The sequence below is a fragment of the Helicoverpa zea genome, chromosome 7 (genome assembly GCF_022581195.2).
Source record: "Helicoverpa zea isolate HzStark_Cry1AcR chromosome 7, ilHelZeax1.1, whole genome shotgun sequence".
Classification (NCBI taxonomy): domain Eukaryota; kingdom Metazoa; phylum Arthropoda; class Insecta; order Lepidoptera; family Noctuidae; genus Helicoverpa; species Helicoverpa zea.
The window spans coordinates 10,941,749-11,083,062 of NC_061458.1; the positions used below are offsets into that span (position 1 = coordinate 10,941,749).

The window sequence follows — 141,314 nt, forward strand, 5'->3', positions numbered from 1 at the left end:
TTGCGATAGAGCATTCAGTTATGTTGCTATTTTAATATCTTCTTCATTTACACAATATAAATTTAAATTGTTACAATATTTTATCTCACAGCCATCATTAATATATTGATACTACGTTAATAAGAGAGGACTAGTGTGACAACACGTTAGATGGCGTCAGCTTACAAAAAGGGGCTAGCGAACATTCGTTATAGAGCGTAAGAGTTATATATACGTATATATAATACATGAAAAATTCACCTTGTCCGTTCTAAAAACGATAACAACCTCAAGCTATTAGCAATAGTCAACAATGTTGTTAATTCTAGAATTTAATGCACACAGAACATGGATTTACTAAGTACGCTTAGTAGGCATTTTTTTAGTTAGTGTTTTTTGTATAATTATCGATCTAGTAAGTGATTTCGTATATTGTAAGATATCGTTGAATCGTAGAGAGAAACTTCAGGGGCGGAAATACCTAGAATACCTTCGTCTCGCTTCCTATTCACAAAGCATTTGCACACTTCATGTTACTAAGGAATTACGGGCTTTATAGACAAATTATTTTTAATGCAAATTAATATCTGACTTCAAAAGTGATGAAATTTATTTAATCATGGTTTACGTTAACATTTGAAATGAAATAGAGGTGGTCAATAACCATGTAAATGTCCCTACTGACTGCCTTCGATCTTCATTGCAGCGGGCAAATGCTTTGCAAAGCATTAATTTAATTACAATTAAGAAATTTAGTTTTCGTGCCATTTGTCGAGATCCCATACATTTTATTCTAATCCGAAGAGCTAAGACGAATAGATCACCACCACTAAATACTTGCGCACGTCAAATTGTCGTAGAAATCTGATTTTTAAATAGAAGTTGCGTTATTACCTAATTAAAAAGTTGCATAAAACAAAGTAACAGTGTCAATTTGTGTGATATATAGGTTAATACAGAGGTGAATTAAAATATTGTCGCCGACATCGAACGTTCCCATATTAATAAATTTTCATAAGTGGCCTTTGCTCAGTTAAATCTTGCTTAATCAAACAGTGTAATATTTTAATTAACTCCTGTGTAAGAGTAAGTAATATTCGCGTTGGAGTAGCGCAGTTGGTGTCGTACCCTATAGTGGCCACAAGTATCACCTAGCGATAACATCGTCGTGACATGCACACAGTACACAGTACACAGGTACTCACGGTACATACACATTGCACATAAACAATTGTGGTAACATTAGACGTCAAGCAAACACACGCAGAAGGACTCAGCTATATTCTCTCTCGTTAAGGCGATTATACAATTTTAAACACTATTTTTATTTTTTAAATTGCACACTGACCCACCTCTATATAATTGCGATAAATATATTGTAATGCTGTATAAAAATATTAAAGGAAAAATCGTCATTTAATATTAATACTTATTTAACATTCATATTTTAATCCCAAATCAATAGCGTGTTTTTTACATTTTTACAATGAGACGTCCGAACTCTATAGCTAACTAGCATACAGTGACATCGAAGCCTAATTCACAACAAACTACACACGATAGTATTGAATATAAACTTTTTAATGTAACCGTAGCCTTCTATTTTAATGCAAAGGAGACGTATATTGAAAAATTCTTATGTAACATACAAAATTACATTTGACTATTTACAACATTCTAGCTAAAAACTTTAAAAATTGAGTGTCGAATGCAGCTCGCGGCGGTACTCTAAATATTAGGTACCTAGTTTGGCTAGGGCTCCATGCATAGGTCTCTACTTACCGATATATCAAGCTCAAATTACGACTAACCCACTAGACTCGGTGTGAGCGCCGACCCGGCCGCGCCTCGGACACACGACGGCGACGACTCAGCCGAATAAGCCAATTATGATCATTTAATTTTATATTTTGGACAGACCGATTAGTTTAATTACATAAATAATATTCTATCGTGCACAACCATCTCATAACTTTACAATTTTCTTTACGCCCGGTGGTTTTGTGTAGGTTAGGTTAGGTTTGATTGATTTTGGTAAGCCTCTTGCATGAAGGTCGTTTTCATATTTTGCGTAGCACAGACACGAAGTGCTCGTAAAGTACAATTTACACTTTGGAGTTATATAAATATACTTTGTATCTTTAAGTATTAATGTCGCAGGAATTTTCGTTTCAGGGCCTCGTTTTTTGTACTCTTTCGTTCGGGTACTTTTGCTCTATGGATAATGTAGTGTCTTTACAAAAATATGGCAGTATGTTGCATTCAATTCCTTTACGAACTAGGGTAGCTGTGCTATTTCCGACATTGGACCGAAATGAGCACAGGTTGAATACTCAGGTTGACTACACACATTGGAATATTCGTAGAGCGCGTACTTTGGAACATTGACGAAGACACAATATCGAATATTCAGGACAAGAGCACACATTCGAGTATTCGTGAAAACTTTACACATTAACCTATGTATCTGTAATTAAGGCCGGTTTTGCCTATTCTATTCGAATGAAATGATATCTATATGATTGTGATAAAGATATCTATGTACAGGATGTTTGATAAAATTTCAAATACTTTCAAATATACTTACTATCAGTAAAATTGAGGTATTCATTAATTATTAGGTATTTATATAAATTAATTGAGTGCGGTTGCGTGCGTGTGACGCGTAGCGGACTTCGCGGGATACTCATGCTTTATATTCATCAAACATCTTGTATTTAAGTAATAATTATTGCGTTACGTTGTATTAGGTACTAGTCGACGTACTGTAATGATTCTAATTGGTGAGGCAATGTTAACTAATGCCTAATAAATTCTAAAAAAGGAGCTCTGACCGGCTGGCCCGCCGTGCGCCGGAGCGGGAGAGGCCGGCCGCCCAGAGCGTCTTATCTAATACAATCAACATAGTAAACTATGAGAGTCCACAATCGTCAAAGCACCCGGAGTTAACACTAAATACATCGCAGGCTTCAGAAGCCTATCTATTTTAACAACGATTCGAAAATAATATCACACATTTACAGCAAAATTACACTTCGCACTCGGTGTCCCTCGCAAACAAAAAACCATCTTCGAATTTGAACTAATCTCGCAATGGCATCGTTTCGTAGTTATTTATATAAATTGTTTCAGTTCATTGTTTCATGTGCAGCGCCATGTTCACGTCCACTTTGACAACCCCCCGCCAAATATCAGGAAAAAATCAAACAAACAAAAAATAAAAATTTAGCGTAATATAATTTTATTAAAATAAAAATAAAAACAAAACGTGGTAAATACTATAAGGTGAAGCTGTAAGTTACTATGTTCCTGTAACAGTTGACTGTACTTTTATGCAGATCTGAAGGTGAAATAACGCGTCACAAGTTATGGCATTCTCTCTCATTTTCATAGAAAGAACATTAATTCGTTTCTGCACAAAAATATTCAACTTGTAGTCTAAATCTTATAAATATAAAAGAATAATAAAAAAAGAAGATAAACAGTGAGCAATGGAACTGTATGCAGACTACTACCATACGTGCACTTTTGAATATGGCAGAGTGTCTTAAAACTAAACATGAATTCAATGTGAATCCATAGAAAAACAAACATCTAAAAACTTAAAAAATAATGACTAAAATAACTTCGTACGATCACAAAGTAACGATGATGAAGATGTGCTTAACAATCAGTCGATGAATAACATTAAATGCTTATAATATGTCTATATTTCAACTTTATAAATAGCACTTAATTACGTGAAAAGTGACAGAAAAAAACTACTGAATAAGGAATGGATATTCTAAGAAAAGCGATAGCCTACACCTAAGTCCATTTACACGTGAAATCAACATGCAATCAAAAAATTTAAAGGTTTCCATAGTTGAGCATGACTTACGAATAAGTATAGAAACCTTAGGAAAGATATAGATATAAAGAAAAAGAATCTTTGAATAAAAAGAACTGCAGACATGCAGTTTTGAGAAATAGAAAACAGTTTGTTGAAGAAACTGTTAGAAGTTATAACCATACGCGAACATTTGAAGATACAACAGTGGTTCTTTTTATATTTTTGTGGGAACCAGTATCATATGTTTTTGAAATCCATTCCGATCCAATCGTAGCTCTTAAGAATAGTCTAGACTCACTGTATGGGATTTTTCCTGGACGTCTGAAGAACTACTGTTGTAGGAAGAAAGAGGTGTGTCAGGACTTTGCCGTTAATGTGTATGCATGTGTATATTTTCCCACCACCTTTATAAACAAATCCTATAACTAAATAACCACCACCGATATCATATTTCCATTTGAATTATATTAATATTGCAAGTCGTTGTACTAATGTGTCAGTTTGATTGGAATTCAATCGTGCAGTGTGTACCGCTGTATTCAGTACTTTCGTGGTAGTTACATCCTCAATATCTGACGTCTCTCTATGTGGTCCGTTGTAAATCTACCGCATGAACGGTAGGTTTGCAATAGACTGGGAGCTCCTGTTGTTAAAGCAACTACCTCAGTAAAAGTCTTGATATCAGCGGTACACTACAAACGAATACAGCCGGTGTGGTGTGCCATAACATTTCAAAATTCCAACTTTCTACTTGCCTTAACTTACGATCGATCCTTTAAAATTTATTAACTTGGTAACAACAGTTTTATACTGAACTCTGCCTAACTTTTATCCTAAACACCGAAAGCTTTTCTATATTCTTATGCGCTTTCTAAAATTCTGTATTTGTAACAGCTGGTAACAACAATCTATCCTCTGTTTTTGCTTCTAGACTGCTTTTCTCGTGCCAGATAAAATTCATTTAATATTCTGAACTGATTCAAATACTATTGACTGCGAGACAAGTCGCTATGAGTCTATATCGAATTTATATTTTTAAGATTTCGTTATTATATTGCTTTCAGTAGACAGACACAGCTAAACAAACGAATGCTATTCTATACAAGAGTGCGTTTGGAGTAGTGTAGATTGCTGTGCAGGAAGTGTTCAACTTAAACTAACATATACAGTTGCCAAATTAAAATAAAAGGGGGTAATGGAGGTAGCAGCACTCCCATTTACGACTTATGACCGGTTCCTACAACTCAGACGATTCCTTTTGCAAACAGATGGTAGATTTTTGACATAAGCTTCCTAGAACAAACGTCAAAAAGCTATCCTCCGCAAGCAGAATGAATCGATTCTGGTTTATAGGGATCGGGCATAAATAAGTCAGGATAAAATGTAGTAATATTTGGACGTTTACCCAGGAGTGTTGTCTAGGAGTGGGGAGCGGAGGGGGTTGTCGGGCCACTACTGCCTAGATGTAGGAGTAGGGCCCGTCCGTGAGGGCGCTGCACAGCAATAGTCAGGAGGCGTCGTCCTTGCCGCCCGCCGCCGCCGCGCGCCGCGACGACCGGTACTCCACGCCCGGGTCGAACTGCATCAGCACGAACACCTGCGCCACAAAGCGATATCACCTATTGTAAAACTTTATATCATCCAGCTTTCTCATTCAATTCTATTGAGGCCCAAGTACTAAAAACACTTTCAATTGTCCTGGCTGTATTTTTTTGCAGTCGTTACTGGTACCCAAAAACCAAAACTCTGACAACCAGTCTTACAAACACTGTTGCTCAGGTAATTGGCTTGAGAGGTCACCTTGTAAAACGCTTAAGTCACTTCAAAAGACCTATTAGAACAAAAACTGACCTGGTCGGTAGGCAACAGTGAGAAGTCATCAGGCGGGTTGGTGATGACGTATCGCTTGCTGCTCGCGTCACACGAGGACGACGTATCCCGGAACCGATAGAGGCCGATGCACAGCATGCCGTACGTGCTGAGCGCGGCCACGAACAGATCCCCGTACTTGCCCGCCTCGCCGAACTGTGCTAAAGGCCCGTCGTATAACGAGATCTGGCCCACTCTACACCGGTCCCTAGAAATAAGACGTCAGAGAACTTTATTGCAGGAGAAACAATAAGTATTCATGCATAATAGCGATAATTTAAGAACACTGCAAATGTAGTCTAATAGTAATGTACAACCCACGTTGCTAGTAAACAAAAAAAAAGTTTGAGTAGTATGTAGTTACCTATTAGCTAAACTCTCCGGCGTAGAGTAGCCGCCCCTCAGGCCGGCGCCTTCAGCCAGAATGAGCTCCAGCTCAGGCGTAGCACCGCCCGTGATCAGCGAGCGGATCAACGTTAAGGCATTTTGGTTGAAGTAAGTCTGAAATATAAGTGGTCGCTCTCAGAATACATAAAGACGTCTGATTTTGCAGTGAAAAATTGCTTCAGCAAAGTAGCTTCAAAAACTGCCACGTATCGAGCTATACCTTTGATAATTTCGTAATAATGTAATAAAAAACTGACTTAATAATTATTTTATATACTGGACTTAAAAAGTCTGAAATAGAGAATCTGCCTTGAGCAAACGTGGCGAATAACACACATTCCTCTGTATGCAAGATGCCTTATGGGTTAGTAAAAAGATAAGTGTCCTTGTATGAACATACGGTGGACATAAGCGAGTCGAGCACGCTGACGGCGAAGGCGGTGCCGCACGCGAACGGCTGCGTCAGGTACAGCTCCGTGTCCGGGTCGTCGTCGTCGTCTTGGTCCAGGAACTGCACGTTACTGTCGTTCACTAACTCTGTGGACAGCAAGCAACAAACCGGTTGTTAACTCATCTAGCCATTATTGTTTGTTATATATTAGTCGTTGAAACTACGTGTCTTCTATGTACACACATTGGAATTGAAGACAGGAATAACTTCAAGGAATGTCAAAGATAGCTCACCAGTAATCATAGGCACATTGGCACCATACACGGAGCCCCGTCTCTGCAACAGCACGGGCGCGGGCGGCTGCCCCGGAGGCGGTGGCGCCGTACTGTTCCCATTCGTCCCCACTCCAGCGCTCAGCACTCCTATCGTGTCGTCGAACGTCATCGCCTTGATGTTCAACGAAGCCAAGATAGCTTCCTTGTCTGCCAGCGTGGGATCATCGTTGGATGGCACCTTCGCTGATAGGATGCAGCACATGTCACACAAGTTCACATTAACTGCACGCAAGTCGGCCCGGCTTAGCGGTGAACCCTGGCAACGAAGAAAAATAATGAGTATGATATATGATACAGTGTTATACTTCACAACAGAGCAAATGGAAACTTCCTTACATTCAAAACAGAAATCTTGGGTAGATTCTGCAACATCTTCCATTCTCTCCTAATATAGTCGACGCTTCCTACGATGACTACGTGCTTGAGCTCGTGGTAGTGGAAGTTGGACGCTCTCAGCGGCATCACCAGGTTTCGTAACCCGATGAGCGGCGAGTCCGGGTCCGCGAACAAACATACTACCACGTGCCCGTTTAGAACTGTCATGGCCGCTTGATTCCTGTCCTATAAAACAGAGAAGATAATGCTTAGAAGGTTGTTCTTGTGTTTGATAGCTTGTTTTCAAATGGAATCATTTTATTACACAACTTACTAATATACAATCTTCCAAGTTTCTTGCGGGGCTCCAATGGAACATCCCAGTGGAGTCGTACTTCATTTCAGTCTTTTCGAAGTCGAAATCTTTCGACTGGTCGTCAGCCAAGCCCGCGGGTAAGCTGACGCCATTGCTATTTTGATTACCACCACTGCTTCTACTCGTTGGCCTGTGCAAGAAATAGAAATTAGGAAAGGTCTACACCAAGTAGAAATCCTCGTGCGTTTGACCAAATCGTGTTTAGGTAGATGATTTTATTGTTTTGTTTTATATTTCCAATTTAATCTAGAAGAAGAGGAGATGTAGGGCTAGAAGCTAGGTTATTGTCACTAGGGTCTCAAATAAAATTATTAGATTGCCACTACAGAAGACAGCTAGTTCACTACAGCAGTGGATTCTGGGGTAGTTACAATTTTTATCAATTGACTTGGATTTTTATTAGAATAAGGTTATTTTTGTTTTGCATATTCTTGAAGGGTAATTATTTCACATGTGATAAAATCTGAAGGGGCCTGTATGTGTTGTTGGTATTGGGAATAATAAATCTAACTACAGAACAAAGACAGGAATGCGCATTGCATGTAGAATGTGTATAAATATAGCGACATAAACATGCGGTAGTTGTGTGTCGTGCGGTATTCAAGTGCTGTACACAGTACAAATATAAAAATAAACTCCTAGACGTATCGAACTAAACATTTGACTAGTGAGGCAAGCACTACGGTCTACAAGTTATCGAGAAAAGTCTGCGCAGTAGTCTGCACCCGACGACTGTGCAACACAGACACATGTAGGCAACACTGACACATGGCTGACTTAACTCGTGTAAAAGAATTCAAGTACTTTGCAAATATCAAAACTACTGATAATAAAATGATCTAGCTGAATAATTTTCAATTACATGAGTTTTTTCACTTCGTAGGCAAGGTGATAGGCCTGGTAATTGGTATCTTGATCCTGGGGATTCCTGTAACACAGGGCCAAAGAGTTGTCTCTATTTCTTTTTTAAAGAAAATAAATGTGCAAACAGGTAATATATCAATTTAGTGCGTTGTGCACGTCGTGCTAAAATAAAATACTCGAATAACAAGCCGCGACAGATAAAGAAATTATTAAGGATAGAAGAAGAGACTTTAATGCATATATTTATTTTAATTATTTAGTAAAAATATTTATAATTTGGACCATTTTTGGATCGGCTTTCAATTAATTTCTGAAGCCGTCAATAGAACCAAAAATTAGACTTAAAAAAAAATTAATACACGGATTGTGTTGCTTGGCTCCAGAGAAAGCTCCAATTATAGCGTTAATTAATAGAGTGATGATACATGAAAAGGAAAGCTATCAAGAGAGAGACAGAAATCTTTAGTCCAACAATTTGTACATGAAGGAGTTACGAAAGTATTCCAAAGACAGAAATGTGTGAATCTATCATGATCGGTAAGACTATCTAAGCTACTTCATGTACCACCACTCATAAACATTGAAGGTATGCCGTAGAGGGTTACTCACGTGTCGGGAGGTGCCCGGTTGACATTGGGCTTCACCTTGTTGACCTGCCTGGTAGTGGTGGTGTTCATGAGCTGGTTCGCCATCGGAGACAGCAGCGCTGTTGGCGCCGCGTTCCGGTGATTGCGATTTATTACTGACGACAAAAATTATGCTGTCATCTCCTTTTATATTTCGTTAATTGAATAAGTGGCTGACTTCCATTAGTTTTATCCTGGACATCATTTTTCTAAATACTGGTTGACCTCGAGTGGATTTTATTATTTCTAATTATAACGGTTTCTGGATCCACCACGAGGCTGTCTTCTGACAAATACTTGTTTTGTTTTAAAACTTCTTATGTGATTAATGAATTAATGTCACGATCTAGTCAAAACTACGAACATCTTGCAATACAAAACGCTACTATAAAAATTCTAATCGATGCAAAAATATAACTTCAATGTTCATCATTCCAGTAATTTACTTGATCAACCGTGGGGCAATGGACATCAGTAACTAGCGTGGTTGTTTTTTCTCATTTATTTAAGTACCTATTTGTTATCGTATTTTTGTTAATATTCAAAAAGTTGTCGATATCAGTATTAGCTGTATCGTATACTTACAACTAGTATCCTCCCCTCTTTCCCTCGCAATCTCACCTGAAAGTCAATAGGAATCATTTACGCGAAAATAGTACTCAACGTTGGCGTATAAGCAGGCAAAGCTTGTGAGATTTGTTAGTATATTTTTATTTTGAAATTGCATTTATCTTTTCATTTTACTATGAAAACAATTGAATTGGTGGGTGCGGAATTTAAAGGATTTTTTAAACTTCATTTTTTAAGTTAAAATATTACTTGGGATCAATTAAATTACGGTTAACTGTAGGTATTCTTATCCAAAATTCTACAACAAAAGCATAATGTACCCACATAGCATTCACTTTAGCGTTGCCAATTTTGGACAAAGTGTGTACAAATACTTAAATTTTGGGTAACAGTTTATCAGGATGAAATTCACAAGGTGCATATATAGGCATTGCAGGTATCGCTTTTTTGCCTTATAATGTAATTATCCATGAATTGGCAACTCTTATTTAATATGGAAGGTATTGAATCATTCAGACAAATAAATGCAATGCCATGAGTATTTGCAATGCGCGGCAGAGGGGTACAAACCACAAATGATAATACATCCGCTTTAGAGTTTACCAAGAAGCACAGATCGATGGAAACAATTCAATCGTCGTTGACTCATTACTCATTAAAATAGTGAATGCAAACGTAAAATAAAAACAGAATGATTTTGATTCGTGTTCATAACAATTTAGTTAGTTGGGAAATTTCTGTGAAATTTAGTGTGAGGCTGTTAGTTAAGAAGAGTCGCCGGTAGCGACGCGCTCGTGTAACTACTGTTCAGCCGGGACCATGCGAGGTAAGCGCAGAACCCAGAGGCATCCCGCCAGTTGTCAGTGCTCGCTATGAAGTAATGCGTGACAAAGCAACTAGGTGCACGGTACCTTCCGGTAACTCAGGACGAAGCATATTGCCGGTCAAATGGTTCAGTGGGCCGATGATTAAAAGAATAAACGAAAAAAAAAAACACTCGGCTCGGAGCCTGAGATGTACCTCGAACATGGACCTTCTTGGGCAACTCTGGCGGCGTGAAGGTGGGGGGAGGATGGTGATCATCTGCAAAACATCAGCACAAGTTCGCATTCCACTCCACTCAGTAAATACAGGTCCTACAGCACATCGCGATATAGTACAGCGTGTGGCCGGTCTGTCCATATTGACTCAGATCATTTCAATATTACAATCATCGGTTTCATCTTTATTTGAAAGCAATTGGCATTTAATAGCATCGGAACACAAAAGTTAGTATCAAAAGGGTGTTTTGGTCTCTATAGTGTTAAGTCAAAATAGTTAGCAAAACATTATGCTCAGAGGGAAGCTCCAGAGAAAGCATAAGATGAAACCGATACACAATCAAATTACTTATTGAAAATCAACGTTAAAATCACAACTACGGGTTAATGCTACAGTAAACATACCATCACCACACATGCAACAAACATAAAAGCTACGAATACAAACGACACACAAAACGAAAGTATCTATCTATTAGACAAGCTCTACGTGCTATATTATGTTCCACATCTTGAATTAAATGGATTTTAACCCTAGTATTACCATGACTAATGCAAAGGGTATGAGAGTATGAAAACATGGAGTGATTAGAATGGCGTTGAGCGTACTAAGAACTGAAGGCTCAAATAAAATGACAGAATCGTAAATATTACAGGGATGTGATTACTGTAAGGCGAGTATACCAAATCGTTCGGCAGTTAGGCACGCAGCAGCTAGCCACTGCTAAGTCCTCGCGGTTCTATCGAGGCGGGAGCATCTAAACGTTCCCTATGCAGGGGATCATTTTATCATATTTTCAACTTGAAAGCGTAATAACATTACAAATTAACTTCTTGTAAAATCTATTACTTCACAACATCAATATCAGAGGGACTATGTCGATGCAGAAAATCAGGGATCAAAATACTCCTAGAAAAATATTTTGAGATATAATAATATAATAACAACAACACCAAAATAAATAAATGACATCACATAATGTCTCTCGATGTTTTAAATATCGTCTAATAGAGAGGCAAACATCTAACTGCTGTATAATGCACATATAGAAACGTATAAGACAAGACAATGATAAACAGGACACGTTTGCTATTAGCGCTGGTGGCCGGGAGTCACCCGCCCCACTCGTCGCGTATAAACATCACATTGACATGTACACTGAATCTGAACACATTGAGGTTACGTACTTGCCCTGCCAACCATCTGGACGGCTCGTACGCCCTTCCTGAATGTAGCCACTGAACCGAGAAACAATACGTTTAAGCTCACTTGTTACACAATCCATTTCAACCTGTTTTAATTGTGGGTGTTACAGAAGATACGCAAATAATAGTTCTTATGCAGACAGAGATGCAAAGCTGATAGTTCTCTCTGAATAGGAAGTAGTTGATGACGACGCATTGTTTGGCTTGCCATTACTATCTACAGCCTCAACTGGAGCCTTTAGCAAGGACTTTAATGATACAAAACTGTACTATACAAGTAGAGTCTCCTCTACTTCTTCTCCGTTGGGGCCAGATAGTAATAGAAGTCAGATCTCCTATAGGGGTTGCAGACGTGAACAGTGTTTTACTCTGACAATCTCTACCTAAATCTTTCATATATTAAGCGAGCTGTAGTTAATATATTGTGTCTTAGCCTAGCTGCACTATATTTACTAGTTGCGTGTGTCGTTTTATCGTGTATTAGCATATATTGTAGCTCAGTTTGAATTCGTCCATAGCAATGGTTAGTTGATGCAAACAAACTATACGTGTGTAGGTAAGGTACGGTAATACGTTATATTTGTCTTTCGTTTCCGTACCGTCGAGACAAGCCCGGTACGTATTAAGACTTTGTTTCACCATCCCAGTCTGCATCATCATCATTCCAACATCTGTAAAAATCCAAACACTGACAATACGAATGTACGCTCCTAGCATTTATGATTTAATTTGTTATATGAGTTTGGTAGAATCAAATTCTGTGCAGTGAAGATGTCGAGGCGGTAGAATTTGATTCTGTCAAAGCGTGGATGAATGTGATGGATCGTGACTGCATTTAGTTCCTCCCTGGGTTAGTGACTGTCGTTAGCACAGACAAGCCGGAACTGTCGTCTCAAGTCTTTGTCCTCCAAACGTCACGCTCGGTGCCAACCTTATCAGCAGTTTGACATCTTCACTCCTTTCGTTCTGAGACATGCTTTCGTGGATTCATATTTATTTTATATTATTATATCTAGGTGTTCGGGACATGACAGTGCACTTGCAGTTTGCGATATATACTTCTACATATTATCGAATGTTCACATGCATTTACTGTCTGTGCTGGGCTCAGAGTGCATCATAGCAATCGTGATCGACTCGAGTCGAGTCTCACCGCACTGCGTGTCCGACAATATAATTTAGACAAGTGACTGCTGTGTGGCAAACTATGTACAGGTCCTGATTGGGTATGTGAATGTCAAGCGGTATTGTATGATGCACTAAATCCTCTCAATTGATAAGAAAGAGCGAGTCTCAAAAGGCGGAAAAATGGTAAAGTGTCGGAGTGCTTCTTTTTGTGGCGGATCCATTCACGAGCGAGCGGACATACACAATGATCGCTAAATTATAGGGTGTGAACGAGCACGGGTCAAGATAATGCCTTGCAGCCGATCCAGTCAGTGAGGTACGGACGCAACACCACTAAAGCAACTCAACAAAATTATAGACACGAAAAATAAATATCGGAAAACGTCAAGTTGTGAGGTTAGGTGTGGTGCAAGTTACCTATGTCGGCTCCAACCTTCCGCTGGTGCGCGGTCACTAAAAGTTTAGCCGAACAATATATTCATTAATGTCTCACAAATAGAAAGAAAACAGTGTGAGGTCGAGCGAGTCTGTGTCGACGTACTGCCTACGTGTGGTGTGGACGTGTCGTACTCACACTTGTGTAAGTGACACACATATTACGGGACACAATTCGTTACAACATTAAATATTTCCAGAAAGAATGTCACAGAATAGTATACAGTTAAGAAGTTAGCTTAAAGTATTGTTTGTAGAGAATTCTGTACAGATTGTCTCGCTAAGTTAGGTCTTGTATTAGTAATGATAGAAATACAGTGATCTTACAGTTTTTGCATTTGCACTTCTTGATGAGCGTTTCGTCTTTGATGTCTTCGTGGCAAGCCTTGCAATAATACCAAGCCCTGGAACGATAACATTTGGACTCAGTATAAGGAGACAAAATATGGCACTGGCCGGAACACTCTTGTAATAGTAAGAACATTAAGAGGTTAAAAATAAAAGAAAGATGCATTTGGAAATCCTTTCATCAACGAATGCCAAGGATAAATAATGAAACGCACCTTTTAACCTCATCGGCGGATTGTGCGATAAAGAAGCCCTGTGTGTTGGCGTGTATCTTGGCGCTGCGCGGGTTGATGGAGATCTTGCTGTCGGCGCCCTCCTCGCCCTTGATCTCGATGGCCAGGAGGAGCAGCTTCAGCTTCGTGAAGCATAACCTGAGGGATAGGCATATGATATACCGACCGGAACCTGTGATGTGCTCCATGAACAAAGACATGTTTTGAATTGATAGTGGCTTAATTCAATTTTTTTTATTCAGATTTCTGAAATGTATGCTTACGGACTTTTTAAAAGGTGTATAAAACTTACCTGACGATATTTGTATTTACAAAGCAATTTTAGATACACAAGCATTATTTTTGAGTCAAATTTTGGACAAACTACTCGAACATATTTATTTTTCTATGTGTTAAATAAGACGCTGTCTAAACTATTTACTTAATATTATGCGGCTTTTAGGGATTTTTTATTTTTTTATGTAGCCAGTTTTGTTAGTCATGTAAAGAGTGGAATTTTCAAAAGCTTTTCAACTACAATGGACAACAGTAGACATAGGATACTATAAACAATGTTAAGTTTAACATTACAGACATATCATACATATAGCTACATACGACATACATACTAATAAATACATATTTACGAGTAACCATGCCAGTTGTTATGATTACCGAATACATGCACAACATAGAAAGCCGTAGAAGGAGGAAGCCACGCAACCATGAAGTACTCAGACCCACTCGGAGTTGATGATAGTTTTAATAGAGTTAGTAGAAACGTGTGCAATGAAGCCCAAGGAGTGCATCAAGACAATGATGAATTTATGAAACTTTGTACAATATCCGTTATTACTGCACTGAAGTAATTTATGGAATAGTGAGGTTCACCAACATGGAAAATGATTCAAGTAAAAAGTTGTATTTAATTTGTTACGTGCATGTAATAGAAAATTAAGAACACTAGATAAAATTAAGTTACTTGAAAGAGTGTCGCCACTAGATGACAGACACGATTCACTACCGGCTCGAAGAGAAGACTAAAATACATACCACTAATTGTCTAATTTATTACCCATTCAACATGCACAATCTATTCTGAAAACCAGAAGGTCGATTAGTAGTAAAGGTATCGCGGCTACAGTGACTAGGTTATCGGTAGTGAGTGCACACTCAGTAGCTAGGTTAGCAAGTCGGCACACAGTGTCTACGGTGCGGTGCAGGCGCCCAAGGATCGAGGGGAGTCTTACTCGCTCGCTTGCGGGAAGCTCATTCCCGTGAAGGAGGTCGACAGTGTTTCGGTGTACATCTCGCAGCCAGTACCCTGCAGGTAATCGTTCTGCCAAGCTTGTGTGTCGGGGGACTGCAATCAACCAATAGGAGACGCTAAAGCTCGTGCCATGTTAGTCTTAGCCAACTCAACAGGGCCACCGCGCCCGCCCACACTCCTCGCTGCTCGCCGGCTATATTACACAACTATTCACAATTAGTATAAATAGTCAAATCCCTATATTATTGTATTTAGATGTTACCGGCTAAAACGTTATTCAGTGCAGTACCTATGGTAATGAAATCGAAAAATAAAACATTGATATTTATTCAAAATCACAGACGGTAAGCTGGCAAAAAAAAGAACAAAAACACTAAAATGAGAAGCTATGCGTTTCGTAGTTGGTTAGTATTGATTGTCCTGTAATCACAATATGGAATGCTCAAACACTGTATAGTATAAAAAAGTTTGTGTGTGACATAGTCTCGCGTCACGTTATTGAAAGCGTCTCGTTCCTTGCCCACTTACTCTGCGGCCTGTTTGAACGGCATCCCGATAAACGTTGAACTTAGTGTCTCGGTGTACATCTCCATGCCGGTACCTCGCATGTAGTCATTAGTCCATATAGCCATTTCTTGTGACTGTGGAAATGCCGCATAGTATTGTTAGAACTTGAAGTACGTTCAGAGAGCGACATTAAGCGTTATGCAGCCGAGGGTCGAAGAGTCAGTCTCTGAAAGTACTTAAGAACCATGTCTTTAAAAGTGTGGGGGTGTGATAAAAAAGGAAGCTGACCGTTTTGAAGCTGCGCATGGCGAAGAGGTTGGCCATCATAGTCGAGAAGCCCGGCGCGAGGCAGCTCTGCGCGATGAAGCCGAGTTTCAGCTCCGCCAGGCAGATGACGTCATCGCCTTGCTTCCAGTCCCATGATGGAATATTCAGCAGGTAGGCCTGAACACATACATTTACAATGAGAACATTGTCGGCTGAACAAAGCTTTTGTCTAACATCGATACAGCTACTGACTTAATCCGTGCAACTCAATGTTGTAATGTCCCTGGTGTAATGGCCCTGTTGATGAAACTTAACCCACCTTATTATGATATTGCATCAGCTGGATGATCACCCGTATGTCGTCGGAGTAGTTCTTGATGGAGATAACCCTCATGATGTTGGCGGCGTCTTCTGCATCAGGGTCCTGGCAGTACTTGTTGGCTAGCACCAGGCACGCATCTGCTTCGTGAACCTAAGGTGTGCAATGTATTATAACTTCTTATCGAAGAGCGCGAGTGATGTAGATGGCGGAATTGGGGCGAAAAAGCGATTGTGACTTTTTTTATTTAATTGCTGTCTATTGAATATATCGTGATGGTACCTAAACTGGAGAAAGAGCGGAAAGATATCGTCTCACTATCGCTTTTAGGCTCACTGTGCTATCTACATGATTCTCTTACAGATTGAATCAAGCTATTGCTGAGGGTATATTATCAAAATGATTGGCACCAAAAGGGGGCTTCTTGTTCAGGTTTTGGGATTGAATTAAATTTATCCAAGCACCATTTTTATCTTACTGCAAATTTTAGGGGAATATCGATTTGCGAGAAGCTATAATTAAAACACTTATCAGGGTCACAACACTTACCAACCAAACGTGAACACACTAAGTTACCGAAAAGTTAGTTACACATCTATTGTTAGGAGGAAAGACAGAGAACACTTTAGTAAAGACTTTAATCTAACATTAACTTAAGTTAGTATTACGATCTAATTCAAGCGGAGGTTTACAAAAGCGTGAAAATTGCGCATGCAGAACTTTGGCTGAAAATATAAAAATGAACACCACGTGGATATTTGGAAAATGTGATTTAGAAATACAATTTTCAGTTAAGTTTAGTAAGCCAATTGCTCAGTTTGAGCTGAATGAGTTTATAGAGTGGTATTCACTTCATAACAAGCAGGTGGGGTTGAAAGAAGAAGTTACCATGCAGACAAGCGCCGTCATTCCATAAGCCATGCCAACTTACCCAAAATATCGACAATCGATAACTGTACTCGACTACTTATAAAATGTTAATTTTGAAATGGAAACCCTTTCTTCGGCAGCCATTAATGCCAATATTGCCATCGGAACGTACAGAAAATCGATATCGAAGTGAGAAACGGGCCAGCATTGCAACAACACCCAATCAGACACATGGTGGGCGGGCTGGGCGCGGCGGCGCAGTGGGACGCGGGCCGCCGCGCGCGCCGACACAGAGCTAGCGAGGCCCACAGCAAGCAGAGCTCAGTAACGACGGAAGGGTACCGAACACCGCGCCGACATCCCGCGATAGGTTAGTCAACGAGCATCGCTCTACTCTAGACAATATGTTACATCGTCAAACCGACACCACGCCCATTTGATTTTTGTGTGTGCAGTGCTACTTACTTTCACCCTCTGTAGGTCGATTGGATTCATAATGGTGCCTTGAAAGAATTCCACAGTGGTAAAGTGTCTCTTGAACAGGCCTTCGAGCTCCAGGTCGGGCGGTTTCCTGTCATAATCGCTCAGTTAACACTGCGGGCCATGGTTACCGGACAGTCCGCCGCCTGGCGTGGCCTTACCATGCAACTCTAGTACCAAAATACGCAGTCGTGTGGTGGTGCGGGGTCGCCTCGCACTAGCCGGCGACCTCGCAGCACCGTGAGAAGCAATGATTGCATCAAAATAATCACGAGATAAACGTTACCAAAGTGATCAATACCTACTGTGACTATGAAACAGCGTCTTTACAGAAGAAAAAGATCTGTTTTATGCACATATAAATAAATAAAAAAAAGTACTGATTCACGTAGACGCGTCAATGATAATTACGGCCGTGCGTTAATCTAATGCCTGCTCTATGGTTGTATTCTAACCTTGACTCGTTCAAGGTCGACGGCATTCATCATTGTACCCTGAAAAAACTCGACGGTGGTGTAGTGACGCTTGAGGAGACCTTCCAGCTCAAGGTCGGGCTCTTTTCTGAAAGCGGCGTCGGACACACATGACACACCACCCCGCCACACACACGCGCGTCACGCGCACACACGCGGTGTGGCGCGCTGCCATACTACACTTACGGTTGCCAGCGAGTCAATATTTGTTCACTCATTTTAATCATTTACTACATATACCTAGTGTATTCGTTAGTTAATTTTATATTTTTCATTGGATTCTGATGTAAATAGTTCCCACAGGCTTAAAATACTTATCAATATTGACATAAAAAAGAATCCTGCTTAAACTTATTCGGCACAACAAAAAAATATGAGAATATTTAATAACTTATTTATCTATATTGTGTTAAATAAAGTAAGGTATTCCTTTTTTGTCTTCATTGAAACATTGACTACGTTCTTGTTTCCAGATTAAGGAAATTCAACTTTGTCTATAAAAGTCAAGGTATTAAAATATTCTAGACCTATAAATTGTTTTAAAGTTCATGAACAGAACTTTATGGTCTTCATATAAATTGGTGTGCATTATTTATAACCAGTATCTTTTCGAATATTTACTATTTGATTATATAGATTTCCCTAAATTTTACTAAATCTATAATTAATGTAAAACTTATGCTAATTTACATACCTGTGTAAAAAAACAACTTCGACGTCCACATCCTCTCTGTCCTCATGGAGGAAGTCTTTTAAAAAATGGCTCACTGACTCGTATGTAATGTGTCCACAGACTACTATGTGCCTGAAAACGTACAACGTTATTATACCACCGGCCCAGCAAGCCACGCGTCAGGTGCAGCTACCAAATTAATTTGCATTTTGAAAAAGAAAGAAGCTTCAGAAGCGAGTTCTCAGAAAGTCTCAAAGCTTGTTAAGTTTCAAAAAAACTTGTTGAAAATGCAAAATTGAATTTATCAGTAAGCTTCGTGTCGTTAAAACTTTGAAAAAATTTACATTGGCTTGTTTTTTTTTAAAGCAAGTTTTCAAAAAGCGGCATCTTATAAGTATTAGGAAAAGACAGAAGTAACAGCAATTTGAAGTTTTATTTAACACCTGGGACCACATGGAAGTAACGGTAATAAAAATAATTTGAAACAAACAGGTCACGGCAGGGTTAAACAAAACAGTAAGTGATAGAAGCGTGAAGATAATGCTACATTTATATTGACCACGTCATTGTTTTTTTCAGCAATCAAAAATAATCAAATTAATTGTTAAATTACATGAGATGAAGTAGTGAAGATTCTAAGATCATTATCAAAACAATGACGTGGTTTGCAAAAAATAAACGTCCATATTTACTATAAGCTCATTAGTTTGTGGCTAAGATTTTTTGGAAAGCTTTAAATATGAATACAGTTAATCCAAAATGCAATGATGATAAGTTAATTCAAAATTACGAAAATAGCCACAAATAAATGATCGTTTCTAGAAAGCTCAGTTTCGTTCAGGATTTGTGTAACTATCTACCACACTATAAATAAATAAACTTAAAAATGAGACGACGACTATGGGTGGGGGGCAGTTTAGGTCGCTTGCAGGACATGTGTGTCTGTAGGGGGACATACAACGATAGCATACATTGCATGGAGTTCAAAATACTGTTGTGGTGTTATGACTTGGATATCTACATGTTAACACACTGACTATTAGTAGAATTACAAACGGTATGTTAAATGTACACAGGATTACAGTTTACTGAAAAACAATAGAAAACGGAGTGATCAAATGGAATAAGGATGAGTTGAGCAAATTGTAGAGTTTTGTAAATAATCGCAATTATCATACGTTTTGTTCTATTAATAAAGCTTAAAAATACGAATGTATTAAAATGTATGATGGGGACTTGACAGTCTTGGTTTGTGAGTAGATACCGTTTGCGAAGCTACGTAAAAGTCAGTATGTGTAATTCTTATCTAGACACAGCAAAATACATGTGTTCAAATATGTTCTGTTACATTTGAATGGTGAGCTAGTTACTTGTAGTGGCTTTTGTAAATATCGTGGTAACGTGTATGTACTGCGTGTTTCGCTTTCAACTTGATATATTCTACAGTCTAACATCTGTGACTACGCTTCTTGTACTGTGTTTAGATAAAAATTGTATAAACAGTAAAAGCTTGCGTCTCAGTACAGTTTATGTATTCGGGATATAATGTCTTACTCGGACTATATAATATATTACTTATATACGTATAATTATAATACATTGTATGTTCTTTGGGAGCCAGAGTCGCAATTCTTAATAAGTTCACATCGACACTGTGAGGTGGACACTTCGTTTGTTGAAATGTGACAGTCGACAGTCCGTATAATGGTGAAAGTTAATGTTTTAAAATAAAATAGATAAAGAGAAAGATTGAGAGTCAGAAAGTCATCACAGAGCAGAAAATAAGAAAGTTAAATAAACCAAACGTTGCAAACAGCTCATGTCTACGTACGAACATGCATCTAGTATTCATCTAAGGTGTGGCAAAGGATCTGATTTCATTTTTATTCATATAAACATTAAACATGTCTACCTTGTATCTTTAACGATCCATAAACATTGCAAACAATTTCCAAAATCAATCCAAAGTTGTTTATAAAATGATTGGTGTATCGTTGCTAGGATGATGTCAATCATGTCAAATGATATGTTCAATAAAACTAAACTAATTTTGCGTTAAAAATGTCCTCAATGCACACAGCCTTGCCACGCTCTATGAATATATTTACGAAAATACATTACACTAAAATAACCGAGGGGGTCGACTCAAAATTACATTACAGATCAAAACATGAAAGAGGGTCAACATTAAGAGTACAATAAGAGTAAGTCGTGCAGGCAGGATACAGTCGGAGCGGACCGTGGATAGCGGACGGCGCGGGGAGGGACGGGCCGTGGCGGGCGGCAACAGGCCGCCCGGGCCCGCGGGCGCCAGGCAGGCTGTCCACCGCTCGCGCCACGACGCCAACAACGCACTACGGTACGGTACCACTCAACATTTAACTCTCCGTAACTAAGCTTTACGTTAACATTCCTTTACTTTACGTACGTATACTAACAGAACATAATCATGATACCTATAATGACGAGCGATAACACTAGCCACTATCTGCTGTTCACTATTCAACTGAACTCAAATTCAAAGGTAATTTACAATCAATATCGACTCATAAAAACAAAGACAACTCGCGGGACTTGCGTCCCGCCAAGATAAGTGAGAACACAGAAGCGTGCTAAGAGAGGAAAAGGAAGAATAGATGTCACAACACGGAACACATTCAACGGAACGGAGTGAAGACAGCGGCTCACCTGCGTCCCCGCTCATTCTTGAGGGTGCCGCCATACTTGGGTCTAGTGCCGATTAAGTCAATTATCTCTGGGATACAACTGGCAAATATCGCCTAAACGCCGACAGACAAAACAAGACGTTCACATTCATTCAACCGAGAGCGGGGGCGAGTCGCCGGCGCGCGGCCTCGGGCGGGGCGGCGCGGCGGCGACTCGCCTCGCTGCGACCGCGCGGACGACACGCGGCGGAGCGCGGGCGAGCGCGCGGCGCGAGTGGCGGAGCGGCGCGGGCCGGCGGGCGCGTCGGCGCGGCACTGGCTGTGTGTCGCGGGACTGTGGCGAGTGCCGGAGCTAGCGCTACAGCGTGGCGACAGGCATCGTGTGCAAGCGAACAAACCAAACACTACTTCATCGACAGCATTACAAAACTTTACATCGGCTCTCTCCAGATCTAGTCTCGTTAGAAAGGATTAAAAAGCTCAACGGTATCTCGAGTAAAATTTACGAAAAAAGGCATGTAGTAGTGCGTCGGTCGACCGCGCGCCTGTCTCTCTAGTTCGGGGAGAGGGGCGCGGCCGCCGGGAGCTAACTCTTCGAGCATGCGCCACGGCACCGAGAGACCGATTCTAGTGAAGGATTAATAAATTTCATTAGCAAACTCCGCATTCAATCAACCAAGATCGAAACCGTGAGAGGTAGGAAGGCAGGAAGCCGCGTGGAGCGGGGGCGTGAGAGCAGGGTACCTGCGGCGGACGTCCTTGTTGTACCGGCCGCCGTATTTGTTCCGCTGCGCCGCCAGCTCCGTGATCTCGGGGATCCAGCTGGCGAACACAGCCTACGATACACAGCAACACCGTGAGGTGAGTGGCCGCGCCCCCGGCCCGCCCCCGCGCGCCCGCCCCGCCCCGCCCCGCCCGCCCGGCCCGCGAACCCTCGCGCACGAGGCTGTGTGCGATGAGTGTCGTCTGTCTGCGTGGTGGCTGTGGCTGTGTGTGGGTGTGCGGGACTTGGGTGCCGTGCCGAGCTACGCTAGCGGCGGGAGCCGTGACGGGACTCGTGACCGGGTGCATGCAAAGCCTAAGGATACATACGCTAACTAATCGATGAACAGAACTTAAAAAGAAATCGGTTCGACCGGTACCTAAACTAAAAACGGTGGGCATTCGGTATAGACGCTTGGTAGACGCGAGCACGGGCGGGCCGAGTCGGAGGGCTGCGCAGAGACGCCGGCCCCGGCGGTACGGGGTAGCACCGGGGCCGCGCGCCGCCCGCCGCCCGCCGACGGACCCGCGCGTGAACACGAGTAGATAACACAATACATCTGACGGCACTGAGCAAGCTTTCTTATAAGGTGATGATACCACATGGTCGCCGAGAGCTCGGGCGATTCATTCCGGACGTGGTGCGAGATGAATCGCCTTAACTTTCGCCGACCATTTTATATTATCAAACGGATACCTCTTTCCATGTTCACGCTTCAGCTCGCCACTGTACTTGGACCTACTTCCTACCAGCTCTATAATTTCGGGAATGCTACTAGCGAACATTGCCTGCAACAGACCACGGTGTCGATCGAACATGGTGTCCGGATCGCACGCGGACACCATCGAGTGGTGCACGACAATGTCCACACAGATCGGTATACTCTCTATGGTGACGCTGAGTCGTAAAGTGTAGCCGGTAGCGGAGCGAAATAAAAATAAAAGGAAGTAGTGTGTGTCTACCGGTGATGTGAGCAACTGAACACAGCCAGGCGTGGTGCGGCATGCATCGCGAGGTGGGAGGGGTGGGACGGCACCGGGTCGCCGAGGCGGCGGGCGCCACTGCGCGACTTGCGACACTCGCGTATCTCGTTCGGACCAGTCCCCAGTACACTCCGTACTCTAAGCGCGGCGAGCCAGATCCTCCGGCGGCACGTTCGCGGTCACTTTCACGTAACAAAGCAAAAGAAAAAACAAAATACACCCATGCAGCCGCTCGAAGAAAAGCGTATTAAAATTGAGTGGTCGGCGATAGTCGAAAGATAGTCGTTGGAAGCCGGGAAGTTAGAAGATGGCACTCGAGGGCGGTGAGGATCCGCCCGGGCGGGGCGCCGCTCGGCGTCTCGCGAGCTCATCGTTAACGTCATGCGGTCTATGTGTGCACTAGTCAGGCTTACAATCATTCAACGAGCTGTGCGATCAACCACTTGTCTAGCAAGTCCCATGTGAACTATATTGTAACCTTATCACTGGAATGTTTGTTATGTTTCCTTTTGCTTTGTTATAGTTTAGCCTTGTACAAGGAACCGCAAGCTTGTCGTCACGACTCAGTAGCCGTACAAAAAGTATGGAAACTACATTTAAATACTTGAGAAATTAAAAATGTCGTGTTCCAAATGCAACTACAGAAAGAAATTAGAGACTTGCGTCTCCTTGCAAAGAGAACTTTGATATTATTTGATTTTATAATTCATTTAAATTCATTAAATATTAAATTCATAGAGATTTAGATAGAACAGTTGAAAGTGAAACTTACCAAGCCGACGAGGAGAAAAAAAACTAAAAATGTTCTTCCAAGTACTGTGTGACAGAAGACGTCACCGTAACCTACGGTGGACATGGTCACTATAAGGAAGTACACACACGTCCAGTAGGACAGCTTCTGCGCGTTCTCGAACTCTAACGGATCGCCCGAGTTCTCCAGCTGAAACACCATACACACGAGAGTCAGACAAGGGCCTAAAGTACTATGATTTGTACGGGTACAGAATACATTTGGTTTGGAGATCATTAACTGTTTGACCATTCCTTTTACTTTTCTTATTAAGGACATAATGTGTACTCGTACATAGGGGTTTTATTTCAATGACTGTTATTAAATTAATTGGTTATTGAGTCATTCACATAAAAATACACGTTTTTTTATCAAAAGAATGACCTGCACGGTCATTCTTTTTTCGGTACCTATGCAACTTTTTAATGATGATACTCACTGCTAAGAAAATAATAATATGCACAATTTATACCATCTCAAATTGAGTCATCAGTTTCAAAAATCCTCTAATCCGTGATTCACATACATACAGAGTAAAATATTTGACGTGAAACACTTACCAAATGAATAATGCCGGCTGCGGTCAACCACACTGATATAAATATAGAAACTAATTGCGCCAACCGAATTGAGCTCGATGTTTTTAATATATTGAGGTATTGCAAAATATCAGGCACGGTCATTAAGCGTAGAGCCCTGAGAAATCTCAGCCCTGGAACAGAGAGGAACATCCAGTTTTACTTTTGATTTGTATTTAGTATTAACAACTTCGTTTATTTTATTGAGTGTAGTGTGTTTGAAAGCTAATCAATCGCAATAAAGTTGTATTTCTATTGATTCATGCGTTTAATGCAGTAGGGAATTTGTATTTTTCATGGAATAATCCGTGAATAATCCCAATTCTCTTTTTGATATAAGTATCTATACTTGTAATAAAAAGTTGACTCACCTATCCACGTTCTATCCAGGTATATTGATACAAAGGATGGGGGTATCGTGAAATAATCTACAAATGAATACATCTCGAGCATGAACCATAGTTTGTCACTAGCTGCTATAAACTGAAACAGAAGTATCACACGGTATACAATTCGTATTAAGAGTAACAATTTTGTACACAAAACACTGAGAAAAACATCAATAAGATCAGAAAAATATGTACCCGAATACTCAAATGTAAGAATAAATAATTGTAATATTTAATTTTCTTTTGTTTTCTTCTAAACCTGGAATTCCGATTTTAAAATCTTTTGTTTGTTTAAAAAAAAAGATTGTTTTTTATGGGCCTAGATAGACCACTTGCAAAAAAGAGTTTGTAACGTAACTTTCGATCTTTGAATGAATAGCTCGATTCTCAGTTGTTTTTTTTTTCAAATCTTTATGGCGTTAAGTGTAGGATGAATGTTAGAGCTATTTTATTATGGATACAAATATATTTGTTTCTTTTTGCTTGATCAAGTTTATTTGACGTCAACATCGTTATAATTTAGTAACATGGACAGTTGAGTATTCGGGCATTACTATGTGAACAATGAACATGCACAACCAATAAAAAGTCTGTCTAAGTATTTGGTGTTTCTTGTCAATCATATCAGACACCATATAAAAAGCCATTGACAGAAATTAAAAGGAAGAAGGAAGTATTAATTTTGTGAAGCTTCTTCAGGTGTTGATGTAGGCTCGGAGTATTGTTTAAATGTTAGTATAATAATTTCGCAAAGCTTCGTGAAGACTGTTTTATCTCAACCACACAACTTCATATTTTGTATGAATTTATGGCCGGTACGAGGCGTTAATTTGGGGTACGGAAAATGTTTAGTGTCAAGTCAGTAAGTTGTTTGTTTCAAAAATAAAATAAGGTCAATTAACTGTTTTTGTTTAAAAGTTTTGTACACTAAAAAAAGCTAGTGAATAAATATTTTTTATGAAATGAATAATTAATTTTGATTCGAACAAAAGCATCTTGAATTGCCAATGATGAACGGAAAATAAACGAACTCAACTTACTCGTATAAAAAAGTAGACCATAAAAAATATGTTAAAGGCAAGGTCGATTTGCTGAGTAATATTGTCGCTCCATTTCTGGCATCGCTCAACCTCTTCACTGAAATCAAACACTCGGTATATAGGTCATGCACATCTCTCTAACGACAACAACAGTTAGGAACAGGTTCACTTGAAGCTATTTCACTAATATATCACAGCTGACAAATAAACAGAAGCTACATATAGGACTATATTCAGCAAACAGTTTCGACCACATTTATTATGAGTATTGACTCACGTATTCCTTGAATTCAGCATTATCAAGATTAGTAAGTTATTAATAATGTTAGCGATGCAATGTTATAGAAGGTATAAGGACTGTTTGTTACCTGGACGCGTCAATGAAGTAGATGATGAGCGATGCTATACTCAGGATGAACACCAACACTACCTGGAATGGAAAAACATTATGTTTTAGTTCAATTGTCTTGTATTAAGCCGAAATACGGCACTTGCTACACAACTCATCTATTAGGATTCGGAACAGGCGTAGCGCTACGAAGGCTACGATCTCGTAGCAAGAAGATGATCTATAATGTAGACTGCTACGAAAAGTACATAAAGCACTATGTTTAACGTAAACCAGGTATATATTGTAATGCCTAGAGGTTGGTGTAAGTATATTTTTCAATAAGTAATACTAACGCTACGCTGCTACGGAAGAAACAAAACGCAAAATTAAGTATAACTTAATTGCTTGTTAATTTTTATAATAAATCTTTTTCATTTTTCTCCAATACCTACAGAAATTCAATTTACCTGTCAAAAGTCTACTTTCACAACGATTGGAAATCAATTTACGTTATGATAGACATTGACGGATGAGCCATTAGCGAAATATGTATTACATAAAACTTATAGCTGTACCCCCCTATCAGTTACATAACGTGGATCATCAATTTTGATGTAGGTATCAACTTCTTTGTGGAATAAATGAGGCTCTATGAAGTCTTACAATAAATGCCTTACGTTTTCCAAGATTTGGATAAAGTATTTTCAGATTTTTGTGATTCTAGTAAATGTTATTTCATTCTGTATCCGTTTAGGTACTTTTTTATTGTTGACTAAATGTGGTTTGACAATTAGACTATGTTTTTTTAAGTTTGGTTCATTTGTTACAATATTGCATCGTATGACTTTGTGTGATATATCTCCGACGATATGTATGCGCAAAATATTGCATGCATCATATTCTAAGTTGGTAAGTACATGATGTTTATGTTATGACAATGTTATGAATATCAATCAAGTTTAATAAGTACATGAGGCACTCTGTGCATACCTATTAAGTAGTAAGATGATACTTTAAGTGAGCACACCCTGATTTAGGGCCAGTGATGTCACTATTTATTATCTTCGTCATGGCGGTTAAAGCGTGAAATGGATAATATTAATGCGACATGGAAAGATGACTAAAAGTACACAAGTTAATTAATATCCATATAGAGTTCTCTTCTTCAGAAAATACATCTAGTATCTATACTAGCATATCCCACTTCATTTTAGCAAAAAAGTATTCCAGCATTCAAAGAAGTGTATAAATTGTGTTCATACTCGTATTTCCATCTCAAGGCGGAAAATGCTCCGGAGTTTAATAAAAGGCAACGTTGTTATAATAACAAGTGAGCATCGGATGGAAATGGATGCAAATTGGATGCTTCCTCGCGATGCTTCGATGCATACAAAAGGATGGCGCGAGCATCTTTATTTAATGTACACAAGGCTAGATGCTCGAGTTGCTTTACGCTGTGAATTTACCTTTTTATGACTGTTTGTGTTTATAATGAGGCCTTAATTTGACGCTGTAAATGTTTTAACTAAATGTTGGTTAAAGCACAAAAAGCATATTTCAAAAAGAGTTGACTGCTTTGATAACCCGCTAATCTAGTCCTTTTTTGTTTCAGTGTAATCATCTCTGTAATAACTGATGCCAACACATAACAATATAGAACCCACATTATATCGAGCGACAGAATAACAATACATCAGATATTAGCCGCATTACATAAATTTGCATAAGCTTATCCTACTGAATACGCTTAATTTATAAAGGAATAACCCAACACAATGTTTTGACATCGTAAAGTTAGTAAAATATGTGCATACGAGTTTGTTTTCTTCCTCTTATTCCCACATAAATATAACGACAGATATTTTCATCAAACTTTTCTATAAAATATAAAACAGTTCTAGGATAGGTTCTATCTTTTATATTGCCGTAATAAAATGAGGTTTAAGACCTAGGAGAGCTATAGTTTATTCTGGTATTAAAACAAGGATATGGGCGTGTGGAACTGATACATGTTTTATGGGAACGAAAGAGGTACCGGAGCAAAGAGTGACATGAGGTGACGTGACTCGGCTACGGACGAGATCATCCCTCTATATAAATCATGATGCATTACCATATGAAGCTTCCGACATATGGTTTTCACGTAGGATGTAATATTTTTGTTTTTCCTCATATGCTCTCGCACGTATTTTTGGAAGGACATAATTATGATTGAACAAATGCCTGCGTCAACCGAAAACTGTGTTGGAACTCTCCAAGGTCGTTTGTTCGCTAAAGGGTGTGGTCGCTGGGTCGTGTTGTTCTTATTTCAAATTTATTTGAGGACGAATAACAATAGAAAAGACTAGAGGTAGACACTCGTACTTCAAATTCAAGAGTTCCTTTTCCATGTAACACGATAAATAGAATTCCATTTTTCAAAACAAACAACTGGTGCGAGAAGCACCGAGCGACTTTAAAGAACTTCCGCAAACTTCACATTTCTATCTCGTAGAGCAAGTTGAAAAGTGTTCGGTAAATGTTCTCCTTAAATAATTTCCGCCATTGCATCAAAGCTTTGAAGTATAAGAGGCCAAGTTTCAAATTGCATCAACTTGTCACTTAAGTGGTCAGACTTGGCAACTTGCCGATAACTTGGCACTTGGAGAAACTGCCGCTCGTGGGGTATACAACCTCATAATACGTTTCAAAATTGATTTTTGTCGGTAAACATTAGGTTCGAGAGCAAAGAACTTTCATGAAATTTTCACATGATTTGTTGCAAAACATTTAATTGTGTAGGTGCCAAGTGCTTTATACCTACCATGACGTGTAATAAATTAGTTAATGAGTACAGTATGCTATTAATTAATTAGAAATAATAGCTATTATAATTTATATGCAATTATAGACCAGTACAAGGCCATCTATAGTCTAATTATGAATAAATATGGTTTAATTATTTAGGTTAACCTACCTGTTAAAAAAAGTCAATTAAAGTTAAAAGGTTATTGAGAACTAAATACTAATGAGATCTGTAGGTAATAAATGGTCTGACGAACCGAGGCGATCATAAACAAATGAACTGCAGTTACTGAATCTGGTTGGATGTCAATATTTTCTTCATGAAGAAGTTTGTCTAAACATTGTGACACGATTGATTGATAAAGAATAAACTTGTATGCGTTACACAATAAGGGTGGATATAAGGAAATGTGTCGAGTTATGGGTGTTATTAGATTACAATGGGCGCGGTTGCACGCAGCAAGGCTAATCCAGTTAGTGGTCGTCATCCAATTACTGCGGCGTGCCAGCAAGGTTGCTGCCTTGACTTCGCAAACTTATTCAGATTTAAACCGACCTGAAGAAGTGGGTGCCTAGGTATCTTGGAAGGTGAGGGATTATTGTAGGACAGTGGAATGTCAGAAGACAAAGTCACAGTCAAAGTCGTTTGCGATTAACTGCTGAACTAAGGGTTTATCTACCTTCAAGAAATTCTTTTGTAGCTTAGGGAAGTGTATGTATTATTAAAAAAACAGTAGTAGTCTTTATAAAAAATATAGACTAGAAAGACATGGCCTTTGTTGGCTTATTGAGGAACTATTATTTTCTTGGAAAAATGTACCTACGTAAAAATGAACTAAGTAATCGTCCTACATTTGTGGTAAGTTTTTCATAGGTAACTATAATTTCAAAGAAAAAAAGTTATAATGTTGTAATTACAGGTTTTCGTGCCTTAAAGTAGTGTAATAAAAGCCCGTTTTCAGGTAAGTGTATTGAAAATACGTAACTTGCATAGGTACTCGTAGGTTATATACTTATATATGTGTGTTACATATACTTTCCTGTATGTGTATTTTGCGTGAAGGCACGAGTGTGTAAGATTGTAATTACGTAAGGCTTGTAACAGATGGCATTTTGTGGTTTCTCCGTAAACTCGTGGATTAATCTATGTATGTAAATAAAATAGCTATTTTATAGACTAGCTTCTACCAGTTCAAGTTCAATAAACAGAGCTGAAGCTAAGGTATTAGTAATACTCAGGTTAAGAGGCGAATCGTTACCCCCATGGCCATGACACGGTTCACGGCAACCATGGAAAAGCTAGATTATGGCGTTCATAAATTACACCTATTTAACTTGTAAGCTTTACATTTTTACGAAAGAAAAGGGGAAATTTATTACTGCATATTAAAGTGTACATAAAGGGCAATTATACATATAGCCATATTAATAGGTCGTTGACCTCTCGTTTATGTGCTACATTTTCATGCTTCGTAACGAGAACAATAAATGCTTTAATGGAGGGTATTGCGGTGTTCTAATGTCCGTTCAGTCAGTGCTTCGCGTAATTATTAGTTGTTAGTTTGATGGCAAAGTCATTTCGCATGTTATATTGTCATCTATTAACTGTTGAATACCAATTCCAAGTGAGTATATTGGTACAAAGTATTGGTAAATAAGCCATACAATTTTATTTATTCTTTTCCTGAACACAATAATTACTGTCTTCCTCCTTTGAAACCAAACGAGACGCAAGTAAATCCGATATATTAAATTCAGTGAAGTATACGGTTTTTTCAGACCACTGAAAATACTTATTTTATCTTAAGACTCTAATGGAAACCTCCCGTGTACGTCTAAACGAGCTTAGAAATACGAGGGCGAGTCAGCGGCGTGGAAACTGACTGCCTAGCGTTACGTTATTCGGACTTTTCCATTTTCTTCAGAAGCAAGGAAGTATTTAGGAGTATTGTGTACTTAGAGCCGCGCCAGAACCGCCATTTTTATACTCTTATTTTTAGACGTTATTAGACTCTGCGGGTTTGTAGCGAAAGGTCATATTTTTTTTACTTTCATTAAAGGATAAACAAATGAGTTGACAAATTGGTCGTTATCTTTTTAATTTTGTGAATTTCGTAATCTGTGCGGCGTACTAACGTTTTTAATTTTCTTACCGTGAAGTTATTTAAAAGGTCACGGGTTCAAACTGCAGACCGCACTTTATTAGATGTAATTTAATCATCATTTAAGATTGGTGATCCAAAAAACTTAATGATCTCTAAATGAAACCCACGTTAACTCCCAGTTGATATGTTCAGTGTTACGAGAATCTAAATTAATTATTTATCCGTTTGTGCAGGTAAACTAAGTGTAAAAACATACACAAATAAATAGTCCTAAAGTTTTTTGGAGCTCAAAGTTCTATGTAAGTATAAAAAGAAGACAAGGAGGAAAATGTGGCAACCCGGATGCACAAATTGCCAATTGGGCGCTGACAAAATGTGGAGTGAAGGCCCAACGTGAGGATTAATGAACACGATAAGAAAAATTATATGAAAGGACAGCTTGCCTACCATGGCAATATTTTTCCTTAAGGAAGATGCCAGGGTTTTTATATTTTTTTGCGAAAATCCCGGAAGCATAAGAATCGAAGTGAATAAAATTGAAATGTGCCGGTTGGTTTATGGAAAAATTATTATAATCAGTTTCTACAGTTTCCTTGCCCATTACATGTACCTAACTTTGTTATTTTTCGCTATCTCCTTCCCAGGCAGCTGCAGCGACACCTAAGTACCATTTATCTTCAGAAAAATAAAATTAAAAAAGTTCAACAAGCAAGCACATATCTGGCACATTAATTTGTTCCTAACAGCGCATGGCGCGAACATATCTTGGACGTACGACCGAAGCGGACGGAAAAAGTCGTAAAACAACCACGAAGTTTGATAGTATACAGTATTTATGTGCCAAGTTGCGATGCGGTCCCTATTAACTGGCAGATACCTCTTCTAATGTGCTCATGTCACGCCACTAACTTCGACAAATAAAAAGCTGTAATGACCAAATTGTTACGATGGCGCAGAGCTTTGGTTTATTCTACAGTTTGGGACATTTAATTTAGGTCAAATGCAAAATGCTTTCTTTTAAGGTGAGTATAGACTTCAACATAGAGCGTAGTAGCGTAGTAGTAGAGCGGTTTGCTGTTCTGTTACATTACTTGTAACATAACAGCGAGCCGCTCTACGATATGTTCTATCATTCTTTTACAAACTAAACATGCTTTAGAAACTGAGCTTTTGCCTGTATTGTACCATTCGTAAGTACGTTTCATTACACAGAAATGCTCGAGAAAATGTTGGAGTCTATACTCACCTTTATGTACGAGATTTACCTAATACTTAGATACCACCAACTACACTTAATCGATTGAGTAATGAATTTACTGCTACAATTACCCTGCACAAAAATATAAAAATTCAACCTTTTCACTACCTACACACTTATTCCAATGTAAGACTTCCTAGTTCCTCAAGACCCTAGTATTTCAAGGACCAAGTAAAGTATAAAGTTCCGATAAAAGTGTGGACCTAGATATTTTGTGCGGAGAAACTTTGCGGACCATTGTCAGGTCTGACGCGACGATTTGACGTCTTTCTTCGACAAGTGACCTTTTTGCAGAGAGATTCTTGGGAGAACGTTCTGGAGTTATTGCTAGATGAGTGTATGTGTGTAACGGCTCGGGTTAGAATTGAGTCAGAGTTTTAGATTGCCATAGTGTACGAAATAATATAAAAATATGCTGGTTTGGGCTAGAATAACTTTTTTAAATTATTGTTGTATCAGTTTACGCGAATTAACTTTAATTCCCAAAAGTGTTTTGTTACCTATTATTTTGACCTATCAAGAAGTCCATAAAAGCTTGTCGGAAAGATCGAATTAGTTAGTGATTCTATTACCTCATGTACACTTCATAAGATTATATGTAGAGGCAGGCAATTTAAACATAACAGTCCAAAAATACGTTGATGATAACAAATAAACGTTATTATCAACTTCCAGTGATACTTACACAAAGCGTGCTACTGTTTAATTTCAAATCTAAACATCCTTTCACGCCGTCTGCCAAATGGAAAAACTATAAACTGTTCAAATCAATGAAATGCTGTTTTTCTTCAATCATTACTTATTATCTTTGCTACAATGAAGAACTATTATACAAATCCCAAACAGTCGATAGAAAATTGCAAAAAAAAGTATCCACTAATTCTACGCTCACGTAATTAATTAACTATTAACATTATATTAGTCTATGACATAGCTTTTGAAGTTAATATTTAATCTAATAAATTAACCGTAAAATCTATCAAAAAGACAGTTAAGATTTTTTCTAACTGACCACAATGTTTTGCTGCTAAGTGTAAATGTGTCTAGGAAGTGAATTTGTGTCCATTTCGTGTTTGATTTCACTGATGGAGTTTTCCAATAACAATCGTCAGATCAAAGATTAACTGGTAATGTGCTCATCAATGATTGTGTGACAGACAGACGGACAGATGGATGAATCTCCGATGATGTAGATTGCTTCATATCTAAATGGTGGCTTTAATTATCGGTTGACTCGATATTTCAATTATAGGTATGTCATAACCATTATCAGTTTTTGTTGCTATTCTTATACTAAAACTGTATTTAATTTATCGGCACATAAAAATAAAACCAATAATTTTGTGAAAAAAAAATATCCTATTAAAAAGGAAAGGAAAAATCTTTCTTTTTAAGGCTAATATATAAGTTAGGTTGATGAAGTGACGCGTAAAGTCTAACACAAGGCGAAAGTTACGAGTGTTGTAACTGGCCTTAACTGGGGGATAAAGTTGTAGTCAACAATATCTGACGAATAAACAAAACTAATCATTATCTTGTTGTATAGAAGACGATAATGCCACACTCGAAACTGTAAGTATATATGATACGCTACTTGTTGCTTATTAATTTCTGGATGAAATAATATACTATTGTATATAAACATTCATGTATTATCACCATATTAACCGCGATCGAGCTACTTACAGTATGTAACAGGGTCACTCTCTCCATTAAGTTTGTTCTTTATTTAGCTACATGGATACATTTAGGATACAGTACCTACTTCACTGAAATAAAAAGGTTTAAAAACTGAAATTGGTACTGTAGCAAAGAATTCCCTCACGTGCTTCGGTCCATAAACAATTCGACTGAAATCATTAAAAAAGCAAACTGCTGAAACGTGATCATAATGCCGTGAAACCACTCAAAAATCACGCATTAAACCTTGGACCAACAACATTGATGTATTACCAATAAAAGTCAGAAAAGCGAGCATACCCCAGCTATAAAAGTGTCAAAGTATTCTTACGAATTAAAAGCCGAACGCAGCCGGCCTAGAAATACGAACGGTAATGAAACGTGGAGGACTGAAGGCAATAAATCAGGCCACGGATTGGCCCCACTATAATTACGTATTGCAGGCTCTTAGATTTGTGACCAGAAGTGCTAATAACAGCGTAAACTCAGATATTATTTTGAGTGAAAAGCTTATTGAAAACAACGAGAGAAATTGCTGAATTTCAAAAGTGAGTATCGTGAAATGAAGCGTTTTTTTTTCGCGGGAAAATCACTTCCCAGATGATTCACGTTATAAAATGGAATGAAGTTTATATGACTCAATTTTTCAGGATTAATGAAATATACCTACACACTTGTCATCACCTAATTTACATATGCCACTGCGCAGCAATCTTTGCTACTTATATGTGCAAAGATCAAACACTAGGATGACATGGCATGCATTACATTGATTAGCACTCATTTATCTTCTGTAATAGATGACTATGACCACCATATTCGTGCTCAGATTACATGGCAGAACTAATTTGTCTAAATATAGGTATTAAGTAACCCTATTAAGTATGTAGAGGGTGTCAGATTGTTTGTTATTCATTAGGTGAGGACCATTCATGCGTGCTCATCTTAATTAACTATACTATGTTTACATTGTTATAGCAAACAATTGCGTTTCACATTCATAAAGAATATGTGGTATTCCTTCTCAGTAACTAAGCATAGGTAATGTATTTCTAATTGCTGTTAGAATTAAATAGGTTTTCCTAGCGTTCCATTTTCCCGGCCTGCAGGTGTATCCCCGATGTTTGGGATACGTTCCCTAGCTTCCCTATCAATGATTAGTGGGTGTTTAATCTCCGCAGAGCTAGGTACGGCTGACGGTAATGGCTGTTGGGATTAGCAAAGGTATCGCTTGACTTCCGAGAGGGAGGGACGGGTGGTTAAAACTATGTTCACAGTGATGGATGAGACTTTCCCTTACCCACGTCCGTGTGTCGGGCAGATTGCCAAAAGATAGTATAGAATTTGAACTTGCTCGCTGGTGAGTTGTTAGAGGTCACGCAATCATGCAATTTACTGAAATTGAAAGTCTGAGGTTGTTGTACGGAAAGCTATCTAGTAATTTTACTTATGGTTGCGAAAATGTATGAAGTTGTGTAAACGATGTATTCTGTTATCAGAAAATTATTATTGCAATATTTTTCGGGTTATTTATGTAAAAAATGCTACTAGGAATATGCATAGCTGAAAATCAAGCAAATGAACAAATCTCTCAAGATTTACTCAATAAATTCGGCTCAGGCCTCACCGCAGATAGACGTTAGCATCTAACGAAAAATAGATTTACGACTGCCGGTCAACTATTAAGTCATACTGAAGAGTATTACTCGCCGTGTTTTTATAACGTTCTCTACAGCAATTAAACAAAACGCACACTTTTGTTTTATGATGCTAAACTCGGGAATCCCGGTTTTCGAATTAGAAAAATACAGGTCACCGGTGACCCGCGCACATGGGTAATGGGTTCCGTTAAAATATTTATGGGTGTATTTTTGCAAACTCTTTTTTCCACCCTGTGTGGATGGTAGATTTAATCGTTTAATACCTTTCATTGTGGAATTAAACCAACGGGTCGCGCTGATATTGACAATCTTTTTGGTCAGCCTTCCATTAGTAGAAAAAACACCGCATATGATTAGCAGAGTTGCGGTTCAAAATAGGTCAAACCAAATAATGTATATAGGAACAATGATACCTATAAATCGCTTCAGGGTGTTTTAAAGTTATATGGCGTCTTCGAATGTGGAAAATCTTTCACGATACGGAAAATATACATAAAATAGGGATTCATAAAAAGCGACATAAACACGAACATGTGTTTTGATTGATAAGCAATAAAATTCCCATCACTGATAATATTATTTGTCAAAACATGCATTTGAAAACACGAGTGATTTATAGATATTTTAGCCTTGATTTCGGAAAACGATCAACATTTAAAAAATATAAAAATATAACACTCAAGAAATCTCTTGCTGTTACGTTGGCAAAAAATCATACTAAATCCTCATTATCTCTCTCCATTTATTAATTAGTCCCTTCATTTGTGAGAAATGAACTCTCATCAGTGTGATAGAAATATACATATACTTACCGTTCTTGGTTCAATAGCCGTAGAAAAAAAGGTAGACAATTTATAAATAACCTTAACATTTGTCATTCTAGTGGGGAGAAGTGGTTTTTGTGTCACTATCAAAATAGACGCGTTTCTACTCGTGCTCATGAAAATCTTCTATATGCACGGTATTTTTAGTTTGTCGGTAATTTGAACGTAAATAAACTTGATAATTCTGAATTGTGGCTATAAATAAAATTATACTGCATACATATACACTTAATGTACATATAGTATACTTGGTCTTTTGGTTATTGATGAGCTAATGAAAGACCTACGGAGTAATGACAGCGCTGAAATAGGTCAAGAGCTAAAGATTATTTTAATGAACGTACTAAAAGATAAATTGCCATTTAGAACTGAAGAAAAATAGTGAAACAAACTCTAGCCTATCGTTCACATTGTAAGGCCATACTTCGTATGTTAAAGCTTTTACAATTTTAAAGCTTTTCCATCGCAAAAGTCACAAACTTACGAGTTTTACCTCTGAATACCTTTAACCACTTAAATGCAGAAATTTAATAAAAATGGCTACGACTGTAAAAACGTATTACTGTAGCTTTTGCTAACTCTGCTACGCTACGGTCAGAATATTGAATAAAGGTTCAACATATTAACTTTTACTCGCTTCCCGTATCGATAAACGGATTTTTACTTTCATGATTTATGACTGCTGCAGGTGCCCATAAGCTAGGGGCCGCTTGTTTGCCTTTTTGCTTCGTGTAAAAAACATGAAATTCAGGAAAAGCTTGCCAGTTTACTCGCTGTAACGTAAATATTGGTGGGAAATACGGAAAATTGCCTCTCACGAGATATTGGGATAATTTGTTTGGTATTTTTTTGCTAAACAATCTTTATACAGCGTTATGTAATGCATATTACTTTCATTGGCGCTGATAGCTGAAATACAGACTGTCTGGAGCCGCTGTAATACTGAAATCATTACTTTGCGGAAATCTAGATATCTATGTATCTAATATTCTTAGTAAGTATCGCAGTTTTCCTTTGATTTGGAACAAAATAAATTGTAAGAGTAATTCTCATGTACCTATAACAAAGATTTACACTGTAATTACAGTATCAGACCAGAACAAAATTCCTACAACAAACACTATTAGAAAACTATTTTTTCTTAAAAAGGGTAATTACAAAATTCGGGAGGACTGGAATACTGCAAGTTTAATTAACAAAAAATTGTGAATGAAGCCGGAATTGCAATTTGGGTAGCACGCAGGATGTAGCATGGTTTGTATTGTACCCACATAATGCTACTGTTCTTTTGTTAGCTCATACGAATGTTTGCATCTCGTATTATGCTAAATACCCAATTTTCGTGAAGCGGTATTGTTGTTCTCCGTTGCTTTTACGAGTGTTATGTTTTAAGTTTTGCTAGAATAATTTTATGTTAGGTACTTACTTCATATTCATGTATGTGTCTTTCGATTATGTTATTACGAGTCAAAAACAGGTAATAAAAACCTAAAAAAATAATCCAAAGAGCATGAAGAACAGTAGATCAGTAGTTCCTTTAAATCACAACTTTAACTTTTAAAATGTTCAGTGTATTCCAGTGGCTGATAGGTATGTTTCAAATACTATATCTTCCAGCATTGGTATCTGATTCAATTGCTGGATTCAAAAGTGGATACTTTTACTGAAATTGAAGTGTGCAATCGTTGAATCTATGCCTGCAGCACAATGTAGAACGACGAAATAAGTATGTTTGTCAAAGTATTTTAGTGTAGGTATTACAAGATAAGTTAAACTTTATACTTATATTGTAAAGAAGTTTAAATAAAATAAATGTGCATTCCCTCTCACTTTTTCCTTTTTATTTTAAGAAAACCTCACTAAAAATATAAAAATGTTGCTTAAGCTCGTGCTTCGACTACACCGAGCAAGGCAAGAGGTTAAAAACCTTTTGATGTACAAAAGTATTTTCCCCTGGGTAACGTAATTTTTGTCATGCAACTTCAGACTTGTGCTGCATAACGTTGTCAATATTCCTTTATCCATTTATCATTGTATAATTTGTAACCGTAAGCAATCTACCTGTACCTTAGTGTACTTGTTCAATCACTCAAATTTAAAAATACTCGCAGCACACCTTAAGGTTTTCTTTACATAAATATTTTAAGGATCACTGAAAATGTGCAGAAAGAAAGAAAATTAAATGAAAATGTTAAACATTTGTTAAATATGTTAAACACGTGCAGCTAAAGAGTTACTTCATTTCATGACTTTGCGTTGAAATTCTTTAAATATTTTGATAATCTAAAGAAATCTTTACACAAAAATATGTAAACACGTAAACTGCAACAAAACTTCCTAGAATATTCCAAAAAATACATAACTTTTCTTTGACCTGCCACAGACACACGTCATATAAAATAGTTTTTACCAATGTAGGAGACAAAACAACATCAAATAGAGTATTTTTCGTGTTGTCAATAAGGTCTAAAGTCGCGCATCCAATTATAGTGAAGCAATAAAGAGACGATGTCGCTCTGTCACACGAACGTTTTAAATATAGATCGGTAAATATAGAATGTTCGCGGGACGGGTTACCAGGGTTTTGGTTTTGATGATACGCCGACTATCTCCTATTGATTTATTAGCCATAATGGTGACCATGCTGGATACTTTTTATGGGGGAACAGAAAAGCGTTATTGCTATGATGTAATTAAAAGAAATGCTAATTTACGCATATTACCGTTCAGGGCAGTGACGAAAAAGGAAAAATCGGTCGAATTTTTTTCAGAGTATTTTTACAGAGCTTACAACTTATCCGAAAGTCAATAAGACTTTGCTGAAAAATTCAGTTAAATACATTGAGGTATGTGGGGTAGGGACTCAATAATTAAACAAGCTTCTTATATTATCATCAACAAGTCATTGATAAAACACAGATGGCTGACCATTTTCTTAACATACATTTGCCTCAGAGAGCACGTAAAGCTGTCAGCGACAATTTAACTCTGATATTTCACCTGCCTCTCTATAGTCTACGACAGTGAGGGAATAGAGAGTGCACCTGAGTCTGCGCAAACACTCGAGCCCAAAGGGTTATAACCCTTGAGACCTCGCTCTGGAATGTATTATTGGCCGGCTTCAGTGCTTGCATACCGTTCATTTGCATTTAATTCCAACAATGTGATAAATAGTCTATATGCCACTGATTGCGGCATAATATTTAATGAGTTGACGCTACTAATTGAAAGCTCATTTCAATTGTTGCCCGTTTTATTATTATGAGTGGTTATGTGAATCATTTGCTGCACATTATACATATGAAATTTACATCAACAGATACACATATTTAAATACGAATAAATTCTCTAGTCTACTTTCGTCCAACACGTGCTTGTCCAGATAAACGTAGGGAGTGTAAGTTCGTAAATATGTGACATACTTTTGATTATTAAATTCTATTTAAATATTCACGGCGCACATTATTGGCCTTGAAAAATACTCTGGATAAGACTATTATCGCTTATTTAGCAAATTCTTGGCATGTTTTCGTAATGAGGTTGGAGAAAAAAACTGATGGATGAACAATGAAAATATTAACTAACTAAAGCGTGCATTGGGGCTGAAAAATGTTTTGAAAGACGTTAGTATTTGCTTAGGAAGATTTGACTTATGAAATTCAACTTTAAGTAACCATTTTGAAGTTTTAACTCAAGTTCAGTTTTAGTTATTTACAAATACGTTACATATTCTTATGTAAGTAGATTTTATAAAGACTCTTAAAAGCCTATGTAATGAAGAAGAAAAATCGCGTCACATTTTTTTTCTGACGCGGAAGATATATTTGAAACAGCACTAAAGTTACATGTAAGTCCGTAGTCATTCTATATGTTTACCTAGAATATTGAAAGTTCAGTGACACTAGATCAATATTCGAGTTAGTCAGTGGGTGTGAGTCTAACGCTGCCAATGTATGTTTGTTTTTTATGATGGCGTCATCTAAGATCATATTATGTACGAGTTCATGCTGCGGTTTAGTCACGAAAATACTTGGTGGTATACGTCATTCTTTTTTGCTCCATCTCTCTCTAATATTTGAACAATAGTTAGGTATATAGTATAGGTAAGTATATATGTATATTATAAAGCTGAATAGTTTATATATTCGTTTGTTTGCTTGAGCCTGACAATATCATAAACTACTGGACCGATTTAAAAAAAAATAGTGCTAGGATCTATTATAGGTATTATTATATTTGTTTTGTATATGGGACACGGATGAAACCGCTGGCGCAAGCTAGTGCAAATATATTCGAACTAACTTTTTGCGCTTTAGTGACGAATTCCTCAAGGCACCTATTCCACCAAATGACTATACTAATTAATTTATGTACCTGTCCGTCAAACTATTTCGAGGAAAGCTGGAAATACCTAACATACGTAGCAACTAGGCCACGGGAAGTGACATTCCGGGAACGACAATGGTTTCCCTAATTTCGCGAGACACCGATGTATAACTGAATAAAAATAGACAAATGTGTCTGTGGACGGGGACATACATTCTAGTCTAGACAATAAAATGACTCAGCCGGGAGCGAACGTAATTTGGATATATTTCCATGCTTGGACAGTTTTGCTACTGTAGCTTTTATGAATATATGAGATTTATAAATAAAATATAAGATGGAATGCCTACGTAACTATTTCAATATACCTAAGTTTGTTTTGCACCCATTTGTCTTTATGAATTGGATAACACTGATGAAAATATGCCTACCTGATTACGTATGGATAAAGTATGGCGTGGAAATAGAAATGTTTTAAATAAAATTTGCTAAACTTGTAATATTATAATTAAGAAAATATTTACACAATAAGATTTGTATTTTTACCTGATACGAAATAATGAAATACCTAACGCAATATGAAAATAATTGTTCCATATAAATGGCACATTCATAATATTACGTGTACATTTGATGTGCCTATTGAAAAGCAATCCATTTCCTACGAAGATGACCGCGGAAAGTAATGACAAGTAAAGTTTACGAGGCTATATCTTCAATTATAGGCAATAAAGTACCGTGCTGAGCAATAATAACATTTTAGGGGTCAAGTTTATGACTCTGCACATGGAGAACAAAATGATCAGCGGAGATGACATAATGTAAAATATCCTAAGAAAGTAGCGTCGCCAAAATGCGGGTGTTCGGGGGACAAGAAACGTTACTAGCTACACCCTTCGCGGTTCTCGGAACACGCCCATTCTAATTAAAACTCAATTACCAATCAATCAAAACCAATCAAACTTTGACATATGTCTCTAGGAACCCGAAAGCCTCATTACTTCACTACAGTAACTGATCGCTTTGATTACGCCTCCCGTACGTAGTTGACCTAGAAGAAAGCGCCTGACCTACCTGCCTTATAACATCTCTGGCCATTTTTCCTTCCTCTGTGACTACGTGACACTCATAACCCCTTATAAAGGGTCCGTGACAACACATCGGAATATTTGGCAACTTCCGATGTAAGGCGCGTTTTGTATGCAAGAATAAAAACTAGCCATGAATAATACATAAGTAATATTGCTATCACTATTGTTCTCCATAAAGGATTAATGTGCTAAGGACTTTTTAAGACGGAATATTTTTGACTAAGCGTAGTGGTTTTTATATGAATGAATTTCGACGGTTAAAAATGATGACGATGTATTCAATCACCCCGATGTGGAATTAGTTTAAAATAGAGATAAAAATGCTGAACTGGTTTGGATATCAATTCTTATTTTTAATGTCTATACCTAATAAATCTTTTTACATACCCTCAACCTTTCTCTAATCTAATAAAATATTTACGACTGGCACTTCAGCATTTTCTATACATAAATCAGGACATAAAATCGCCAATAAAGGCCATTTATTCCAAGGTCTGTGATCTCATAGCGCCCTATCCTTTCTCCACTACAATAATGGTCTCCAGTGACGTCACTAGGCGCCATGTTTGTGACGTCATCACGAGGTTCTAATATCGAATGGGGTATAAAGACGTCACATGCAATGACTTAAGTGGTTCCTGAGCTGTGAACTGCCTGGCTCAGTGATTTATACCGATGGCTCAATTGATACCTACAGCGCTGTGTTTAGATCTTGTTTTCATTTTAGAAGGACTAGCTCGCTAATTAATGGTTATTTTGGTCTTTATTATATCCATTTTTAATCGACTTTTTAAAAGGGAGGAGGATCTCAATTGGGATGTTTGTATTTTTTTTTACTTGAATCTCCGTAGTATTTTTGTGCATCTCTCTGTAAAATAAGTATAGCTATATGTAGGTAATGCTAATATCTAAAGATACCTGACCTACCTATCGCATTTACTGAAAATGTGAATTTCCTGTGCATACCTAAATATGTAATCACTTGATTGTCGACTGCTTTTGGAGTCAAGTTTAGGCTATTATCAAATAAAATACCCGACTGACGCGTTGCTTCAAGTAATTCTAAAAATAAACGTGTAACTACAATTCCACAATCGTTTTAGCAACCAATGAGAATATATTAAAACTGATATCTAAATAATACAAAATGGTCTAATTACGCTATTAATTTACCATCACAACATACATCCGTCGCCAAAATGTAGGCACGTCCTGTGCAGTGAAAGCCTAGAACACATGTCCATAGAGGGAGGAAATTAGTAACTTTGTATTCTATTTGTATTGTTAAATTTTGAAATCTAGCTCATCACTTTTTAATGACAGCTATGATAGAATTATAAAATGCTATTATCTAATAAATTTATTGAACAGGTATATTTATGTTAAATGCTTGCAGAGAATAATTGTTTAGACACTAAAGGATTCATTCATTTGAATTGAAATAAGGAGTGGAAACGGATGCACAACTTGTACTTATGGGTTAGTTTTAGACTAGACTTAATCTTTTATTGTTGCTACTTAATTCCTAACATAGAAATATAATCAAACACTTTATTCTACGACATAATTGATTCATAAAATATATCTTGTTATAAATTTCCAATTAACCATGATAAAACTCTAGCCTTTAGTAAGGAAAATCAAATAAACCGCCAAACAAAGTAAAAATGTTTTACCGATATGCTCAAAACGGCACTTTACTGAAGCCGTACTTAGCAGTCGTTCTGTCGCCACAATACGCGATAAAGTGAGAGAGATAGCACGAGAATTAAGCGCTCTTTGAGTGACACTTGAGAATTCGGTACTTAATAGGTGCGACAAAATTTGAGGATTTTCCCCTTATTGCTGGGTCTAAACGGCTTGCCTTTACGTTAAATTATTAGTACTTGGTTATAGTTTTTCGTTTTGCGGGGTAGTTTGTTGCGGCTTTTTTTCCAATCAAAACGCGTTTTTGGGGACTGTTTCATGTAATTTTGACATTCGAAAAGTTGAGTTTTGATTTTGATTTTCTCTGAATAACTTGGTTATCAAAGCTTCGATCAAAAACATGCACTTTTAACAAGTTAACTATTCTGTATTCAAAATATTTATTAGGAAACCATGATCTAAGTATTTACATTTAACTACATACTTAATTGTATGAACTGTAAGTACCATATTATGTAATTATACAACAACAACTCATAGTTTGTGGGTGTTAAAAGCAATTACCACATTATTCACCCATTACGCATACACACATATTAGTTAGAAATTCCCTAATCCTCCGCAACACATCCGCAAGTTAATAATAGAAACTAATGGAATAAAGAATTAAGATCTCGCAAACAGACAAACACGTTATTAGCGATATTTGTCGAGCGAAATAAAAGTGCTTAGGATCTGACGTTGAGTGATCGCGAGTAATGTGCCGTGTTCGATGATCGACTGTAAACATGTTTTCGACATTAAGGCTTCGCATTTTTAAGCATGAAAATGTTTTTGTGTAGCACAAAATGCTTATAGATTTTTTTACAGAATTTTGAAAGCTTTCCCACCAATCTATACCTACGGTATAAAGCTGAAAAGTTTGTTTGCTTATTTGCTTGAACGCGCTAATTTCTAGAACCACTTTTCTGATTTAAAAAATACTTTCAGTGATAAACAGCCTATTTGTTGCGGTATTTTTGATTCGAATAATATCTTAATAATTTGCATTGTTATTACAAAACAGACTGATGTAACTCCAAATAGATGGAAATTACAATACAAAAGGATGTAGGCAGTGCTTAATGATACTAAGTGAACGCCTACACAAGTGATACATCAACTTCTAGCAAAGGAATGGATTACTTGGCATGCCAGCACTTAGGATGAGATTGCATTACTTGATTTAATTCATATTATAAACAAACAGTCTTCCTTTGAAGAGCTTTGGCTACAAAAGGATTTAAGTAAACTGTTTGGAAAACTGAGGAAAAATCGTAAAATAAGGTGTGTAAAAATAGTTATTTTTGCACGTAATTTTTCAGTATCGATGTTACCATTATGAAGATAGCCTATATGAATAACAAAAAAGGCATCAACCTGTGTTTCGTGCTAAGAGGTGGCTAACGATCTATGTGCTAATTGTTAGGTACACAAACTGATGTCACGGATATCTCAGTAATCATGAACGCTGAATGAATACATAACTTATAATGATATATCGGATAATATGTATGTTAAACTATGGTTCGAACGAGTTCTACAATTTTAGAATAAATTAGACTTGATTTATCCTGAAAAACCTTGTAGGATATACTGAATACCGCATTAAAGACGTAAGAATACAATTTGTTATGAATATAATAATGAATTATTATGTGTTTGTTCATCAGGTTTGTTTACAAAATAATTCAATGTGTAACATTTTCTGTTAATTACTTCGGTGCGTTTAAATTGTTGTCAGTGTATGTGGCATGTTGTCAGTCACTGAACTGTTGGTTGAATGCATAAAGGTAATGTAGATTGATAATTAATTTATGATGAACTATTATGAATTAATACTTAGTTCAAATAAAGTGCTTTTACGGCAATTAGTTTCATCATGAAATACACAAATATAACTAACTAATATAATTCAATAACGTATTTGTATAGATGACATAAAATAAAACTCGTATTTGTGACATCAATTTTGATTACGCGTTATTTAGCAGCATAGATTATTACACTAATATTAATCCACACGGATAAAATAGATGTAAAATCAATACTATATAGTTATTATAACTTGAGCTGGAACAATATCTTTTTGTATATCATTGTATATAAGGTTATATTAAACTCTTACAGAATTAATAAGTTTTCCAAATTAAGTTAGAATGTAGCCTTCAGGATTCAAAAAAAGTGCGCTCATTTTCAGATAGTCGGACCATTTCGCAGACCACTTTTTTCAGAGATCTATTCTTATTAATTCACATGAATAAGAAATGCCAATGCGAAGAATGCCATATTACGTTTCCCAGTCCTGAAAGCTTCGGCAGATAAAATCATGGTAGAAGCCTTACGTGGTTTTAGGTCAGAGCTTAGAGCTCAAGGCTGTGAATGCAAGATGGATTGCGTTGCACTTACGTACCTAAGTCATATACATATGTAGGTATCCAGCATGATTATACAAATTGATAGCCGCAGGGGTTGCACCACAAGATAAGTACGTGTAGTATGTGTACTCTCTCTCATAACTCCAATCTATTTGACACGGGTTTCAAAGAGATTGGAGTTTGGACTAAGTTATAATGTAACCACTGTTCAATTTTATAAATCGTTTTCGGGTTGCAGGACCTATTGCCTTAGTTTATGTTCAGCAGTGGAATAAGTAAGTGTAAGATAAATTATGTCATTTATATTTTAAGAATCTTAATGTTTATTTGGACCAAAAAGAAATAAATGATATAAGTTTGTTCAGTTCAATTCTGAGAAATTTTCTGTGGCTACTGTATGTGTACTTTATTATGAGGATTTAATTGTGAAATGTTTCGGGGTGTGTGAAATTGTAATAGTAATAGAAAAAGCTTACACAATAACCTAGATTCCATACTTGGCTCATAAACCAGTGGAATGAGCAGCTGCTACTATTTTGCGATACCGATACCGTCATCCACATTACGAGTTGATGAAGTGGATCTAGTCACGTGAAACCAGATTATGATTCAAAACAAATACAATTTTATAAATAATATTCTCTGTTAATAACCAGTGGGACATTCGGAGACAGCTGTAGTGGCATCATGCCAGGGAGTGTACTATGCCATTTGCCAACGTACGCCAATGACGTCATCGTAGAGTGCAACACTTTTATCTCTTTCTTTTAAACTAACACGTCATTTGTTTGTCATTAAAGTGGGAGTGGCGATTGTCAATTTTTTTATTACTTTATTTAGGTGTTGATTAAGTCGTAGTGGCCATTTCATGTGTCATAAGTCGGAATTATGGGGAGACAGAGAAAGCTTCATGGATCCGTTACATGGAGAAGGTACAAAAACAGGTAGGTACATATTATGAAATATTGAATAACACAGCTAGTGCCTCACAAAAATCTTTATTTTGCGTACTAACTACCCCAATAAAAACATCTTTCATTTAAAAATTTTGTTTGATAATTAAAATACAGACGCTGAACTGAGCGGGTTGCGGTCGCACGTGGTGCCTTGATCTGCTGCCAAGATCGCGAGGCATCCGGCATGCACGCGTGGACCAGAACTAGGTATATCTCAAGTTGTGGAGTCAAACGAGTGCAATGGCTTACTTCATGGTGCCCAGGCAATGCGCCAAAACGCACAGAAATTAACGCGAACTTTACTGTCTTTTAAAGAACCGTAGAATACTCCTTAACGCCTCGTTTTAGTTACGGATATAAACACATTTGACTGATAATTATTTGGAACGAAATTACAACATTAATATGTTCCTTTCAGTAACTTTCAGTTCAAATTCTGTCGCGTGTCGCGTGACCACAGTGTGTAGGAACTAAAGCAACCATCGTGATTATGAAAAATTAAGCTATGGAACGGAAGAGCGTAAAACTGTTTGTGGCTAGGTACTTGATCCATTTAATTGACTGACTGGTTACCTAAGACCTATTTCTAAAAATATCTTTAAGAAACCTACCTACAAACATAACTATTAGAAGAACCTCAAAATTACAGACGAGACATTAGACCTAGTACCCAAAGTACGTATTTTATTTATATAATCGAGATCATTCTTGAATAGATATGGATATCTATATTGCCAAAGTCTAAAAATATTTCACAGAAAATCGCAATTGAAGTAAACAATGACACAAACTCTGCTGTGAGCACCCCGATGACGCGACGAGGGCTGGTCCGCCATATTGATTACAAACTGTAAACACTGTAAGTGTAAGGTCACATTGTAAAAAGCTTCGCCCTTCGTTTACAATGTGTTTTATGACATCGATACCTGATTGCGAAGGTATGCTTTTAAGCAGAATTCGTCTAGACTGTATTTTGTAATGTGAGCTTGTGTTGAAAGGCTGTTAATGAGTTTGATAGACTGGTGCTAATTTAGTTGGTGTTTAATGAGTTTTATCTCGCATGTATGAACTGATTGTTCTTTAATTAGCAAACTTTCTTTAAGAATGAAGTGTCTGAGTAGGTTCCAATGATGACTAAGTTAGGTAAACATAAATCTAGTTTTTATGGTAACGTCGATGTGAAAAACAACGCCGATGGTCATAAAAAATGATGTCTCCTAAAGTCCTAAAGCACTTAATGTCTGTGGCGACAGCTAACCTCGTGAGTGGTACCGCCGAGACTAATGTCTAGCCACTCCATTGATCCGACTCCTGGCCACGGCTCAGGGGTAGAAGTGACGTCACACACGACATTGCCGCCCAAGCAGACATGCGCCGGCTATTTTTAAAATGAAGTGGAACAAATGGAAGTAACTTGTCTATTATTATGGCCATGGTCTTTTATATTTGTCAAGGCGATTTTGTAAATGCATTGGTATTTGTGTTGTATTCTGTCTGAGCAGTCATTATGAGTCGGTTTCATGAATTGACAAATTGTCCTCATACCTGCTTATTGAGCAGGTAGGCATTGCTCTTAATTTACAGGGAGAGGACTGAATACATAAAATTCTTACTTATACATGCTACAATATGAGTACATAGATAAACAACGATAGAGACCACTGTTTTCTTAAAGTCCTTGGAAGCTAAACTACTCACTCCTAAGTAAGTAGCTACTGCATACGTTACTACAGCAGCATACAAAGTGCTCCACAATACAGAACTAGCAATAAATAATATATAAATAATTCAAGAGCTCCTGCTAAGGCCGGCTACAAACTTAACGACAAAACGAACGTTCCTGCGAACGCACAAGTGCTGGCAATCGATAGGGACCGCCCACTGACCTATATAACAGAGATTAAGAAGAGGCCAGCCCACCCGAGATGTCTTGTTTTTGTCTCGTGTCAAGAAGGCTTTATTTCGCAGATAAGGAATAGACGTTCAGAATTGTATGGGTTTAGTACGATGAATTATTTTGGTCGGTTATCCGTCAGTGGGGAATAAAAACAGACCGCCTTATCGTGAAAGGATTACTCGATATGGATTCGGATAAGTTCTCGGAGGGTATTTCGTCTTGGAAGAAAACTTATGTAGTTAGATAGTTTAGTGCGATAAACCCTCTGCGGAAGTATATCGACATAAGAACGGGTGTCCCCAATCAGGAAACCGCAGAAGCCTTGCAAACGCCGGGGCCGGGGAGCCGCATTGTGCGTGGAAGTGATGAGAGCTCCCTCCCTCACCTAGATCTGTCTCTGCCCTGCATTAAGCCGCTGTATGTAATTATGAGCAACCCTGCGCGCCTTTGAAACGTAGCCTGTTATATACTGTTTCATTTTCCTTTGCTATTTGAGAATAATGTAAGAAAATGTCCTCGATTTATTTCTTGGTTTAGGGCTATTTATAAGTGTCTCGTATGGTAATATCTCAATTCATACAATTTACTGGATTTCCTGTTTACCTCAACACGGTCTGAATTTTAAATTAGGTACCTATAAGGTTATATTCAGATATAAAAGAGAAGTGTTATCGATAAAATATATTCACAGTAGCGTATAATCGATGATCAGCGACCAATCTGGCAAAGTATACAGTATTTAGACAGACCAACTGGAGTGGAAATGGTCAAACAGGTGACCCACAAAACTGCTGTTGAGTGTACAATTTTCACGATGAGCAACGCTGTCCCCTCAGGAGCAATGTACTTAGGTACCTAGACTACCTACATATTGTTTGAAGGATTTTAGGAGCAGGAAGATGCGTACCTAAGCTGTGATCACACAGTCAGTGAGCAAATAATGGGCTTGAGTGTCTGTGAATTGAGTGGATTCTGAAGCACAGTAAACAAAACGAACGAAAAATAACATGGAAATTCCATTGCGAATAACATTACGTACAATATTCCGCTTCTCTGTAAATGTGACAAAACATAATACTCATATCTTTTGCAATAAAATTGCCAACCGAGCATTCTCAACAAAACGCTGACACATTTCTTCCAAGATTAAAAATAGCAAAGAAATCGCAGCGATTCGGTTCTTGCCTCCAAAGGGCACGGATCCACAAAATGAAGACATTTATATAAACCGACTATCTTTCATTTTAAAATACATTTGACCTTTATTCAGGAAATCTTGATAACAGTCACCTCATTTGAATTTGTATAATAATTTATTTTAGATGGTTTTATTGTTATTTGTTTGGAGAAAAGGCGAACGTGTTTCGCGCTTTGTTCCTGTGACAAACTATGGCATTAAAATTACATTATTGTATTTAATTATGTTGTTTTTTCAACACGTTGTTTTTTTGCATAATAGTTACCCACAATTACAGTTTTATTTATTCAGGCTTTCAGAATAAACTCAAAACAAAAACAATCGAACAATACAGCACACGCAGAATACAGTGAAATATTAGCTCACTAACCGATATTGCAGAATCAGGCTGTGGACAAACTTGGAACAATCCAGCGACCGAAATAAAGGCTTTTATCGGCAGGAATGCGTAATAGCCCGTTGGGGAACATTCTCATACGTGGCCAGGCTTTGTTTAGGTCCAGTGATTTCCACCTACTGCCAGCGTTGTCGGGTGATAGATGGCGGAATTTAGGCTGTTGATTGATCGGCTAGCCCTCAATACTGTGAGTGCTTTTCAATATCCTGAACAAACTTTGCGAAAGCAAAAATTAGTGACGAGAAAAAATAGTATTCAAAATTTTGTCTGATTTATTTGAGTCTGTTTGGTAGGTATTCCAGTTGTTTTAAATAGGTACCTAGATACATCAATTTTAAATAAAAAATAAATAGAAACTTTCTGTATTGGGGCAAGTTAGGATAAAAGGTTAACAAGTTTTTAGTTTGCCACCAACAATTTAAAAAAAATACTATAAATATTGAACTAAAAACAAAAAGTTTGCATCTAACATTAACAAATAATAATCCTTAAGGATTATAGTTCGGCCATTCAGAGAATGCGTTCCTGACACGTCGCGATTGAACTGACGACGTAATAACATTCATTGATTATTGATATAATAATGTTGTTTTAATGCTCCTCAATTGTTAAAACGGTAAACAACCAGCAAAAATATTTTTATCGTAACTGCAACGCCATTGCAAAGTTACGTCGTCAGTTCAATCGCGACGTGTCAGGAACGCATTCTCTGAATGGCCGAACTTTAGTATATTAGAGAAGATGCAACAAATAGAAATAGTTTTGAGTGAACGTGTCACTACAGAGTGCTTAGTGCGAGTTTTCGTGAATTTTTTTACGGACTCACATGAGAGCGCGTATACTAAGATTTGTATGGAACAAAAACAGCTCCACCTAGTGTCAAAAATTGGAACCTGTTTTTGTTCCATACAAACAGTGTTGCCAACAGTTGTAGAAGCTTACCACCAGAGTCAACTTTTAAAACCACCAGAAAACCACTAACAAAAATTTATCCCACACTTAAAATCACCAAATTCACCACTAAAAAAATATTGTTTATATTTTATTGTAACCTAAAACAATTTAATCATCCAAAGATGTAACTCGGCAACGATAGAAAATTAAAACAGACAAAGCATTACATCTGTTTAGCAATTCATCCGACCCGATCCGAATCCTTCACAAATTATAATCGGCGTAGTAGTTTCACAAATTGTTTAGTTACGCATTTGACCAATGAATGAGTACTTAATATAATTATATAGTAGTCGTTCACCTTTTTGTTTTGTAGATGCTTTTTTGACATTCCGTGAGACTTCAAATCTCCATAGTAACTCCTTAAAGTTGTACCACAAAACTTACATTTCGCTACTTGACCCGCAGTACTTTCAACATTTCGCCACTAAATAGGGGACTTAAACCACCAGTATTAGTGGAAAATCCACTAAGTTGGCAACACTGCATACAAATCTTAGTATACGCGCTCTCATGTGAGTCCGTAAAAAAATTCACGAAAACTCGCACTAAGCACTCTGTTGATATCGAGTAAAATATTCACGAGTCCGAGACATCTCGATTCTCGCAACCTTCCACTCGAGACAAAATCGATTGCTGACACAACTCCAGGAATATACAATAAGCCTCTCTCAAAGGTCAGGCCCGACAGTTGACCAAAAATGGCGCCACAAACGGGTATATTTTAAAATATCAGACAGATGGTAGGCCGGGGTGTGGGGGCCTATATCAGGAATAGGAGACCCAGTTTCCATGATAATAGAGGCCGATTTGTGTTCGACTTATGTAACGTTTTTGATGCAACTTCCAGCGACGGGAAACGTTTATAAATGGATGAGATTGGCTTCGGAAATGTTAAGGTCGCATCTAAATCGGGAGGTTTTGCGCCCTGGCCCTGGTTTAGAAAACCTTCAAAGAATAAAAATGTTTATATGTTACATTATAACAAATGTAAACTATAATAATATAGCCAAACCATCCTAGCGCTCTTCAAAACATGAAAGTAGTGTCGTTGACATAAATTCATATAAGCATGTTGTTTTCCTGCTTTTTGTAGCTAAAGCATTTTTTCTACCCTTTTTACCCGGCTATAGAACAGGCTTTATGTTACGTATAGCGTATATAAAATAACGCTTCTTTTCCCTCAGGGCTTAAATACATAGAAATGCTCCTTTTTCAGGGTTAGAGAAGTATTATGTCTTTTTGTTAAGTTCTAGCCACAAATTCAGATTTCCACAATTGGGAAAGACCTGATTGACATACTCCATAACAGCAAGTAAATCAAGAATAAGTATATGAATAAGTATGAGTTACATACCACATAAATTTACTGTTGCTGCTTTTAAAACGTAAAAGTAAACACAACAAGAACTTATTTTACATTCAAATTAGTACCAAAAAAGATACCTCTATATTAAAATAATCCTTTCTGCGTGAAGGTAGTTGGGTGTTCGCCAAAATTTCCACGAGATGTAACCCGTAAGTTGCATTATTCCAGTGGAAGCACAGAGCTCGGTATTTTACCAAAGATGTCGTTCCAGAATATTCCACCGGTTTTACTTGTACACTCGACGGTGAGTTTAAAGTTTAATGGGTCACCGTTGACGGTATTGTGCGCTATTCTATTTTAGATGCATTTTTGCATGTGGATTTCTAGTGGCGAAACGTTTAGCCTGGTGTAGAATACATTTGTGTGGATACTTTCCAGTGAATATTTATTTCATGAATGCTTGCATGTTGATGGGTTTTGCTATGGTATATAGACCATATAATACAATGTATACCTATAATCATTACTGGATTAAAATGTTTTAGTAAATAGATATTGTTGGTACCTATTAGACTGAGAATCCAAAAATAAGATTCTCAGCGACAAGATACCAAGAGGTTTTTCAAAAGTCTAAATCTTGTTCTACGGTCCCTGTATCACACCTCTAGTTGTCGTGTTACATTAACTATATACTCTAAAAAGGACGCCATTTCACGACAGAATTCACGAGCAGTTACCTTCCATACATAATTTACACGTTTCCGCTGCCAATAGAAATCAATACAATGGGACGACGTGGCGAGTTGTGGTGTGTAACCTTATTAAATATATAAAAAGACTGCAGTGGCGTATGTTTATCATAAATAAATACGACGGCCGGCCACTACTGAAGGACAAGTGTGGCGGGTCACGCGACGCTTCCTCACTCGAGGGTAGTTTTGTTAAGAAAACAAATGGAAATCGGTTTGTAAACGAATTGATTCCAGTTTATTGTAGATCTTGAATTTATTTTGAATTATTTATTGTTTTTAGTTTGAGTTAAATCTGCTATCATTGAGGTATTAAAAATACAATTTGTTAGGTAAGGTTGGGATTTCCAATCGACATATTTTTATCAAGAACTTCTTCCAAACAAATATTTCACCTTAAGGATTTAATTTCCTCATCTATATATTTTTTAATTATCCACGATCATAATTTATAATAAACACATCGATTAAGACTTAAAGTGTCAATAAAATGATGGTTAATCATAATAAAATTATCAAAAGAAAAAAACAAAATTAACTACCTACATATTAAATCGATTAGTACCACTCATATTCAAAACCATTCAAAACAAACTAATACAAAGTTATTTGTATCCAAAAAAAGCTATTGTGATTCAATGAGCAGACCAATGAAAAAAATAAGCAAAAACAAGTGCCCAGTGCGCATGCGTTGATATCTTTTCAAGGATGGATGCTTAATAACACGGTTACTTTGAAGTTAGCAAAAACCTAGTTTTTTTAGTAGGTAGGTAATTATTTGGTCTGCACAGTAAAAAAAAACTAGCTAAGTTAAATAGCACCATTTGCGATGTGCCTTATGGAGGACCCGGAAGGTAGGTACTTAGGTATTTTTTATCTTTTATGTAAGTGCCTAAATAAAATAATAAAAAATACATAGTTTCTGAGAATTGATTTCATTGTAATTCAATAGATAGCTTCTATGCTTATCTGGCAAGGAATGACCACTGTATCCCAAATTAAGATATTAATTGTATGACAGCAATTATAAATCTTACTTAGTTTTGACAAGCAATTACGAACATCGACGACCTAAAACTAAAACGAATCAATTATTTTTAACTAATTTTCAAACAAGTGTAGGTATATTAGGTTTTGGTAAGAAGCGCCAATGTTTAAGTTGAATGACTTTGCAAAACATTAAAATGTCGTAATGGTTACGTAATTATTTTTTAGTGTACTTTTTTAAGAATCTAGCGGCACTAACGTGCTTAGGTATTATTTATTTCACAATGCACTATTCGAAAGTTTAATAGACAGACTGTTTATTAGAACACGTAATCAATCAAGATAAGCGATTAATGGGTAAGGTCTATTGTTTTGTTATCGCCTCTTATTAAAAATCTAGTAATTTAGTAATAATCTTTCCGGATTGATTCCGATACCTAAATAAGTAAGGTGAAGAAATAAACAAAACGCCCATAAATGTATGGTGGGTATGGGAAAGAAACAGGTGAATAAATACCATTTTAATCACGAACTAAGACAACTTAGCATGTGGTTTGGGAATAATATACCTAAGCTAGGATTGTTTCGAAATTATATTAAGAATTCACAAAGCCCCTGGTATCATAAAATACCATAAATTCCACCCTCTTTAATATTTTTCATTCATCTCGACATAAAAGATCTTCACCGAGCTCCAGCTTCATCCGGAACATTTCTTGCCAACATACAAGGGACATCAACATCTATATACAAGGGAGAATGTTGAAACGACGCTAAGCCCACGCACGCACACCATTGCTGTTAAATTCTTTGTGTAGTAATGAGCAGTGAGACAGAACGCATCAATGGTTAGCGAAAGGGAAAATGTACTTGAACTACGGGGCGTAGCGCATCGATAGCGGAAAGTGGGTCACGGTCTGACATCGCGTGGTCGGGCGGAGCTTGCCGACGGTGCCAGAATCGGGTCCCGGGGAGGCCCTTACGCCATGTTACACCGTACTTAGCGCACCATAGCCAGTACGATAGATATATAAATATACCTTATTTGTGGTACCCCAATTTTTACGGTTTTGATCTTAGAATTACCTACTTAAAGCAGGCGACATAATGGGCTTACATACCTATGGTTAGAATTGAGGCTTTTACTCTTTAAGATTAATTTGTTTTTAATGAATTTAATTTCTGAAGTAATTTTACTCAGTTTGAGTACCTACTTATAAAAGGGAAAGGTACGTTGACCGATCAAGTAGTCAATCGTCGAAGCTTAAAGTATCGAGTGCTTTCGGGTAAGAAAACGATGATAAAGTGTTGTTATTTACTGGCTTGTCGCATATTGGTACAAGCTACAATTCACGATTCTACGAGCATTTCAGTCGGTTTGAGAGCGACAATATTTCAGTTTACACCCTGCGGGACATATCTATGTGTCGCTGTAACAGTGCGAGTTTTTGTGAAAAACGTCCAGAATATTGATTCATTGTGCTGCGTGTACCTATAAATTGTATGTAGATATACTGCGCTTGTGTGTTTCGTGTATATTTACTATCCTGCGCATAGATTGTACAAAAAGTTTTGCTATAATGGTCCAGTTATACGAGTACTTTACCTTTATGATGAGGACTCAAGGAAAGCCTATTTGTTGCTTTAATTTGCCCTATTACCAGTCACAATTTTTACACACGAATTTACCATATTTTTTAAGCTACAAAAGCATAATATAATTTCATTTTACAAATTCAGTACCTATTCAGGAAATGTGTAGAACTCTGTGAAAATCCGCGGGGCGTGCAACATTGGCGCAGCGTGCTCGCGTCGCATGCCAACGCTTGGGGCTGTGAATGACAGCAGCACAGTTTGTTGGCTGCTTATCTGTCCTATTTATTAGTCTGTTTATTTACTGGAGAATATGTTGCATTTGTTTGTTTAAGTTGTTCATTAATCGTTATGGATTGTCGCCAATATATCAACGCTTAGGGTATTTTACGCAAATACTTAAGTACTTTTTGTCTCGATCAATTTTAAACTGATTTGTGACTGACCGTGTCTCGCCTAAAATTAGTTATTGAGCTAGATATGATGACAAATTCTTAACAGAAAGCGTCAATAAAACATTCGGAAACGTGTGATGGACCTCTTCTGAGGTGTCATAGGAAATAGCGTACCCATTTTATATTACAGCAATTAGTTCCTGTTTTCCTATTGCTCATCACCTCGGGTGCCCGTAGTTTAAAAAATACCTTATGCTAATGAATTTTAGATAATTCGTAAATGAACGCGTGATCGCTTCCATGGCAACAATAGGCACTTAAAACATTCTGATAAACGTACGGTCCAGTAATCTCATTAGTTCTTACTGGTGTATTAGGTCATTCAAGTGATTCATGGTGCGTGAGTTTGATCATAGACGTGTTGAGTTTGGTGGTACCTACATACCTACGATGTGAATGCAACTCGTGACATATCGAGGTGATGTTTCAATCGATTAGACACGAAATTAACATTAGTTACAAAAGTAATGATAGCTGTTTATTTCAATTCAGCATTGTTTTTTTTTGTACAAAGCTTTTTTGACTATTTAATATCAAGTTTTTTTTTATTGATTTTGCCTAGTGTAGGTTGTTGAATCTTTTTTACATAGTTCAAGTGTTATCTGGGAATTCCCTAATGAGACAACTAATATTTGTTATTTATCAACAACTTGAGCTAGACAGCCTTTATTTAGTGACGATAGAGGAATAATAAGTAGGTACAAGTTTTGTCTCAGACAATAATTTTAAAAGGTGCGAATAGTTCTCCTCCGACTGTTACCTCTTATAAGTTAAGAAAGCATTAACAGGTTAACAGGTTGTTACTTCAGAAACCTTCACAACTTGTGACTGATCTCACAACATATTTTATGAAAAAAATCTCAGATGAGGATAAAGAAGAAATATGAGTCAGAAAAATCATCAAAATCATGGCGTTTCCTTTATCTAAAGAAGGTATTCGCATATTCCTTAAAAGGATGATAAGAAAGTGTCTCTGAAATACTAAGTTTTTAGTACAACTTGTAAAGTATATCCTACTTAGTTGATTGTGTAGTTGGAAAATTCTATCCACATGTGTTTGTTCCCATATTATTTAATAGCATGTAATCTAGTTGAACTTGCAGCGTCATTGAAAACAATTGACTATGTGGGTAGTTACATAAACGTTTTAGAAGATTATGTTATTAGATTACTTTGCTAAACAATTTTCCATTAAAATTAAGTAGAAGCCATAGATTAAAAACAACCGGTACCTACTAAGATGCACGGGATTTAAATAGTATTTTTCATTTTAGTTTATTCGTAAAATTAAGAATATAATGTACAACATTTAAACGTCGTTTATTTCGAGTTTTCTTTGTACAAGACCTCTTAGATATAGACCTCCTTACATCCGACTCCATTCCTTACTAGTCCTGATGAATAAGTAATGAATGAAACTGCTGTGTACCAAGTAAACGGGCATTAGATTAAACATTAATCGAGCGGTAAATATTAAACGTCTAATATTGGTCCAAACGAGTAGATAATCATGCTTGTGACGTCACAGCCCTGGTGATCTATCCACGGAGTAGGGGTGTGGGCAGCCGAACATTTGGGTTAATGTTCAGCTTTATTTTATATTGCCACTTAATGGGGGTGGAGAGAAAAATGTGCTCGATAATCAATCAACATAAACTTTTACGATTCAACTAATTTTGGAAATTGATTTGGTTAAATTGAGTTATATATTTTCACATAAAGCTATGAAACATATTCTACGTAGATACCTACGCATAAAATTTTAGTATGAAAAACTATTTTATCTACCCTTTTACCAAAGTACTTATAAAAAGCCAACTCATCGTCTATCTACTTTACTACAATTTAGGTTTCATAACATCAATAGTTTGTAACTGTAGTAAAAACGATTCCAGTCAAAATACTCGCTTACGTTTAATTGATACGACAGGGGCTTCTAATCTCAGCGGCCAAAGCAATCGATGGGCCTTTCTTTAATGACATGACGATCTAATTTGTTCTCAAATATTTCGTTTTACTTATTGTGTAGGTAGCATCCGAATTTCTTAGCACTGAGATTTTAATGTAACAGTGTCACGCGAATAAGTAATAAGAGTTACCACCCTAGCAAGCATGTGTATGAAATATTGAGAGGGAGCCTGCGGCCTGCCTGCAGGCTGTGGTGCTGCGGCATAGGGAAGGTTGTACTTACCAGTATTCGTCCGGTGGTGGTCTGACCGGATATGAGTTCGCCGGCCCAGTCTTTCGCTTCGGTCATGAACGTGCCCTCGAACTCTTGTTTGCCCTGCCGCGCCGCCTTCTGCTCCTTCTGCTTGGGGTCGTTGGGGGCCAGCTCCGGCTCCTTGTGGCAGCAGACGAACGCGCACGCGCGCCATACCAGCACCACCAGCAACCCACAAAGGAACGTGAATATCGACGACAGCAGAAAGCACCACCATTTTCGGACACTGAGGCAGTCATCATCTTCAGGATAAGAGTCGGTCGACGCTGTAGTCGCCTCTTCCTCGGACGAAGCCATTCCCCGAGGGCGCGAGGCATCCAGTCAGGCGCGCCATGCACGTGCAGTATGCGCGCGCCCGCACGCCGTGCCCGCGCGCGACTGAGGCGGCGCCCCGCCCCGCGCGGTCGATGTCGCGCGATCGATCCGCGCCGGCGCGAGCCGCACTGCACTACCGACCCCGAGGCACCATGACCATCCTTCCACCCCGAGCACCACCTTCTCGTCTCCGATCCTCGGCGCCGACTGACTCAGCCTCACTGCTCCTCGCGATCCATAGGCACGGCCGAAACCGATACGACAGCTTTTATGACTGCAGATGTTTCCGTAAAGATTTTTATTGATGCCATAACAAAACTGGTCCTACATTACGTCCGACGCCACGCGTTGCCGACACACGAGTACTTTTATTTCTCTTCAAACTGTATAACGTAAGTACCTAATTGAAACTGTATTTGGACGATTTTAACAAAGGTCAATGTATTCAGCCTGTGTCCCGATAAGCGTAGTGCTACGCCGCCCTACTGCGTCAGCGGGCGCTACGAAACTCGTAGACGTCTACGGCCGCTACGATTGGTCGAGCGAAATGCGACCGAAGATGTGTTCGGTTTCGTTCCAAAAGTACCCATTTGTCTTTTCTTTGTTACACACGGTCTATGTTTTATATACGTTTCCAGTTAATATAAATGAGGCAATTAGTAGATAATGGTAGTTTTTATGTAACAAGTACTGCAAGTTACATAAGACTGCTAAGTAAGAAAGTTCAATCCACCAAGTAATTTAAATTAAATGTTTTGACACTGAACAGAACACTTTACTCGATGGCGGAGATATTTTCGTCCAATAATTTATTATGTTGTTTGATTCCAGATATAGTTGCGGCGACGACTGCCTGACTACATGTAAATATCTGAATATATTATAGGTATCAGTCACTGATTTCTGAAAATACTTCTTCCAAGTGCTCTAAAGAAACCGTCTCAAAGAATGATCTGAATAACTTCAAATAACGATTAGGCAGTTACTTTAATGTCTTTCTCTAAAATTGGTTCATTTCTAAAGATTGGACAAATTAAAATACTCATATCATAATTAAAAGTGTAAATTAGTTTTAAATTAGGTAAAGCAACCAGCCTACCATTTTTTGAAAACAATGACAACGTATTTAATTGAAAAAGTGATGCAAGCCCACAGTAAAATTACGATATCCTCGGTGTCTCCTACAAACTATGACAAAATAGTCTACAGACTTACCTTTCTAAAAATACTTTCACCAAAGAAGTAGACAATTTAATAGTAATTACGTTCAATATCATGGGGGTAAAGCACCTACACCTGGCACTTAGCCAAGCAGAAAAACTTGATAACTAGTTAGGTACATGGTAGGATGCTCTGAATATCGTAGAATGGCGAGTGGCGCCGTATATTAATGTTCGTTGCCAAATGGCTGGCATAAATATTGTATATGGATTGTAGTGCTGGGGGCGGAATATTTGCCAAACGCATGAACCCGGGGTCAGAGACTCAGCCACGTTGAATATGCAGTGCATTCTACTACGACTGTAAAACTGAGTTTACTACGAGCGTGAGTATGATTATTCTCTTTCTGGCATCTACAACTGTTTGTGAAGGTTTTTATATTTTTTTGTAGCTTAACTGTGTGGGGGCGAAATACCTAGTAGGTCAGTAAGCTTTGGCTTTGTCTTCTGTTCTTATCTAAAAATGTATAAATAGTTATTATGATTAAAATCGGTATTGATTAAAATTAGAATAATCTGAATAGCTACAGGTAGGTTTACCTGAATAGCATTGTTTCATATTTGTACAGTAGGAATAAAATTGCAGGTAAAAGCTAGTTTTTCGAAGGTACAAAATTACCATTCACATCTGTCACCCTATTGATTCAACAGGCAAGTTATTTCAAAAGTTAGTTTAAAAATCTGCAAAATATTGAATATGTGGGATTGGATAATAGACATGTAAATGTTTGATACTTTCATGCAAACTCAACTGAACAGATTTTGTTGAAACTTTTCATTACCTATTATTCTTTTAAATCAGAATAACTGATTCAGTATCCTTGTCTTCAAACACTATGGATTCCCTCCAGTTCAACCAATTGCTACTTACTTGTTTCAGTTCAATGGATAAGGAGTGCACTCGTTTTTGTCGCTTATACTTGCACACAGAACTTAAATCACCTCCTCCCTCGTGTCTAAACAAGATGGCATCTTCTAAAATTGTTAATTTAGCCCGGTCAAAATAGACATAAAAGTAGTGGTCAAATAACAAAAACTCCCACAGAGCTGATTTTTGGTGGAGAGCTAGATTTGATCATTACAAATAAAATACTAAAAGTCCCCATCGATCCCATGTGTGCGTCAAAAGTTATTCGAGGTCAAATGTCAAAATTTTAGGTTTTTTGATTTTTTTTCGAAAACGGTAAGTTTTATCAAAAAAAGACATCAGACCAAAATCGTAGATCTTTAAATTTTCTACAAAAATGGCATTAACAGTTTTCTCCTAAATCTTACCATTCCTGAGATATAGCGATTCAAAGAGTCACACTATACATGATATGCACATATAAGCCACGTACATACGAGGGCTACCTTTAAGTTGTATCGTTTGAAATAAGTACAGACAATCTAATAAGTTAATACGATTTATTGTTTTTCAAAGAATTCTCTGCGATATTTAATGTACTTTTGCACGCATTAAACCCAGTTCTTGAAACATTTATTCCATTCTAAAGTGGGGTAGTCAAATTGGCCGATTTGTATGAGTCAACAGCTTTTTCAGGTCTGCTGAAACGTTTACCACGAAGACTTTACTTAATTTTGTGGAATGTAAAACAATCGTTATGCCCACGGATCTATGTCACGGTATGTTACATGTTGGTCTGCGACAATTAACTGCCGCATAGCCTCGATATTATCTTGGGTCATATCGGGTTTTGAACTACCTTCAAGTGGCTTGTCTCTAAGGCTAGATTGCCCACTTTTAAATCCTAAATATCAGCGTACTGCAGTCCTAAGGCATGGTTCTGCATCACTAAACACAGAACATTTTTTTTTTAAGCGCTGAAGTCGCGACAATCCGCTTTTAAAGTTGTAGAAAATTATCGCACGCTTATTTTCCTTCGACATTTCCATTTTTATCCAGAAGACTGGGGTTGGAAATTGATACATAATATCTGGAACCTATTAAAACTTTACTCCCACCTGCTCCAGGAAAACTCCTGACATAATTTTTTGCAATTGCAAAAAATATTGTAGTATCAAATCATCCTCCGAGCCCTTTTCCCAACTATGTTGGAGTCGGCTTCTAGTTTAACCGGATGTAGCTGATGTAGTACCAGTCCTTTACAAGGAGCGACTGCCCCATCTGCCCCCTCAACCCAGTTACCCGGGCAACCCAATACCGCTTGGTTAGACTGGTGTCAGACTTACTGGCTTCTAACTACCCATTACGACTGCCAAGGATGTTCAATGACATCCAGAACCTACAGTTTAACGTGCCATCAGAAACAGTCGTTGGTGTCCAAAATATGCTTAGAAAGTACATACAAACTTAGAAAAGTTGCATTGGTACTTGTCTGACGTGGAATCGAACCCACTCATACTTGAGAGGTTGGTTTTTTACTCACTAGGCCACCACGAGTTTTTGTATGAATCTGATAAATTTAAAACAATCACAATAATAGTTAACCCAATAGTTAATATCAATAATGACATCATATTAGAACTTGACGGCAATTATTCCCTTAAACTATCCTAAAATTGTCATGACAGTTAGTGGAGTAGGCCTACAGGAGAAACTACGGTAAAAAAAACGCACCGAGTACACTACCTCACAGGTGGCGTGGACATGTGTGCATGTCATGTATGGAATATACTTTGATGCGCAATATCTCAGGAATGGTAAGATTTAGGAGAAAACTGTTAATGCCATTTTTGTAGAAAATTTAAAGATCTACGATTTTGGTCTGATGTCTTTTTTTGATAAAACTTACCGTTTTCGAAAAAAAATCAAAAAACCTAAAATTTTGACATTTGACCTCGAATAACTTTTGACGCACACATGGGATCGATGGGGACTTTTAGTATTTTATTTGTAATGATCAAATCTAGCTCTCCACCAAAAATCAGCTCTGTGGGAATTTTTGTTATTTCAAATGTCTATTTTGACCGGGCTAATTATGTTCTTAGGAAAACATAAATATCTGGGTGCGGAGAGTTGGTGAATTGCGAAGTTGGTGAAATCGCGAGGAACAGCTAGTAAATAAAAGAAATATTTATTTTATTATATTATATTATTGAGAGACACTTTATTAAATCTATACCTATCTATACAATAAATACGATACAAATGACATAGATACTGCATGTTGACTGTCTCTGTTTATTATTAAAATCTGTGAACAAGTTCATTTCATAATAAGAAAGTAATTTTAAATGGCATTAATATTGATATAGTGAGTGGTTTGCAGTACATTCAGAAATGAAAGCCCACTAACAAAATCAAAACGACTTCTTACTGTAACAGCTGATTATTATTACAACTACAGAGGTAATTAGAAAATCAGAAAATTACAATAGCTTCACTAATCATTTTTCAGGTAAAATGTAATTTGAACTTCTGCTTGTACATGCTATCAAAATCTCAAATTCTGTAGATCAAAAACTAAGTTTAACAATGGGCTCTTGGGTCTACACTAGGTATCAATAGAAGGAACATCAATAAATGCAGTATTTTTTTCCTTAAAGTACTATACATTTCAATAATATGATTTGTTTTACAGTAATTTTGTGTGCTGTAAATAAACACTGATAAACTAATTTCGTAAATACCATACTTTGAGGTTGGTTCTTCAATTGATTAATATTTTAATCTTTGACTAAATATAAATGCAACAGCTTTTGACTATGTTTTTCAGTTACAACAGTTTAGATTTTGTAAAATGGTAAGAAGAATACAGGTAGGTAGGCACAGATGTCATGTGCTGGTTTTTTCAGTAAATTACATTCACAAATTGTTTATATGTGTACAGTATGAGTAGATTGGAACAGTTCTATGGGTAATTTGTGAAATAAGTTATTTACATTGATTCAGGAACCAATTCTAAACTATTACCTTATCTTAGAGACAAGTATTTTATAAAGCAATGACAAAATAGGATACTAACATAGTGCAGCCATTTTTTAAGTTTTATCTTATACAATATCAGCCTACAATTCCTCATCCAAGACTACTTCTCAGGAACGGTTTCACCGATCCAGTCCAAATACTGTGGGTTCCCATTCTTGATGGGCAGTGAGATCACCTCACAAACTTTGTAAGGATGGTTGGTTCGAACATACTCTGTAAGCTTGTCCACTTGAGATGTTCTTGTCTTTATCATGAGCAGGACCTGAAATTAAAAAGTTTTTAACATTAATATTTATCTATTTAACAATTTAAGTACATAGACAAAAAAAAATAGAACAATTAAGTACAAAGTCACAGCTTATTTCTTAAGAAATCTCTTCCAGCTGGCATGTTATGGGAGAGTGAGAATAAAAAAGAGATGTAAGTATATGAAAGACAGAACTACTTATTTGGTCATAACTCCACATGAGTAGTATCAACTGTAGATGATGGGATATTAAACTCTAGTGGCCTTACTACAAAAACTTAAACCCCTGTTTTACACTTGTCTAAAAAAATTTGGCTGCAAAATGAACCATATGTCAACGTCATAATTTGAATTTTTTTTAGACAAGTCTTAAACTGACGTTTAAAAGTTTTTGTGGTAAGACGGTAGTTGTCTACATCTACCAGACATACCCAAGATTGGGTTAAGTATGTGCACAGTAAGGTGCTTTATACCCAATTGAAAGAGTGCAATTAGCACAAACAAACTGTTTAGGGAACTATTTCCCTAAACAGTTTGTTTTGACTACTTGAATTAGTTTTGCAAAGCATAGATAGTGACTACATTTTATTAATTTTACAGTTATGCACACCATCCATAGTAACTACATTTTATTGAAATAAAATGTTGAAAATAAGAAAGATCTTTCTGATGAAGTCTTGTTATGATTTTGGGTATAATTTATGTGGTAATATTTGTTTAATTTATGTATATTAAAGCAGATTCTGACCATGACCAGGATAGTTAGTGTTCCCTGAGGGAGGCCTCCATCAGTAGATGACAATTGGCTGATAATAATAAAGACAGATGCTCAGAAGTCCATAATAAAATGTTTCATGTTTAGCCAGCAGTATATAATATATTATAGTGTTATTACCTCACTGTCCTCATTGATTTTGCCTTCCCATTTGTATATAGACGTCACTTGTGGTACAACGTTAACACAGGCTGCCAGTTTATTTTCCACCAGACCATGGCCAATAGTTCGGCCCACCTCCATGTTGGGCACTGTCACAAATGCTGTTGAGTATTTATCTGAAATATTATGTTGTAACTTTAGAATTTATACTTTTAATTTGCCATTTATATATTCTACAACATATTTTCTACATTTCCAAACATAGAATACAAAAAAATTAATAACAAAATAGGTACTTTTTATTTATTATTATCAATAATATTGTGTCATTATAGTTTTGTAAATGAATGTGGTACTATTGTGTAAGGTTCGTATTGATATATATGGTTAAGCACATATTCTGTGTCAGTATTTTCAATAATCTAGTTTATAAGACACATTTTGGTCAGTGGGTCGTCTTAGGGATAAGGTTTTATACAAATTCTTGATGTGTCGAACACTGGTTCAGGAATTATGATCAGGTGTTGTTTTATACAATTATTTGTTGTGACTTTGTGGAACATGTAATTTTTACTTACCCGCATCCACTATGCCAGAAGACATGTTCGTTTGAGCAAATACTAAACAAGGCCTAAGAAACGAGAAATACAATGTGAACAATGATTTTTTATTCACACTAAATAACATTTTATTGTACCAATTCGGCAGCTGACCGGCTGACACTGTTGACAGTGACAGTGACACTGACAACAATGACAACTTTTACAAACTTTTTATTTACAGATTTTGTACCCCTGTCTTTTAAGTTAAAAATACAGGTTAATTATTAACTACTTTGTATAATAAACGCACAGAAATATAAAATGATTTATGTGTTTTATTATACGTACTTGTAGAACTTAGTGAACTAAGCATACAAATACTAATCTTTTTAAATTAATAATTTGAAAATACCATGTCTGTCAGTTGGCTTTAAAAAATAATGTAGGTACAGAAAATAAGGCATTTAGGTAAGACTATCAAATTACATAAATGTTGTAAATATATATTTTTTCTTACATAGAAATGTTTTTTTTTTATGTTATGTGCAAAACAACATTGACCGTTTATAAAATACCTTTCGCCTAATATCCGAAAAAAAAACTCTTCTTGTTTTTGAATTTGGCTTTTGTTTAAATTGCGCGGCAACTGGCCCCTCTCATACTTTTTCTGTCTTGTTTTGATTCATTTTCTTTTATTTAAAAGTAACTTGAGTGCAAATATGTAATAAAATAATCAATTCGATTCTGCAGAGTGCGTGATTTACTAAAAAGTTATTCCATCTTAGCTAGTAAGTAAGTATCAATATCTATTTAGGATGTGCATCAAGAAGTCGTCATTTGTTTTTATAAACTAGTTACTTATAATATAATTTGTGTTTAGGCAATTTACGAATGAAATTATAATGCAGTATCATCGTGACATGACGATGCGACGCCTGAATACCTACCGAAGTACTAACCTAGGCAGGCACTACAACTTGCTTTTCCCGCTTATGGATCCAGGAAAATGTGTCTTGCTTGAAGGATATGAAAGCTTACATAGGTAAGTAAGTAGGTAAGTACCTGCTATTCATTTCCTTATCTATCTCTGTGAAGACCAATACCTAGGTACTTAGGTGTACTGCCGCGGGGCTGCGGGATTGTTCGAAATTGTTACCGCGGCCCTGGTACATAAAGGGCTTAAGAAGGAACATGGTGGGTTTTAGACAGTAAGAGTCTGACACTCCCTCACGTACGGTGTAGGTGCACGTACAAAGGGCGGGAGGGGTCCTAGGTATTTTGGTAAAGGCATTAGGTAGATAGGTACCTAAGTATTGCTATTAATTACCATTACATTTGCGATAAAGCAGGCCATAAATTATAAATTTTACCTATATTCTATGGTATAGTGGAAGAGTTCGTGGCTAAGTCAAAGCCGCGCGGATCGATCGATCATAAAGTCAAGCAACGCTTGGCGCGGTCATCCCGGCTGTCATTTGAACATCTTTTGCCGTCGTTACGGGTATTTAGCCAGAAAGTCCCTGTTAACCAGTCTTAACCAGGTGTTATTTCGTTGCCCGGGTCACTGGGTTGAGGAGGTCAGCTGCTAGGCAGTCGCTTCTTTTAATCACTTGTACTCAGCTGTATCCGGTTAGAATGGCAGCCAAAAGAAATATAAGTAGGTATGCTAACCCCAACATAGACAACATAGAAAAGGACAGACAGGCATTTGCGCACACATCTACTTCACTCTAGTCTGCTGGGATGGCGATCCCGTACGAGTCACGACTGGATAGATAAGGTTCAGCATTACCGACTACTCAGACCAACGAAGCTGGCAAAATGTACCTAAGAGCTGGGGCCCGATCCTCCTAATTTTACTTAAGCGACATACGATTCACGTTCGACTCGATTCGACTGAGATCCGATCCCGACTCGATTACGATTGAAGCGTATGTGGCATTCCGCTATTTTTTCTTTGAAATAAACGTTTTTATTATTTTCTGTCATTCAATAATGAATCATTATTAACTTAGGAGAATTTTGCCCCAGGAACACTACAAACTTAGTCGGCCGACAGTTTATTTGGGCTCATAAATCAGTATGGAAATAAATGATAGTAGGTATTTGGCCGGTATCAGACCCACTAGGAACTTTGATTGAATTCACGACACAACAAGGGGCCAACTGTCGGCCGACTGTTTAGTCAATGAGCAGGTTTATTTATTTTTTCAATCGCAGTAGGGAAAATATTTGTGATTTTATCATCTAAATTACCTGGGTGGGTATAGTGTAGACATATTTCACTATCATGTTCTTATTATAATGGTTACTATCGCGTACCTTAAGCTATTTGTAAACTGGCGTGAATTTTAATTACCTACTTGTTTCAAGAACCAACAAAGTATGTAGGTAGGCATTTGGCAATTATGTAGGTAGGTATCTTATTCAAATGAGTAGCTATGGGAATAATAATTCTCGTAATAGGCAACATATCAATATTAAGATCAAAATCTCACGTAACGAGTGGTTGTTGTTTATAATTATTTCATTTAGCATAGAACCGTATGTACCTATGTAATAAAATAAAGTAGGTACCTACCCATGTTTAACTGTCAGCATTAAGCCGTGGTAAATAAATGTGAAGGTCGTGTCCACTTAGTTTACGTTCAAGTAACATGAAAAACCAGTTTTAATTGATATTCGTTTATTTTTTATTTTTATCTAGACAATGTTTATTCTTAGAAATGACTATCGGTAGGTTATCGATATTTCACAGGTGTATAATAGATCCAAGTATTTTTAGATTGACAACTATTAAGTATCATGGTAATATAAACAAAATAATGCTCGTTATCTGTATAATTTTGTCACAAGTTTAATATGTCGTGTCACTTACATTGCTACCAAAATTTCCTTTACTGTAAACTCCAATATTGTACAAAATGTACCTATGTTATGTTGGTACTTTTTATGTATGACATCGGGCGTTCAGCAATGTGTGTTTGAATTATATTTTTTATTCACTTAATTGCTGTCACATACAGATATTTATATTGAAATAATGTTATATATTTAAAGCAACCCATATTTTTTTTATAATCTCGTTTATTCATTTATAAACATATTCATTACATTTTTAAATATTATATATATTATATAAAGAAAACATTTAAAAATATAAAAAATAGGTGGCCGCCGATATCGGGCACAGGGTCAAAGGTACCGGTGGTTAGGGTCCAGAGACAGAAACCTCGCGATACGCGCCGCATCAAGGAGTAATTTCTTCTGAATCAGCTCCTTGATCCAGCCGCTTAACGAGAGCCCCATTAGGGCTCTTGGCTATTAGACCATTGGCCGTAACCGACACAGTAACAGTCGAGATACTTTTTTTTTGCATCCCATATTTTTTATTATTATTGTTTTATTCCCATACATAAAAGTACTTTTATGAAATGACTTATTAAATAGCCTCTTAGCCATGTTTAGTTTCGGACCTAAGTCTTCATTCGCTTTCAAAACTGATATTTTGAGACTGCAATTTGTAAAAATGATGTGGACCAGATATATTTATTTACTCAATTGTATACGCAAAATATAAATAGTTAAAATGCTATACATCATAGCAAGTATATAATGATGCTGCATAATAATCAGTTAGGAAGTTGTGTTGTTGTAAGATCTTCTAATAATTCTCTTTATGATACAAATATGTACATTCAATATTGCCAACAATAACTGCCTCTACATTATATGTACAACAGTTGGCATCTATCATTCATTTAATAACAAATGATTTACATAATTCAGCTAAAGTAAATAATGTTAGTAACTGACATTAAGACTTATTATAACACATTTCAAGTCCAACATAAGTTCTACATGATAACATTTACAAATAACTCACAACAGCCAAGGAATTGTTGTACACGAGATATAATATTTATAGTGGGTTTCGTTCTATATGCAGAATTGGTCTAAACAAAGTTCTTCGGTCCTCATTCTAATATAAATTAGTTATGGTTTAAGTATTGGTTTATGTCAAAACTTGTCTGGCGACACAAGCGCAACAACTGGGCACTTTAAGTTTTTTCTCCACTTTTCCACCATTGCTAAGCACGTGCATGTTGCGATACACATACTTTTGTTTGCACCGGGCCTCGTATCCCTTTGCGAAATAAGCAAATCCTAAACACGGATCACCGTCGGTACTGAAATCAAAAGAGAAATTATGTTAGATAACTGGCTATTTTATATTATTTTGTACAATAAAAGCATCGATCCAGGAATCGGGTCAAATGTGACTATGATCTAGCGAAATTCATCAGTCATTCTAGCAGTCCCTAATAGTCACATTTTTCCAAATTCTTGATATTATAAGTAGATCCAATAAGGTGCCAATTAGTAGCTTCTTACTAAATTGATTCTGATTGTCATATTGCGTATGAAAGGTTTTCGAAACAATAAGTAGGTAGTTAAATAAATTACCTACTCGCCTATTGGCCATGACTTTTGCAGCAAATTGCAAACTTATGATACTATGCACATATAAACTTTAGTTTATAATTTTAGATAATTTGTTTATTAGATTTACGAGAAGTTTTGTTTGATGAATTCCGGTCTTTGTTACAGCAAAGACTGAAAACACTGACACTGATTTATATTTTTATTTGAAATTAGATTTTCTGGGAAAAACTGCGGAACCGATTAAAGTACAACTTTTTTACGGATAATCTCTGTAGGTATCAGGGTGCCCTATACTGTCATGTGCCATAGTAAAATGCATAATTTAACCTAAGGACTTACTTACTCTAACCTAATGAGAAAAAGTGCTCTTTACTTACTCGCAAATCTCAACTCTGAAACCCTGAATAGGGTCTTCTTCTTTATTGAGCACCACATGCCAATTGCCAGACGCGTCTACCGCGGCTTTCGGGTATACAACCTGGAAATTCAATCAAGAAATTGTGAATTTATATAAATATTATAAAGAGGAAAAATTTGTTTCACTGTAATGGATAATCCCAAAAACTACGGGACCAATTTTTTCAGCATTGGGAAGCTACATTATCTGCGAATGGCACAGCCTACAATTTTATCCCGGTGCTATACCTATGTTCAATAAAGTAGCACAATTGTAATAATTATTTGTTTGGATACAATATTGTCGTCAATCCAGATGATTATATATTTGTAACATGTTAGGATGATTGCAAAAAATGTAATAATGCTCTGCACGATTGCCTTTGTTAATTCGTCTTTGAAAAGCGGTTCTTGCATTTCCATCAATGTTTCAACTCATCAGTACATTTATACACTAACCTTTTCTTGAATATTGCACAGCTCGATATTGTCTTCCATGGGTCCTACTCTTTGGGCGATGTCCGGAACATCAGGCAAGTCTAGGTTGTCAGTTTCTTTCGTTAACTCTGGAGTCTGTAAAGATATACAAAGATGGTTACGTATAAATTCTTGGAAAAAGCAGGCAATTCAGAATCTTAGTTTTTAGGACTACGACTAAGTTTCATCATCAACAATAATATTGCCTATTAGGTACATTACACTATTCGTTATCAATAATTTTTCATATAAAAAAATACTCCTAAATTCGATTCCTGAACTATGTATTTATAATATTCTTCGTTATGGATCCCTCGGTGGGCGAGCCCGACTTACACATGAAAAGTTTATTGAATTCAAGAGATTTCAAGTTACTGATCAGGGTATTGGTCGTTAGGTATACTCCCAAAATTCCTCATTGAAGTGAAACAGTAATGAATGAAGTGAGTCAATTGGAACTGGCATGTCATTCACAAGTTAGTAAGTAGGTACATAAATATTTAGTTAAATCAAATACGAATCGATATCTATTTTTGGCATCTATTTAATTACTCACTCACACAAACACACGCACAAACACACACACATTATGACAAATCTACGATTCACTTTCACGTTAACTATCTGTGGAAATTAATAAAGCTGAATCTGACTTTGGGTACCAGTGTTCAACAAAATTATTGTACAAGTGAAGATTGTTATTACTGATGTGTGTTATCCCTTGTGTGTACCCTTTTTGAGACAATAACTATTTTATTTATTTATTCAGATTATTTTTATTTAATAGGGTTTGATAAGAAGACTCAAAATTTTTCATGCTGTGTCTATCGCACCATATTATACACTATGCTTGCATTGGTTTTGCTTGGTCCATTGGAATTAACAGTAACAATTGTAAATAGCCATTAATTAAAAAAAAAATGATTCCTTACGATCGAAACTAAACAAATTCTCACCTCTGCGATAATTTTTTCCACTTCTTCTGTTGGGTAGTTAGGAACATCGTCACATATACCGATCTTCTTGCAATGATCAGGTATTTCCAATTCTAAGTCGCCGGAAGTTAGACCTGGAAATACGATTTGGTCGTTACTTTCACCTGAAACATGAAAGACTTCATTAGAATTGAAGCCGGCCTTTCACTATGGGATATAATATAATATGTATTACATCCTGAGATATAATATTTTATCGCTCGTCATACATTTTGAAAAAATGTTTATAGTTTGGGATGTAATATAGATGTATGTATATTATAACACAGTGTCAAATGTATGAAGAGCAATAAAATATTATATCTCAGGATGTAATATATACTATATTATATCTCATAGTGAAAAGCCGGCTGTACAACTTGTTCATTGAACATAGGTTTTTGTAGTTATGTAGTTGAAGGAACCTGCAAACGTTCCGGCAACTACATAACTACAAAGTACCTAACTACAAAATAATAAGTATGTGCCAAGAAAAAGAGTATGGAATGATAATTATTATATCTCAATGTTATGGTTACTAATGTAAAGAAAAAAAAATACAATAACACATCCGTGTTACAATAGTGTTTTTATAAAACTTTGGTTCAATTTAACGTTAAAACCGGAAACATTGCGGTTATAACATAATTTGCAAATGTAAATTAGCCTTTTTTGTTTACCTAGATGAGTTAGTATTTTCCGATGTTCAAGTAAACGAATGAAGATGCAGGTTTTATGAATCCTACAGAAATAATTCCTTGCTTTCATAGTAAATGAGTCTTACTGAATGAGTGGGTATTGATTACTTATTTTTTTTTTAAGAAAGGCATTACAATAAGCAGTTTAAAAAGCAGTTTGATAAGCTGTTAGCACAATAAGCATTACAATAGTTTTGTTACCTAAACCTAACTAACGTATTAAGTATTTTTTTATGACGTCAGTTCTCCTTGATTATTTAAAGGTATTTATTTTCTAATTAACCATTTTAATACAAGCTAATTAAATGCAAAACCCAAATTCGATAGTTCCGTATATTCCATGTATATGTATACGTACGCATATATTTCAGCTTCATACCAAAATTAGAATGAAAAACCTCACTTTTTCCTGCAGGTTGGCTGACTGCAGGTAGCTACTCAATATTATATTTTCCATTTGATTAATTTCCTGTGTATTTTTATAAATATACAATTCATTAAATATTACTTAGTCATACTAATCATCCCGTACGTACCTTCTCTGTGTTCGAGAACATTTAATTAAATATATCAAAACAGTGATACAATTCATTAAAAATTTACGTCATCGAATTATCGCTGGCGATAAGCTAAAGCATCGGGTTGACCATATGCAGCTCGTAAAAGGAGGAAATTAGCGCCAATGACGCCAGTGCTAAAATAATCTTTGCATTGCAAGCCATGTAAACGTCCGGCCTTGCATGATGCAGTTAGATCGAAATTATGTGCACCTCGGTACTTAAAGGTGAACATCTTCTCAACATAAACTAATGTCTACGTAATGTTTCTAATAATGTTATTTACCGTGGCGAGGTATAGCTTTGTGACTTTATTGTCTTTAAATTAAAGACAACAGAAGAGTAAAACACAGATTTTTTTAAAAATGTTCAATGAGAACCCTTTTTGATCCCTCACGCACTTAGACAAGTTGATCTTTTTATTTACATTACTTTTAGTCTTTTTAATTGATTTTAATTATTAATCATAACAAGGAAAGGTCACTGCAGAATTATGGAATATTCATGGGTTGCCTTATAGTTACGTTTTATTTTTGTAATTGAGTAAGTAGTTAGTTATTTGGTAATCTTTGAATGTATAAAAAGTGCCCACAACCGAAAAATTATGCAAATCAATCACTTGCAAAAGATAAATCTTGCCGATCATTAAAATAACAGTTTTGTAATCATTATTTCAATTATTGGTTTTCCTTGTAAAAAGATCACGTAATTACAAATCTTCCCTGTTCTCTTTGACTTACCTGTTCTACTTTGTAAGTTTACAACTTTAGTTCCATTTTGAGTGCGTGTCAGTGGCAGTTGAGCGTTCGCTTGTAAAGCGTGCTTGCATTTGTAGGCAGATGCTGATATCTGAAAATGAAAAATGCCTTTATTTAAGTAGGTGTCTATAGCCGCGGTAAAATTCAGCATTTAATTATTTCTGGGAATTACCAAAGTAGGTGTAGGACTCATACATACAATAAATGCACTTGTGGAATCAACCATTTGATAACACCATGGTGATTGATATTATAAACTAAATTTAATGATATATCTAAACTACTGTTGAAATAAAAAATAAAAAAACCTACAATTTAATGCGTGTATAATACACATGTTGTGTGTCACACTTCTTCGTATCAGTGCAACCTTAATCTACGAGGTAACTGACCATGAAAGTTAACGATTGTAGTCTTAAAAGTAAACAGTAGGTGCCTGTTATTTATGGATTCCGCGTACTAATAAAAATAATTGTTGCAGAAATTAACCTGGCATTTTTTTATGATAATATTCAAATGGGCCACACAGTTCTATGCTCTTCGTGACATGAACTGAAAGGAAACTGATACTATAGTTTGTCCTTTTGCATTTTAAATATCTACATAAAAAAATAACTACCTTAACAAGTTTAGTGTTAAAACCATTACAATTATTTTTTTATGTTCTTTTTGTGATTTAAAGAACACATAATTCCCTCAATATATAGTTAATAGGCATGATGACAAATTTTTAAATTCCTTTGTATGATGTAGGTATACGTCTATTTTATATGAAAAATTATTAATTTTAAGAAAATGCGAAGTTTTTTTATCAAATAATTGCATTTTTCTCTGTCCACTTTGAATCCGGCGCGAAAACGCTTGTCAGTGTCATGTCGTCACTTGTTACGTCACGACTGAAATTACAAGACGCAAGTAAACAACGCTCGTGCAATAATTACGTTTTTGTGTTATTAAATATGAATTCGAAAGGGCATAGGTGTTGTGGGGTCCCCCAGTGTAAGAACACATCCAAAACAACTCCTGATAAGTTATTTGTGTACGTTCCTCACAATAAAAAAATACGAAACAAGTGGCTTAAACTTGCAAGTCGAGATTCAAAAGCAATATTGCCCAGGGTACAACTTTATTTTTGTGAAGATCACTTTGATGTAAGTTATTACATAGTTCTCTAGATTCTAGCATAGTTTATAATGTAAATAACTATTTCGAGGTTAGGTTTCATCTCTCATTGTTTTTTAATTAAACTAGTATACTTACATGGAAGTTTTAACATTTCTAAATTCAGCTGAACAAAAATCTTTATTTGATGCCAAAAACTTTCCCAGCATTATGATATCAATTCTAGGCAAATTAGCGCTGTTTGCCTTGATAAATCCGGGCTCCATAACTCGTGTTATAAACAATTAATTAATTAAAAACAAAGATCGCAGTGGAAGTTCACAATAAAGAAATGTGACGTTCGCGCGCTTTCGCGCCATTTGTTTTGAGAGATGACGTCACGAGCTCTGATTTGTGTTCAAAATATCATGGCGGATTGCCTTATTTCGTAATTTTATTTTATAAAAATACATATTAATCATATTATTAATAAAGAAAACAATGCGCGTTTTATATTCCAAGCTTCAAGTTTAATTTAATAAATATATTATTTTAATGATTTTTGATTACTGTCCTCATGCCTATTAGCTTCGTCAAATATTCTTGTTCGCGGATTGGCAGATATATGTAATTTTATGCAAATTTTCTTATATATAGGTACCTACTTATGTTGATCTGAGCTTAAGTTTTCGTAATGTTTGCAATATGCAGTACAAATCGATTTCTAGGAACTCGCCCAAGGTTGATTTTGACAGCGGCAAATCTTTATGAGCGTAAATAACAAAAGCAGGTAAATGTACAAGTAAAATATCGAGATTAATTAATACTGGCGCCATGGCTTCGGACGTGAACTCCGAAACTGGTATTTTTGCACGTGATTATCGTTTTTTGAGAATAACTGTGTGTAATAAGAAATTCGGTAATAAAGTTCCAAAATAAAACTGAGATATCTTTAGTTAAGTACCTACTTATCGGTTACGTCAGTTACTAATTTATAAGACCGTGCAATAATAACGCAATAACTAATTATCAGCTAAATTCTTAGTTTGAACACCTATGTGAGAGTTTATAGACTTTAAAATTAAGAGCCCTCCGGACACTACTTAAATGTTTATCGGGCTAAAAAGTTTGCCAAGTGCCAGTCAACCATCGGGCCAAATATTGGGCGACTTTGCAAAGTGCACAGGCTCTCATCGTCCATTTGGGGAGGTGGATAAAGGGTTGGCCTATGTCCAGCACTGGACTTTCTATGATTATGAAATTGTACTTAGGTACTGAAGGTTTCTTACTTAAACCAGGTGAAGCAATACATATATTATATTATTATATCTTGTATGTCTCTAACCGACCACGGGACTACAGAGTCCCGGATTTTTGGAAGGCGAACGTGGGGCCGAAGCCAACACGCTGAAGCCCTTTTGAGACAACTTTAATGAAATGGCGACACAAAACCGACGATTATCCCTGTATACACTATAGAAACGTACCCAAGGACTGTGCTAAACTATTGCTTAATATGGAATAAAACTACTAGGGCTATTGGGATGGGATGCTAATGGACTAGGAATGGGGAAACTACGGGAACTATGGCACCTGCCGATGACAATGTATTAAATACATGTTAAAATGGTAGGTGGAGACTCGCCAACTCACTTACTGGGCCCCCGGGAATCAGTCACTGAAAAGCAACAAGAGGGCAACAGGGACATGAGCGGCTGAGAAGGGTGAGGATACCTCGGCGGACTTTAAACGCAGATCACGCGCTCCCTGTGGGTCCAGCATCACCGGCCCACTCGTCACTTACCACGAGGCACCTACCCTCCGAGCAGGACTAACCTTGCACTAGCGACTCCACTCTGACCGGCCGATGAAGGCAAGCCAAGAGGCGGGAGAACTATCCCCCGTCATGCTTCACTCCGGCAAGCCGGAGGTGGGGAACAGTATACTCTCCCTGGAGCACTCGGATATATAGCCCCGCGGGGTCGCTACTCCCCGTCATCCGCCTCAGATGCCCTGCGGGGCTATTATTATTATTATTATAAAGGTGTATAAGTAACTATATCCACGTCAGTCCGCTTATATCTACATGACTGTAGATCAAAGGGCTAAGTGGGGCCAGGGACATACAACGTTCAGAAACAAGGCCATTTCTCTGATATTGACCTGCGTTTATAAATGCACGATATAAATAGGTACTTATGCAGGGTTGGTTGGAAATTGTACCTTTTTGATTTTTTTTTTTAATATCGTTCAATTTACTATTACGTTTTGCATCAAAAAGGCGACAATAGCGCTTTACACTCATATACCATAATATTATTCTGTGCATACAACTATAGGGAAATCCTCACCGCCAGAATTATACAAGACGAAACAAAACTCCTCGTGCGTGTGGGTTTCAAGCGGAATAAATTCAAATCACCGTTGTTTGTAAACAGGTGTGGCGAATTAAAGCCAAGCTGACAATTCGACATAGTTACTACTACAGCTGAAGCGAAAACTAAACGTTTTATTTATTTATCAGCAGTTTTTCCCGCATCCCGTGACAACTATGTACTTCTAGAATTCGGATAAAAAGTAACCTGTATATCTAATACATTGTCTAATGCGTAGGCTTAGCAAGGTTTTTGACAAAATCCATTCAGTAGGTACCTAGTTTGTGAAAGAGGAATAAATAGTCAGAAGTCAGAAAGCCCCTACCAAGGGGCATCGGGATGAACGAGGTCGGATAGGCAGTCGAATTCTCTCATGAAAACCACTGATATTCAGCCGATTCCAACATATGTAGTTGGGTAAAGCAGGAGCACTTAGATCGGTGAAAATTATTTTAACTTTCCAAGGTGCCTTTATTGGAACACAGCTTTATCAAAAATTAAAGCAGTATTATACCCTCGCTCTGTGAGCCAGTTAAAGTGAGAGCGGATTGTCTTGGGCAGTTCCACTTTCTATTTGGTTTAGTTTCAGAACTATGTAGCTAATAACGGGAACAGTATAATAAATCAGGAAAGCATTATTTTTAGATTAGATTTATTTTACATTAATGATAATAAGTACAATTAGTACCTAAGTAAACACAAAATACTACCAATAGCTACGGAATGCAATTCCATGGCCATTGCAGATCCAAATATGACTATGTTAACGCTCTATTAAAGTAAAAAAATTCTCACACTCGGGTTTTTTGGAATTTTACAAATGATTATTCTGTGTAATGAATGCTTTGGGTACTTATGAGTTGTTACGAGTTTTGGCAATGACGCCATAATGTTACTTGTCTCATTATAGTCTATTAAACACTACTAACTGTTGACAGACCAATCATAACACTTATCAATATATTTATCAGCTCATGACCTCGGTGTAACTACTGTTGTGTTTGTAAACATAAAAAATACAATAATGTATTTACTACGGTCTATTTTCTCTTTTTATTATAATTAATAGGATATATTTTATCACCATGGTCATTAACATATGTACTCGTATTATAACTAGGTACTGCGCGATACCAGATTACTATTGTTAAGCGGTAGCCTAACCGATCAATTAAATTGCACAATATTGCAATAAACATTTAAGACGCTCAAAATTGCGCATCTTCAATTTTGGGTCCAATAAAGTCAACACATGAGCACTATTCGTAATATTGCGCAATTTATTTTTTGATCGTCCAGCCTGCCTCTAAAACAGCAATCCTAAAATTTTCTCGACATTGAATGAGATGGAGCAGAATTTAATTTTTATAAATAAGTAAATACAATATTGGACGCATCTTGAGGTTTATTAGTTCTACGAATTATGACGTTGCAATTCCGTTTCAATTTCTGCTATTGAACAAAACATATTTTAGTATTTTAATATTTCATTTAATATTCAGTACCAAAATAAAATACAAAAAGAAAAATCAAACAAAAATGACTATAAAATAAATATTCATAAAGTTAATACCCTAGGCTAGTTATGGCCATTTACAGGCGTGTAGACGGTTTTCCAACTCAGGCTGGTTTTTCCGAATCGAATTTAATGTGATTTCAAAACACGGTTTAAGTCAGTGAAGCCTGCATTTTATGCTAACACGTGTTAGGTCAGGTTCTAGTTCATTAACCTATTAAGTAGGTATGTTGTGTTAATTCATAAATGCAAACGATTCGGATTTTACATTAAAACTACCTATGAGAAAACGTTGTGTGCAACCAATACATCGTAGTTTTGTATAAATGTTCAATGGAAGGTATGATACTTTTTAAACCTATTGAATGAACTGTATAATGAATATAAATATGTTTTTTTTTAATGAACCGATTTTCTATTTTATATTTTCAATGTCTAATACCATTTCTATTGGTAAGTATCACTTTGTTTAAAATTATATTAGGTATTTTGTTCTAAAGTTTCATAATTAAGTATAATTGTTTGTCAAATTTTAATGATGTAAGCGTCCGATAAAAATGATACCTAATAATTCAAAAGAAAGTAGCAACATTCTTTTGGCATTCTCTGATGGCGTAGTTTATGCTGATATCAGGAAACTACGAGTTTACAAATGACTCGTAAATTAAAAATAAACTTAAAAAGCAATTAAAACAGTTTTGCTCATTCAGTGTCCGCTAGATAATAAATATTTATAGAGACTAATTAAATATAATTGTTAATTCATTGACTTGTAACCTGCTTCTAAGCTAAGTAATGAAAATGCCTTAGGTGGGTAATACATTAGACTCTTTACTGTTGAATGGAGAGTCATTTTATACTGTTTGAATTTAAATTGAATAGAATAGATATCACTTGAAAAATAAGTTCCAGGTTTTACATGGAACAACTGCTTATAAAACTAGTGGTTGGACTTTCAAGCTTGTGACTATTGTAACGACTGTCGTGTGATATTCTAATGGCACCGGGACTCACAATGTAACTTGCAAACTTAAAACAGCCTAATAATAAAAATACTAAAAACCTTTCGAATTTTTACAAAAGTATGATCTGCTTAATCGTAGCAATCCCAATAACAATTATGCAATTTAATTTAACTGCGAATAAAATGATATTATAATTACGAAACACACAAGACGAGTGTTTGGCAGCCGTTTTAATGGTTATGGATATTTTTATTTAGCCAATATAAAATAATGGAGAATGCCATTAATATTCATAAGATAGTGTCGAATATTGTAGTATGGGCTGCTGAATATATACTTACAATGCTTTGTGTTTAGAACATTTTTCGTGCAATAACTGTACACAAACGAGGAAAAAGATTTCGGCACATAATTACGCTGTGATTTTTGACTGAGCATATACGTGATAACTTGAGGCATTTTTTGTCACAATAGGTACAATATATTAATTATTATTTTGCATTCTGTGCGAACTTGTTGTCTTGTTACAAAGTTTTCGCACGCATTCGTTGCTGTTTGCTAGAACAAGAAGACTAGGACAAACTGTAGTGTGGCACATTGCGGCAAACTGGTGCGGTAGAATCTTGCCTTTACTTTTTAAAAACTTAAATAACCAACATTTTAAAACCTTTTAAATAATAGAAACAGTAAATATGTTCTTAGTAGGTACATTTACTACTCATACGGTAGTATTTACAAAATAATTTCTTTGAACTCATTCAATATTGTAATTCAAGTTGTAACTTAATTTGGCTTTAACAAAGGCTTAGGTTATTATAGGGTATTTTTGCGGTTAAATATGGCTTTCTACCACGTACGAGTGATTATTGACGTCGTTATTGTTATTGACGGAGAATAAGTAAATATAATAGGAAGGAAATTACCTACTTAATTATATAAAAAACAGTTTTATATTCATTTAAGAAATTGTGTCATAATAATTTTATGATTAAATTTCCAAATTGAAGAGAATGAATAACAATTAAAAATGATTTTCAAAACTTATGGAATATTTGTGGTTTTAAAAATGCAGACAAATAAGGGGAATACTTTATGATGATGCATGCATGTATCTTCAATGCCTATAGATGACACAAATTCATAATTATATACCAGCATATAACAGCGGCAAACGTCATTGGGAAATCCAAATGTTTAACGAAACAAGTACGATGCCTCGAGGGTGACAATTACTTGCGAGACAAACTATGACTTTTTATGTACTATAAGTATTTTTCCCAACTAAAGACACGTTTGAATTACAGGAAGTTTTCCTCTCAACCATACAAAATACAACAACACAATGTTAACCGTGGCGACGATGAGTTGATGAAGTCAATATAAAATTGTATTTTTATCACAATTGAATAGAGTAGCCTAGCATGATGATGGCATCATAACGTTATAATTACTGTATCAAACCTCTTTGTATCTACAAGCAAGATTATTATCACAATAACGAAGCTAATAATTCGATAGGATAATTATTCTTAAGATACCTGTGTTAACTTATTCTTGACGTGTGTGAATTGCAAATATTGACAAATTAAAATAGCGTTTGCCACTCCCGCTGTTTTTGGTAGGCACACCTATTCGCATAAACTCAAATCTGTAATTATCAAGTTTTATTGACGAGCTTGAGTCCTCATGTAACTATGTATTTAAAATATTTACATCCACCTATGATTCGAGATTGAGACCTCAATTTTAACCTTTCGCTTTATAATTGAACTCCCTTATGAAACTGAATAATTAAAACGATTTTTTCTTACATATTTTCAATCCTGCAGCTTTCATCAATCCTGTTTCTGCTGATCCAACTTGATTTAAATGTTTAGTTGTTTCATTCATCTTAGGATTTTTCCGAACTTAGCTTTGAAACTATCCCGTATTATAGCAATCGTCTTGCGTGTCTCATTAAACCCTTTACCAAACCATTATTTTTCTCTATTCTCAATTGATTTACTCTCGCAGGTATCTACTTGGTGTAGGAAGATAACGTCGTTTAATTTATTAATGCATACATTTATTCAAATCATATTTATGTTGGGAAAACAGGTTTAACTTCCTTTTGGCTTCCATATTGACGATCAATGTATAAACGTGTGGATCATAATAATTAACACAGTACTGATGTGTTTAAAAAAATTAACATTGTAATATCTATAGCTTTATCTATAGATCTAATATCTATAGATTCTCAGATGTATGTCTGGTGATACTATCAAACAGTGAAAGTTTAGAGCTTACCTGATGATGGAGACGTGAGAAAGTCGAGAGAACTCTATGCATGTTTAAAAAAATAATAGATCCCATTAGTAGTGAATTCTCATCACCTAAAATAAAATAAGCTCCAACACAAGGTTACGTTATAAATTGTAAAGGAGTTCCCATAACTATATCTGATCTTTGCTATCGAACCCACAATGGCAGTTAAACCTATCTATGTGGAAAGTCTTCGCCAATACGAATAAAATAAGCCCAAACACGTGGTAGTTGCAACATACCGTTCAGGAGTTCCCTCGAATCTCTGTAGTCTCCATAATCAAATCAGCTCCAAACCTTCACTGTTTACAAGTACCCTCAAAAATACACTCACATGTCTGGTTTTGACTCGATGCGTGACTACAATATTCAAGAGTTGCCCTCGATTACTCAGGGTTTCCAGATCCTTTCTTTATGAAAAGTCTTTAACAATAAAAACTAGCATTGCAACCTGTAAAATCCTCTGAAACTGCTTGTCTATTATATTTTTCAAACGATCCTGGACATTCAAAGAAACGTCATACCATTCTCCACGATTTAAAACTACTTTGATTCATGTCCGCCACTTTTTACAAAGCAGGTCAGATATGCCCAATGACCTTTAAGACATAATTAGTTATTTTCAATCAGATTTCTGAATGATGACTATAAAATGTTGTATATAAATAACTTTAATAAAATAACTTTTACAAGGTACTGGCCTACTATTTTAGTTATATTATAAAATAAAAAATATTAGCTATTTTGACTCTCACGAAATTACCATAACTATGATTGTTCTAAACTGAACGGTTGGCGCGAGACTCACTTTTTATCTAACCAGGATTTGTACGGAACCCTCGGTGCGCGAGTCCGACTCGCACTTGGCCGGTTTATTCTCTTTCAAGTAGTTTTGAGATTGATGTTCAAGTAAATAAATGGTGCTGGTAGCACCTAGATCTCTGGGGAGTCACTCAAGCCACAACGCGGAAAAAACTTTGTAACGAACAATATACCACTAACACCACCACCTATTTTTAATCAATAATTGTTTCAAAATGATCTTTAAAATATGCTCTATTTTATATTTTTGCTGCATAGACGAAAACTCAAGCAGTCTCACTAGCAACAACACAGCAGTCTCACGCAGAAATTCATTAATTAAAACTCATCAGTTTTAATTAATGAATTTCTCTTTTCATTGATATATTTTTAATGAATAACTTCTTAACAAACCGGCTCAGCGTGGGGAATACCTCTCATAAACTGTTGGTAACTTGAGCAACTTATTTATAGAATTATTAGTTACTGATATTATTTAGATGAGATTGATTAGCATTTATTTATAGTTTTTTTTCCAAGTTACAGTTTTATGGCGTTTGTATTTCCCATTCAAGTTTTTATGTCTATTTATTTATAGCCACATGGATGGTGTGATGTGGGAAACTCGAAATCTATAAACTACTTCTGTATTCTGACGATAATCGTGTAATTTACAAGTAGAGATAATAAAAATGAAAAGTGAGTCACGTTTGGAATCACGAAATGAGAATAATTTATGACTCACCGAATAGTACCTAAATCAGCTCAAAAACCCTAGCCCAACCTACGTAACAATACTTTTTTATCTTTTATTTTTGCTTGGTTGCAGGTTTGTTCACCTGACAAACCTTAGCGATGGGGATTTTCTCGAATCTGGTGGACCGTTTTCTTCAAGACTTCTCTCAATGTCTATCAGAATAGACTGCCAGAGGCTATGGTAACTTTGCTTAGGTATGAGTTCTTAGTACTAGAATAAATAAGACTGTTAGCTACTTGGCGAAATTTCTTTATAACCATCCTGTGATATTACTTTATACCCAAAATAAATTACCAATTTACATAACGTAGACATTGTTAACTCTTGTTAAATGTTTTTATTTTCTTATATTTTGCTATACCTAGAACTTGCTTGAACCAAATTGAATTATTTGTGCTGCCCACGCCTATTTTATCTTTACAAAATAAAAAAAAAATCGTGCCTGCCCCGAGTTTATTACATTAAGCACCTTTCCTAGTGAAATGCATTTTCCTAGTAAGTAGACACTGAATTAATATACGTATGCTGTAGGAAAACTGCATCGAAAAACATGGTCACAGATAAGTAGACTACAATAGTACTATGTTACAAGTTACGAGTGTTAATAGTGTTTTATTAGGAAAAGCAAGCAGAAATAATACGTCAAGTCCTTTGCATAATAACTGTTTCTATTATTAATAACGTGTTTGAAATTCCTGTATTATTACTTTATAAAGGCAGTGCTAAGTAATGCAAATACGGCCTTTTAACAGTATGACCTAGCCTATTAGGTATGGTTATCAATTTAGCAGTGTACTGCTACGTCAATCGTAGTAGGAAATCTATATGTTTTGAAATAGTCTCCTTTTGTTAGATCCAAAAAAAATGTTGGATGGTCATATTGAGTTAAATCAAGTTAATCAAGCATTGCTTCCCGATTTCCTTGCTAATTTATGAAGGCATTAAGATTCGCCCACTATGCAAAGCAACATAAAACATGACTAATCTTTTCTATATTAGGACATAATAATCTGTAGCGTGTCTGTTAAGCATATTATTTGACATTGTGTAAAAGCGTCACTCTGATTGTTTTATTTTTCTTTGTTTACAAACTGACGTAATAATCACGTCAAGTACTAGACCTTAATTTACCAGTCAAGCCGGCTTCCTTGTCTCGCAAATATATTTAGTGGTTTCATCAACAATCATTATGGTTTTATTCTATGAGTGCTCGATTCATGCCTGTTTTTATCTATTTAATTATTTGACTCTAGATGCAGATGCTATTCAAGTATCATTTCATAGGCCCAAGGAACAAATAGACACGAAAATACGTTTTAGAGGGTAATTTACGACATTATATATCATCCACTTTTTGGCCCCGGAGTAAGTGTTAAAAATAAACATAAGCTGGGGAAAACTCGTATTTCTAACTGCTCGGACACATAAAATAAATTAATTCAAAAGGTTTCATTATGCCTTCGATCCTTCAGCATGTTCATGGTTTACCAAGCTGATAAGACTTTATTAATACTATAATATATAATAACCATTAATATTACAAACCATATATGCTTATTAAAAGGAATAATTATTAAATGTGTTACACATTTAATTAACAACTAGGTACATGATTCATGTCCATAATAGGTATATTTTTTTACAATATTCAGTTTTATTTTAGTAGTTTTTGATTTCAGAAGTCAAAACCTTGAGTATTTGCTATCTAGTTCCCCATGCCCTAGAACAGTATCAATAATTTAGAGGCTTAAATAATTTTAAGTTGACTATGATTTTGACAACGATTAGTATTCTTTGACCTAGGGGATAATCATCCTAAATCATCCACTACAGAATCAAGTTTATGAAACATTTTGACGTTTTATAGGTACCTAGTATGTTTATTTATTTCCTAGTGATTCTTCGGCCTAGCAAGATTTAAAAAAAGTTAAGCCGTGTCTTCCTTCACTTACAAAGTACCTAGATAGAACAATAGAAGGTTAATTATACAGTAATTAATTCAGATTGCACTCGATATCATCGTTCGTGCATCGTCATTAGCCGCGCAGTAAAAGTGACTACTTTTACTTTCATGGCATTGCCGTTATGAACACACTTATCAAAAGTATAAGTAAACTCGGATTCTATTGTGAGGAAATGAAACAATTGTGATAATTATTCAACTGTAAAGTAATGATAACAGCTAGTCATAAATATCAATATCCGGGAAATCCATAAAAATAAACTGTGTAAAAATAATTAATATATTTAGTACACATAGGAACTGAAATAGGCAGAGAAAAAATGTAATTATGCTTGTACTTGATTAGCATAAATATATTTTGACATGTATTGTAATTTTTGTTTATAAACCATAAAACAGCACAGTTTTGTTAGATTAACCATAATATCTGAACACATAGTAAAACATAATAGCAAATACCTTGCTGACATATCGTAACAAATTAATTTAAACCTCAAAATATACTCACGATAGCTATCCCAAGGAGCAAGTGTAGTGTCCAGGCCATTGTAATGCAGTTGTAGCACTCAAAACATAATTTTTTACAATTCCGGCCTCAACGGGTAGTGGTCACTCAATAATTACATATCGAACAGCGACACTATTTATGTGTTCATGTGACGTAGGCATGCGGTTTAAGCAAAACACCGATATCGATTGAAGCGGCACGTACACCTGTTTTCGCAGCTCGATGTCAACTGGCGTGCACTGTTCAACTGTGCGGCCTGGTTCAAGACGTGTCGTCGCGTTGTCATACGGCCACTATCTTGAGAACCTTCCACATACTTGTAAAATACCTTCATCGCCTTAGAAGTTACACAAAAGAGAGAGGCGAGGAAGACCTGCTTACATTGGATGCTTGTAAGGACATCCTTCTTTTCGATTTTAATACTACTGTTGACCTATTCACTTTCCAAGTTCAGAGGCCAGTCATCCATTTATGTGGTATTATATAATTTTTTGTTAAGTTAAAGAAATGAAACTAGTTCTCACGAAGATAAAAATGTACGTATGACGTTGCCTTGAGGTTGTTCTGAAAGGTTCAGGCGTAAAAAAATGTTTTATTGCTACATATCTATATTGCATACATTCCGGCTTCCTTCACAGGTTTCACCCACTTCTCATGGGAACTAAATACCTTCTTTATGCACCCGACTAAAAGCAAAGCTTTGCTCGATAAATGGGCTATCGAAGACTGAGATACTTAGTAGTGAGATAGTCCAATCGGACTATCTATAGGTATCTTACTTGACATTTAGTATTTCCAAATAATTTGTTAAACTAAACTAGTATTACCTACTAAAGTACCTTTTATTATTTTTTTGTAAAGATTTTTTCAGATCAGACCCATCGTTCCTGATATTACCGCTCTGTCAAGCTGGCTTTTGACTGGGATATGATATGGTATAATACATCCTGAGATATAATATTTTATCATTATAAATATTTACAAATATTTCGTCATACATTTAAAAAAAAAAAATTGTATGACGAGCGATAAAATATTATATCTCATAGTGAAAAGCCGGCTTTATACCTAATATTAGTAGGTATGCCTGAACATGCTAATCTCAGCAACTATGGGCTGATCTGAAAATATCCTTCAGTATTACATAGCTCAACTCTGCCCAGTCAGGTATTTTAGTAGGTACTATTAGTATAGTGTAACAAATTTTTATATTATTACTAGCTTTTGCCGGCGGCTTCGCTCCCGTCAACTGACTTCTCTACTTTACCCTATTTTTTTTTCTTCCTTCTCCTGACAATAACAAATACAACAAAAAAAGAATTAGCCAAATTGGTCCAGGCGTTGTTGAGTTATGCGCTTACCAACACATTTTGCGATTCATTTTTATATTATAGTATACGAAATGTCAATTAGGTAAGGAACGTAGCTAATTGAAATTTGGAAAATATATCTTTTGAACCTTGTTAATGTGACGATTAATGCTTACATTTTAGTTATTTTGTCATCAACACGATTTCTATCGAACAACTCTGTTTTGTCCAACATTGTAGTAGTCAGCTAAAACACAAAACAGTAAATCGGAAAACTTGGTACCGGTTTTACCATTCCTCTGAAATTATCAAAATTTTGATTGGTTTGTTGGGCACTTGTACTAAATTTGTAGGCAATAACAATTCAGATAAGCAGGGCCAATTTCATAAGAGTTGTTTTCAGAAAAATAGGTGTTACTTCGATTGTCTTTGATTTTATATTTGAATTTAATGTCGATATTATAAATAACTTAAATATCGATCACGTCCTTCCCTATTACAGGAAATTTTCCTTAATTATTGTAATAAATAATAATTTAAATAGGTTAGTAACGCATTACATTATTTATTATCTTAGGTACACGTACTTATTTTTATACAGGTTTAATTAGTTGCATTTGTCATGATATATTTAATGCATTTTTATATAATTAACAAACTTCTCGTAACGCTACCTAATCATAAAAGGCAACGTCAAAGGATTCATTTGCAAATGAATAGCTACATAAATATTGCCTATTTTAAATTGTGCCAAATATTAATTTTTCCCATTACTTACGTTTACAATAGGGATTACCTACCCACTAAATACATATAATTTTATAGGTAATGTCATTTTATTTTTACGTACTTAGGTAATTATTTTTTTTTTCGATGAAATATCTAAAAGCTTTTTTTATTTAATCATCATTTACCTGCTGAGCCTTTTCCCAACTATGTTGGGATTGGCTTCCAGTCTGACCGGATGCGGCCGAGTACCGGTGTTTTACAAGGAGCGACCTATCTGACCTCCTCAACCCAGTTACACGGGCAACCCAATACCTCTTGGTTAGACTGGTGTCAGACTTACTGCTTCTGATTACCCGTAACGACTGCAAAGGATGTTTAATGACAGCTGGGACCTACAGTTTAACGTGCCCTCAGAAACACAGTCATTGGTATCCAAGATATACATACATATAGAAAGTACATACAAACTTAGAAAAGTTGCATTGGTATTTGCCTGAACTGGAATCGGACCCGTGGACTCGTATTAAAAGGTTGGTTCTTTACCAATAGGCCACCACGCCTTTTATTTTATTTGTACCTATAACTCTTCTTTATTCATACAGAAGATTGAAGAAGCCAGTACCTACACGACTCGCTAAAATTTCGTTTATTCTTCACGTGAAATAATTTTATTATTAATATCAAGATCAATAAAAGTCTGCTATTGATTAATTTCATGTGCAAAATACGATGTAAAATTCCACAAGGTCGCTTGCAATGCAAAGTTGATAATCGGTAGGATTAGTTGTCTTTGTAGATACGTTAAACCTAGGTAAGTAATCTTCAGTCTTTGTTCAAATGCTAGCCATCAGAGACTTGCGTAATAACTACTGTCAAATTGTTTTGATGGAATCCCGGTGCTATTCCGAACTTTTTGTTCGTCTGTTGCGAAGATAATTAAGCCCACAGCCAACTTTAGACACGCGATCCAAAATTATCATATCTTGTGTTGCTTCAGATACTAAATCCCAGAGCGATTTGATGTAAAACAGAAGTTAAATGTTAACTGTACGGCAGTAAGTTATGCACCCGTAGGGTGTCATTCAAATGTATGAATTATGACAAAAATATTTCCCCAACAAGGGCTATGGTAATGTCCTTGTTTAAACAATGTTAGCATTCAGTTCATTAGCTCGTTACTATTTTATCGGAGATCAGCATGTCTCTAAGATAAGACAGTACCCTACTTGCAGCAATGTAAATTGACTTGCAGTGAAATTATACGACAGGCGAGTATTTATCTCGGCACTTATCAGAACATTAAGTCAATAACGCCGTCCGTTGCCGCTTATCTGGGTGAAAGTTTTGCAAATTGGCTGGTGACCAAGCAGAACCAGTTCTAAGCCAAAATCGCAGCTTTTACCATAAAGCGGCCATCTTATTTGCAAAGATCACGACATTCATGCAGTATCGATAGTATAAGATCTCGTAAGTAGGTAGTACTAAACCCTAACACAAGGTTTATAAACGAAGCCTTCAAACATTGTTGCAGGTTTCTGGCCTCTCCCACAAAGTTGTAAACTAAATGCCATATAGGGTTCTTCTCATAGACAAGAATAGATAGGTTGGTAATCCAGTGATTTTAGTTAGGCCAAAACCGAAATATATCAGTTGAATGCTTTTTTGATGGGTGAGTAAATACGTGCTGCTATTCTCATTTAAGATATCGGTATTTGTGGTGTTTCTGAATTTTGATAATAGAACAATTTTCAAGATATTGCGGGGCAACATTAGCGCCTGGCATAAGGCCACTACATGTCCTAAGCGTGTTCGTTTTTGGACTTAATACCACACATAGGTACCCAGTTATACAGGGTGTGTAGTTCACAATCACATTAAATCTTATCGCATATACTTTATGATATTCTATGGCGAATTGTAAAAAAAATAACCTAATCCATTCAGTGGTTTAGCCACAGGAGTCATTTTTCGTTTTTATAATTTACAACATCATGTGTAAAGCAGAGATAAAGTTAGGAGTGTCGAATGTTTTGATCATTTGACAGCTGTCAGTTTTCAAGGGAGAATTTCAGTTGTTTGTAATGACTGACTTTTATATGGTGTTCTAATTTTCACACATTTTTATTCTATTTACCTACTTACTTTGTTTGAAAAATTATAATTTTTATTTTTACGTATTTTTCTTTTTTCTTTATTTTAATCGACATATATGAACCTGTATATTAACGTATTTTATTTAATGTGATTATGAACGACACCCGATAAATCACGCATTCCCAATTTATCAAACAGTAGTGGGATCTTCAATCTATGGATCATCTAATAACACGCTGGTAAATATTTATCTGAGTAAGACGACAATAACATTCGTAATCTTACTGGTTTCAGTATTTAATTCCTACATTTTCCTTTATTGAGGTTTACATACTCTTATGTCATTTGCAGCAGTTATTCAAGTATCTAACAGTTTCCTTAAACGCCAGTTATAGACGATTCAAACAATGAAATTATTGAAATATTATTTATAATAGCGTTTAATTTCGAAAGTCTCTAATTTACTTGAAGCAGAAGAAAAACATTTTCTTTATACAACATTTGCTTTATGCAAAGGGTATCTTTAGATACTTTTTGTAGATATTTGTAGTGCTCATATATTAAGGTTTTGACTAGTATTGTTTTAAAGACAAATTAAGAAAGTTAGGAAAGTGTATTAAATATTTATCAACGCTATTCCTATTGACGTATTTTTAGGCTCAGTCCTTGAGGCTGAACTGTGGCGAAGTATATTAGCGCCTGCGCGATCTAACACTGCAGCGTTTCGTCTGACATCGCCATGCGGTGTTTAATTTTCAAGTGACACATTCTCCCTAGAATCTAACTTCCAATCCCATTAAAATACCCCATACAACTTTACTGGGACAATTTCTAGTTGTTTCCAAAATCCCTCTCCTTCCCTTAAGGAAAGGCCGGCAAGGTACTTACGACTCCTATGGTCTTCCGAAGTGTCCATGGTGATCTGATTGCTTGGTCGCAATTCCATTAGTTACTAAATGAATTGCTGAAATGTTTACCTTTTCTTGTCCACATAGTATCTACCTATCTAAACTCATCCAATTTACAGTAAAATGAAAGTAAGTGGGTTTATCCATTTATATTCGCAATATTGCTTCTAAATTATGTCTAATTTCACTTATATTGAAAAAAAAGTTTTAAGTTAATTCAAACTAAGGTTCGTTTAACATCGGACTACAAATAAACTTAAAGTTTTTGTATAGCACACAACGCATACTTACTTCATTTTGGTTTATGTAAAGGAAAAGTGTCAAGGTAAAATAAAACAATAAGTACTTACTTTCCTTTCCATAGAAAATATTTCCTTTTTATTTCTTTCTTAATTTGACTAGTACAGAGTAAATATAAAATAGACACAGTCAGAGCTTAAATTAAAACCTTAATTTAGTATTGTTCGATATTGTCGAATGGGTCCTACATAGTAATACATTATAAGTCGATATCGGTTATTTCTTACGTTTTTTTGTAATGACAAGAGCAGCAAATGGGCAAGTCGACCTTGATTTTCTCAGTGCCATCGTTACCATCGTGCACAAGAAACTCCCATACGCTGTACTTCTGTTTACAAAATGGTTGTAAACCCAAAGGAACTTTGAATTCTGTAAAACAGACACTGCCCACTTCACTGTAAATAAAAGAAATATGGTTTAGTGCATAGAAAAACTAACATAATACCATAAAAATAACACCATTTTAAAGAAATCTCTGTTAAGGTGATAGCATCTTTGAATTAAGTAATATTTACCTAGAGCTCGAAAAATCTATAAAACTGAATTGCTCTGAGATTTCAGGCTTTTGTACTATATTTGTGAAGGGAGGCCCTTGGTCAGCTAATCAATTATGTTCTGATAGTGCATCTTAGTGAGTCACAATATAGGATATCGTGTAAGTACTTACTTGCAAGTCTCTAATCGGACCATCTGCACGTAATTCTCTTTAGGAGCTTGGACCACTGTACGCCAGTCGCCTTGTCGAGTTTTCACATTGTAGAGTGGTTCATACTGGAAAACAAACAAATATACATTATGTACTTACTTGGAATTGAAGTCGGTAATTGTTTAAAATAACTACTGTATTATTTGTATTCACTCTTTCAATAAATTGTAGTAGTTCATATTGTAATAGGTACTCAAAATCTATAAAAAGTACAATGACACAATCTAGCTATGTCGCCTAAATATGTTTGGAAGTGAATCATCGACTTAAATGAGACAACTGAGTCGTTCTACATACAAAAGTATCACGCGTGATGTGACTTGTCAACGTTTTTTATGTTATTTACCTAATAATACCTAAATAGGTCAAGATTATTTGAAATATTATAAAATACCATTTAATTTTGAAGTGGCTTGAGCTAATATTAGTGATGAGTCTTGAGTATCATCACTACTATATTAATGTCTCTTGCTGTTTGTTTTGTACGTGGGGTATGTATCTACATATTTATCTTTGGCTCGGTAGTAACTGGTAACCCGTCTAGTGACGAGTATAGAGGAAAACACCTCGGTAGCCTTGTCACGAGTTCCGCTTGGACGCACACCTGATTCGTTATGCAATGTTACCGTGTGTTCTCTTTACAATCTGCGTATAAGTTTATCATTATCAATATTAACGCTTTTTATGTGTTATTTAAATCTGGTTCTTCAAACCTAGTAGACAGATATGTGTTGCTGGGGACTGTGATCTAATCGAGAGGAAGCCGACCCATATTGCCTTAAAATTGAAACCGGAAAATACATTAAAAAAAATCGTGATCCCTAACTTCATTGTATCTTATTACTATTTTATTAAATAATTTATTTACCACGACGGTACTATCGCAATTGTCCATGTCGTCGGGGTCTCCCTGACGGTCATCTGTCATCACGTAAGTAGGCTGGAATACCGGCTCCTGAAATGATTAGGAAAAATATTTCAATATTTAATATTTCTAAATCAAACCACACTTAAACTCATCACAACTTATCAAAGAAACGTTCTCTGTGTAGTTTCTTGGCTTTCTTATTTTAATGAATCATCAATTTGTAAATAAGTGTGTTTCGCGACGATTTTTTAATTCTGTTGATATGTCCTGAAGAAAATAAGTAGTTTGTTATGAGTAGGTACATAAGTTTTGGACACTCACCTTAAACTTGCCTTTGAATAGATTATTGAAAAGGTCTTCAGGGTAATCATCAGGTTTGACAGTGCAGAAATTTTGGTTCTTGCACCTATCAGAAATGTTGGGGGTTCCATAGCGATTGCTCAAGTCTTGTATTGGTCCCGGGAAAACGATTGTTGAATAGTCGACTTCTACAAAAAAATACAAATGGTAATAAGCATTTTTTATATGAGACAGAGAATACTTATCATAGTAATTGGAAATAAAGTAAAGGAATGAAATGAAATTGATACTTTGTAACATCATGCTCCATGACCATCACGCTCACACTCACAAACACGCACACTTAAACTCACAAACACACGCACACTTACACTCACAAACACACGCCCATACATATTCACACATAACACACACACATGCACATTTCTTGTTTTTTTTTTTAATATATTTCCTTATATTTAATGTTCGTCAATAATTAAGAATAATAATAATATATCTGACTGTGGCGTCTCGGATCCTGGAGACACAGGCTGTAGCCTGGTTTGAGGGTCATTGCCAAATATTTATTTTAATTCTTTTTGATGAATAAATGAATTTGAACCAAATAAGTAAGTTTTTATAATGCAGATATGTAGCTAAAATATTTATTGATCTAGACGCAACATCCGTTGTGCTAAGCTAATTTTGCTTGAACTATTTCAGCTTGGGTTCATGTACCTATGGTATAATGACAAGGAATCAAATGCGCAAACAAATAGGTACAATGCATGGAATTAAATTACACAGGTTATCGGGGTCACATCGCGTGCGCAGTATATTTATCAAATTGCCATCTGTGATGTCAGATGTATGTACCAGTGCATTTTTTTTTTTAATGTAAATGACTTTTAAATATTTTTTCTGCCTAGGCCTTTTCCTAACTGTTTTGGGGTCGGGCTCCGAGTCGGATGCAAATGCGTTCCAGTAACTTTATAAAAACAAAAAGCGACTGCCTATCTAACCTCCTCAACTCAGTTACCCGGTTAACCCCTTGGTAAGACTTGGTTGCCAGAATTTTTGGCTTCTGAGTACCCGTTACGTGGTTTTTTAATGAATACAATTTAATAATGCCTTAGAAGCATAATATTTACTCACTTTTCTTTGTAGTTGCGCCACTCGTTAGATGCAGGCTATTGAGCGCGCACTGAAAAAGAAAAAAAAAATCTATCGATCAGATCTAGACACACGGCAGTGTGTCCGCCAAGTTCGAGCAAAGAAAAGCGACACACCGGCCGTGGGTTATATTACACGAACCATTTCGGGCCAAATTCGACCCCCCTATAACTCAAAATTTATTTTATTTACGCATATCAAATTTCTAGTATCTGTTGAGACTCCCTCACTTACCTAAAATACAAAATTTCATTAATATACCTATTGTAGGTCTTGAGATATTGACGTCAGAAAATCGCTATTTTTACTATACACTCACTGACTGACTGACTGACTCACTCATCAAAAACCTAGACCACTTCCAATGGTCGTATTGACTTGAAATTTGGCATGGAGCTAGGTCTTTATGTCAAGGTAAAGGGAAAAATCTGAAAATGGCCAAGTGTGAGTCAGTTTCAAAATAATGAAGGTGTAAATTTATACCTGGTGTAAATGTATACCCCTAAGGAACTAAAACGAACTAAATTTATCTATATTTATATAATATATCTTCGAATGGTTGTACCGATCTGAAATTCGTTAAAAAGGTTTGTATTTAGTCAAAGTAAAGTAAAAATCTGAAAACGGCCAAGTGTGAGTCACTTTCGAAAATAACGAATGTGTATCTTTGATCCACGAACATAATATATGATAACATGTCATGTCAGTCAGTTGGTAAATCTAGTCCAATTAGTTAATCTAGTTTATTTCTTTGTAAGAAGCATAGGGCATATTCAAAAATCTGAAAGGTAGTATAAATGAGACATTTTCTTAACTATCTTAATCATAAGAAAAAAATAAAACAAACAACCTTACAAAAATAAATGAAATCCCACCCAAAACAAAAATGTGAAAGGCTGCCAAGTTCGATAATATGGAAATGCTTCGCCTATAAAAGAAGTGAGATCTGAATAAGTACCAAGTTCCATTCACATACCTCAGTTAAAAATAGTTACTTTTTAATGATATTACTTGGCAAGTTTTAATAGAAAATTATATACTTGATTCATTGCATTTAGTAGGTTTATAACAAGGTGTGTGAAAACTTGCCAAGTAACATCATTAAAAAGTAACTATTTTTAACTGAGGTATGTGAATGGAACTTGGTACTTATTCAGATCTCACTTCTTTTATAGGCGAAGCATTTCCATATTATCGAACTTGGCAGCCTTTCACATTTTTGTTTTGGGTGGGATATCAAATTACATAAATTCACCCGAGCTAATGTAGATGCGTGTTGAGTTTCTAAAGTGTCAACTGGTTTAGCTGACTTGCATGCAAACCAGAAGCGTACGGGATGTTTGTTCATCGTTCTTCTTGAATTTATAACGGAGATTTTATAGACTATTAATCTTCACTTAACATAATAATATGTATTAGCAATTAGGTGACTGCCTTCTATTAAACATGTCGATTTTGTTACCTGTTTTTTTTAGCCAGCTATTGTTACGCATACTTTTATTCTGACCGAACGTGAAACAAAAAGAAAGAGACGTAAAGTCACGTAAGGAAAAATAGTTATTCCCCATAACAATTTTTCCTTACGTGAATATTTCTTCGGTCATCTTTTTACCTCAATACTCATTGCTAAACTTCGTAAGTAACTAAAATAGATTTGAAGTACTTTATAACACAAAATTACCTTAGTAAGGCGTCATAGAGATATGCATCATCTATGACGACATCACCATATAAATGAACACTAAATTCATACCTAACATATTTGTGGCATTGTGTCGTTATCTCAGGTCCATCTGCCCATTAAATTAGTTTTTCAAAGCTATGTCGGGAATTTACCAGCACGTAAACGGAAGTATTTTTTTCTATTCGGAAATTCAATAGTAACTCGCGCAGCTGTGGTTTTGATGTAAACAATTCTAGGCGTACTAGTCGATTCCCGCGGTTTCGTCCGCGTCCCGAGAAAAATACACCGCGCAACGTAGTACACTTTAATATTTTCTCCAATTGAAATGACATAAGACCACACATTTGACAAGGGGGAATCGTTTTGACAACGTTACACTTACGCTTATCATAACTACCTATAATGCGGCAATGAACTAACACACTATAAAAAAACAATAAACTACGAAATTTCTAAGATGAAGAAATACCTACTTAAACATGAATAGACATTACACGTTGATTTATTATGGCTGTCACTTGGGTCTTCAACTGTTCAAACAAAGTGTGTCAGGTTATGTCTAAGAAAATCATTGTTCATTTTCACGTTTAATTTTCTGGTTAAAAGAATATCCCAAGATGTATCGCCGTTATTTCAGTTTTTATTAAACGCAAGAAAACTGCGTTGAAAGTAGATTACACAAACACTCGACACCCCTATTTTGTTGGGGATAAACTATTATCCTACTTAGCCGGTACGATTTTTTAGGCTTACGTGCACGCAAAATTACCAAAGTTCGTACCTATATTATACACATAAATCCGTGGCAAAAATATAATTGTATTCACTGACAGAATGGAAATAAGGCTGAACATAATTTTATTTTAAGAACAGGTAAACTGCAAACTAGTCTTCAAGTTGCAGAAAGCTTAGTGCATAAGAGAAAACCTGTCAGTTAACGCTATTACAGCTACAAATTATCTAGACGGCGTACTTGTTTGACCAAGTGTATCGACATTAAAGTGATCAAGGCTTTGATGAGGTAAAATTATTCATGCCCTGTATGATCAATATTTTAGGACAAAAAACTTAATTTTTATTTTTTTCTTCAGAGTACCACAGCATTATTAACAATAGATGTTGGTTGATGATCTACATCCTATAATTTTCTGGTCATATGATTTTAAGTAAGCACCTACAGCTAATATCATAAGCATTACAATTACCTTTATATGATATATAATACAACTATTTAAACATTTATTAACAGAGTGTAAAAATATATTGCCATTCAGATTAATGGTAGTCGCTCTCAAGATCATGAGGGGTCAGTTTAATCAACTGGTCAGGTCAACAGCTTACGAACGACAAATATGGCTTACGAATGAAAAACAATGGCGATTGGTGAATTCAAGGTGAAATAAATAATGACAGGTCGGTAGTAAGAAATGGTCCTTTCTTATAGGATTATGCTATTTGTTTTTGCTAAATATGAAGCTGTAGGAAAGTATAACACAAAATTAATTTAAACAATGCACATCATGAATGCAATGTACATTTTTTAATTAGATCATAATTTATGTAAATATGATTAAAACAAGCAAACAGTACTACAAATTAATGAATTTGTAATGACGATGTCGTGACCTATACATACGTATAGTATAAAAACAAAGTAAAGTATAGATGCATGTAAAAAATATATAAATGGTTCTATACACGAGGCCAGTTGTAAAAGTAAATTGAGAAAATCTGAATGACTAAAAAACACTTGTATGAAATCGATTAAAAAAAATACACTTCTTAGAGGACAGCTTTCAATATACTGCTTCATTTTTACGACAGTTTATTTGGAACGAGTATTGAAAAACAAAAACATACGCATGTTTCTCTAATTGTCCTACACATAATTTACTGTAAGATTTAAAAAAAAGTAGCGAAACGTGAACACAAAAAAAAAACAAATTATTGTTAAATTAAATATTATTTTGATTACTCACAAAAACTAAGTAAAATCCTAGAAACATGTTTCACGATCACTGTCCGATTCACAAGAGGCGTGCGCTCAGCTCTCTGTCTTCAATATTACTGAAGTAATATACCTGTTACTTAGACACTCAAAGAGTATACTCCTAGTGCTGATCGTACCAAAAGATCTAAATGTTACACATGCGTTAAAGTACCTACGCCCTTTTATTGAGAACTGGCTTCCTCCCGCGGTTTCACTTGCTATTGAAGGACTTTCTTCACACCAATAAAAGGTAGCCTATATGCTATTCTGATGTATCAGCTATTATACTGCTATTATATTATACTACTGCTATTATACTGTATATATACTACCAATTGTCATTAAATTGGTTGAGCCATTTGTGCGTGAAGATGTAACAAAGGTGTAAATTATGGTGATACGTTTCTTCGTAATACATAATATTGATGGTGATGATGATAATTGCGTGATTGAATTTGTGTAAATTAATTGGCAGCGATAAGGTTCGTTTTTTTGACGCGGAATGAAAAACAGGTATAGTTTCGATATTGTGTTTTTCATTTACCTAATAAGTATAGGCTGTTTTAGTTGTTTGTTTAAAACACTACTTTCAGACAATGTGTTGGTAGGGTTAAGGTAATGTGTCTATCCAAGAATACTGACGAATCCCGTTTGCCTTTCTGCTGTGTAATGTCATCATTTTCTGGTTAGTAAAAAGACGTCATAGTTTTCTATGTTCGTTTAGATAGTTTAGAATATTATTTTCTAAGTAAAAATAAATATATTATATAATGAATACAATGAAGGTTACTAGACGATGACTACATTTTTTACTAATAAAGTATGTATTCATTTAACGAATCATTCATAAGGAATTTATGTTTGCAATATTAATGCACTTGTATCAATACGTATAATGATATCAGACTTAGATAAAGACCAAAAAGAATTTGATTAATCTAAGTAGTACCTAATAAAATAAAGCTTTATCAGAATAACATTATCCGGGCAGGGGAAGCAATTCCCTCGGGAAGCGGGTGAAACCACTGGCGGAAGCTAGTTCAGAATAAGTTCAAAGTTTTAATAAAAATCATTATTTTTTTATAAATTTTGTAATATGTATTAATAATATAGTACCTATTTGTTATACATCAAAAGACTATTTGATAACTAAAGAATACGCAAACAGGATGAAACCACTCATGGGTCGTAGAACATACTAATCGTGCGTTTCAATATTTACTTAGGAAATTATACAGATGATATTGAATAGTTTGAGCTGATACGACGACCATCCCTTTCCGAGTGTGCCACGGAGGAAGGAAAGATGAACGCAGATGCCATAAGGACCTGCCTTATTAGGCGCCTTCTTGGTAGGTCAAACAAGAAACGGTAGGCGTAACCAAAACAATCAGTTACTGTGAAACTAGCAAGGCGCTCGGGTTTTTTGACACATGTCAATGATTGATCTTGATTGATTGGTGGTTTGGTATGACTTTGAAATAAATGGGCGGGTTCAAAGAAGGCGTCAAATGAAGGCGGAGCTAGTAACGTTCCTCGTATCCCAAACTCATTTCTTAGGAGCTTTTGCCTTATGATATCTCCGCTAGTTATTCGTTCTGTTCTCCATTGAGTTTACCCTAGACGAGTAGTCGAATGGCAGCCGTCCACTGATGGACTTACGGCCTTTCCCAAGGTTCGCCATTTGCTCGGTCATCAGCAACCCGAATCCACTGCTTCCCGGCAACCTTGGCTACATTGTCCGTCCATCTAGTTGGGTACTCCCCACTCCTGAAAGAGTACCTACGTCATTTAAACTTTAACGTCACTGTGTTGTCGGGAACTGTAAGATTTCCTGTTATATGAACGTTATTGTATTTAATTAGTGTAACATGACTGAACCTAACCACGTCACGTGTTTGAAGAACAGTTGCGGTTTTATAACTATTAGCTTTAATTAAACCCCCCAATTAGAGAATGGGGATATCCAGTTCTGGGGGATAAGGCAGTCAGTTTATTAACCCTAGATAGATAACCTACGTCGAAACGACGTAATCGATTTTGAAAAATCGTTATAACTCATTTGTTTTTCGCGTTATTATCCTGCCCGTTCCTGTCAACTCAGTCGGCCGTCGGAGCTTGTAGGACATACCCATATCGCCCCGGTGAGTGCAATACTTTCGTCAATATTTACCTACCTTACGTCGAAGTGACGTATGGTTATCTTTAGTGTTCGTTTTTTGTTGCTGGGAAAATGTGTTATTGTCTTTTTTTGAGCATAAATTTACATGTTTTTTATTCGTTTTTTTTTTACTTGTTATAGGCCACGATAAAAATTACATTATGACGTCACGAAACCGTGCAGACGATGCAGCAACCTGTCGGTTGTTGCGTGAAACAAGCGATGAAGAGATTGAGGTGTCGGACAGTGAAACTGATGACTGTTTATTAGAAGATGAAGTACAAAGTGATGCAGAAGACTTTGAAGACAGTGCACCAGTGAAGGGAAACACTGATGCTGAAGACATGTTTGGAAATAACCCCGAAATTTCTGAAAGTGCTTCGCTAACTATGCCGAGTTGTATTGTCATGCCATAGCGTCAAATTCTCAGTGGCAAAAGCGATCATCCTTGGACGGCGAGTAAGACAGAACACGTGGCAGAGTATCTGCTGCTGATAATATGATTTGTAAGAAAGAAAAACCGCTGGGTCGTAGAGATTTTATGAAGAAACTCAGCGGTAGCCTGATGACCCCATGGATGTAGACAAGGCGTAAAATGGTCACTTTGCCGATAAATATCAAAGAAATAAATAGTAGTATACTGCCAAAAAGACCAGCCAAACCTCCCACATAACATGAAGGTGTACCTGAGCTAAAAAAAAGGAAATATTGTGCCTTTTGTTCTTCAAAAATTAGAAGGATGACAAAGACAATGTCCGACAGCTGCAAAAATCTCATTTGTGGAGAGCTCAAGTCTAGCGCCTGCCCTAAGTGCCTTGCATGCTAAAATGAATAAAAATTAAATTTACTTTAATTTGTTATATACTAGAGATTAAAAAAAAATGATTTTTAAAAGTTTACACAATAAATTATAAGGATGATGGAAAGATTGCTAAACGTTTATGTTTCGAAAAGTAAAAATTATCTTGTTTTGTACTTAATTTTTTTTTCTTATAAAAATATAAATAAACTCTAATGTTTTTCATTTTATCAACATATAATTAAAGATATTAAAACATAATATCACATTTATAAACATAGTATATACATAATCTAAAATATGCTCACTCAAACATTCGCACGTCGAATCGACGTATGGTTATCTTTAGTGTACAGTGAAATATGGTTATCTATCTAGGGTTAAGGATCTATCTTAATTCTTTCGTGGTTATCTGTTACAGCACATAAGAATAGCCCATTTAAAATGTAGGTTATTGTGTGTGTTGGTACGCTAAAAGCCGTTACTTAAGGTTTTAATAAAGTTTAAGATTTTGCGCTCTTTTTTTTAAAGATAGTCGTAAATGATGATGATGACTCGTAAATGGGGTTAATATACCCAAACATCCTTAAATACTTAGTGATACTGCATTATGATATTGAATTTGTTCCAACATAGTTGGGAAAAGGCTTGGGGGATGATGATGATGAATGTATTATCATATTGATGCCCTTGCTAAGTAATAGCCGCACAGGTAGCTCGATAGTAAGGTTAAGCAACTCTTAGCACTTGGCTGGATTGGAGAAGTCAAGCAGGTAATTGTTCCAAGTAGCTGTATCCGGTTAGACTGGAAGTCGACTATGACGTAGTTGGAAAAAGCAGGACAGATGATGATGATATTGCTACCGTAAGATAGTTGTCTAAAATCCACAAATGGGTTTATTTCTGAGCCCTACTTAGCCGTCTCTCGAGGAAGATTGGCAAAATGATTGTGAAATAATGTTATGCTGTATAATAAAATGACGTCATTGTTAATCGTACAAATTGTGTGCGTACACGTACTTATATTGTGAAATATCTTTCTCAACGAATACAAGTAGGTACATCGAAATGGGATTTTCCGCAACTCTTTAAACCTTCTCCTATTCTACTTAATTTTCCTTGAAACATTAAATAAATATATACGTCAATAGCTATTCCTAAGCGAATTAATGGCTAAGCGGATTTTGTTAAAATTTTGTTGTCATGATAGATAGCCCTCTACATTCTTTCGGCCTCTACAATTTTGCCCTCAGCGTGTTATAAAAGCCTCTCGTTTGGCAATACTTTTTGTAAGCAGAAAATATGTGCCTTCTTAATTTAATTACAACATAACGGTTTTTGCCTTTTTTTTGGAAAGAAATGCAAACATAGGGATTAAAGTAAATAAAAAATTTAGGGTAAAGGGCTAATTTTATTTATTTTTTATTTGTTCCAAGGGCATTAGGCAACTAGGGCCGTTAGAAAATACGATATTTAAATGTTTTAATATTACAAGACTTATAAAAATAACAATAATCAACAAAAAATCTACGTATAATAATTAAAATTATTTAATTTTTCATTAAATTTTTTGTAATTAATGAAGCAAGTTTAACATTTGTAATATGTTATATCATATTGAAAAATCTGATATTTTTCTTTTCGCCTGATTTTTGCGGGAAACATACATAACATTACGACCACGTTTTAGAAAACGTTTCCCGAGTCAAGGAGGTTCTTATGAGCAGTAAATAATTGTGATATCTATAATAATAGTTCTAAGGTTGATAGCTAGTCCTGTAGTCCTGGACCATGCCCTTATTCAATGTAATCCATACTCAGAGGGACTGGAGCCGGAACTAGGATAAGGCATAGACTAGGACTGGGTATATAGACGGTGGTTGGTAATAAAAATAAGTCTTTCCATACAGTATGTTTTTTAATAATTCAAAAGTAGGCAACACTAAATAGGATCAAATAAATATTACGTAACATAATTACACAATTTATAACAAAAACACCTTATACTTATTTTCTAGTAAAACTGATTCTAATAAAAAGTCTTAAAGTAGCAATTCAATAAAAAAAACTATTGAGGCAGGCTAATGGCTTGAAAACAGATGGCGTTTTGAAAAATTCATACAAATGTTATAAATAAACAAGTTCTTGAAATTATACATCAGTTGTTTCCCTATAGGTACAAGGAATAATTTACGTGAAACTAAAGACATTGTTGCTTTTTGTTCACACAACTTGTAGGTTTACATAGTAGTTCAGTCTCGTTTAGCATCGTAACGGCACTTGCAGCATACTGGAATGCCGTCCTTTGCCGAGGCAATCTCCATCTTGGGACCCGTTTCATCATCGTTAAGAACGAAAAAGTCGAAGTTCATTTTTGTAGTTACACATTCCATCTTATATTTCCTCAAAGTAGTTCTGAACAAAAAGTGCGATGTATCCTTTTTGATGGGTCCCTCGTTCCTGAAATAATAATATAAAGTTTTATAAATTTAATTTATGACATTTATGCTTGGTATTAACTAAGGTAGGTAAAGTTATATTGTTCTATTTCATTGTCATCATTTACCGACCGAGTAATAGCCTGTTAAACTTTATTTTTCCCTTTGGTTGCAGTAGCGGCAATACGTATGAGGAAAACACATTGGTTGTGTACAAACTTAGTGCTAACCTATATACCAACTACCTTATAAGTATCCAAGACGAATGAGGTATTAGGTATATAAATAAGAACTAATACAATAGATATCAATTGTTTAAACAATCTTAGGGTTTATTTGTTACCCAAACACTAAGAAATATAAGCTCCAATTTGTTGTTTGAATTCTTGAAATGTTATCATAACTCCAACAACATTTCGAGGTGCTGTAAGTTACTTATCCAATACACTTAATTGTAATTAATCAATTTCAAAATGTCATGTACTTACGCGCACCGCTTAACGCTGTAGATCTGTTGGAACTTCTTAGGTGATTGTACAACTACTCTGACATTGTTATTAGTGTCTGTAATGTAGTAGATAGGACCTTCCTGGAAACAAAATATCATTAGGTCAGTGGTATCAAACTATTTCGTACAAAAAATATGGACTTAATAAAATTTATGATTGTCTTTTATTGCTCACGTTACTTATAAATACAATACATTTTAAAGGAGACGAATGAACAAGGGTGAGCTTAAACTAGAATTGGGTTTTCGTAGAACAAACGTTAATGTTATAGAGATAGTTTATACAGGTCAGATAATAAGACAGAGGATGACAAATAAAAAAATAACAAACTCAAACACAGGAAATCCCTATAAATGAACTTACCGTAGAGTTCGATTCACAGTCTGGCTCGTCATATGTATCTCCGAAACGAGACCCGATAGCCTGGGGGGTATTTTGGTCTACCTCCTGTAATGAAACGTAGGTAATACTTAAGTTTTAGTTTTCCATTTTATTAAGTTTTTTCAGTGCTTTAGTGAGACAGAGTCTTCTATACATATTTTTGCATAGTATATGTAGGTAAATATGCTTACCGATTCGAGCAAGTCCTTTAAAAGTTCCTCAATTTTGTCATCAGGGTAATCATCTCCCTTTTCGAAGCAGTATGACTGTCCCTGGCAGGACGCTGGCATGTCATCTAGAAAAAAAAAACATCAGTTATTTATGAAATGTACCTATATATTCTATGTTCTGATACACTCGATTGAGAAGTTTTTATTTAGTTTAAATGTTTGATAATAAATGCAACATAAAACAAATGGATATATTTTACAAAACCCTTTGGACAGTCTATGGTTGTAGTGAGAACTTGCCCTCGAACCGCATACTTTTGATCTTGGATAGCAATACTCTTTTAGAATGGTGTGATAACCCAATATTTACCTACTTTTTACTAATTGATTGGTTTTATACAAACAGTACTTAATTATAAAGAAATACGTACATTGCATAATATTTCTGGAATCAGATAAAAGTTCTCCTTCCTCGGGTGCAGCTTTCACTGCATTCATCGTAAAGGCAGTCTGAAATTACAAATAGGCCTAGGTGTTATAAAATAAGTAAAATAAATAACAACAAAATGCTTTTACTGTACTGTAGAACGACAATACTTAACATGAGTAATACTTTACAATGAGGAGAAACATTATAAGACTGGTTAATATAAGAATGTATTCTTATATTATTTTTAGTATTCAAAATTGCTTCTTTATCTACACTAACATTGGCAGACTTGACTTTAACCATGCAATTATGTTTCTTATCAGTTTCTATTCATTTAGTTACAACAGCGTAGGTTTTTCCAATGGGAAATTCTTGGTAGCAGTTCTAAGGTTGGCACCATGCAATAAATACAATGAAATAGAGTGTGCCTCATACTAATTTATTGAGTTACTATAAGGTAGCTAGAAATTGACTTACCAATAGAACACCAACGAGCAATAAGTAAATAGTTGCCATTTTAATAATGTTTAAATTTATATTAGTTAATGCAATAATTAAATTAACACTTTTATAGAAAACCGTGAATGTACGCTGATTGGTTCCTTTCAACAGTGTTGTACTGATCAAGCACACAGTGACAATGATGCGTAGTAGAGGGATGCACCGTTTATAATGCGAAATATTTTAAGGAAAACCGTCGTCAATACGTAATAAATAATTATTGTTACCTATTTATTTCCCAGAATGAGTTTACTAGACATAATCGAACAATATTTTAAATCACAGTCATAGGTATCTTTTAGTTAGATTTTCTATAGTTTTGGGTACTTAGGAAGTTATTAAAGGTTGCATGTTGGCAATGAAGAACTTTGATTTTACCTACAATTACGACGAGTATTAAAAATAATGTATGCACCCTGCACCTGAAAACACGTTAATGTCGGTCCTGCGCCTGATCTCTCTCCGGTCGTGTCGGATTACCGTCCCATCAGGCCATGAGAGTGAAGGAATAGGGAGTGGTTTCAATCTGGTATGATTTTCTGGGAGTAGATAATAATCTAAAAAAATATATTCAGAATTGATGTTATTGAGTAACCAAAGTAGGTAATTTACGTGGGTGTAGAATTTATTTACCTCTTATTATATAACGTCATTGAGCGAATTTATCAACATTTATGTCATACGATGCTCCTTATTGGAAACACCATGACGTATACTATTTACGTAATTATAACTCATTGTAGACTAATTGAAACTTAAAAATATGTTTATCATGTCATGTCATCTAGCTGCTGAAAATACAAAAATCAAAAAAAAAAATACTCATGCGTTTTGAATTCAGGTTGGTTTGTATTTTTTTTTTCAACATAAACTGTTGTAGAAATAAAACATGAAAGTAGTCTTCCTTGTTAATTTCTTACATAAGGAATTAGGTCTTTACAAACAATAGCAAACGAAGAGAATATACTGTGAAATAATTGTGAAAGATTAAACCTTTTTGATATGGATGATCATGTTATGTCAAGGATTTTGATAATTTTATTACATTTAAGTAAAACTACTTTTACGGATTTTATCGCGTTTATATTAGTATTATTTATTCGGTAATAAGACGGTCGGTCTGCCCGTGACCATGGATGCTTTAAACTTTAAAGGATCCGAAACGTCGGAATTAAGTAATCCTAATCCTAACTAATATTATAAATGAGAAAGTAACTCTGTCTGTCTGTCTTTCTGTCAGTCTGTCTGTCTGTCTGTCTTTCCTTCACGCCTAAACTACTGAATCGATTTGTGTGAAATTTGGTACAGATATAGTTTGAAACTTGAGAAAGGACATAGGATAGTTTTTATTACAAAAAAATATAAAAATAAAATTTATTCCGGACATATAGCGCTACCTATTGGTCAAACCAAAAATCTACCGGAAGTTACTATTCCACGCGAAAGAAGTCGCGGGCAAAAGCTAGTATTAATATAACCGTGACAAAAACCGTAAAAGTAGATTCATTTAAATGTCTAATATTCGCGTAAGTGTTCAATCAACATGTTAACAATCAACATGTTAACCAGTGCGGACTGCCAATTTTTTTATAGTCAACTTTCTCAATGCCTTTTTTTAACAGAATAATGCCGTGAAACAGAGACTGCCTGCATGTAACTTCACTGTTAAATAAATCCTAAATCATCAACTTGCGTATTGCTTGTTAGTAGTTACTAGGAGCCAATGGATTTCGTATATAATGCAAACAATGCTAGTCTATTGATACGAATAGTAAATAATGAATTTGATTGACATGTAGACACCTAAGTAGATGTTAATTTATTGACATTTGTCTAACCTGCATGTAATTCACTTGAAGAGCTTTTATGACTACGCCCTGCTCGTTTTGCCGAGTCTTCACTTTTACATAAGTTTTGATTGTGGGCATCAAAACTATTCAGTGTTTTACACCTTAGCAAAAACTTTGACATGCATGTGATGTAGATTTTGTCATCATTTTGCGTACTCAAAAATACATACTCGTAGGTGCTCCACATTTAAGGGTAACTAGTTTTAGGTCGGTATTCCTTAGCAAAATTACCTGCTCTGTTTTTTAAAGTAGATAAAGAATATAAAGAAAGCGTGGAGCGTATATGTGATCTTTACTCTTTGTAGACAAAAGGCTCCACGCTTTCTTTCATCAAACTAAATGTTCGAATTATTTTGTAATTTTTAAAAGCATGTTTTTTAGTTTTTAAACTACAATTTTTATTTTATGCGTAAATAGAGTCGTGGTGGCCCAGTGTGTAAAAAACCAACCTCTCAAGTATGAGGGCGTGGGTTCAATTCCAGGTCAGGCAAGTACCAATACAACTTTTCTAAGTTTGTATGTACTTTATTTTCTTAGTATAACTTAGACACCGATGACTGTATTTTGGATGGCACGTTAAAGTGTAGGCCCCCGCTGTGATTGAACATCCTTGGCAGTCGTTACGGGTAGTCAGAAGCCAGTAAGTCTGACACCAGTCTAACCAAGGATTATTAGGTTGCCCGAGTACTGGGTACAGTACCCCTAACTGGGTTGAGGAGGTCAGATAAGTAGTCGCTCCTTGTAAAGCTCTGGTACTCAGCTGCATCCTGATAACCGACCCTAACATAGTTGGGAAAAGGCTTGGGAGATGATGAATATTTTATACGTAAATCATAGGGTTGCATTTGAAATAGCCAATCCGCCACCTTGGGACGGCGACCATGTTGGATTTAAGTCATGTGACTGTTTTTTTTCGTATTTTTGATAGTAAACCATTTTCATTTGGTACCCATATCATGGGAGTGGATTTCAAACAGCCATCTTGGGGAGGCGGCCATATTAGATTTATGATAACGTTTCTTAGCTAGTCGTGTATTGTCATCATAACTCAGAGCGTGTGCAAAATTTCATGTTAATCGAAGACTGGGAAGTGGGTGAAATTAGGGTTCCAAGATTTTCTTACATACATAGTTACAAGTGAAGCTAAATTAAGCGTGTTAAAAATAATTTTGAAAACCAACAATAGAAATTAAAACAGCTCATGCAAGTTGTAAAAATATGATTATTTTGAAAAAACCTCTGTTGTCGGTAACTTAGTAATTTTGTTGTAGGTTCAGTATGCTATTCGGAAGCTTAGTTTGGTTATTCGAAGATCCATTTCTTTTTTGGAGAAAATGTTAAGTATTTGATCATGCTCTTATTTGTTGTTAAAATGGATTTATTTTTTGGTTTTGTTTTGTTTATGCAAAAGTAAATTAGCAAGTTGTAAGTTAAATACAAAACAGTACTTTTGATGTAGGCGCTATCTATGTATAGTCTATCCTGACGTCAGAAAGGCTGTCATCTTTAGATGCTAAATGTCTTCAAAACCACGAGGGTAGCAATTGGTAGTAACTAATGGTAGGTGGTAGCAATTAGGTAGCAACTCTCTATAATGTATTTCGAGAGGATCGGTGAGGTGTGACAGCGATCCTGACGTTAACGTTTTTACGCGTCTTATTGCTGCGTCTGCTTCAGAGTTTCTGAGTATTTGAAGTTTGTAAGTTGTTTTGTGGTTGTTAAATAAGTGTTGTGGCGGGTAAAATAAAGAGATGTTATTCGTTTATAATCTTGTTTATTTCACAAAAAAAAACATTTACACTTACTTTAAATAAATACTTATTATCTTATTCAAATCCATTATGTAAGCAGTGTTGTCTAAAGAAAATTGATACCCATATATCGATGTTAACGCTTATAAAATTTTGTATTTAACTTATTCATTTGGCATCTGCACGCAATGGGTATAGCGGTTGTTACAACTTCCATTCTAGGCTCAGGGTATTCGGTGTTTAAAACGAAGAAATCGAAATCAAGAAACTTGGTCTCACATGTGATATTGAACTTATTAAGAACCGGTCCCTCCACAAAAGAAGTGTTATTCAGGTGTGGCGATTTGTTAGTGATTCTGCCCTCATATCTGAAAAAAGTAAACAATAATTAAATTAGAATAGCATTATTGTGTAACGCACTGACGTATGAAAAGGGAAAAGTAAAAATCGATTTGATTTGATTTGAGAAGTTTCTGACCCTTTAACCATACAAAAAAAAAAATATTTTCTCTATATTATATTAGGGTAGAAAAACTTTTGAACATGTTAATGCGCCTTTACAATGTGAATTTACTTACAAGCATTCCTTAGTACTGTAACTCTGCAAAAATTTTGTATCAGACTGCACAACTGCTCTAACTTCACCACTACTATCTCTGACATAGTAAATAGGCTTGTCCTGAAAAACAAAGAGTGTTATTATTCAATTAACTGTTAAAAGACATTTATGGCTGTTAGATCGTATTCGATTGCCAATAGAATTTGAGTAGAATTTTTTATTCAATCATCAGTTTAGGTGTTCAATGTCGTTTTCCTCGTCAGTTGGCAATGAGTTTCAGTAACCAAACGTGAGTAGAACTGTCTAAAAATCTAACCAAGCTATCTAATCCAAGCACAAAAACAAACGCAAAGATGTATTCAAATCGGAATAATAGTTCATCGGATAATTGTATTCAAGACAACAAACAAAAGAACTATTTACCTTTACTTTTAATAAAAGAAGTATTTGGGATAGAATTTAATGTAAGTAGATGAGAGAGATTTATAAGCTACTTATTACTTGATTTAAAAAAGGCGATTTGCAATTTGATCAAGTTCAGAGGCCCTCAAACAAGCTAGATGAATAGAAAATTTGCCTAACCTGTTACGATGCTAAATATGAATTGATTATGTTAACTAGTAAGTTACCTTAAAGATGGTATTTGCTGGGCAGTTGACATCGTCATCTTCTTGGATGTAGGAAGATTGGCGATCTTTTAGCAGTCTCTCCAACGCCTGCAAAAAGGGAAATATCCAAAATGTTTAGTAATATGTAATCTGAGCTGCCGGTGACGAGGTTACGATTCGGTGCACAACAAGTCGTACGCATGCGTGTGAATAAAGAATAATACAACAAGGGGCGCGCTAGACATTTCAAACACCAACCGCAGTTAAGATGACGGATGTAGTATATAGTTTTAAATCTCAGATTTTCTGAAAAGTTTTGTGAATCTTGCTACTGAAGCTGATAATCGGTCTGGTCGCTGTTATCATTCATTCTATATTTTGTCTGGTATAACTCTATAGACCTTTTTAGGTGTGCTTAACATACAATCATTTAAATGACTTTGTATGGTCTATCAGTTATTTAAAATTAAACTTGCCTGGGGAATATTTTCTAACAAAGTGTCAATGTCCTTCTGGGGGTAGGAATCACCCTTTGTAAAACAGTAGTTTTTTCCGTAGCAGTCATTGGGCATATCCACTGCAAAACAAAACAAAAATTTAAATAAATGTACGTACCCATATAACAATTACTAAAAACCGACGGGTGAATAAGGTTAATCAGCGCTTAACTGGTAACGTTTCTTGGCAGGTACATTAAATTGGTGAATACCGTCCATAGTTAGTACATTTTTAGCAGTCGTTTCTAGTAATAAGTGCCTATTTTTCCTTGTTTAATAATTACATTTATTCTATACCTATTTTTTTTCTGCAAATCGTTAGAAAAGCCTTTGTGACGATATGAAAATTCATATAATAAGGATAAAAATCTACAAGAAATAAACCTAAAGTACTTACAGAAATCAAACGAATCCACAGTGTATTCGTCTACTCCAGCGTCAGCTCCAACAAGATTGGAGATTACTGGGATGGCGACCTGAAATTAAATTTTAAATCGTGGTTTTTACAAGCTCTTTATTATCTAAAACACAAATTTCTTGTAATACTTTTAAGAACAAGACTCGCATGTATGAAAACATTTTCAAATATTTTCCTTGAACATAAATTATAATTTTTAAATGATTTCAAATATGATTATATTCTTTCATGAGATCACTTTTAGTAGTCTGCGAACCCTATTTTTTTTTAATCTACGTAATAGTTATGTTTAGGTACTTACCAAACACAGAAATACGCTGAAGCGACACATATTTGTTTATTTTATTAACGAGATATCACCGAATAATATGTTTATGCCAAAAAATATTTCGTTTATATATTTATTATATATTCGAGGGCAAAAACCGTTCTATTCAAAATATGAAAACAGAACCCGTTTATTCTCCTCGGCTGATGGCGAATGAATGTAACAATGTTCATAAATCCATCCTTTTTATTCAATTCACAATCAAGGAAAACGGTTTTGTTTTGCGTGATACAGGCATGACTTAATGAGTGTGCACAGGGAGCATTTATTATATCACAGTTCAAAAATAATTAAGGGGGTAGTTGACAACTAGCTATCACCAGTTTGAAACGAGAGTATGACAGTTATAACGTCTCAAACGTCGTCACAATATAATAAAAAAGGAAACATTTTTTTGTTTGTCTGTACACCGAAACTGTTGAACCGATATGGACATTTTTTTGCTGTTAGCTACACTCTTCCCGAGTATCATTGGCGGCATTTTGTTCCGATACGGCTAGTAATTCCCACGGGATGCGGATAAAACAGCCAGTAGACTATACAGAACCAATTTAATCGAACTTGACTAAGGTGGAGTGAGATTTTTTCGTGTTGTGCTCTCTTTTAACGCTACTGTACATTTTTATATCACAAACAACTGTTTTCCCGCGTCTCGAAGAAACTACATCACGTACCAGGAGAAAATATAGCCTATGTTACTCGGGAATAATCTAGCTTCAAACAGTGATAGATTTTTTCTAAGGATTTTTTCGGTTCAGTACTTTCAGAGCCTTTAGAGCGCGTCCACACTACAAAGATTTAGTCGGCCGATAGTTGAGTTTTGTTTAAAAGTATACGTAACAACTATTAGACAACTATTATTTAACAACTATAGATATTTGTTCGGTATCACTCGGGTTCAAATAAACAATCAAAAAATGTTTCCACTGCTTTTAACAATAGGTAAGGTTTTAATTCGTGGTGGGGTTCGATTTCGGATCTATCAAGTACCTATGCGACTTATCTAAGTTTCTTTGCACTTTCTCAGTATATCTTGGACACCAATTCGAGTATTTCGTAGTATTGTGTTGTGTTTCGGAGGGCATGTTAAACTGTTGGTCCCAGCTGCTTGAGGGCTGCCTAATGTAAATTTTTGACGTTCAAAAAGTGCTGTATTTCAGCCAAGTTTGTATAATAAAGATTTTGAATTAGAATTTTTCCTTTTATGAGTGCGTTTAATATTGTATATTGTCTACCACCACGCCGATGCCTCAACCATACAACTATTGTCGCTAATACCTAGATCAAGTCATTAACAACGCATCTGTACCTCACAGGAATAGAGGTCGTTACAACGTCCATGATAGGCTCGAATTATTTAGTATTTAAAACAAAAAAAAAAAACAATCAGAATGCACTTACTGGTTGAAGCATTCGATTAATGAACAGGCCCAAGTGATATAAAAATACTGTTTTCTACATCTGGCGTGTCTTTGGCAATTTTTCCTGTACGTCTAAATCAACACTTTTTACATATATTTTTAAATTAATTATTTTAAAATGTGATTGATATGGAATTTAATTAATAAATGAAAATAAATACAAATATATTGTAGAAATATACAAACTGAAATCAAGTTCCTCTTAACTAACTACCTACTAACTTATCAAATGTGTAAAAAGTCAAAAACATTTCATTTTATAATATTTATGCAATAGTGCAATAGTAAAAAAAAAAAAACATGTCTTAATACTGTTCGAACTTTGTGGGATATTGCACAATAACTCTGACATCACCACGCTTATCTCTGACGTAGCAAATTAGCTTATCCTGAAAATCAAGGATAATGAGTGCGATGAGGATAATTTGTATATTACACTGGAATGTTTTAACCAGAGCGCGAACTTTGAACACTTATACAGTCTGAAATGTAATTCATGGGAAATATTTTTACCACGTGTTCTACTGATGATTGATTTATCATTTAGGCTCATGAAATAGTGAACCAATTTTTTTTTGACTAGCCCATACAAGTTCATTCACAAAAGCGCTAAAAAAAAAAAATGCGCAAAAGCTATGTGATTGAACCAGTGCGAGTTTTCGGCTACTGCGGCGCAATAGCGTTGGCAATTGCGATGAATGAAATTGTAGTAACTTTTATTTTTACAAAATTATTTTTATTGACGTTGAAGTTTTATGATGATTTGAACGTCTTTTTTTCAAAAGGACAATGACCCTTTTGGTCTACTTCTCCTCTAGCATTATGTGATACATCAATAGAAAGCTTATTTCATGCAGAGTATTTTCTTGTATGGCGGCTACTGTCATTAGTAAGTATTAAGGGAGTTATAACGTGTTTAATAAAATAATAACTACCTACGTCTAAAATCTGTTCTAAGTTTAAGTATTGACAATCAGTGGGTGTGATATAACTACGAAATGTTGCATTTGGAAAGTCCTTTCGAATGATTTGACTCTTTACTACAGAAGGGATTTATTCACTTGAAAACTCCCATCGATAATAGAATCATATTTAAGCTCTGGCTTCTAAAATACTAACAATTCGTCAAAGGTTTGCGAATATGAAATATTGGATTTAATAAGGCCTTTTGAATGATATATAACTCATTACTGGAGAAGGGATTTATTTACTTGAAAACAACTATCGACAATTATAACTTTCAATAAGCTCTAGCTTCTAAAGAACTAACAATTCGTCGGAGGTATGTTAATACGAAATTTAGTATTATTTAGTAAACAAGGACCTCTACTCAGCGAGAACTGATAATTTGATCTTGATATTGAGTTATGTAGCAGTGAGTACGTCATGCTCCCTTAGACGGCACTGCTTGCGGTAGCGTCGGCGGTCGGGTTGCCTCCCTCCCTCAAAAATGTGCGAGGAGGGCGATGGCTGATACTCGCGTTATGCTCGTGAACGGGTGCTGCTTGTGGTACCAGATCGTCTTACTGACTATATATTAGATAAAGATATATTTTTTGCAAATTGTTTTAATTTTGTAAACTCTTTTTATTTTACTTAGATTCTGGCTGAGCTGAATAATTGGAGGCTATAATATTTTTTTTCATCAAACTTATTCAATGCTTGAGTTAGTTAAGGTATGTGGTTGTCTAAATCATGTTTACTGTAATTTTATGTCAATATTGCATATTGTCCTCTACTGTAATATAGAAATTACATTGTGTACAAAATATCTCAAAAAATGTTTAAGTTCTTCTAACCTACAGACAGTCACGCGTTGCTGGGGAGTTTGTTGCGCCAGTTCTTCTTCCCAGCAAAAACACATAGGAAGTGGTGAAGGGTGGTCGTTTCAGGGGCTGTCTATTGTAAATTCCTGACGTTCAAAAAGTGCTGTCTTGCAGCCAAGTTTGAATAAATGTGTTTTTTTTTTAATGTTGCATTTATAAATGCCTTTCGAATTAAATATAACTGATACTAGAGAAGGGATTCACTAACTTAAAAACTAATGATAGTATAATTTTATTTATTTATTTAAAACTTTACATTCAGGCATCAATGGCCCACAGATAAGCTCTAGTTTCTAAAGTACTGACAATTCGTCAGAGGTATGTTGTGCAAAAACACATAGGAAGTGGTGAAAGGCGGGCGTTTTGGGGGCTGTGTTTTGTAAATTTGACCTTCAAAAAGTGTTGATTTTCAGCCTACTTCGAATAAATGACTTTTGATTTTATGGCTCATAACTAGAGGTAGGATATTATTCCTTAACATAGTATAAACTATCGACTATATGCTCTAGTTAGGCTATACCTTCTAAAATACTAAGAATTGGTAAGAGGTAAGTTAAGAAAAATTGTAGCGCTTAAAAAGACCTTTCGATTGATATGTGGTTCATAACTAGAGAGGGGATATTATTCCTTAACATAGCAAAACTATCGACTATATGCTTTAGTTCGGCTATATCTTCTGAAATATTAAGAATTGGTAAACGATATTTTAAGACAGAATGTAGCGCTTAAAAAGGCCTTTTAATTGCTATGTGGTTCATATCTAGAGATGGAATATTATTCCTTAACACATCATCATCATCATCAGCCTATCGCAGTCCACTGCTGGACATAGGCCTCTCCAAGTGCACGCCACTGAGATCGATTTTCAGCTTCTCGCATCCAGCTCCTGCCAGCCGTCTTGCGCAAGTCATCACTCCACCGTGCCTGAGGACGTCCTAAACTACGTTGTCGGCGTAGGCGTGGTCTCCACTCTAGAACTCGTTTACCCCAACGGTTATCGGTTCTTCGGCTAATATGGCCATGCAGCCCACTGTCACTTCAGCTTGCTGATTCGGTGGGCTATGTCGATGAACTTGGTTCTCTGACGGATTACCTCATTTCTGATGCGATCCCTCAGAGAAATGCCGAGCATAGCCCTTTCCATAGCCCGCTGAGCGACTTTAAACTTGTGAACCAGCTGTACCGACAGTGTCCACGTTTCGGCTCCGTAAGTCATGACAGGTAGGACGCACTGATTGAAGACTTTTGTCTTTAGGCACTGTGGGATCGACGATGTTAAGACTCGACGTAGCTTCCCAAATGCAGCCCAACCCAACTGAATTCTCCTATTCACCTCGTCCTCAAAGTTGTTTCTACGTAACTGCAATGTCTGCCCGAGGTATACATATTTCCGAACAACTTCGAGAACGGCGCCGTGTATCGCAATCGGTTCCGGTAGAACATGTTCATTGAACATGACCTTGGTTTTGTCCAAGTTCATCCGTAGGCCGATGCGTAGAGAAGATTCAGCCAGGTCGTTCAGCATCTGTTGTAGGTCCTGCAGCGTTTCCGCCATGATGACGATATCATCAGCAAATCGCAAGTGAGAGATGTGTTCGCCATTGATGTTGATGCTGCGTCCTTTCCAGTTCAGCGTCTTGAACATATCCTCCATTGCATTAGTGAACAGTTTCGGGGAAATAACATCCCCTTGTCTCACTCCTCAATGCAACGGTATGGGCCTTGTTTGCTGATTCTGTACTTGGACGGACATTGTAGCGGCTTCGTAGAGACATCTCATCACTTGGATGTATCGCCAATCTACTTGACAACGCTGCAGGGACTCCAGAACAGACCAGATTTCAACCGAGTCAAAGGCTTTCTCATAGTCCACAAATGCTAGACACAGGGGCTGATTATACTCTTCGGTCTTCTGTATAATCTGCCGCACTGTGTGGATGTGGTCTATGGTGCCGTATCCGCTCTGAAACCCAGCCTGCTCCGGTGGTTGGAATTCGTCGAGTCTTCGCGTAAGTCGGTTCGTGATCACTCTTGAGAACAGCTTATAGACGTGGCTTAGGAGGGAAATGGGTCGATAGTTCTTCAGCTGGGTTTTGTTTCCCTTTTTGAAGAACAGGACGACAACACTCCTACTCCACGCCTCTGGAGTTCTCCCTTCAAACAGGACGGCATTAAAAAGCTTCTGGAGCTCCCCCAGTAAGGGGTTTCCTCCTGCTTTTAATAGCTCTGTTGTAATGCCATCCTCGCCAGGGGCTTTTCCATTTTTGAGCTGCTCAGAGCGATCTCGATTTCGCCACTGCTGACTTCTGGCAGGTCTTCGGTGAAATGGCGTGTTAATGTGGCTCTAGAATCCTCATTTCCGGGATCAGGTCGAGATGCATGCGATGCGTATAACCGGCCATAGAAATTTTCCACTTCCGAAAGGACTGCCGGCACCGAAGAAACGACTTCTCCACTTGTTGTGGTCAGCTTCGTCAAGTGGCTTCTTCCAAGAGATTGTACGAACACCTTTGACCCCCGAATCAGCTCAATTGCTCTTTCAATGGCAAGAGTATTGGAGCACCGGAGGTCGCGTCGTACGTGTTTGTTGATCTCTTGGTTTAGAGCCCGCTTAGCTGACGAAGTGACAGGAGGGTTTTCACGTCGTTTCTTCATAAGCCCTAATGTCTCTTCCGAAAGTTTTGATTTCTTGCCCTTACGCTGCATGTTACAGAATCTCGAACCTTCCTCCCTGAGGATCCGAACCACATATTCATGGTTCTGGTTAACGTCTGTTGTGGTTTCCACGGCGGCAAATCGGTTCTCCAGATTTGACTGGAACGTTTCAGATCCTGTCATGGTTTGGAGCAGTGTTGGTCGGAGCCTGGCCTTCATCAGACGGAAACGTTCGGCCTTGAAGTTGATATTCAGAGAGCCTCGGACAAGTCGGTGATCGCTCCCGGTATTAAACCTATTGATCACGGAGACGTCTCTGAATATGTGCTTCTTGTTCGTCATGATGAAGTCAATCTCATTTTTAGTCATAGTGTCGGGGCTTTGCCACGTCCACTTCCTTTGGGGCTGCTTTTTGAAAAAGGAGTTCAACAAAAAGAGCCCCTCGCGTTCGAGGAAGTTGACGAGCAAATGCTCGAGCAAATGCAAGAATGGAAGTTGACGAGCAAATGCTCGTCAACTTCCTACTTCGCCCCCTATGATTCCTGCTTCCAAATCCATGGGATCATACTGCCGATTCGCCGCAAATCTGTACTCCCACTTTAGCTTTAAAGTCCCCCATGACAACGGTGTAATGGGTCTTTGTAGTGAAGTGGAGGGCCCTTGATATATCATCAAACATATCCTCTGATCTTCACTTCATCGTCTGAATGTGTCGAGGTCGGTGCGTACACTTGCACTACCTTGAGGCTATACCTGTCGGTGAGCTTTATGATAAGGTACGCTACCCTATTCGACACACTAGACACCTCCACAACGTTATCAGCTAGGGACTTATTAACCAGAAACCCAACGCCACCTTGGGATTGTTGGTCTCCCTCTCGGAAGTATATTAGGTGACCTGATTCGAGGGTTATGGTGTCCTCCCCCTCTCTTCGAACTTCACATAACCCTAATATGTGCCACCTAATCTTCCCAAGTTCCACCTCGAGTTGCGCCAGATGCGAGTCAAGCCGTAGCGTGCGGCCGTTGTACGTCGCAAGAGTCAGTTGTGTTTGGTGGCCTCCCGTAACTCGGAGATTCTTCGCACCCCCTGTCCCGCCGTAACCACGGTCGCCACCGTGACCGGGAATAGCGGGACTGCCGGGAACTAGGGGCCGTGGCTTTTTTGTGCTGCTCATAGAGGTATTTAGCCTACTGCTATCACGCTGGCCAGACGGGTTGATAGAGAGTTTTTTTCGAGTTTTCCTTCTCTCGCACTGGTGTTCGGTGCATTTTTGACTCCATTAGTCGACTTCTACGACACCCACTGGAAGAAGGGGTAGCGACATATGTATTCTTAAGCCGTCGCTACACGGCTAATACACCTTTATGTACTTCCCTTATGAACTTTCTTATGTACTTCCTTATTTTTTTTTTATTTTTTGTTCCTTTATTGCAGGTAACTAGGGCTTATAGAAAATACAATACATAAATAAATGACATTACAAAACTAATAAAAACAATAATAAAAGAATTAAAAGCTACGTGTTTACACGAATAGTCGGTGTCATGTTGCACTTCGTGGTGTCGCGTAACCTCCCGCGGAATCGCCGGAACACGACACCCTTCGGCCAAAACTGTTCTTGAAACATGTCGAGATGCTGAGTCGGCACACGTACCACAAACGATTTAAAGTTCGTGGTATGATTCGATTCTAACTTCACGACTCTCAAAGTCCAGTTGGTCTTCACTCGAATATACTCCACGATCTCTTCGACCTTCGTAGAGTGATGCAAGCGCGAAACATACAACTACGTCGTAGGTATAGCTGGACGCAGCAGCAAGTTCGGACCCGTCAATGCAGTTCCGCATTAATTCCGAATAGATGGCTTCTTCTTTTTCCTCTCCACCTTGATGAAACCATCTGCATCAGCCTTCCCTTTGCTAGGTTTAAGATGAGCCGTCCGTGGGTTACTTCGGGGTGACCCTGAGTTCCCACGATAGCCTTAGGTTGCCGTTCAACGGAAATTTGGTTTACGGCAGCCGAGTAAACACGTCTAGGCTTTGACGTGCTTGCATTCGTCGGCGTCCCGACGACAGGAGACGCGGAGGGGGCGGGGCACAGTTTAGCATCGCTGGCAGTGACGGCGACCGGCGACGAATGCAATTTTGCTGACGCGGCGCTCAGCGGCGATGCGTTGACCTGTCCGCGGCGTGTGTTGTCGCTGTTGGCAGGCGCGTGTGACCTACTTACAGTCTTTCATAATTCAGCTACTTCACTGCGTAATTCGCTGATGGTAGAATGCGATGCTTCCAGCTTCAACTGCAGCTCGACCAGGCTAGAACTCATGCTTGTTATGTCCTTTAATAGCCTGGTGACGTCGACGTGGTAAAAAGTGACCGGAGGCAGCTCGCGCAACTCCTTTTGGCGCGCAACGCGCAAAAGTTGGTACGTCGTCCGGGTCGGTCTCCTGCGGGACGGCATTCGGTCTGCCATAAGCAGAGTCTCGAACAGCAGTGTCTTGGCGCTGCGTATCTCCGCCTCAGTGAAGTTTGAGGTGCAGATCTGGGTCACACTGACCTCATCCATGATGTCCAGCTGGTATTGCAGGAACGCCAGGATCTCATTCGCTATGAGTTCCTCCGAACGCATGGTTTCAAAGAATATGCGGCTGACGCCGCGCTCGGCCGAAATTATAAATAATTATTATTTCTGCGTACGGTGCAGGTGCGTCCGATGTCAAAGCTAGTACGCGATAGTGTGCTCCCTTTATGTACTTCTTTATGTACTCCCATCATGTACTTCCTTATATAGGTACTTTCTTATGTACTCCCATTATATACATACTTTATTGTGTACTCCCTTTATGTTATATATTCCTCCAGGGCCGCGGTAACTCTTTCGACCATAAAGTAAATAACCACTAGAGAGCGCACTCGCCAATTTCTTCTAAGAACACTTCTCACCGCTGCGGCATAATCCGCGGCTACTATTGGTCAGTTCAAGGTCGAGTTGCATGAGTACGCTCAGCAAGGGATTGCTCTCTTTCAATTAAAAAATATCGATAAAATGTATTTCATCGTAGTAATAAATACTCAATAAAAATCGTATAAGAATATTTAATAAAAATCAGTCTATTACAAAGAAGACCTCCGTACAAGAAAATTATTGATTCTTAAAATGTATTAATTTAGTATAAGTTTTTCGAATCAATGTTTTAGGGTCCTGATTGTTTTTGGTAAAAAACGATAATCGAACGTCTACATATTTCTTGATATATTTTAAATAGGTACACGATGTAATTATTCCAAAATTATGAGAGGTTTATAAAAACTTACTAAGATAGGCAAAAACATTGTTGGAATCGCTGAACTAAATAAACGTCGGCATTGTTTTAAATATTCAAAACAATTGGGAGCGAAGTGCTTCGAGCAAACAACACTGTATTTTGTTGGCGATCAATTTTCTATATTTCTAGAATTTTAAAAAATCTAAAATGAAAATATTTTTTTTTGTTACATTTAAAGTAATTTGTGGAGGCACCAGGAACAGCTGCCTCTAACGTAGCTATGGTCAGTTAATTAACTCATTAGCCAAAATAAAACATATTTTTTTATTAATGTAAATTTACTATTATCGATACCCACTTCATCCTTAAAGGTAACAGCCTAAATTTCATCGATAGGAATACAAAGGGCAAGAGAGAGATGGACGTATTAGAATTTCTTAATGAAAGAAAGGGACTTTTCCAAAAGACATCAACGAGCCTGAGCGCGGTTCACCAACCACCAATTTAAATAGACCCCTGTGGTATTTCGTAATATAATTAAATCAAAGCCAAATTTTGGTATTGATATTGCCGATGCCATCCTTTTTGCAACTAGATGTCCTGGATTGTTTCCCGCACCATTTCATCGCGCATGTAGGCATTTTTTTTTGTTTTTTACTAAATAAAATCCTCAATAATTTAGCGTGTTTGCAGGTCATAGACTTGGTCGCTACTAAAGGATCGTACTGATCGTAGCCTTATAGTACGCGCAAAATCACTAACGTTTGGCGATCGTCGGGGCACTGTGTGCGCAGTCAAGTGGTTTTATAGTCTTTGCTTTCGACTAATCCCACAGCCCCGTTTCCTTATGTACTTCCTTACGTACTCCCATATTACGTAATCCCTTATCTTCTCCAATCTATAAACTTCCTTATGTACTCCTATATTGTAATACCTTATCTTCTCTAATCTATAAACTTCCTTATGTAGAGAATATGGATCAGAAAATCTCCTTCTGAATCCACGTGCCCATAACAAACCGTTTAATATGCGTGATTGGCCGTGATTAATTATTTTTGTAGAAAGCCCAATTACCATAGTTCATAATTTCTTGAGACTGCAAAACCTTGGTATGTATCAACTATCTTAATTCATTTAATAAATAAAAACGATAAATAGAGAACATTATTTTATTTTATGCAAGTAAATATTCTTAAAATTAATAAATATTAAGTAATTAACTTATAATAAATTATATATCTTAGGTATATATAATAATACATTTCAATTGGTCAATTGGTAAAAATAATGCATTGGTTCAGTCTTCGATAACAGCAACAAGCCATATTAATATGTTACGGTTAGGTAAGTATGAAGTAGCAGTATTTGTATGTATAGAAACGTTTACAATTTTCTCTCTAATCTTTTATGGTAACTACAAGAATATAATACAGTGCAAATTGAGCTAGAAAGTAATACGATTACTTTTTTATATAAATTAATGCTACTAAGTTAATCAATCAAAGAAGTCAATTCACATTATTCAAGTATTAACATTAAGAAAATGCCATGTATCATTGTCGTCAATAAAGTCTTTAATTACATCGAAATTACTTTACTTTAGGCAGGCTTTTACCGAACGGTCCTTTCAGAAGTCAATGGCGGAGGCCAATGGACTTCCTGTGACTGCGGTAATGATGATGAATCGAAACTTTTTCTGAAGTGATTTTACAAAGACATTGCGTGGCACGAGCAGCTAACTGGTATATAGAACGTTTTTGGCTTAAGGGTATGGGTTTTAGGATCGTAAACGATTAGACTCCGCGTAGCTTTAGTTTCACGGCATTCAAACTTTTTTTCGAAAACACCGAGTCCCAATTTAGTGAAGCATTGCTTCCCGATGCCAGTCTCGCCTTTATAAGTCGACCTGTAGCAACAGAAAACATTATTAGTGATATATGTAAAATTATTTATAGTGGACGCTCCTCAAAAAGCTGTCGGTAACTTGGCGGGGACTCTAGCCGAAGCTTGTTGGGGCTGCGAGAATGTTTCAAAGAGTTGTCGCGGACTTGATACAGAAAGAGCTGGAGCAGAAAGGTTGAAAGTCAACTCATTTGAGATGATTTCTTCTATATCTCATGATTCAAACAGAACCACTGAGTTTCACGAAGTCAATCTCTAAAAAATTTAAAAATATATGAACAACTCACTTGCACAGAACCTTCTTAAACTTTTGTGGAAAGTTGTTAGTCTGTACGATGATGTTCGGTTCGGCCTGGCTAGCATCCATGTAGGTGTAAACTGACTCCCACTGTAAGATAAATAGGTTAACCAATTAGAAATGTTACCAGCTGCTATTAATATCTGGCTGATGAAGTCAAATATTTTTTATTGGAATTACTTCTTGTAATATGTTTTATAGTTTTAAGAACTCATGATTAACTATCACTTCATAGTATAAAACAAAGTTACTTTCTCTGTCTCTATAAGTATGCCTAAATCTTTAAAACTATGGAAAGGATTGGATAGGATGCATTTTTTAATAGATACAGATTAAAGAAGAATAACATCTATAATAACATTCATTAAATAATGGAAAAAATGTGTATTGGGTGGGTATCAGCATTGCACCTATGCAAAGCCGTGTATAATAATTATTTCTAAAAAAGAGTGCTTTTCAAGAATGGAACAGATCTAATTAGTGGCAATATTATATGTGACATTTGTCTATATATAATCTGAAAAAACTTACCGAAGATTTGTAAGGACAGTTATCATTCTTATCAAAATCTGGCGAGAAAGTCTCGTCACTGGACCTGCTGTCAAAATTCTGTGAAAAGACAATGCAATTATTGAACAACTTCAGATATATAGGAACCACATATTTTTGTTTAAACTAATGAAGTAACTATTTCGTTTTACAATGTCTAGTAATAGGTATGCTTAATTATAAGTTCAGAGTTTACTTAATACTTCAGATTTGTTAGTTTATTTTCAGCACATTTTTTGAATTACTAACATCAGTAACATATGTAGTCTTTGCTACATTTTTTCTAGACGCTAGATCAATATGGTGTGTAATGCTTACTTGTATAAAGGGAGGCAGAAGTTCTTGAAATTTCTTCTCGATTTCGTCGTAACCCTCAGGTCTGACGGAGCAAAAACCTTCCACTCCTTGACACTCAGGAGGAATTTGTATGCTCCAGTCATCTGTAGGCATTAAATACTACTCTTAGTGTTTCTAATAAGATGAACGAGCTTAATAATGCTTTTTTCCTTGTTTTTCCGAGGGCACTTTAAACTTTAGGTCCCGCCTGTCGGTGAACGTCCTTGGCAGTCGTTACTAGTAGTAAGCAGCCAGTAAGTCTGACACCAGTCTTACCAAGCAGTATTAGGTTGCCCGGGTAACTGGGTTAAGGAGGTCAAGTAGGCAGTCGCTGCTTGTAAAACACTCAAGTACTCAGCTGCATCCGTTTAAACTGGAAACCGACACCGATATAGTTGGGAAAGGCTCGGTAGACGATGATGATGGAATTAGATTCGTAAGAGAAGTTCATTTTAGATAGTGATTTTGTTTGAAAACTTACGTTTAGGTGCAGCATTGACGGATACAAAAAGCAGCCATACCTGTAAATAAATAAAATTGTATTAATTTTATGTGGGAGTTGTAAATAAATTGTATGGTTTTCAATTAAAACACCATTAGTTCATGCGATGAAACCAATTGTAAATACAAAGCTTATAAAAAATTATCATTTAAAAGAAGCTATTAATTTCTGTTGTTTTTCACATACAGCAATTATCAGAAAGCGTTAGCAATAAAAATATTATTGATTAAAAGTTTACCGTAGATAAAACAATGGAGAAAGCCATTTTATGATCGATAAAATATGTCGATATCGATGTATAACTTATTTTTCTTATGTTATTAAGTAAGTCAGGCACAATGCTACTTTATTGAAGCACAGCGAAGCACTGATTTGGTTCACATGAAGCTTGACGTTATATATGTTTGCTTCAGTACGCATTCGTTTCCATCAATCAAAATTTTCCTTGTTATAGGATTCACGTAATATTATCATCGACAAGCATAGCAACTGATTTGTCATACAGGTAAGTCTGATTCAACCCTAAACCATATTTTCATTGACACGTTTATTTCATATTCGCTGTAAATTTGCGTGAGACATGATTTAATGCGTATAACAAAAAAACTACCTGCTTATTCCATTTACCGGTTAGGTAGACGAAATTCGCTAAGAGAGCTGTGAGTCCCGTCACGTACTTATATAGCCCTAATACACCATGACTGACAAACCTGCCTGACAAATTACCATTATTTGTGGGAATAATGTTTATACGTTCATTCCTTCTCTGCATGAGAAGAGACCTGCACCCTGCAGTAGGACAATAAAAAGGGTTGACATTTTTTTTTAAGATTGACATTGGAATACAATAAACCTTAGCAAAAGGGTACAGAACTTAGGTCCAAAACATTCAGAGATCAAAACCCCACTTCTACCTTTCAGAATTTTCAATGGCATACCGACCGTCAGGGCAATTGGGACCTAGTGTAGACAAAGTCATTTCCATTGACTTATGCAGATTACAGATAAGTATCTCTAAAATAATTTCCCTTATTCTATAAAACCCAGGTTCTCCGACATCATCCGTTTTCATTAAAACAGCTGTTAACATTGTAGTTATACTTGAGGGGTTGGTTCTTTACACAATAGTACTTACCACTTTACTTTTACCACTTAACTACTTTAGCAGCCAGCCTTTTGGGTACACTACCGGGTGACAGCGATGAGGACCAATTTTTCGACGCCCTTTATTAGTTTTAAGTTTATTTTTATGTAAATATAGATGTACATAGGTACGTTTAAAAATAAAAAATATGTTTTACGCAAAAAAAGTTTATCTTACCTACCTTTTTTCAGGTTTCCTGTGTGATAACTATTTCTTGCATCAAAAAAAAAACCATAGCCTGCGTCGATAAATGGTTTATCTGACTTTGAGATGTTTTTTCCCAACGGACTAGTAATTCCCTAGATAAGTGCGTGCAAGCAAACAAACAAAATCGTCAGGATTCTTTCCAACTCCCGCTACAATAACTACAATATACCACTACCCGGTCCACGATGCATACATAATAGTAAAAAAATCGAAGTGTAGGAATCTATCACATATGATTCATGGGTCAGGGAAGTTATTAACGAAATTGTTGTGTTACCTAACGGGATTGTTATATATTTCTTATTTTATGATGATTGGTCCTATTTCCTTACTCATTCATTACAATGACTAAAGGTTTTTCAAACCAAACAGATGTAGGTATATTTGTGTTTGTGCTCTGTAGCACCGTGAAAGTATTTTTATATTATGACATAACCTATTTTTATAAAGGTACGTCTGACAATAATCATGCAATGCAAAAATTGCATTCAATGTGAATGTAGGAGATTTTATTAGAAAAAAATGTAAATAGGTATTAATATGGTGTGGCTGGGATTTTTTTACACGCTTTTTATTAGCTTCACCTGTATGTTTGTTTGTAACCGACTTCTTCGGGCGCGATTTTGACCCACTTTAAACGGCCAGATTTCGTTCAAACTTTGTAGATTTATTGAGGACCGATGACAATACACTAATTTGATAAAATTATTCCATTTTTAACCGACTTCCCAAAAAGGAGGAGGTTACACATACACATCGATTACTCCGAGGTTTATAGACCGATTTACGTGATTTTTTTTTGTTCGACTCGGAATAGCTGCCAGTTGGTCCCATAGTCATCAGGTCAGGATCTGATGATGGAAACCCTGAGAAATCGAGGGCAACCTTCAAAAGTTGTAGGCATACATAGGGTAAAAACTTGACACTCAGGTGTACGCCTGAAAGCAATATTCAACTGTGAAGATTTGGAGCTGACCTGATGATGGAGACCAGAGAGGGTCGAGGGAACTCGACAACTGAATATGTAAACTACCTCGTGTTTGGGCTTAAATTATTTGTATTGACAAGACCTATGCAACAGTGAAGGTTTGGAGCTAACCTGATGATGGAGACCTAGAGAAAGTCGAGGGAACTCGACAACTGAATATGTAAAATACCTCGTTTGGACTTATATTCTTTGTATTGATGAGAACTTCCCACTTGTATGGATAGTGACAACTATTCGTATCACTGAAAAGCTTTAAATAAATAACCTTTTTACAAAAAAATTAAACCGACTTCCCAAAACACTAAAAAGCAAAAAAAAAAACAAATTTTAGGTGCATCGGCCTAGATGTCGGTGGCAAAATTAACTTAGTAACATCCATTAGACACCGACTTCTAGGCTTTTCAATTTGCAAAATATGATTTTTGTTAATTTATATAATTTTCATCTATAGTCGATAAGGTAAGAAAATTAATTAAAATTTTCTAGAATTTTTCTCTACAGTCGATAAGGCAGGACTCGATGTTAATTTTATTTCCAATAATTATCTTTAGCCGTTTTCTCTAATATTGACAAATTTTTGTATACTAAAGAGAATTTTGATTCTACAAAACAAATAATAGTTTTAAAACAAACTAAAAAGTAGAAAATAAATAATAGTTTAAAAAAACTAAAAAACACGCTTTTTATAGAAAAACGAACTAAAAAGTAGAAAATAAATTTTAATGAATTTAAATTAAGAAAATAGTGTTAAAAATTTCAATGAATATAAATTAATAATAGTGTGAATACAAAAAAAATATTTTAAAAAAGCGTGGGGTGCTTTTTAAGGTATTATCGAAATGAAAATCACTCTACTCATATCTGTCAATAAAATATTTATAACTATTGATACCATGCACCCCACGCTTTTTTTTAAATAATTTTTTTTTTGTATGCACACTATTATTAATTTATATTCATTCGTCACATGGTGAAACTCTAAATTTTAACATTTATCATGTCGTCAACTCGACACGTTAAGATTTTGATCCGTGTCCAGTCAGTGAAACTTAAATTATACACTTTTATGTGTTCACCAACTCGACACGTTTTAGAATTTAACCCGATTTCAAGCAAAAAGTACAGTCAACACAAACATCATCGGCCACTGAACGTCCGCTTAGCAAACGGTTGAAACGCGAACATGGACTCCCAAACTACTTACTACAAGCATACAAGTACTAGGAAATCATAAGTGCATTGAAGCCAGATGCATTAGCAACTTTTAATAATGTTCTACAATAAAATAATGGTATTGAAATCGAATCATTGTTTGTCACAAGTACTAGAGTAACCCGCCCCGGCTTCGCACGGGATATCAATATTTCCCCACAATTTAATGGATGTTATTATGCATATAGACCTTCCTCTTTAATCACTCGATCTACTAAAAAAACTGCATGAAAATCGGTTGCGTAGTTTTGAAGATTTAAGCGTACAAAGGGACATAGGGACAGTAAAAGCGACTTTGTTTTATACTACGTAGTGATACATAGGCTCAATGTTAAAGTAAAGTTGGTAGGTCATTGCAGCTGTGCTCCTTCAAACCATGTGGTGTTTTCCGTAGTTCTTAAATAATCGAATCAATCGAAGTTATGTCTTTAGATATCAATTATCTACTTCTTAATAAATTAATAACTGTACGTTGAATAACTTTACCGTGGAAATAATATCTCCAGAATTTATTTATTGCACCCAGCAAATAGGCAGGCATAGGCTCTTATATAAGTTACAATTAAAAAGTAGATATAGAAAAGATATCTGACCTCTGATTTTAAAGGGTGTAACGCTAAATCCTAAAATCATAGATAACTAGATTTTGTGTTTTCTGTATCAGGCAGAAATTATAAGAAACTATATATTTATATCTGAAACTAAAATCATTTTTTGTGACAAATGAAAAACTAAAAATTGTGCACATTCTTTTATTTAAAGCGAAAATACAAAGATTATAATTTATCTTACGTCATAAATAATAAATAATATTATATATATCTCTTAAGATTAACAGAAATGTATAAAATGCTCGCTCATGTTATACAATTACATATTATATTGGTTCAGTCTTCGAAAACTTTTATAAGCTATGTACGTGTAGAAACGACCTACTCAGTAAAGTACAAGTACCTATAGCTTTTTTAGGTTTGAGAAAAAAAATAACACAAACATTAAATTCCTGAAATTGGTAACGTCGTTTTGCCTAAATCATACTGAAACTTTTTCTTGTTTTGCCAAACTTGATCTTTACAATCTTACAGCTCGACATGAGCAGCAAACTGGAATGGAGTAGTCTTTCATCTTGAGTTTATGTGTTTCAGGGTCGTATAGTACTAGACTTCGCGTTGCAATAGTTTCGCGACACTGAAATTGTTTTTCGAAGTTGTCAAATCCCAAGCTGGTGAAGCATTTGCCTCCGAGGCCAGGTGCGCCGTCAGTATGCCTGAAACACCAAACATGTAAAGTTATTATTTACCGTAAGGCTTTCTCTTTTAAAGTGATTTAAACATACATATCTACTGTCTAAGTATAGCAGAAGTAGGTATATCGTTTTCTAGAAGACGTTAAAGGTTATTTAAACTACTCACTTGCACTGCACTTTCAACAACTTTTGAGGAAAGGCTTTAGCCTGCACGATAATATCAAGATTCGTTTGATTAGGTTCCCTGTGGCAGTAAACTGATTCCCACTGTAAAACAAATGGATTAAACAATTAAAATCACCCCAGCAGTTATTTCCAACAATTTATATATTTCAGAATGATAATTATCTCGTTGTTACAAGCAATACAGGCACGCTTAATCTGTGGATTGGGCAAACAGACCAGGTTGTTGATGTCACTAACTCATCAGAGTTGTTAGATGATACTTTGTTTCTCTTTTGGATAACTTTCTATTCTATATTGTAAACAAAGTCTGAATATAGACTATTTTTATCTATATTTTATTTATAAATATGTAAACCCTTACCGTAGCTTTGTATGGACAGTTATCATTCTCTAAGTAATCTGGTGAAAATGTATCGTCACTGGACCAATTTTTATGCACGTTGTCGATATTCTGTGAAAAGATAGTTCCGTAAATAATACTTATGTACGATATCACAAAATGATGTGCAAGTTTATTTTGAGGACATTCATAGCGTTAGTAGTCAATTGACTACACATTTTTAGAAGGGGTTGATTCGCCCACTTTATAATAACATTTGTAGTGTGCAGCTCGCCTAACCCTATATTTGTAACTGCACACACTAGATTATTACATTATTACACGAATTGTTGACTTGAACAGTTCTCTTTTATTTTGCCTACATCACTCCAATACATGGCGACCCTTAGCCAGCAGTTAAAATTTTGCAACATGTGTAAAATACGAAAGTAGCTGAATAAATATGAAGAAATACAATTACGAAGAATAGAAGTTTGTGGCGACGAGAAATAAGAAAGGCAAGATTTTCAAGCTACAGAAGATTTTCAAGCTACAGAAGATTTTCGACTACAGAAAAAAAAACTCTCACAGAAGATTTGGACGAAGCGATGAAAACAATACAAGAAGACAGAAAAGGATGTAGCTGCCGGGAGCCGGGAGAATGCTCAAGCCTTATGATGAGAGGATATGCAGGGCGCCGGGAGATAAATTGTACGGGTCCAGTGAGGAGCAGCTGGGAGTCAGTTCGAGTCCAATGCTGAGGAGTTTATTCACCCGCGCTACGTGAGACGTCATGACCTGCATATACGTTGACAGTAAATACGTGCCTACTGCAATGTAAGTTTTTCTCCACTTTTGTATTTTTTTTTTTGCGTTATTTGTTATAAAGCGCTGTTTTAAAATGTTATTATTAAGGTCATGCATAAGTACTTTATATTCAGTTTGAGGAAATTATGTCACAACAATTGCGAGATTTACATGCTAAGTTAAAATATTTAAGAGAATATGTAATAAAACTTGGTCCAAATGGACGTACAGGAAAGGACATTGTTCCGGCTCCATACATGTTCTGCCTAAGAACCGTTCGAATGGAAAGTGACTTCTATAAACTCTTAAAATTATATGGAATCCTAGGAAATAAGTTTTCACGAACGGACACTTCAGGAAACTAAAATAATTACGAAAAAAGTTAATATTTTGAGGTTATAAATAAAAAATAACCAAGCTTGCGTGAAATATCAGAGTAGTATTATCAAACTACACTATACAAAATATCAACAATACTATGTACAGCTCTATATGTTCTCTTCTAGATCTAGGAAAAGACTACTCTACTAGATACTAGGAAAAGAGATAGTACCTAGTCAAGTTTAAGATAATTCTTTGACAATGATCATTTTATAAAGTTGCATTTTCTGTCTGTCCCTATGAATGCTTTAGATCTTTAAAACTACGCAATGGATTTGGATGCGATTTTTTTGAATAGATAGAGTAGGTCAAGAGGAAGGTTTACACCAAGGTTTTACATTGCCACCGTGCGAAGACGGGGCGTGTGACTAGTTTTCATAAATGCTTAGAATTTTTATGAAAAACAACTACCTTAACGCTTTTGCTTTCAACGTTACGTTTCTTAATATATAGTGAATCCACTTTGGATTTGTGATAAAACGCATAAGTATCCAAAATGGAAGAGTTCCATTCACCACAATTCATAAAATATCGATATTATTACGATGGAGAATTATTTATTTAAATGATTGTTACTACTTTTATATTAGACAGTTACCTAGCTATCTACATGCCATAAGGCGGGAATCGAACCCGCGGTCTATTACCAAGAAGGCACAGACCATACTAAAAATGTCATTACCACACAAAATAATTTAACAGTTAAAGTAAGGTTTACCAATAACAATGAAAGAGGTTTTCGAGGATGTGCAATAAAAACAATTTTTATATTCAATTAAAGGTTTTTAATCATCAATATTTCTCAATAATATATTATCTAAGAACTGAGCAGGGAGTTCAATTGAATTTTGATATCTCGCCCAGCTTAAATACCAGATAATAGTCATTATGTGGGCACAACAGCCCACTGTTCTACGCCCAACGATACAATTGCAACAGTAACGCCTGATGGTAGGAGCTTCTTACAAAGTACACAATTGCGTCCAACAGTGCATTGCATCTTATTATGCTCGACTGCTTCAGACCAACACGTCGTACATATAAGGTCATGAGCTTCAACCTGTAATAAATAAATACAATAAAACATTAGTAAATGTCAAGTAACTTGCAATTGTGGCAATTGATTTGAAAACCGAGAAATTGTGTGCTTATGAAAACATAAGTAGGTAGTAACATTCTTATCAAAATTAGAAAAACACTTTCGTAGACCACTTACCATACGGGGAACAGTCCATTGTTGTATGCAACGAAGTATATCTTCGTTTTCTAATACTAAAGAACCTCCAGCAGATCCACAATTTATACAATATACTATATTCTGCATCCATTGTTGTAATTATAATACAACTAAATTCGATCACAGACACAGCAATATCCGAAAATGCCAGGAAAATCCAGTCCTTTACACACAGCCGAGTCTATCAAGTACGCAATCTAATCGGAGTGCGTAATCAAGCCAAAGTTGTTAGAATAAAACCATGAAACGCATAGAAAATCATAAAAGAAACGAAAGTCGCAAAGCAATCAAACTGACTTCTAGCAAACCAGTGTTGCCAATTACGAAAACTATAATCCTACTCGAATGCCAAGCTAGAAATTCGCGATTTCGCTTAAAACATATAGAATACTAGTTTTTTTCTAGCTAGTCAGTTTAGGTATTTAAATGAATAAAGTGTTAGCAACTTATTTTAATAACCGACTTCGGAAAGGAGGTTCTCAATTCGATCCGTATTTACCGAAATCGCGAAAACTTCCGAAACTGGCAGCACTGGCTGACGGAAACATTTTATAACGCATCAATAATTGTGACCCAACTTTTTATTTGGAATTTATTTATTTGAAGTGTCCGTGGAATACTAAAATATGTTTCAAACAATATAAAAATAAATGAAAATTATAGTATAATTTATATTCACATCGGTTCTTAGGCCAAAATTGAACAATGTCCTTTAGGTTTTAAGAAACTAGAAGAAGCTGAAAAAGAATATAGTAAATTGGAGTGTATTTTGACTCAACTGAATCAAGAAGTTAAAGATCAGAAGCTAGATAAAGAATCTTGTGACATTTGCCAAATATTGATTGATGAGATACGACATAATTTTACGAAAATAAAGAGCTTATTTTCTTTGAGAGATAGTAGTAGTCAAACTAATGATAGAGATTTGATAGAATATTCTATCTGTGTTACAAAAATGTCAGACTCATTTGATATTAAAACTGCAATTTCCCTGTTGCCGGTAATGAATGGCCAGGAGCAGGTGACAAACCAACTTATCGATGGTATTCTTCTTTATAGTTCGCTCATCAATGACGACAGTAGAAGTAAATTAATAGACTTCGTATTAAAAACACGTCTCTCTCCTAGTGCAAAACTGCGCCTTAAAACTACGTATGCTGACATTGAAAGTTTGGTAGGAGATATTCGCTTTTATTTGTTACCGAAAAAATCGGCGGTAGCATTACAAACCCAATTATTTAGAGCTACTCAAGGTCGCAGGACTATAGAAAAATTTGGATCTGAGATCGAGGAGTTGTTCGTAAATTTGACGATTGCTCAGGCTAACGAGAAGCGCGATGCATATGAGGTATTGCGTCCTCTCAATGAAAGGACTGCAATTAAAAGGTTTAGCGATGGTTTGACCGACAAACGGCTCAGCACTATCATTGCCTCGCGACAGTTTGCGTCCTTATCTGAAGCTATTACAGCTGCAGTAGACGAGCAGTCTATATCTCTCCACCCACAAGAGCAGGTTATGCAATTTAGAGCCAACCACAATGTTAAACGCGGAAACAGCAGAGGATTCCGAGGCCGAGGAGATAGGCATTTTTATAACACCAAGAATAATTATAATCGTAATTATAATTGTTATGAAAATAGCACAGGTCAAGGAACTTCACATAGCGTAAATCGCGGCAAACACTCAGGCGGTCAGCGCCAGCGTCAGCATTTTCGCGGCCGTCCGATGCGTTATCAGCGTGTTCAGCATAACACGCAAGAGTCCAATGGCCAAGACAACTTGCGCAATGATGTCGCAAATAATAATGACAATTTAGAGTTTTTTCGTACCTAAACAGTGTACTCATTCTATTTTTAGTTATAATAATTTTTGTGTAGTTAATTGTCAACTTAACGATAGTAATATTGATCTTAGTTTGTTAATCGATAGTGGGGCTAGCTTATGTGTACTGAAGTATGAATGGTTGTCGCGACATAGGCAGTTATTGAATTTGGTAGAACAGGATAAGATAGTTATAAAAGGAATTAGTGGTAATTTAGAGTCTATGGGATATATTTATTTAAATATTACAATTAACCATGTGAATTTTAATCATAAATTTCACATTTTTGAACATTTATCTTGCGCCGCAGAGGGGATACTCGGTCAGGATTTTTTCGAACAATATAACGCAGTATTAAATTACAAAGATGGTACACTGACTTTAGAATCCCAAAACGAGTCTGTTAGTGTTAATGTTAACAAAAATACGTTTATAATTCCACCCCGTTGCGAAGTCATCAAACACATCCCGACGTCACAAAATTGTGATTGCGTCATTTTGTCAAGAGAAGTTCATAAAGGAGTGTACACAGCGGGAGTAATATCGAAGCCACATAATGGATTTATTCCTGTTAGGATATTAAATACAACAGATAGTTCAGTTAGTATAAACACTTCAGAATTAACTGTTAGTTGTCTAGATAACTTTTATGTTTGTAAGTTTGATGACGATTGTTTATCTGTTGATAGAGTTAGAACTTTACTCGCTACTTTGCAACTACATGCATATCTGAATAAAGAAGAGCAAATAAGCATTGAGAAAATATGTGCCAAGTATGCAGATGTTTTTCACTTACCAGGAGATACGCTCACAACAACTAATTTAATAGAGCATTCAATCCAACTAAAGGAAGACGCGTCTCCATCATATGTCAAGCCTTATCGATTGCCAAAAGCGTTGAAAGGCGAGGTACAAAAACAAATAGATGAAATGATTAAAAATGATATCATAGAAGAATCTATTTCAGAGTGGTCAAGTCCTATTTTATTAGTACCTAAAAAGACAGATAGGTCAGGAGAAAGGAAATGGAGACTTGTAGTAGATTATCGCCAACTCAATAATAGGATAAAAGATGATAAGTTTCCGTTACCTAACATCACTGAGATCCTAGATTCGCTATCAAACAACATTTATTTTTCAAAATTAGATCTCAGTCAAGGATATTATCAGCTGTCATTAGATGAAAAATCTAGAAAATATACTGCATTCACAACAGATAGGCAGTATCAAATGAAACGATGTCCAATGGGATTAAAGACATCTCCAAGTGCCTTTGCACGTCTTATGACTATAGCGATGTCAGGGTTAAATTACAAATCATGTTTCCTTTACCAAGACGATTGTATTGTTGTAGGTAACTGTCTTGAAACGCATAACAAGAACCTCATAAAAATTTTGGAATGTTTACGAAAAGTAAATTTGAAGTTAAATCCATTAAAATGTGAATTTTTGCGTAAGGAGATAGTTTATTTAGGTCACAAAATCACTTCAGAAGGTATATTTCCCGAACCATCAAAAGTATCATGCCTGCAAAAATACCCTGTCCCACAGAATGTAGACGAAGTCAAGAGGTTTGTTGCGTTCGCTAACTATTATAGGCGTTTTATTCCAAATTTTGCGGAAATAGCCTATCCTTTGAATGCGTTATGTAAGAAAAACGTACCGTTTGTGTGGAGTGATGAATGCGAGAGAGCATTTAATAAGTTAAAAGATATACTCATTAGTCCGACTGTACTTGACTATCCAGACTTTAGTGACAAAAATAATTTTACGTTACAAACTGACGCATCAAAACTTGGATTAGGCGCCGTACTGTCTAATAGTAATGGCAAGGTAGTTGCATATGCCAGCCGTAACTTGAAACCAGCTGAGACGCGATACCCTGTGATTGAGTTAGAATTACTTGCTATTGTTTGGGCTGTTCGACATTTTAGACCTTATTTATATGGGAAAAAGTTTTATATAAAAACTGACCACAAGCCATTGATTTACTTATTTAATATGACCGATCCTTCAAGCCGTTTAACTAAGTTTAGATTATATCTTGAGGAGTACGATTTTGAAATCAGTTATGTCCCAGGACGGCACAACGCAGCTGCAGATGCATTGAGCCGGATACCTATTACATCCAACAGTTTAAAGGAAATGCAACAGCATGTAGTATCGGTCATAACAAGAGCACAGGCTCGTAGGTTACGTACTGACTGTGATAACAATGACATGACTACGGAGGTATCCTCTACTTCAAAGCCTGATCAACCTAAAGTAGTGGAAATCCTCAAACGACCTATTGACAGCATTGAATTGATTCTATTTTGTAATCAAAATACACTTAAACAGATAGAAAAATTAAAACATTTTAATAGTGATAATGGTAACTGCAAATTCGTGCCTGAAAAGTCAGCAATTTTTATTATTTCTCAATCGTTGTCTACCGTAAGTGTGTTAACGAGAGAATTACAACGTCTTTGCAAGCAAATCAAAATAAACGAACTCGTAATAATTAAAAATAAGCAATATGAACGATTTGTAAACAATTTTATAAAGGAAATGAGTCATTTGGATGGTTTCCCCAAGTTACTTGTTATTAAAGATGTGACAAGAATTACTGACAAAGATACAAAGACTGTGATCTTAAATGACTTCCATCTGTTACCCACCAGTGGCCACGCGGGGGTAAACAGAATGTTAAATAATATTAGGAAGTATTATTATTGGCCAGGAATGACTAATGACGTATCAGAATATGTAAAGAAATGTAAAAATTGTCAGATTCAAAAGCATTCCAATCGACATACGAAAGAGCCAATGATTATCACATCCACGGCATCCACTGCTTTTGAGAGAGTTAGTTTAGATTTAATGGGTCCATTAGATGTAGACAATTTTAATTATAAATATATTTTGACATTACAATGTGATCTGACTAAATATGTTGAAGCTTACCCTTTAGAAAAGAAGGATACAGTTTCAGTAGCACGATCATTTGTAAATAATTTTATTCTTAGATATGGTATCCCTACAGAAATAATAACAGACCAGGGAACAGAATTTATGTCATCAGTATTTACTGAAATTTGCAATTTATTGCATATAACAAAACTGCATTCAACAGCTTACCATCATGAGACTCTTGGAGGTTTGGAAAATACTCATAAGGTTGTAGGAGCTTATCTAAGGATTCAGTGTGATAATAATAAAACAGATTGGAGCGGTTGGCTTCCATTCTGGTGCTTTTCATTTAATACTACAGTCCACTCTGAGACAAAATACACTCCATTTGAATTAGTATTTGGTAAACATTGTAATCTACCATCTAACATAGAACAAAATTCATATGTTGATCCTTTATATAATCCTGATTCTTATCCTTTAGAACTAAAGTATAGACTTCAAAGAGCACAAGCTGAAGCAAGAAACAACTTGTTATTTAATAAAAAAATAAGAAAAATGAATTTTGATAAAACTATTAATTCAGTAATATATAAGAAAGGAGATTTAGTATTAATTAAAAATCAAGTAGGAGATAAGTTAGATAAGATTTATTTAGGACCATACAAAGTCATAGAGGATGTTTCACCAAATGTTAAAATTTTAAGGGATAATAAAGCATATATAATTCATAAAAATAATACAAAAAAGTTTGTAACTTAAAATGTCGTTTAATTTTAGTTTTATTGGATTTGTTTGTAAAGTATGAAGTCTAATAATATTCTGTATTAATTTAGCCTAAATAAAAAAAAAAAAAATTAATAATAATATCATTGTATTAATTGAGTTTAAGTAAATAATAAAAAAAAAAGAATTATGTAATAATATCATTTTTTTTTGAAAAGGGGGAAGGTGTAGTGTGCAGCTCGCCTAACCCTATATTTGTAACTGCACACACTAGATTATTACATTATTACACGGATTGTTGACTTGAACAGTTCTCTTTTATTTTGCCTACATCACTCCAATACACATTCGTGCGAGTTGCATAGGTACACAAACATTTTTTTTTCAAAGTCGCGATTGGTATTTTCGGGCCAACTAAATACGGGCGAATTGACTACTAATTCTACTTATTTCAGTTAATTTTAAAATATTTAATATTTATGTGGTTGGTGTCTGAAAGATTACTTGGTAAGGTAAGGTACCCACTTACTTGTGTAAAGGAAGGCAGGAGGTCTTGGAACATTCTCTCGATCTCGTCGTAACCTTTCGGTTTATCGAAGCAAAAATTATCCCACAGACTACCATTCTTTACTTCATATCCCGAAGGAGTCTTGTTTTCTATGGGACTAGAGTTACTCGATGTCAGAAGAACCGCTACCTGTAAAATAAAAAATGAAATATAAATATCAAATTAGGGTAATAAAGTAAAACAATTGATTTTGTAACTGATTTATAATTCACTCATTCTTAGGATTAAAAAAAGGTTTTGAATTAGGAAGCTTACCATAGTTAATACAACTGATAAAGCCATTATCGATCAAATTAACGATTCGTATTTTTTGTTAAAAATATTGTCACGATATTACTTTATTAGAGCACAGTGAAGTAATGATTTAGAATAACAATTCGCTCTACGTTATATACCACGAACAATATAGGCGCCGTAGATAACGAGACAAATTTTTCATTCGTTCCTTTTTCCTTGATCAAGTAGGTATATCCTAATTATCCATGAAAGCCAATAGAAATGCGGAATTATTGTTATGCAAAGCCGAAGCTTTTACGTTATACGTTTACGTTATTTTAATAATTAGCGGAAAATTGCGTGATATTTGTTCAAATTTGCGTAACTCTCCATTGCATAACAGGAAAAATATAGCATACGTCATCGAACCAGCATGTTTTTTACTGTTCATAGAGTGATATCATCTCCTAGGATTTTCTCTAACAATAATAGGTGCATCGTAATCGGATATATCATACCAGCTATATTTTTATACTCAAAACTCATGTTAGTATTATCTAAATTATGATACCTACCTTATAGTTATGAAAACACAAATAACAGATGCAATGTATTTTCCTTAAGTTCAGGTTCATTCCTGTCAGAATTTAGTTGAATATCTTTTGCAATCAGCAACCTATAGCTATAGCTTTGTTATCGTCTCAATAAATACTTTATTTATTTATTGCTTAAACCGTGTATTTGCCTGTTAGAAAAATATACAAAAAAGACATGTTTCCCATTTGCCAATGTAGGTAAATGAAGCAGAAAAATTTAGATTTGTATAAATATGTAAATAGTAAAAATATGGCAAACCTTTACAAATAAATTAAAAAGATTAATTAAAAGTATATAGATGATACCTACTTGGGTTTAATAGCATACTTTCAATGACCTACTACTTTGTAATCAGGTTTTAGTAGCTTCATATTTTTAACATTTGAAAAATTCTGCAATAAACCTATTAAATAGATGTGGTGCATTTATAAAATGGTACCAAATTGGTACTTTATTTTTATTATAAAGGTGATTTACTCTTTACCACAATCGGAATCAGTTGCCAAACCGGGGCGAGATACCTATTGGTTCACACTTAAACAGCAACGTTCAAGATATGAAGAAGCTTAGATTATAACCACCCATCGTTCCTATAACCCACATTGTAGGAGTTCTTTTTCACCTGATTGTTTTGCCGTCCCATTGGACCATGAAAGCAAGGGAAATAGACAGTGCACCTGTGTTAAACCTATGCTTGTGCGGCGTATAATTTAATAGATCCTGACTATTCTCCTTGAAAATCGGTCCGGTTACCACTATTACGTACTTACTAAATACTTAATTATCTTTTTTTTGTACTTGATAGAGTTCAGTCCAAATATTTTGTATTGCATGTGAAAATTTCCAGTGCATGCCGTGAGCATTGTACAATGATGATGAAAATTTCTCAAGTTTAATTATATGTAATGATACTTATTTCATGTAAAACTGTCACATTATGTCATTAAAAATGAAAAAATAGACGCAGTACTAAAACCTCGTCTTGGAATTTTTTGCAACTTTTCCCTACGATCAAGGTAACTTATGACTCTATATCAGTTGTGTAAAGCAGGTTTTTCTTTAATAAAATACGTGTAGACAGCCTGTACACGTTTCGCCCTGTTTCTTGTGCAAATTGTCAACATAACAATTGGATATGTAATGTTTAAACACATTCCTAGGTCTGCAATACATGTACGGCTTATAAGCTGTAAGTTACACAATATTAAGCAATATTCGTGTTTATCTGAAACTTTATTTGTAAACAAGGCACAAAGACTTATTGCATTACAATTATGTTTTCGCGTTTGAGGAAATGAAAAAAAAAATCTTTACAGCATTTTTTACAGCGGATATTTTCATTAGGTATTGAAATTATAATTTCTTCTATTCTTCGTATTATATTATAGGTACAAAATGTAAAAGTACAATTATTAAAACATTTTCCTGTGAGGAAACTATTTTATAAACTTTTGATAATACTTTCCTTTTTTAATCCATTCAAAAACGTATCATATTTATTACGTATTTATATTGAATATATACGTATTATATATAAACGTATTATATTGAATTACCTGAGGAAGTCATTCTTACATTCTTGTACTTATCTTCATGAACCGCGATAACCTACTGTTGGTCTTAGAACTTCGTCCAGGATATTGTTAGGACAAATTCTTATCTAGATTATGAAATTTTAAAAGCGTGATTCATATTAACGTCACAAGTTGGTACATACCTATGTATGTTTGCTGCTGCTACTTGCAATCAACTTGTGTCGAAGTACCGGATGCGTGCGGTCGCCATTGGGTTTTGGATTTACCGAGGAGGTCAGTGCAGTGCTTTCCTATTGCGTTAGTTCCTTTTTTGACATATATGTTCTTTTAATTGGACTTTACACACTTGACACTTCTGCACATGCGTGAGAAAATACTCAATATTTCAAATAAGGTACCTGGTACTATATAAGTAAGCTACTCAATAAAATCTCAAAAATAATATTGTTAAAACTCTACGAATTATTATCTGTCGAAAGATTTGCATCAAAACTTTCGAAAACAATTAAGGAAAAATTAAA

General features: G+C 35.9%; 9 protein-coding genes and 2 long non-coding RNA genes across 22 annotated transcripts; 3 read left to right on the forward strand and 8 right to left on the reverse strand.

The window, feature by feature from the left end:
* Nucleotides 1–3,197: 3,197 nt before the first annotated feature.
* LOC124632159 (calcium-activated potassium channel slowpoke) lies at nt 3,198–59,210 on the reverse strand. Of its 11 annotated transcripts, none has more exons than XM_047166857.1 (27): nt 58,792–59,210; nt 26,350–26,411; nt 25,982–26,078; nt 24,924–25,035; nt 24,535–24,686; nt 23,957–24,124; nt 22,898–22,989; nt 18,794–18,904; nt 17,612–17,717; nt 16,277–16,429; nt 15,979–16,134; nt 15,712–15,824; nt 13,917–14,072; nt 13,681–13,757; nt 13,336–13,371; nt 12,390–12,461; nt 10,565–10,627; nt 9,560–9,595; nt 8,958–9,090; nt 8,347–8,412; nt 7,443–7,614; nt 7,130–7,354; nt 6,752–7,049; nt 6,468–6,604; nt 6,045–6,181; nt 5,663–5,888; nt 3,198–5,408 (listed from the first exon to the last, which is right to left on the reverse strand). In XM_047166857.1, the coding sequence occupies exons 1-27, from the start codon at nt 59,116–59,118 to the stop codon at nt 5,319–5,321; spliced, it is 3,573 nt and encodes a 1,190-aa protein (XP_047022813.1). In that variant the 5' UTR covers nt 59,119–59,210; the 3' UTR covers nt 3,198–5,318. The 11 variants fall into 11 exon arrangements, with proteins under 11 accessions (XP_047022813.1, XP_047022811.1, XP_047022806.1 ...); XM_047166855.1 differs by lacking the exon at nt 15,712–15,824 and adding an exon at nt 15,164–15,276 and having other exon boundaries at nt 58,792–59,205; XM_047166850.1 differs by lacking the exons at nt 8,347–8,412; nt 13,336–13,371; nt 22,898–22,989 and adding an exon at nt 21,461–21,552 and having other exon boundaries at nt 58,792–59,206.
* Nucleotides 59,211–59,402: 192 nt separating this feature from the next.
* Nucleotides 59,403–60,189, forward strand: LOC124632160. Its single transcript, XR_006984590.1, has 2 exons — nt 59,403–59,528; nt 59,968–60,189. It is a non-coding gene; the product is annotated as an uncharacterized LOC124632160 (long non-coding RNA).
* Nucleotides 60,190–63,397: 3,208 nt separating this feature from the next.
* LOC124632052 (protein CutA homolog) lies at nt 63,398–66,108 on the reverse strand. Its single transcript, XM_047166705.1, has 3 exons — nt 65,951–66,108; nt 65,391–65,548; nt 63,398–64,510 (listed from the first exon to the last, which is right to left on the reverse strand). The coding sequence occupies exons 1-3, from the start codon at nt 66,057–66,059 to the stop codon at nt 64,349–64,351; spliced, it is 429 nt and encodes a 142-aa protein (XP_047022661.1). The 5' UTR covers nt 66,060–66,108; the 3' UTR covers nt 63,398–64,348.
* A 2,475-nt stretch (nt 66,109–68,583) lies between these two features.
* Nucleotides 68,584–86,739, reverse strand: LOC124631971. 2 transcript variants are annotated; one of them, XM_047166623.1, is made up of 6 exons: nt 86,511–86,739; nt 74,203–74,311; nt 72,190–72,332; nt 71,216–71,329; nt 70,738–70,838; nt 68,584–70,104 (listed from the first exon to the last, which is right to left on the reverse strand). In XM_047166623.1, exons 1-6 carry the CDS (start codon nt 86,547–86,549, stop codon nt 69,930–69,932), a joined length of 681 nt encoding a protein of 226 aa, XP_047022579.1. In that variant the 5' UTR covers nt 86,550–86,739; the 3' UTR covers nt 68,584–69,929. The 2 variants fall into 2 exon arrangements, with proteins under 2 accessions (XP_047022579.1, XP_047022580.1); XM_047166624.1 differs by having other exon boundaries at nt 72,190–72,302; nt 86,511–86,737.
* A 5,155-nt stretch (nt 86,740–91,894) lies between these two features.
* Nucleotides 91,895–98,668, reverse strand: LOC124632109. Its single transcript, XM_047166777.1, has 6 exons — nt 98,541–98,668; nt 94,860–94,908; nt 93,747–93,913; nt 93,426–93,512; nt 92,519–92,622; nt 91,895–92,246 (listed from the first exon to the last, which is right to left on the reverse strand). Exons 1-6 carry the CDS (start codon nt 98,565–98,567, stop codon nt 92,075–92,077), a joined length of 606 nt encoding a protein of 201 aa, XP_047022733.1. The 5' UTR covers nt 98,568–98,668; the 3' UTR covers nt 91,895–92,074.
* A 1,884-nt stretch (nt 98,669–100,552) lies between these two features.
* On the forward strand, nt 100,553–101,721 carry LOC124631850. Its single transcript, XR_006984545.1, has 2 exons — nt 100,553–100,695; nt 100,854–101,721. It is a non-coding gene; the product is annotated as an uncharacterized LOC124631850 (long non-coding RNA).
* Nucleotides 101,722–103,410: 1,689 nt separating this feature from the next.
* LOC124631844 lies at nt 103,411–106,075 on the reverse strand. The gene is made up of 6 exons (XM_047166473.1): nt 105,917–106,075; nt 105,441–105,519; nt 105,031–105,134; nt 104,822–104,905; nt 104,438–104,538; nt 103,411–103,971 (listed from the first exon to the last, which is right to left on the reverse strand). Exons 1-6 carry the CDS (start codon nt 105,953–105,955, stop codon nt 103,764–103,766), a joined length of 615 nt encoding a protein of 204 aa, XP_047022429.1. The 5' UTR covers nt 105,956–106,075; the 3' UTR covers nt 103,411–103,763.
* A 3,472-nt stretch (nt 106,076–109,547) lies between these two features.
* Nucleotides 109,548–112,106, reverse strand: LOC124631948. The gene is made up of 6 exons (XM_047166594.1): nt 111,925–112,106; nt 111,603–111,681; nt 111,185–111,285; nt 110,730–110,816; nt 110,120–110,220; nt 109,548–109,909 (listed from the first exon to the last, which is right to left on the reverse strand). Exons 1-6 carry the CDS (start codon nt 111,952–111,954, stop codon nt 109,678–109,680), a joined length of 630 nt encoding a protein of 209 aa, XP_047022550.1. The 5' UTR covers nt 111,955–112,106; the 3' UTR covers nt 109,548–109,677.
* Nucleotides 112,107–122,288: 10,182 nt separating this feature from the next.
* On the reverse strand, nt 122,289–124,974 carry LOC124632041. The gene is made up of 6 exons (XM_047166695.1): nt 124,948–124,974; nt 124,689–124,728; nt 124,190–124,311; nt 123,854–123,931; nt 123,312–123,412; nt 122,289–123,028 (listed from the first exon to the last, which is right to left on the reverse strand). The coding sequence occupies exons 1-6, from the start codon at nt 124,972–124,974 to the stop codon at nt 122,830–122,832; spliced, it is 567 nt and encodes a 188-aa protein (XP_047022651.1). The 3' UTR covers nt 122,289–122,829.
* Nucleotides 124,975–128,998: 4,024 nt separating this feature from the next.
* LOC124631905 lies at nt 128,999–138,783 on the reverse strand. The gene is made up of 5 exons (XM_047166540.1): nt 138,701–138,783; nt 138,407–138,574; nt 130,054–130,143; nt 129,673–129,773; nt 128,999–129,527 (listed from the first exon to the last, which is right to left on the reverse strand). The coding sequence occupies exons 1-5, from the start codon at nt 138,725–138,727 to the stop codon at nt 129,332–129,334; spliced, it is 582 nt and encodes a 193-aa protein (XP_047022496.1). The 5' UTR covers nt 138,728–138,783; the 3' UTR covers nt 128,999–129,331.
* On the forward strand, nt 130,333–138,185 carry LOC124631904. The gene is made up of 2 exons (XM_047166539.1): nt 130,333–131,053; nt 133,148–138,185. The coding sequence occupies exons 1-2, from the start codon at nt 130,965–130,967 to the stop codon at nt 134,268–134,270; spliced, it is 1,212 nt and encodes a 403-aa protein (XP_047022495.1). The 5' UTR covers nt 130,333–130,964; the 3' UTR covers nt 134,271–138,185.
* Nucleotides 138,784–141,314: the final 2,531 nt, after the last annotated feature.

Coding starts and splice junctions, on each gene's coding strand:
- LOC124632159 (XM_047166857.1), bottom strand. CDS start 59,118: ATGGCTTCGTCCGAGGAAGAGGCGACTACAGCGTCGACCGACTCTTAT. Junction 13,372..13,680: donor GAAGTGCAAATGCAAAAACT/GTAAGATCACTG, acceptor CTAAACTTTTAG/TGACCGCGCACCAGCGGAAG. Junction 5,889..6,044: donor CCGGAGAGTTTAGCTAATAG/GTAACTACATAC, acceptor TCTTATTTCTAG/GGACCGGTGTAGAGTGGGCC.
- LOC124632052 (XM_047166705.1), bottom strand. CDS start 66,059: ATGTTATTTAGTGTGAATAAAAAATCATTGTTCACATTGTATTTCTCG. Junction 65,549..65,950: donor TTCTGGCATAGTGGATGCGG/GTAAGTAAAAAT, acceptor ATAATATTTCAG/ATAAATACTCAACAGCATTT. Junction 64,511..65,390: donor AAATCAATGAGGACAGTGAG/GTAATAACACTA, acceptor TTTTAATTTCAG/GTCCTGCTCATGATAAAGAC.
- LOC124631971 (XM_047166623.1), bottom strand. CDS start 86,549: ATGGCCTGGACACTACACTTGCTCCTTGGGATAGCTATC. Junction 74,312..86,510: donor TGCTCCTTGGGATAGCTATC/GTGAGTATATTT, acceptor TTTCATTTTCAG/ATATCAGCATCTGCCTACAA. Junction 72,333..74,202: donor AAACTTACAAAGTAGAACAG/GTAAGTCAAAGA, acceptor TTCATGTTTCAG/GTGAAAGTAACGACCAAATC.
- LOC124632109 (XM_047166777.1), bottom strand. CDS start 98,567: ATGTTTCTAGGATTTTACTTAGTTTTT. Junction 93,914..94,859: donor TGGCGCAACTACAAAGAAAA/GTGAGTAAATAT, acceptor ATTTTTTTGTAG/AAGTCGACTATTCAACAATC. Junction 93,513..93,746: donor TATTCAAAGGCAAGTTTAAG/GTGAGTGTCCAA, acceptor TAATCATTTCAG/GAGCCGGTATTCCAGCCTAC.
- LOC124631844 (XM_047166473.1), bottom strand. CDS start 105,955: ATGGCAACTATTTACTTATTGCTCGTTGGTGTTCTATTG. Junction 105,520..105,916: donor TGCTCGTTGGTGTTCTATTG/GTAAGTCAATTT, acceptor TTGTAATTTCAG/ACTGCCTTTACGATGAATGC. Junction 105,135..105,440: donor TTCCAGAAATATTATGCAAT/GTACGTATTTCT, acceptor TTTTTTTTCTAG/ATGACATGCCAGCGTCCTGC.
- LOC124631948 (XM_047166594.1), bottom strand. CDS start 111,954: ATGTGTCGCTTCAGCGTATTTCTGTGTTTG. Junction 110,817..111,184: donor TGTTAGAAAATATTCCCCAG/GCAAGTTTAATT, acceptor CCCTTTTTGCAG/GCGTTGGAGAGACTGCTAAA. Junction 110,221..110,729: donor CAGCAAATACCATCTTTAAG/GTAACTTACTAG, acceptor TTTGTTTTTCAG/GACAAGCCTATTTACTATGT.
- LOC124632041 (XM_047166695.1), bottom strand. CDS start 124,974: ATGGCTTTCTCCATTGTTTTATCTACG. Junction 124,312..124,688: donor CGTCAATGCTGCACCTAAAC/GTAAGTTTTCAA, acceptor TAATGCCTACAG/ATGACTGGAGCATACAAATT. Junction 123,932..124,189: donor TTCTGCCTCCCTTTATACAA/GTAAGCATTACA, acceptor GTCTTTTCACAG/AATTTTGACAGCAGGTCCAG.
- LOC124631904 (XM_047166539.1), top strand. CDS start 130,965: ATGTCACAACAATTGCGAGATTTACATGCTAAGTTAAAATATTTAAGA. Junction 131,054..133,147: donor CCAAATGGACGTACAGGAAA/GGACATTGTTCC, acceptor TGAACAATGTCC/TTTAGGTTTTAAGAAACTAG.
- LOC124631905 (XM_047166540.1), bottom strand. CDS start 138,727: ATGGCTTTATCAGTTGTATTAACTATG. Junction 138,575..138,700: donor TATCAGTTGTATTAACTATG/GTAAGCTTCCTA, acceptor TTTATTTTACAG/GTAGCGGTTCTTCTGACATC. Junction 129,774..130,053: donor ACTGTCCATACAAAGCTACG/GTAAGGGTTTAC, acceptor TTTGTTTTACAG/TGGGAATCAGTTTACTGCCA.